This window comes from Bubalus bubalis, chromosome X (assembly GCF_019923935.1).
Source record: "Bubalus bubalis isolate 160015118507 breed Murrah chromosome X, NDDB_SH_1, whole genome shotgun sequence".
Taxonomy (NCBI): Eukaryota; Metazoa; Chordata; class Mammalia; order Artiodactyla; family Bovidae; genus Bubalus; species Bubalus bubalis.
Genome location: NC_059181.1, coordinates 52,051,813 through 52,195,037, shown reverse-complemented (window position 1 = coordinate 52,195,037; position 143,225 = coordinate 52,051,813). Strand labels below are relative to the sequence as shown.

At 47.2% G+C, this 143,225-nt stretch overlaps 2 protein-coding genes, 1 non-coding gene and 1 pseudogene across 19 annotated transcripts; 1 reads left to right on the top strand and 3 right to left on the bottom strand.

The window, feature by feature from the left end:
- Nucleotides 1-823: 823 nt before the first annotated feature.
- KDM5C (lysine demethylase 5C) lies at nt 824-32,018 on the bottom strand. Of its 11 annotated transcripts, none has more exons than XM_006042967.4 (27): nt 31,354-32,016; nt 27,449-27,526; nt 26,946-27,071; nt 25,055-25,177; nt 24,594-24,764; nt 24,102-24,233; nt 23,239-23,362; nt 22,951-23,132; nt 21,755-21,913; nt 19,902-20,021; nt 19,616-19,774; nt 18,808-18,989; nt 18,559-18,721; nt 12,520-12,639; nt 12,214-12,408; nt 7,761-7,942; nt 7,547-7,671; nt 7,272-7,419; nt 6,559-6,664; nt 5,258-5,616; nt 4,528-4,666; nt 3,865-4,044; nt 3,588-3,725; nt 2,805-3,404; nt 2,444-2,522; nt 2,110-2,309; nt 824-2,001 (listed from the first exon to the last, which is right to left on the bottom strand). In XM_006042967.4, the coding sequence occupies exons 1-27, from the start codon at nt 31,501-31,503 to the stop codon at nt 1,642-1,644; spliced, it is 4,800 nt and encodes a 1,599-aa protein (XP_006043029.1). In that variant the 5' UTR covers nt 31,504-32,016; the 3' UTR covers nt 824-1,641. The 11 variants fall into 11 exon arrangements, with proteins under 11 accessions (XP_006043029.1, XP_006043028.1, XP_006043030.1 ...); XM_006042966.4 differs by having other exon boundaries at nt 24,102-24,236; nt 31,354-32,015; XM_006042968.4 differs by having other exon boundaries at nt 2,453-2,522; nt 24,102-24,236; nt 31,354-32,014.
- A 9,120-nt stretch (nt 32,019-41,138) lies between these two features.
- On the bottom strand, nt 41,139-118,142 carry IQSEC2 (IQ motif and Sec7 domain ArfGEF 2). 7 transcript variants are annotated; one of them, XM_025276479.3, is made up of 16 exons: nt 117,185-118,142; nt 94,859-94,888; nt 81,794-81,889; nt 59,305-59,566; nt 58,053-58,454; nt 54,756-55,651; nt 53,261-53,422; nt 52,496-52,618; nt 51,366-51,532; nt 48,604-48,743; nt 47,703-47,828; nt 45,847-45,946; nt 45,122-45,283; nt 43,348-43,521; nt 42,807-42,856; nt 41,139-42,207 (listed from the first exon to the last, which is right to left on the bottom strand). In XM_025276479.3, the coding sequence occupies exons 1-16, from the start codon at nt 117,889-117,891 to the stop codon at nt 41,242-41,244; spliced, it is 4,563 nt and encodes a 1,520-aa protein (XP_025132264.1). In that variant the 5' UTR covers nt 117,892-118,142; the 3' UTR covers nt 41,139-41,241. The 7 variants fall into 7 exon arrangements, with proteins under 7 accessions (XP_025132264.1, XP_044793121.1, XP_025132265.1 ...); XM_044937186.2 differs by lacking the exon at nt 117,185-118,142 and adding an exon at nt 115,763-115,904; XM_025276480.3 differs by lacking the exon at nt 81,794-81,889 and having other exon boundaries at nt 117,185-118,141.
- A 156-nt stretch (nt 118,143-118,298) lies between these two features.
- Nucleotides 118,299-120,557, top strand: LOC112582223 (annotated as a pseudogene).
- Nucleotides 120,558-136,351: 15,794 nt separating this feature from the next.
- On the bottom strand, nt 136,352-136,424 carry TRNAG-CCC. The gene has a single exon. It is a non-coding gene; the product is annotated as a tRNA-Gly (tRNA).
- Nucleotides 136,425-143,225: the final 6,801 nt, after the last annotated feature.

Below are 143,225 nucleotides of genomic sequence, written 5' to 3'. Positions count from 1 at the left end.
GTAGTATGTAAAATCTATTATAGTAATGCTGTTTTTTAAAAAGTGAACTTGGTGATTGTAAATGACCTAACTGGGGGAGGTCCTTTTTCCTACCTCCTCACCCACAGAGGTAGGAAAAACCCTTTAGGGTAGAAAAAAACCAGGGAAGGGCCCCTGAAAGACCCAGCATATGGGTCTGACGAAAGCATTCCAAAATGAGATTACATGGATGTGTGTGTACATGTGTGTGTTAGGGTAGAAAATCTGCACGTCACTTTAAAGCCAGTCTTCCATATCATCTGTGGATTTGACACATGGTGTATAGTACAGTAGTGTCAATACGTATTTATTGGAAAGAATCTGAGTTTAAGTGGACCCTCATAGTTCAAACCCATTGTTTAAGGCTCAACCGTGTGTCTATGTGTATCTTAAGGGCAATGACCCACATGGATGGTTTTAAGCAGGATAGAAACATCCCTTTGAATCACTGAACTGTACATTTAAAACAGGTACATTTTGTGTGTAAATTATACCTCAGTAAAGCCCTGCCCCCAAACCATACCTCTAGGGGCTCGAAGAGGGGGACAGGAGGGCATAAAGTTGGAGGAGGCTGTGGCAGGAGTTACGTGCCAGGGCCCATCTCTTGGGAGATGGCTAAAACTAGCTTGGGAGTGGAGTGGGGGGGAGAATTGGGATGTCTTGCCCATGGTTAAGGAGAACCTGGTAGAACTCGTTTCAGAACTCAGAGCTCCCTGGCTTCAGCCCTCGTGTCCCACCAGCACTGCAGCTCCTCCACTGACAGGTGATGGAGACCTTCCGAAGAGAAATGCACTTCAGAAACATGTTTCAAAAAAATGTTGCTAAGGGTTTTATTTCTAACAAGAGGAAAATAATAAAATAAAATTAAAATAGGCTTCAGTTGGAACCAAGTTTCTTGTTTTGCCTTTTTTTCCTTTTGAACAAATTAATTACACACCAACAATCATCTTTTATTACAACATGAACCCAGGAGGAGGAAAGGAGACAGGGCAGGACATGGAGGGAAGGTCAAGGTGGTAATGAGGACAAGCACCAAAAGCTTTCTTCAGATCTCAGGGAGCCCTCCTCAGCTCCCCAACCAAATTTATTTAAAATAATAAACTGTGAGCACAGCTATGTGAAGTTTCCTCCTCCTGGGTGGAAGTCAGGGGAAGGGAGAAGGAGGTGAGGGGAGGGACGGAGGCAGGAGAAGGGGGGAAGGAGGAGGAAGAGTGAAGGGGGGGGAGGTGAGGTTAGTGTAGCATGGCCTGGCCAGGGCCACAACTGGGGAGAGAAGGGAGAGGAGACTCCCCCAGTTTGCATATGCACTGGCTGTCTCTCTGGAATGGTGCTGGCCCAGCCCCAGCCACCCCCCTGCCACCTGCCCATCCGTCTATCTGCCTCAGGTGTCTAGGAATGCTGGTTAGAGGCTACCAGGGAGGGGGACTCCAGGGGCCAGCCCCCAGGAGCTGAGGTCTGAACAATACCTTGGAGTCAGAATATAAAAGTCAAGGAACTCAGGGGTGGGCTGGGGTGGTCATCCCCCCTATTTGCCCACCTCCCAAGAAGCAGGCTTGATGGTCAGAAAGAGGATCCTTGAGGCCAAGGGGTCTCTGTTGGGGTCTGTGCTAGGCTCAGCCACTGTCACAACTGTTGCTGAGGCGGCTGCTGTGGGCAGGGCACATGCAGCCGGGGAGTCAAGGTGGGGAAAGGGCCCGAGGAGCCTGAACTGGCCCCTAGTGCAGGCTCCAAGCCATTCTCCTGGGTGCTGGGGCTGTCAGTGGTGGGCAGGGGTGGGGGTGGACCCTCACCCCCAGTCTCCTCCTCCAGCTCCTCCTCCTCCTGGGCCTCCTCGGCCTCTGGCCCTGAGCTCCGTACCCTCTTTGGCTCTAGCTCCTCTCGGGCTGGGTCATCACCCTCCCCACCCCGATCTGCTTTCCGCCGCCGCCGCCTCTCCAGTGCCCGGCCCCGTGCTCGGCTCCCATGGCGCTCTGCCTTCTCCAGCTGTGATCACAACAGGCAAAAAGAGGTGCAGCACAAGTGGTCAGGCCTGAGCTCCTTGCCTGCTCCGCCTGACCTCCTAGCTCTGCACATGACCTGTCCTCTCCTCACCTCCAGAAGTGTGCGGATCCGCTCCACATCTGGAGGCTGCCCAGCCTGCAGCAGCTGCCAGATGCTCTGGTTCTCATCCAGGGTCACCTCAAGCAAGTCCCCCTCCAACATGAGCTCCTCTAGGGGGGCCCGGGTTGCCTCAGGCAGCTCCAACACAGGGCCAGTCAACCGTGGCAACAGCGAGGACAGCAGCTCCAGGTCTGGGGGGTTGCGGGGACAGGTTGTGTTAGAGGCTACTCCTGGTTATACCCCTGCCACCTACCACGACAGAGCTAAGGACCACAGGGATCACTCTGGTGAGATCCACTAACAGCCTACCCACACTCAGACCTACCTCTCTTACCTGAGCCCTCCCCCGGGGCTACCTTCTCAGGACTGGTCATGCTGTCACCATCCTCTAGCAAGCCCTGCACCTGCCAAAGAGATCAAGAAAAGGTAGTGATAACTGAAGAACCAGGTCCTACTGCTGCCCCCCAGCTTCAGACTTGGGACCCTCCACCTCCTGGAGAAGGGCAGACACAGGCTGCCAGCATTGAGCATTACAGGGATCTGGAGAGGAGGCAGAATGGGGCAAGAAGGCCAGGCCAAAGGAGACCAAAAGTCAGAGAGCAGGGGTAGTAGGGCTGGAGCCTAAGTAAGGGCAAGGGCTAGGAGACAGGAATTTGAGGGTCAAAGAGCTGGGCTGCACAGCTCACCTTAGGCATATCCTTGCCACTGCCTTCTCTGAGAGGGTCAGAGGCGGGGGCTGAAGGGTAGGTAGGGGGCTCCTCGGGCCTGGGTTCAGCCTGCAGCCGCTGGCGAAGCTCAGCCAGCCGTCCCAACAGAGCAGTCACATCCTCAGAGGCCAGAGCCTGCCTTGCACGGCCTTGCCAGCTGATGGCCCTCTCTGTGAGGCACTGCAGGGCCTCACCCTCAGGCAGCCGCACAGGCAGTCTCTGCAGCGCTACCAGCAGTGCCAAGATGGTCTCCAGGCGTGGGCGCCGTGAGCGCATGCACAGCGGACACAAGAATTTGGTGTCCCACTCCCACCAGGCCAGCAGTGGGGATGGGGTGGGACTGGGCCTTGGGGAACTGAGGAGGCGGGGTACCGACACACATCGCCCATGGAACCAGTCCTGACACAGGTCACATTGCAGAGCTCCCACCCCGGCTGGCACCTGCCCACACACACAGATGGAGGTTGCAGAGGAAGCTGTGGTCGATGATGCCAGTGGACTGGGTTTGGTGGAGTTGGTGCGACGTAGCTGCAGGATTCCCTCCTTCTCTTTCTGTTCCCCCTCCTTGAAGGCCACGATCTGCCGTGCCCAGGACAGGGGAGGAGAGGTCAGCACCCCAACCCTCCTTCTCTGGCACCATGAACACCCCACTCCCAAACCAAGAGTACTGACGCACAGGGAGCAAGCGGTCTGCCCATGGTCACCAGGCTCAGATACTATCATTGCCAGACTCTTCTCCCCATCTGGGCCTAAGCTCCTTACCACAGAGCCTGGGTCCCTGAGGTCCTGCGCAGATAGCCCCAGCAGCTCTGTGTCAGATTTGTACAACCCCAGCTCCTTCTCCATCCAACGGCTGCGCTTGGTGCTGTCTGAGCCGGCGTCTGCACACGGGCAGAGCACCTGAGGCAGGCAGGCAGAAAGGGAATGTCTGGGGTTCCCCTCCTTCCCATACCCAAAGCCCCCAAACCCACATTCTCACATGAGCTGTCTCATCTGGGTCAGAGGCAGGAGAGGCTGTGGGTCAGGTCCCAGGCCTCACCTCCAGCAGAGTGTAGCAAGAATTCTTCTTGAGGAAGGTCTTGGAGGCCTTCTCCCTCCAGGAGTGCGCTGTCAGTACCTGCAGCTCTAGCTGTCTTAGTTCCTCCAACCCCACAGGTAGGTCCCGGCCCACAGCCACCAGACCCTCCAAGTCATCCAGGCAGGGGTAGTGATCACCATTCTGGGACAGGGCAAGAGAAAGCTCAATTCAACTCGCCAGCATCTACTGATGCTACTCTGTCCCTGGCCCTGAATTGGGAAGATGGACTGGACTCACAGTCTTGAGCCAGAAGAAAAGACTCATCCTAAGGAAGGTATGCCTACTTGGCTCTCTCCTCCAACTCCTACATCCACTGGATCAGCCTCCAGATATCCAGGCAGTCCCCAGGACCACCAGACCAGTTACGCTGTTGTGGCTGGCCTCTTTTAGCCTCCCTGCCCCCTACCATTCTCATCTTAACCAGCATCCTATCTTCCCTCAGGCCAGCCTCGCAACCCTTCTTCACACTGCTCACCAAGCACGTTCTGCCTCCTCACAACGTGCTATGCCCCCTTCCTTGCTCTAGCCAACCCAACTCAACCCAGAACAACGCAGTGTATGACATCTCTCCCATCTGGACTGAAGATCTGGGGTGAAGGGTGGGTGGGGCAACAGGGTCCTCACTTGGATCTCGTCCACATCAGCAATCCAAGCCCGGGCCTTAGCAAGAGCCTCCTTGAGAGCCTGGATATTGGGCAGGTGAACAGGGATGTTTTCTGCCTCATGAATTATGGCCTCAAGCGTGGCTGGTGGATGCTTCTGCCTAAAGGTAGGGAAAAAAGAGGCCTCAGTCTGGGATGGTCTCTGTGACCAGAAGCCCAGCCTGACTTTTGGGTATAGTAGTATGAGCCCCTGTGGCTGCCACTTGGGCCTACTTGCTTGCATTCTGCCTACAAGCGGCTGTCAGTCTCTGCTTGTTCCATATTCACGCACCAAAACTTCTGCCGTACCCCCATGCTGTTTGTCCACCAGTCTGTCCACCTGCTGGCAGTGCCTACACACACAACCTGTAGTATTAATCTGGGAACTGCAGTTTGTCAGACTGTCCCACGTGTGGGGTCTTTCTACTGACAGGTGTTCATCTGCTCGTTGGTACTTCTCATGAGTGTGTGCACACGTCAGCCTGTGGAGCTAGTCCTCTATATAGCTCTGCATTTGTCCATCTCTGTTTCTCCATAAGACTATCTCTGCCTCTACGTGTAACACAGAGTTAAACAAAAAAGGGGAGGATAGGATAGTCAATACACCAATACAGGAGTCTGATGCTCAAGGCCACCCATGGGAATCATCTTCAGCTTCTCTGCTAAACTCTGAAGGATGCAGTAGAGCAGGGAGGGGAAGAAGCTGGACCTACCTGGCCTCCAGGCAGAGGTGGGCCTTCTCCTCCCAGCGTTCGGCAATGGTCAGTAGCTCCTGCAGTTCGGCTTGGGCCTTGTCCACAGCAGGGCTAGGGGCCACACTGGCACCTGCTACCAACAGTCCCCGCATGACAGCCAGAGTGCCTCTTCGGGCTGACGGGGCCAGTGTGCGTTTAACCTCATCCAGCCATTGTGCCTGTTCCACCTGCCGCTGGAGCTGCTGGGCTTCAGGTACCTCCACTCCGAGCTGCTGCCCTCTCTCCAGCAGGGACTGCAGGAGCCCTGGACTGGATGGCAATGAGGCCAGAGCCTCACAGGCCTCAGCTTGGTAGGCTTCCACCTGTTCCAGAATACCCTACCAGGACACAAACAAAAAAACAAACTCCTCAGCAGAGCCCACACAGAGATCCCACCACCACATACCTCTGCCCTACTTACCTTCTTACCCTTCAGTATTTGGGAAGAGAACCTAGCATGGTCTAGGCACTCTTCCTTCGCCAGGCCCTAAGCAGTGGTTCCTAATACTCAATGCCCACTAAATACCCTGGGACATTTGTTAAAACACAGATCTCTGGGTCCACTCCTTGAGATTCTTAATAGGGATCGGTCAGGAGTCTAAAGGGCTTCCCTGGTGGCTCAGTGGTAAAGAATCTGCCTGTAATGCAGGAGACCCGGGTTTGATCCCTGGGTTGGGAAGATCCCCTGGAGGAGGGCATGGCAACCACAATCCACTCCAGTACTTTTGACTGGAGAAGTCTGTGGACAGAGGAGCCTGGCGGGCTACAGTCCATAGGGTCGCAGAAAGTCAGACAGGACTGAAGTGACTAAGCAGCAGCAGGAGTCTATGCTTTATTTAAGCGCCCAGAGGATTCTGATGTATATCATCAGGAGACCCTCTGTCCTAAAAATGTTCTGTTATGCTTGGCCTTCTCACAATCTCTACGCTCACACTGGTGTCCATTGCTCTTTCCACCCTATTTCTGTACTTTCTTGAACTTTATTCCGCTTTCCAGGCCCACAAACACCCTTGTTACTTCCTTTCACCTCTTCTACCTTGAAAAGGAAACCTTTCCTTGACTACGCATCCTGTATCTGTAGCCTTGCCACTTGCCTCTCAAATCCCATTTCTAACAGGCAGTTTGCTAAACCCTTTGCTTCCTACCTCTATTACTCACAGGTGCATCCTGTCTTGCCCAAATACTTGCCACTTTTGAAAGAAGTCAAGAGTGGCCTGTTGCTCAGGTCCCCCTCCCCTCCCCCAAACCCTCAGCAGCGCCCCAAGTTCACCCCTCCTCACCTTGACATCCCCAATCTGGTGCATGGCACAAGGCAAGTTGTTCATCTGGTCCAGAAAGGCCCGGAGCTCAGCAAGGGTCATCTGCAGACCCGCCATCCTGTGGGGGCTATGGAGTTTCACATGTAGTTTCAAGTCCAGCCCAGTCCCCTCCCTCCATCTCTGTACTAAGGCCCAACACCTTTCCTCATACATGCCCACCTTGACCTCTCATACTTCACAGTTCCCTGCAAATGCCCAGGTTAGAGGGAGAGTTTTAAGATACATGCATGTTCATATGATGAGGGAAAAGAATTAGAGGAGAGGAATATAGGATTTATTTGGTGGGGAAAGCTTAGAAATTGATGGCAACAGAAGCTGGACAATTATAATCCATATTCTACTGTGAACTCAGATTAAGTGTATGCTTCTGTGTCCTTTTCTTATCCCTAAACCTCCAACAACTCCCTGACCTCAGCCTGTCTGAAATCAGTACCTTCAGGTACTGATAAAGAGAAACAATCCTAACTTTCTTAGCACTGAGGTACTCCCCTCCGTTCTAGCTGCCTGGCCTCCTTGCCTCCCCAGTTCTTCCAATGACAGTGCTTGTCAGCTTCCTGTTGATGTCACTTGCTAATGGTACTAAGAGTTCACCACCACCCCCTGCCAATAGTCCTTTTCCTAAGGTGCTCATTCCTCAGCAGGCTATCTGTGCCCAATGCCTCACACTGCCATACCCAGCTTCCTGGCCGCTGACCAGCCCCAGAGCCCGGGACACGCAGGCCTCTGCCTCACTCAGGCAGTTCTTTAGTCGCTGCAGCAGCTCACTGTTAGGAAACCTCCGCTCACGGGCCTCTGACTCTAGTGCCCTCAGCTCTTCAAGGCCTGGAGAGAGAATAAGAGCAGCAAGGAGTAGGCAGTATTGAGTAAAGGCAGAGGAAGGGGGTGGAGGGTACAGAAGAAAAGGGAATAGAACTTGCCTGTGGAGTCCCTCCGTCCCCCCATCACTCACTGCGCTTCCGCCCATCCTCCACCTCCAGGGCCACTCGCACTTTGTTGGCCCACGTGTCAAAAGACTCAGCCCGGACCTTCAGCTTATGGAGCATGGCAGGGAGCTCATCCAAGGTGTACCGATACCTACAAGAAGAGGGCAGGAAAGAGCACATCTGGCCCAGTTCTACATCCCCCTCCTCAGCCCACTTCCCCCAGGTAGGCCCCCTGCTCACCTCAAGTACTGCCGGCTACTGGAGCACTTGCAGAGATCATTGATGTGGGAAAGGCAGACAAGGCCGTCAGGGCAGTCATAGCAGGCTAGGGCTGATAGAAAGCACGTGGTCTTGCACTTGATGCACTGGCGTTCATCATCCGGGAGCAGCTCAAAAGCTTCTCGCTCAGCTTCGGTGATGCCCTGGGGGTGTTCATTATATAGAACCAGAACAGGGCTGCAGAAACCCCTAACTCAGCCACCACTGAGCTCCACATTAAAGACTCAAATCTGTGCTAGGAGCTATGAAGGAGACAAAACTCCACAGATCACACTGCCTCTGTGAAGTCCAGACTCTCAAAGCTGGGTAATCATATGAAGCAGGGTAAGATCAATGTAGGTTGAGAGGAAGAAAAATCAGCTAAGTTTCAGATTAGCAGAAAGGGCCTTAGGGGTGAAGAAGGTGAGGAAAATGTGGACCAAGACACCAGAGAGATGGCAATATGTGGAAGTGGCCAAGACAAGTGTCGTGTACTGGGGAATAATGCTAGCTTCCAGGCACTCAGTGCCCACTGTGCTCTAGGCACTGTGCTGGCTGCTTTAGCAGCACACTGCATACACATCTATAACTTAAGAGAAATAAACTCTATGTGCTTGTATCCAGTGTTTAAAGTTCCAAACCTAAGCCAATGACTTTACTGTTGATTAGATGAAGAAAAAGCAATCCACTCCAAAAATGGAGGAAAAGCCAGCTATCTTGGAGTAACTGAAAGACAATATAATGCTATACATTATGAGAAATTTTGGGGATTTTAGAGAGAAATTTTGATTCTAACAGTTTTTGCCTTCTGTACTGACCTAACTTCTGTGTAAGTCCATTGCACATTACAAATCCCACCCTGCCACAGATGTGCTCTGCACATTACAAACTCTGCTCATATGAGTCCATTGCACATTACAAATCCAGCTGTGTTGATATAGAGTAAATTATTTAAACCTCTCTGGGTTTCAGTTTCCCTATTTTGTAAAATGGAGACTATGGTACTATCCTCATTGGGTTGGGATTAACAAAGGTAAAGTCACTAAGGACTTAGAAAAGTATCTTAGCACGTAGAATAGTGGAACCACAACAGGCCCTCAAAAGTCAAAGTAACCTTGAGAAAGAAAAACAAAGCTGGAGGTATCAAGTTTCTTGATTTCAAACTATATTACAAAGCTGTAGTAATCAAAACAGTATGGTAATGACATAAAAATAGACACATAAACCAATGGTAAGCCCAAAAATAAACTCTCATACATACACTCAACTAATATTTGACAAGGGAGTCAAGAATACTCAGTGGGGAAAAGATAGTCTCTTCAATAAATGGTGCTGGGAAAACTGGATAATCACAGGTAGAAAAATGAAACTGGACCTTAATCTTATATCACTCATGAAAATTAACTTGAAATAGATTAAAAACTTAAACGTAAGAACTGAAACCATAAAACTCCTAGAAGAAAATATAGGGAAAATGTTCCTGGACATTGGTGTGGGCAATGATTTCTTATACATGGTATCTTTAAAAAGCACAAGCAACAAAAGCAAAAATAAATAAGTGGAACTATATCAAACTAAAAAGCATCTGCACAGCAAAAGAAATCATCAACAAAATGAAAACGCAACCCATGGAATGGGAGAAAATATTTGCAAACTGTCTATCTGATAAATGGTTAACATCCAAAGTATATAAAGGACTCATACAATTCAACAGCAAAACCCCAAACACCCAAATAAGAACTGGGCAGAGGACCTGAAAAGATGTTTTTCCAAAGAAGACATACAAATGGCTAATAGGTACATGAAAAAATGTACAACATTACTAACCATCAGGAAAATGCAAATCAAAACCATTAATATCCCCTCCCACCTGTCAGAATGGGTTATCATCAGAAAGAAAAGAGAGAACGTGTTGCAGAGAAGGTGGAGACAAGGGAAACTGTGCACTGAGGTAGGAATGCAAACTGGTACAGCCACTTTGGAAAACAGTATGAAGGTTTCTCAAAAAATTAAAAATAGAATTAACCATATGATCTAGCAATCCCTCTTCTGGGTATACTCCAAAGGAAATGAAACTAGGATCTCAAAAAGATATCTGCACTCTCATGTTCACTACAGCATTATTCACAATAGCCAAGATACGGAAATAACCTAAGAGTCCATAAATGGATGAATGGATAAAGATGATGTGGTGTATGTATATGTACATATACATATAATGGAATATGTATTACTCAGCCATATGGAAGACAGCAATCTTGCCATTTGTGACAACACAGATGGACCTTGAGGGCATTATACTAAGTTAAATCAGACAAAAAAGACAAATATCACAGAGTATAACTTATATATGGAATCTAAAAAAGCCAAACTCCTAAAAACAGAGTAGTAGGAGTTCCCTGGTGGCCTAGTGGTTAGAATTCCAGGTTTTCACTGCCATGCCCTGGGTTCAGCCCCTGGTGGGGGGACTGAGATCCTGCAAGCTGGCTTGCAGCACGGCCAAATAAAACAAAAAAGAAACAGAGTAGAATGGTGGTGGCCAAGGGCTAGGGAGGTCGGAAAATAGGAAGATGCTGGTCAAAGGACACAAACTTCCAGTTAGAAAATAAACAGATTTGGGGGAGTCTAATGTATAACATGATGACTACAGGAGGGGGGAAAATGGGCATTCAACAAATATTTACTGATATTAGCTAATTTTCAGATAAAGACACATATTTCACGGGGCTATCTCAAAGTCTTAGAGAGAGTAACTTGCACAAAGTGAGAATGTGACTACAGCCTATTTTGAATCTGAAGCTAGAGAATGCTGCTCTTAGGGTGAACCCCCTAGGTATTCTTGGATCATGAACTCCTTAGAGAACTGGATGTAAGCTATGAGCCCTCCTGCTAGAAAAGACTTAAACATATACACAAACATATACAAACACACACACACACAATCACACACAATCTTTTACAGAATTTGAGCCCTCTTGCTAGAAAAGGACACACACACACACACACACACACACACACACACACACACAATCTTTTACAGAATTTTGAGACTTGGGGGTTCCAGAATTCTTCTCTTAGGTAAGGGCCAAATTCTGAGAATTTGAGAATAGAGAATTCTGAGTGTTAGTATGGGAACATCTACTTTTCCCACCTTACTTTGGCTTCTTCCTATAGCCTAGCACAGCCCCAAAGTCATCACTTAATAACAGCACTGAACAGAGAGTAAAAATGATGCCTAGAAAAGCCCATCAACTAATACCACAGACTGATAGGCCCCAGACTTCCAACACTTACCAAAGCTGCAATTCTTACAGCCCATGCTCATAGGGAAATTATAAATGAGCTTTAAAATAAGAAAATATTAGCCTAAATTTCCTTATTTTAAGAAAAGGGATCCAGCATGGGATTCCTGAAGACCAGCATTCTTTTGTCATCCTATGGAGCACTCTCACTAAATCAATTCCCTAACTGAGCAAGTTTGGAGCTTTAAGGCAGCTAAACTACATGAACAGCAGTCCCACTCACCTTCAAACAAAACTGATAAGTTATGAGGAATCTATCTGTCTTCTACTCAGTAACACTAACCCAATCTGAACTGCTAAACCATTTGAATTGCAATAAAATGGCATTTAATATCCCATATTTCAATTATTTTGTTCATGTATTATCAATAACAGCAGCTGCTACACTGAAAGTGCAGTAATAGATGCTTTGACATAAATCACCTTACTCAAGCTTTACAACCACCTCACAAGTTAGGTATTTATTCCCATTTTATAGAGTGGGAGAGTAAGACTATGAAAGGTTAGGTAACCTAAAAAGGTTGTCCAAGCTTACCAGCAACTGGGGGTTTTGTTATGTCAGTTGGTCTTATTGGGTTATTTAAATAATCATGAATAGCAGCTATACCAGCACCTGCTATGGGTCACTTACTTAACATCTTGAAAGAAAAGAAAATGAAAGTAAAGTCACTCAGTCATGTCCAGCTCTTTACGACCCCATAGACTGTAACCTACCAGGCTCCTCCATCCATGGAATTTTCCAGGCAAGAGTACTAGAGTGGGTTGCCATTTCCTTCTCCAGGGGATCTTCCTGACCCAGGGATCGAACCTCAGTCTCCCTCAATGCAGGCAGACACTACACCATCTGAGCCACCTGGGAAGCCCACTTAACAACTTAAATCCACTCAACTATTCAAAAAGGTAAGCACTATTATAATTCCATTTTTTTTCAGATGGGGATGCTGAGGCTCAGTCAAGTAAATTAACTTGCCAACAGTTATTAGTAAATGGTAGAGAATGGAATGTAGTTTTCAACTTAGATGTGTCTAGTTCTTTTCAGTACTTCCCAAGAAGAGAGCCTACTACTACTTCTTCCTCTCCGTATCTCTGCCAGACTACGGTACCCAATCCTGTGCACTCTCCCCACCACTCACCTTCTCCAACAGGGCCTTTCGTAGACGCCGCTCCTCCTGCACCATGATGAACATCTCTTTATGCACAGCTGCTGCTAGGTTCAGGTCCAGCTTCTCTGGACAAGCAGCCATCTTGCAGATGAGCTCCTCATGGGAGAAGACACAGTATCTTCGGAGTCGGCGGTAGTGCTCAATGCACTGGCGCCCAGCTGGCAGCTGTGGTCAGGTTCAAGGTTGAGCATAGCCAAGTCTGGAGGCAATGGTGCCTCAGCTTCCCTACCACCCTCCTGCTTCTCCTTGCCACCCCTCATCACACTCCAGACTCACCCAGTCAGCAGTGCAAAAGTTGACAGCCTCAGCAAAGTTGTAGCCTTGGTTAAAGCCACTGTGGTAAGCACGAGGAAAGGTAATGACGAATTCTCCTGCACACTGGTTTGTGCGGACAACCTGAGGAAGAAAAGCCAAGATTGCTGAGATAAAAGTTTTCCATAGTCTACAGAAACCTCATCTAAGTGCAGAGTCCTCAAGGAGAGGAAGGAAAGTCTCAAGGAATGGTCTGACAACAGATTCCCAGACCCTCCAACTCCAACAGAGAGGACCACTGGTCTCTGTTCTCAAGGTTTTGATTTGTGACGACAGGAAATATTGTAAAGTAATTAGCCTCCAATTAAAATAAATAAATTAATTTTAAAAAAAGAGAATTTAAGTCAAAAGCAGGAAATATACCAAAATATTTCAACTTCCTTAATAATTTTTATAAAAATTCAAAATATAACTTTCCATTAAGCTGGCCATTCCTTTCTCAGTAACAATTTTTGTTACCAGTCATGTAAGCAGTTTCACACCAAGTGGTTCTACAAGATCTGTTAGAAAATCAGCAGGCCCTGCCATTCTCCATTTCCTACAGCCATTGGTTTTCACCTCTTCTGATTATTTTGGCATTCACCTTAACAATTCTAAATATCATGCCTCAAGACTATATTAAAAATAGCCTTCTATTTCTCAATTTGCTTAGTTTTCTATGTATGTATTAGTAAGTTAATCCCAACCTTTTTGACAAATGTAAAACTCTTATCACTTTTCACCTTTCTGTAGCAATCTCTCATAGAGCCTTATGATCTGTTACAATTGAGACCAGCTGCCCTCCCTGGATTGTCACTCTCCCATGACAGATTTCCTGTTTCCTAGATCCCATGTCTTCCTCTTTCTTGGTTTGTTCCTTTGCTGTGGTTAATTAAGCACATCATCCAACAGCTTCCTGAGAAACAGTGCGAAGAATTTAGAAAAATATCTCTATTCTACTCTCACACTTGATAATTTGACTGCACATATAAAATTCTAAGTTGAAAATCATTTTGAAGGCATGGTTCTAGTGTTCTGGATTCCAATGTTGCTTTTGAAAGTTTGAAGCCATTCTGATCTGTAATGCTTTGAATGAAACCAGTTTTCTCTCAGAAAGCTTGTACGAGTTTTCTGGTCCCAGTGTTTGTGAAAATTCACCAGATATACCTTGGTGTGGATCTATTCTCATTCATGTACTGGGTAGGCCCTTTGATTCTGAAGACTCTTGTAGTTGAGGGCAATTTTCTTAAACAATTTCATTAATAATTTGACCCTTTCAGTTTTCATTTATTCTCTTTTCAGAGAGAATTATTGAATATTGAACTACCAGAAAAAGTTCTCTGATTTTCTCTAACTTTTTCTACCTTTAACTTTTTATTCTATTTTCTGGGAGATATCCTTAACTGTTTATCTTCTATGCTTTTTATTTAGTTTTCCACTTTTGTTATCATTAATTTTAATTTCCAAGAGCTCTTTTTTGTTCTTAGCATGTTCTTTTAAAATAGCATCTTGTTCTTATTTTATGTTTGCAACATATGCTCATCTCTGAAAGTTTTAATGAGGTTTCTTTTCCTTTTCTTTTTGAAGCTTATTTCTCCCAGCCTACCCTCTGTTCAAACTGTTTTTTTACCATTTGGTTCTACTTTGTTCTAGAGTTTTCTCGGTTATCTACTTATATTCAAAAGTAAGAAAGGAAAAGACTGAATAGAAGTTCTGAGTACTGAGATGAAGTTTGTCAACTGTGAGCTTCACTGTAGGGTAAAGCCACTTAGTTTGGGAAACTCTAGGTCTTTCCTTCTGAGCCAGTTAAGAGTCCCCAGAGAAAACTCACCCATTTTCTGTGCCCGAAGAAAAAAGGTTTGGCTACCAGTGTTCTAAGAGTCAAGTGGAGGAAGATGGCTGGGAACCTCAACATTCAGTAAGTATACAATGAATTCTAGTATTTTCACTATACCTCAATTGTACCTAAAAGACCTCAATCCAGAGATCAATTTCAAAAGTACACCTCACAATCTTTTGCTAGTGAGGGAGGGTCACATTTCCCGCTACCTAGTGTGGGTAAGGTTCCCACGGCTTTCAGATTGATTCGCAGATGTTCCAGGTACTGATTTAAGTTTCAGTTTTCCTGTTTCCTAGTTTCAAGAATTTTTTCATTGTCTCTTGTTTTCCCCATCATTGTGATTTTTTTTACCTTAAAAAAAAAATCCCTTTGTGTCATTTAAGTGAAGTTTCAATAAGGAATAGAAGTAGCCATGTGTATGTTTAGTTTGCCACCATTACCAAGAAGTCTTACAAAGTTTTTTAAGACAAACATTTAACGCTGATGAAGACACAGTGAAATAAGTACAGTGCAGGTATGGGGACCAATAACTTCTCTCTAGAAAGCAAAATTGCTAATATATACTAAGAACCTAAAAGGTTTATAGCCTTCAACACAACAATTCCTCTGCTAGGATTCTAGATTAATGTGGAGAGAATCAGCATCCTAACAATATTGAATCTCCAAATTTATTCAGGTCATGTATCAGCTCCTACTTCCAATACATTTTCTTCTCAAATCTACGCCTACTTAGAGACAATATCAGTATTTACTGCTTGAACTGCCGCACTGGCCCCCATTATCAACCAGAATTGTCTTCCCCAACCAAAATGCAAATCTGATCATGTAATGTCCCTGTTGAGAACCCCTCACTCAAATCCTCATATCTACATGATAAAGCCATGGCCCCAACAGACAAACTCTTACTCTTCCTTCAAGTGTCGCCACTTCTACAAATACTTTCCCGACCCCTCCCTCCCTCAACTTCCTAATGACCCAGTCTGTTTTTCTTCTGTAACACCTCTAATAATATTTTATTCCAGTTGTTTACTCATCTCTGTCCTCTACTCAACTACACACGACCAAAGGCAGGGATTGGTTTATTTACTTTCAGGGTGTTGACCAGAGGCCTTGCACACAGGGAGTTCTAGCAATATCTGTTGAATGATCTAGTCCCAGCCTTGATTTTATAGATGTGAAAACTGAGTCCTAGAAAAGCCTCAAGTAGCAGAGCCAGAAATAAAACCTAATGCTCCTGTACCCTCATTTTGGCAATGTCACTTTACTATTTTCTTCCTATACAGCTTTTTTTTTAAAAAACTTTCCTCACATTCTGCAGCTATTAAAAAAATGACCCCAAAGTCCATCAACTGGTGAACAAACAAAATTTAGTATATCCATACAGTATAATATTAGTCCACCTTAAAAAGGTAGTTCTGAAACAAGCTCTAACACAGATGAACCTCAAAAACATTATGCTAAATGAAAAGCCAGATATACAAAGACCACATATTATTCCATTTATATGAACTGTCTAGAGAAAGCAAATTTTTAGAGTCAGTCAATTAGTGGTTGCTTGAGACTAGGGGTTGGAATGGAGAGTGACCGCAAAAGGGTACACAGGATCCTTTTGGGGTGATGGAAATATTTTAAAACTGGAATAAAGTAATGGTAGCACAACTTTGTAGATTCACTGAATCGTGCATTTAAAATGCATGATTTTTATGGTATGTAAATTATACTGCAATAAAGTTGTATTTCAAAAAAGATGGTATAAATAGTTCATGGTGAGGAAGCAAAAATCATTCTAAACCAGCACTGTCCAACAGAAATATGCCAGCCACACAAATACTTTTCAAATTCTCTAATAGCCACATTAAAAAAGTAAAATTAACTTCAATATATTTTATTTACTATATCTACAGTATCATTTTAATGTGTAACTGGTATACAGAAGTATTAGTGAGATATTTTAAACTGTTTCATATTACACCTTGAAATCCAACATGTGCTTTATACTTTAAATACATTTCAGTTATGACTAGTCATGTTTCAAGTGCTCAACAGCCACATGTGGCTAGTGGCTATCAAGCTGGACAATGCCATTCTAGATGATCAAACTTAACAAAAGAGATTATAAAAATCCATACACTGATTACTGTTATGTCAGAATTTACATGAAAAACAGGTGGAAACAACAAAATGTGGAGGAAAATAGAGGTGACCTTTGATTTCCTTTTTTTTTTTGAAAGGGGGGGTGCTGTTTCTTTTATAATAAAAATACGTATACTATATATCTTTTATCTATAAAAAGAAATGGCCTTCTCTCACCAAAGGGGAAGATGGGTAAGGTGGTGGCGGGTAGGGGTGGGGGCAGCCAAAGATGGCTGAGGGAGCTCCAGCTGGCTAAATTGTAGTTTGCCAACATGTGAATATGAAAAATCAGATGTCTTGGATGGAGGGGATACTGCCAAGTCCAAAGAGCCTGGAGATGCTGGGAACTACCTATAGGAGTGGCAGGGCAGACAGAAGGTGAGGTGGTGAAACAGCAGTTGGCCAGAGAAGCTGGGGGGCTATGAGCAGAAGAAATGCTATGGAGGTGGATGCAAAGAGCACATGTTTAAGAGTCTGTGATAAGACTTTTTTAAACAAGAGGCAAGGATTGAATAGCTATATATTACATATATATACATATATATATATATATATGCATCTTAGCTGTCTGAATCCTTAAGGAGAATCCTCTCCTACTCGTACAATTCTTGACATTGTGGGAAAGAAAGGATGCTGTGAATCAGGAATTAGTCTGAGGAAAGGTCAGACTCAATGTCTACTTGCAAAGAGCATAACTTGAAGTGCCCTTGATCATTTCCATACCTTGAGCCCAGTCATTTTCAAATGGGGTGAGGCAGAGAGGGAAAATGTAACCCCCCCCCACCTCCCCCAAGTGGAGGAAGGTGACCTGAACTGTTGCAGAATTCATTTCCTCTAATTTCCTAGGTATCTCAATCCTTAGTTAAGTACCACTAAAATGTGTAAAAGTATCACTTGCAGATTATATAGTATAGTAAAACAAACTGAAGGCAAGAAATTCTGGTGAGAACTACTGACCTAGTCCAAAGACCTGCTGTTCAGGTGACCAGGAATTTCAAGGAGATTAATTCAGTATGTACTGACTGTCTACCATGTCCCATACATCAGAGTAAGTGGAAGGGTAGCTAAGGCTGGGGTGTGGGGGTGTGTGTGTAGGGGGAGTGGTGAGTTGAAGGGAGTGGGGAGTATAACCACAGAATGAGTAAGACTGAAGCAGAGGTGGAAGATGTACTCAATCCTATTCCTACAGGACTACTGATCAGATTATTTTAAGACCCATACCAGAAAACTGGCTGATGCTAATCAACACTAGAAATTCCCAGGAATATAAACCCCTCAGAGGTAAGCCCAGGATGTGTACCCAGAGTGGGAGAGAAGACTACAGAGGAGAATAGGACAAGCCAGGACTCTGAGTTCAGCTTTTTTTTTTAAATGCTGAAAGATATTGGCATTTTTTTTAGCTAAATTCCCCCCACTCCCCACCAACTTTATTGAGATACGGCTGACATATAACCTGTTGGTGCACAACATTTTGATGTGATACACTTATGTATTTGCAAAGTAATTACCACCACAGAACTCTGACCTGTTAAATAAGTAAACAGACCTACTCACTTCTCCAAGATGGGTCACAATATGGAAAGTATAGCAGTGACTGCTAGTTATCCCCCTATATCCATTCTCACCCTCTTCCATAGTAACATGACCTCCATTTGTAGCTGGTACATGACCATCTTTAATAAAAATCAGATTTTCCAGTTTTTCTCACAACTATATGTGGCCATGTGACTAAGTTATGACCAATAGGAGGTGAATGAAAATGATGTGTGCCCTTAACAGTAAGGAGACTTGTCTTGCCCAGTCCTTCCTTCATTTCCCTCTTCTACTGGTGGAATCCACCCCTAAGGCGTTGCCCTGAAACATCTGGCCGAGGTGGCTCACCATCACACTGTATCTCTAAGCACTATTATTTCCATCAAACCTACAGTCCGATTAAGAGAGAGTAAGAATGAGAAAGGCATGGGGGTATATTCTAGACAATGACCACCACCACCACCATACAGGACATCACTAACTCATTCCTATTCTTTGCCCATTTCCTAGGCACTCACCGGCACACCATGGGACATGAGGGTGTTGGGATTCATGAGGGTAACAAGTTGGTGCAGAAGGTCAGGCTGGCTATCAAAGAGCTCAGGTGTCAGCTTCTTCATCACCTCTTCCAAATGTTCTGCTGCAAGTGAGGGTACCCCATACCAGGTCTTCGGCTCACCCCTGGCCAAAAAGAAAGGGGACACGTAGAGTGGGCACTCAAAGAGCCCACCCTGAATGCTTCCTTGGCTGCCCAGGACCCCACTCACCAGTGGAGGTAGTTAATGGAGTAACTCCAGTGATCCTCAATATGCCAACAAAAGGCCGAGAAGACCATGCCCACATAGAGCCAGGGCACCTTCATGCCAGAGATATCTGCATTGATGTGGCACAGTACAGACTGTTCCAACACTGGCATCACATTCAGGTTCCAACCACTCGTAGCATACTCCTGATAGGTCAGGTATTTGTGGAAAAGAGAGTTTTGCTAAGGTGCTGAGTTCTTTAGCCCAGGGAACCTCAATTTTGAGGTCATAGACCTTTCTGAAATGTCTAAAAAATATTACAGATGTTCTTCCCCCTGCCTCCCTCAAATGCATAGACAAAATTTCGATTCACTTCACTTTACTTCAATTTTAGGAAAATTTATAGATGTGCCCACTCACAAAAGTATCTGCAAGTTAAAAGCCCCTGCTCTGGACCAAAATGTACCCTCCTTGTGATACAGGCCTAGGGCCTCTTTATTTCCTGCACTTACAATCCCAGTCCCTGAACACTTCTTATGAATGAGCCAGGTACTCTGACAGGTACTTCAAATACCTTCTCATTTAATTCTTATAAAATTTGCGAAATGGATACTATTCCCATTCTACAGACAAAAAATAGCCAATCTCATGACTGGAGATGCCACGCAAGATACTAGGCTGTGCTCTTTACACACATCACCCCATCTAAATCTCATAGCAACACATAAGGCAGGGATAACAGTCCCCTTCCTATAGAGATACTGAGTCTTTCAGATACTGAAGGACTTGCCTAAGTCACACAGCTGAATATAACCATGAATCATCTACTCACCTCCTCCTCAGGGGTTAGGTGCCGCTTACTGTCACTGACAGGGAACCCGCTACCAAATTCTTTGGAATGGATGTCAGCCCCATACTCAACAGTTACATCTTCCTCAATGCTATTCACCAGCCGCCAGAATTCCTTCTCCACAAGTTCTGTGGGTACCATCTAAAGGAACAGGGGTAGCTGATGACTGTGGCTCATCATATCCTGGCCCCGTTGACCCAGGCGAGCTATAGACCATCAGGCGCCTATGAACCTAGCCCTGACACTACCCCAGCCCTCCATCACCTACGTGTACGGGCATGTTGAAGTAATCGGCTTTAAAGGAGTCAGCCATCTCGCCAAAGCTCTGCAGAGTGTATTCCCGGGTAGCCTGCTCAAAGCCAAAGGCTTCAGGGGGGCGCTTACACTCCTGAAACCCAAAGGAGAACATGTCACCAAGGCAGAGGCAAAGAGGTGGAGAATCCCCAAAAGCTGAGCTGGAATATGGGGTAGGAATCAGGAGGGAGAACAGCCCTAGGTTTGTACTTAAGGCCCCTGAGGCAGGTCTCACATCATAGCTCTATGTTTTTCTCCTAGTACTTCAGTGCAGTTAGTCTCTTCACCCCTCACATGCACTTCTACCATGCTTTTATCTTCTCTTCCTTCAGGACTTGACTATCTAAACCATGGGCTCTGATTTAATATGCTACCCCATTCTCTTCTGTCACTATCTTTCGTTCAAGACAACATGTGAGTTTATACAGGATGCTTAGAGAAATTTTTATGCCGAGACTGGAACTACAGGCCTGGGAAAACAACACCGAATATTCCAGTAGCTCGGAGGATGGGAAACAAAGGCACCAACCCTTAGTGTCAAACTCCACACTTTCTGCTCTTTAGACTGTCTCATAAAACAGGACATATGTCTAACTCATTTTGTACTTATATTCATGGTTTTAGATGAGAGTTGTATGTACCCGAGGCAGACGCACCTTCTGCTCATGTCTGAAATCTAAAGGTCAACCTGGTTCACCGGCCCAAGACCACTTAAAGAAGAGAGCTAAGTAGACCTGACAATCTTTGTTGTCTATGATACTGTTGGCATTCAAACTCCTCCCTAAAGGAATCCCCACCACTACTAAGGCGTTACACTGCCCCAGTCTCTTTCCTTGTGTGAGTGTGAGTGTGTGTGTGTGTGTGTGTGTGTGTCCACGTGCACATGCATACCTGGACACTATGACCACAGCTGACAGGGTGAGAGACTATCAACAACTACTCTCCCAGAAAGCCAGGGAAAGATGTAGACGAGCAACCCAGAATTTGGATCAAGGTAAAAGGCTCATGAAATGAAACTGGCAGACTTACCAGGCCTCTTAGCCCTCACTGCTGCTTCAGGTGCTCTCCTCACTGCCTCTCTTGCACTAGGTACGTTATCCCCACATAGCCTTACTCCTGAACTCCTCCATCCCCCAGTCTAGAAAGTCTGCCCAACGCTTGTAACTGAAGTCTACAACAGTGTAAACCAATTTAATTATCACAACAGAAGGAAAATAACTAATAAATATTATACCCACATGATGAACCCTTTACAAGAAATCATACTCATGAATAAATATAATACAGAAAAATGATTATAAAGTAACAAATGAAAGTACACAGTATGATCCCAAACCTGTTAAAGATAGTTATATATACGCAACAACGAAAAGATGAGAAGAAAATACACCAGACTATTACAATAGAGCTTTCGAAAAGAAATAAAAAATAAAAAACCTGGAAATCAAAAGGACATTTTTTTATTCATATTCCTGTCCTCCAAATCTAATTGCTGACACCTTCCCTGATTACTGCTCTTAGTCACTTTCCTCTCCTCTGAACTTCTACATCTGAATTTCTAACACACAATTTAACATTTGATTATATGTCATCATATACAATCTAATTATGAATCTCACCTCCCCAGGTGGTCTGAGAGCTTCCAGAGAACACAGGCTGAATGTCCTCCTCTTCTTTCTCCCAAAGCTCTGCCCAACCTAGCCCAACCTCAGGGACCCAAAACATAAGACTGTGGCTGAGCTAGGAGGCTGCTTTCAATAAGACCAGATGAAGGAAGGCAAGGACAGCCTATGAGGCAGACACAGACTGGGGCTGGGAAGTCCTTACCGCCATGACACACTTTGGACACCGCCAGACACCCTTGGGAATCTCAGGCAAAGGAGGCAACAGGCAGAAGATGTGGTAGTTGTCATCACAGCCATCACACAGCAGGAGCTTGTCATCCTCATCCCCTCGGGAACACATTCGGCACACATACGACTCAATCTGCCAGGGGAGGGAGGCAACAGTTCATCAACCCAAGCCCCGTCCAGCCTTTCAAACATAATACTCCTCCAGACAGTATCTTAGTCCAGAGATCTCTGTTAGAAACCCACCGTGCTTGATGGCTGGATCATTCATAGCCTTGTACAGGTTAGTCATGCTAGCTCAGGAGTTAAACTGCAAGCAAGAATCTCCCCAAATAAACTAACTGGTAGAGCTGTGAGAGCAGAGTCTTTATGATTCAGTGCTGAATTCCCCATTTTTATTCATTCAATAAACATTTACTGAACACTTAGGTGTTCAACACTATGCCAGACTCTATGGTACAGAGATAAATAAGACATGGTATCCTCCTTCTAAAGGCATACAATAGTCCAGAAGCACAAGTTCATAAAAATTAAAAGGCAGTGTAGAAACTGCCAATAGCTCCCCATAAAAGGGTACTATGGAAACCTAGAGGAGGAAGCACACAAATCAGCTGGAGATGAGGAACAGCCTTGAGGAAGAACTTCACTGAAAAGGTAACACTTGAAACTAACTGAAATCTGAAGGCAAACTGAGATTTGGCAATGGCGCAGAGAACAGGGGGAAACTCTTCCAGGCAGAAGAAACAGCATGTGCAAAGGATGGGGCAAGAAAGCATGGCACGTCTCAGGGAAAAAACAAACATACCTACAAGCAGTTCAGTGTGGCTATAGCAGAGAAGTAAGGTGGGCAGTGCTAGGGAATGAGGCTAGAGGTCTGCTGCGACTGGATCATGCATGGTAATGAGGAGCTTAGCCTTTATCCTGAAACAATGGAGAGGGAGTCTCCTTCTCTGCACCCTTCCAGCACTTCATGTTGACAGCACTTGATCACCCTTTCCTGTTCTTTGTTCCGTGTGAGCTGGCCTTGTTTCCCCAATTAAGTGAGCTACCTGAGGGCAGGGCCCACCAGGCCCACTTTTCTGTTTAATGCAACCTGGTCCAGTGCCATGCTGGGGAAATGCTCATTGAAGGGATGAGAAGCAGAGCATTAGGAAGTCAGGGCTGGGTCCTTACAAACTGGGCATTGCTGTGGTTCCTCCTGAGCCTCATGGTCATCTTGGTGCAGGGCTCTGGGCTGTGACTCAGCTCCTCCTTGCTCTCCAGGAAGGTCTTGGGTGAGGTTGACTCCACCTTCATGTCCCCGCCTGACTCCTCCTTCACCACTACAGTAGGGGGACACTCGGGCCCTTCCTTATCTGGGAGAGAGAATGGCTCTAAAGTACAAGTCTGAACAGTTAGGGCCCCGCCTCCTCTCCCCAAGTGAGGCCATTCTTCACACTTCCCCAGCCTGTCAGGCCTCACCTTTCTTCCGCAGAGTCTTATCCTTGGCCATGAGGCCTAGGCCCATCATCTTGGGGCCTGCCCCATAGATCTGCAGCTTCTTTAGCTCAGGATTCTTTTCAATGTCTTCTTCTGTGGGTTCCGGCTAGGAGGAAAGAAGGAAATGAATCAAGATTGCATGTTGCCCCATCCTAAAAGAACAGCCTGGACTGTATCATAGTCCTGACTAGTTCATATCAGGCCTGAAGCACAGGTGGGCCACGGCAAGAATTTAGATTGCTTTTTGGAGACTGAGGGTAAGTGAGCTCCCTCCTCATCCCTCTCCTGGAATGGAATTAAGATGGATCTCAGTTTTTCCAACTGTAAAATGAGAATATTAACTCCTATCTCACAGTTACAAGGGGCTTGAGAAAGATATACATAAAGAAATCTAAGTATCTGACACTACCAATAAATGGCAGAGACTAACATGGTCTGGTAAATTACATGCTTTGGTGAGCCCAGGGACAGTGTCCATCTTCTTTCCTGTTGTAGCCCCAATGCCCAGAAGAATGCTGGCACATAAGCTTCTTTCTGAGGCTAGAATATAGGTGTAAGGAGAAAGAGAGTTCTTCTCCTATAAGCAGAGTGAGTGAGTCAGGAAAGGAACAAGGCAGGCAAGAACAGCAGACACAGGGAAGATATTATGCGAAGAGATCAAAACCCAGCTCAGAAGCTCAGTTGAGAGTAGAGGAAGAGCAAGAGTGAAGCCTGAAAGAGGCACACTACTTTTCAGAACTCAGAGAACCGAGAGAAGGGAGAATGGAACAGGGAAGAGAGTCTTGGTCAGAGGGAAAAAACTCTCTTCACCCCTAAAGCTCTGTTAAAAGCAGGGAAGCACTCACATCAGGCTGCAGTCTCTTGGCTCGCCGGCCATAGCTGTTGAACTTGGAGGGCTGCACAGACTGTCGAAGGGGGATACTGTGAGGTTTATATTCCTTGTCTTTCTCCTCATTATCAAATGGACGTGTGTTGCACTGCTGGGGATAGGTGAAGGGTAAGGGTCAGGGCATGGGGCCCCAGCCCCCAACAGCAAGGACTTCCCTCTACCCTCCCCTCAATGGCAACCAAAGTTGTGGTTTCATCCCCCCTCCCCTGCCAACAGGCCCTGCCTAACTGGTCTTTACCACTGACACCAGCACACACTCTGAGAATTCTCATGCTTTTCCTTATATCATCCCTCCTTCCAAACATCTCCCCAACAACCAGACTTCATCTCTTTCCGGACCTCTCCAGATGTCCAGTCCACTCCACTGAACCAGTTCCATTAAGAGCAAGTGTGGAAATCTGCATCTGGCAGAAGAAAGCCTACTTCCACCCTGGCTTGGCATCCTTACCACCAGGTTGGCTCCAGACTGGTACATCTCATAGGGGTAAACGATGCGTTCATAGTGGGAGCGCAGCAGGGAGCCAATGTTTTTGCCTGGTGGGTAGTTGAGGCGCTGGGCCACCCGAGCCCATCGACGGTCCTTGCAGATGGCTTCGTAGCCACCTTCCTCCACCACTATCTGTAAGGACAAGCAGGAAGGGACGTGATTTGCTGTGTGTGGGTACAGAAAGAACGAGGACAACTCCATCCCCTTACTTCACTGGAGGCTACCCCCTCCTACCTCCACCACTCAGACTCAAATTGTAGCCAAGGGATGCCAAGAAGTTCTGATGACAGCTTGTGTGCTACCAGGCTGTGCCCCTTCCACTGTAGCCTAGAGATCCAATATCCAAACCAAGGTGGCCCCCAGAATACCAAGGATATTAAGGCGTGGGGTGGGGAGGTTTTTTGAGAAAAACCTGTTCTTACTTTGCTGAGGCTGTAGAGGTCCAAGATCCGCCGTTCTACATTGGGAATCTTTAAGGAAGAGCCCTGGATTTCCCAGAATTTGGCAATCTGATCCAAGTAGTTCAGTTTCACTCTCGTCTGGGCCTGGAGAAGAAACGGCTCAGAGAGGCTGGCCTCCCCCTCTACCTGACCATCTTCTGGCCTAATCTTAGGGCAAGAGAAGGCATACAGAGCAGCCCACTTCATCTACAGAGCAGCAGGCCTCTCCCAGTGAACTGGATCCTCAACTCTAGGTAGTACCTCACCCACCTCTGTTATCTTTGCCATCTTCCAGTCAACAGGAGAAGCCCAAGGTCCCAAAACAGAGCAGGCTGAGTCACAACAGCCAAAGCTTTACATATATTCTTTCTCAGTCTCCTTGACAGGGCTGTGTGAGTATCATCATCTCTTACAGAGCCTCTGCTTCCTCAAGTCACACAGCAGGTACCAAGAAACCTGAGTGTCAAATAAGTTTTTGCTCTTCCTCTGCTAATAATCTGCTATATAGTCTTGAGTAAATCAGTTCTACTCTCTGGACCCCTGTTTTCTGATTAGGAGGGAAATAAAACAACTGCCCAGTCCACTCACACCAGAAGAGTAGACTTATGACAGGAACAGTGAATGCCCTCTGGAAACTACAGAATTATATCTAAGCTCTAGGCATGTTTCAGAGAATGAAGGCTCCGAAAGAGAACATTCACCTCTTCACATGCACCATGAAATTTGTTCCATGGTGGCCAAAGGGTGAGAGTGCATGCTAAAGACAAAATGGCCTAAAGAACTGAGATGGTGTACCAAAGCAGCACTGGTACCTGACCTACCCAGGACCCAATGTGGGCAGAAGATCCTAGGAACAAGGTATGTGCCATGCGTTCCTGAAATCTGTGACCCAAGAAGGGCCCCCCAAGTCTATAACCACCTCACCCTAGCCAGAGGGACTAGTTTTAGGGAGAACTAGGTTAAGTCTTTACCATTCATTACTTTGCTCTGATCCCATTAAGGGGATACACGGACAGTTCTTTCATAGATGAGGAAAAGTAAGGTCTAGCCATAGAAAGGAATATCCTATGGCTCCTTTGCTATGAGAATCCCTAAGGGGCCAGGAACCCTAATCCTTCCACTTCAACCCCTTAGCTTTCCAACCTTGGCCTCATGCCTGCCCCCCGCCCCTTCATTAGCCAGCCCTCTCTCTCTAGAAAACCTGCCCCTGTCCTATGGTAAGCTACACCTTGCCCTACCTATACCCCAAGAGACCTGGTCAGATCCATTTCTCTAAGGAACTTGTATCCCATACAAAAGATGATTTTTGCCCTGACCGGAACAGTACCTAGACTGACTCTAGAACAGTGATTCTCAATACGTGGCAATTTTGCCTTCCAGAGGACATTTAAGTACTGTCTAGAGGCATTTTTTGGTTGCCATACTGGGAGAAGGTAATATGTTCTAGTATCTAATGGGCTGACAGACATCCTACAGGGATGACAGACATCCTACAATGCACAGGACAGCCCTCCATGACAATAAATTACCTGGCCCAAAATGTCAATAGTGCCAAGGCTGAGGATCTGCAGTCTAAAACACAAGTAACCTTTTAAGTTATGGGTATTTGGTTGGGCCTAATAGTCAGCCCCATACCCTTAGACATCTATTAAGGCTTGAAGATACATAAAAGTGAGGGAGAGGAGTATGTAGCATACTTCTAATCTACATCTTCCAAGGGAAACTCCAGGATTTTACTTGGAACTGGCTTAAGAGCATCTACTCTCATTGCTCTGGGGCATTCTCAAGTCTTTCATGGAGAACCTCACCTTACCCATACAAAGGGCCTATATTTCCTGTACAGAACGTAAGGGAGAGGGAAAAGCCTACTTGCCTGACCTTCTGTCCAAGTTTGTAACCATTCCAGCTTCCACAGAGACCAGTTCTTTTGTTGTTCCTGCCCATCCACCTCACCTTCCACCTTACCAAGCACCATGGAAGGAAGGTAGGAAGCACAGGGCTGTAGATGAATTGGATAGATGAGGACATATTCAGCTGGCCAAGCAAGAAAGTGTCTCAGTTAGCCTCATATTTCTCTTTTGCTGACCTAAGTAGGGTGGGTTAGTTGACAGGGGAGTTTCAGAAGTACCAAATGTTTGTGGGAAAAGCACAATCCCCAGCCTTGGGACTATCAGATCTTTTAGGAGACTAAAAGCCCTTGCTCTGGTTTATATTCAGAGCTCTAAAGCTTCTCCATGCCCTCCAGGCAACTTCACAGAAGACAGAATAAAGGCCTCTTTAGGTAAAGTACCTCAGCCAGAGAAGGTAGGAGGGAAGGAGGATCAGAGCTCAGGTATCCATTCTCCCAACCCCACCACCAGCTGCTAGTCTTCTTACCTCTAGTTCGTTCAGCCTCTGGATTCGGGGAGTAAACCTGAAGTTGTCCACTTCAACAGCAAAGGGTGGCTGCCAGTCCTGAGTGGGTAAGAAGGGGAAAGGGAGTTGGGTTATTCCAGCATAGTGCAAGACCAGGCTGGGCACCAAAAGCAACTCAGCACCCCATACATGGCTTCCCAGACCTCTAGCCACCCCAGACCTTTTAACCTGGCAAACACCCAACCCATACAAACACAACTCACAACAGAGCTTTAGAAGTACCTCGAGTCCATACTCAACATCCCATGCACATACCCTGGGAAATGTCTCCTGATTCCCTTCCAACAGTACAGTGGTACAATTTTAGGAAATAGAAAAATGAGGTCCAAAACAGCTGACTTCAAACTCTCCCTATGCACATATCCCTTAGGCATGTGCTGTACTGGAAAGCATACAGGATCCGAAGTCACAAGACGTGGGTTCACATTTCAGCTCTACTACTTACTAGTTATGGGATTTTTACCTTTCTGAATCTGCTTCCTTAACTGTAAGGTGGCAATATGAACTCTTGCCCTGGTTTCCTCATAAGACTGATACGAAAAATTAAACTGGTTTTCAAATGAAAATGTTATTCAAAGGAATCACCATTAAGACTTGACATCTAAGGCTGACCTCACTACCCAATACATCTGCAGAGTAGCTCAGCTCCAATTTGGGCTATTTAAAGTTTGGGCCTTTAATGTTCGTTCTCTCAGTGAGATAGACACTGCAGGGAAGAGCAAGGAACAAGGAGCAAGAATTTGCAATACTCACCTGGTCAGAAAGGCTTCCTATGTGTCCTCTCTCAAACACCTGCCCAGTACCAGGAAGAGGCAGGGGAAGAAGTAGGAAGGAGGGAGGGGTGTTCTAAGCGCTGGAATGCACCACAGTCAGTGGTAGCAAAAATTGGGAGGATTTGGGGAGGAGGAGAGAAGTTAGGAAAGATAACAAAAGTAGAGGAGACTGATCTGCCAAGTTGGAGCTTGTTGTGTCCTGCCCAAAAGGCAGCTCTGAAGAGCCTCCTCCCCAATGCTCCTTCCTCCCTCCACCCTCCCAGCAGTCCTTCTTAGAACCCTGGCTCCTGCTGGGATGGTGAAAAGAACCTGGAGTAACCTAGACCGGTGCCTTCATTTAACGAATGGGGAAAATGAGGCCCAGAAAAGAATTTTAATTTCTCCAAAATTACATGCTGAGTTACTGGTAGAGCCAAGACCAGAACCCCTGTCTTCTGACCACTGGTCCAAGGCTCTTTATACTACACCAGGATACCAGTATTCACTCACACATGCATTCACATGGAAAAGCGGAGGGGCAGTTAAAGAGAATAAAAAGCTGCTGGCCTCTTCTGTACACACACTTATAGAAAAGGGGCCAAAGGACTCATACTTACATGCATACATAATCCACCCCCCACCCCCTGCAAAGCACGTAGCAAACACATGGGACTCAGTGAAGTAGGGGCAAAAACAAACAAAACTAACAACAAAAAAACTCAAACTAAAAAGATATGACTCAAGTCCAGACAGGCTCCCCATGCTCCCTTGCCTCCCATCAGTAGGGCATTGCCCTCAGCGCAGGTAACCCAGGTAGGAAGGTGCTCAAACCCAGAACTCCAGGCACCCTTCTTTCCTCCTAAATCAAGTTCGAGATAAGAATAAGTGCAACATCAAGCAACCTGACAGTGGCAGAACTGAAATCCTAGAGCAGGAGCTGTACATACAACAGATAGATAGCTGAGGAAGGTTCAGTGGTCTCCCTGCCTGGCTCTCACTGGGACCTACGAGCTCCCTCATCCTGCCTTCAGTCCCATATTCTCATGTGTCAAATACTCAGGATGTCAGTATTGGCAGGATGGTGATAAAATGGTTGGCCACCTGATGCAGGAAGCAAGGCCCTTCCAAGCTCCCCTGGGTCTACTCCAGAATACCAACACCTCCTTGCACTCATCTTCCCCAAGAGTGGCAGCCACTCGCCTAGCAATTCAGAATCCAAATTACCCTTCCCCTGCCCTTCCTTAGGCAAACCTCCAATTTCCAAGCACCCACCCCTACAAACGTTCCAACTCTGGGCCTAAGCACCACTTGGGTGAGTGTTTTAAATTCCAGCCCGAAGTCCCGCTAGGAGGGACTTCTAAAGGAGGCCTAGGAGCAGCTCTACAGGAGGGGAAAACCGAACAAAACCAAAAAGAGCCAGATCTCCTGGGTTAGAGGGAAGTACAGTGTTGAGGTAGAGAAGAGAAGCGTAACAAAGGAAGGCCCCCTGCAGGAGACACAGACAGACACACACAGACACACACACATGTCACATTTCCTACTCCTGGTCTCCCAAGGAAGGGTAACAACACGTGCACAACGCCAGTCTGCCCTGAGAAGTCCAAGACAGAAAAATGGGATACAAAATTCAAGGCTCAACTACCCCTTATGTCAGATATGCCTCTTTCCCACAGGCCTGCCAAGTCACTTCAGGGAATGCCTCCCTGAGGGTGCCCAAGACTCCAGCTTCTCCTTTCTGCTAGCCTTTCCACCATGGACAAGGATACCTCAGAGATATGTGGCCAGGCTCCAATAAGGAAGAAATCAGCTTACCCAACACCTCCCAAAGGATCCATTTGAAACCAGCCTAGATCTATGGCTGAGCACCAGAAAGCACCAAGTTAAATAAGGAGGCCTGTTATGCCCTCCTCAGGTAGCAGCAAGGTTTCTCATTTGGTTTCAGCCAGGAGACACCCGCTCAAAAACACCCAAACTCAATTCCTGCCCTTTGAATCCCAAGTGGTGACTGAACAACATATATCATCATTTCCCTTTGATGCTAGCAAGGTGGCAGCGTATCCTAGCGCTTGGGGGACTTCTCCTGGCCTGAAGGCAGGTCTAGGACTAAAGATACACCGCCCTTTGTCGCTGACCTCTGGGAATCAAGGGTTCCAAAGGAGGCATACTTTCATCCATCCAACCATTCTGTTTCTGAGGGTTCAAGAATATCCTATCATCTGGCACCTCCTACATCCTGGGACAGATCAGAGTAGAAATCTTCTGAGAAGGACTCATACCCCACCCCAAGCTGACTGGTCCAAGACTCAAGCCTGGGTAGTGATGGGCAGGAAAGGCCCAGATATTGCCTTCAACTAGGAAAAGAGGACAATTCGCTGAACCCATCTCAGGGAAGCCAGACAGCATTCCCTGTGAGACTGATTTCCTGACTGGTCTACCAGCCCAGAATATTATCATAAATGTATTGGCCTGGCAGGTTATGAGTAAATATGAGTCAACCCACATAGAAGCAAACCAATGACCACATCAAACACCTTCGCAGTCACAATAATTACCACTTACCTAGTGCCTACTACACATAGACGCTACCTAGTTTAATCCAGTTCTCGAAATAACCCTTCATGGAACCCATTTCACAGGCTCAGAGAAATTACATTACTTGACCAAGGTCACACAGCTGGTAAACTGCAGAGTGGAGTTCTGAAGATCTATCTCCCTTCAGAACTGTGATCTTTCCATTACACCACACTGCGTGCATTAAGAGAAGTGATGCCAGTAAATGGGAGAAAAGACCTTTAGAGCAGCCTTGACCTAGGTGGTTCGGGGTAACCAAGAGATGTTTGGGGTACCTCTCTGTGAACTCTCCCCGGGGCCACTAGGTATCCCTTTCTTGAATCTTACTAAGAGTGATCCTGAAGGACGGAGTGGGAGTGGGTCTCTGACTTAGGGCCACCACGAAAGACCCCTTGCCCCCAGCACCCTTTCTCCGACCCGCGCCGCATCCACAACGGTGCCAGCCACCCCATCTCCCCACACCTCGAGCTGCCCTCTGATCTGGACCTCTCCGCCCGCTACCCTAGTTCTTCATCTCCGGCGACCACCGGCCCAAGGCCTTACCGCGGGTGGGCGGATCTTGCAAATGCCCGACTTCTCGGCGATGGGCCTGATTTTCGCAATGTAGCCAAGAGGGTCTCGGAACTCCGCCCAGCTAGGCTCGAACACCGGGCACTCCGGCGGCGGTAGAAAGTCGTCAGACCCCGGCTCCATGGTGCGCCCTAGGACTGGAGGGCTCGGACCGCCCTTAAGGACTCATGGCGGACGCCGCTGTACGAAGCCGAGGCACTGCTCGGAGACTAGGCCCTAAGCGGGGCGGCCGCCGCCCGCCGAGGGCCCAGAGGACGTGTAGCTGCCACGCTCTGAGAGGCTCAGGCTGACGCTACTCTATCGCCTCTTCGTCCCGCTCCGTTCGTTCCAAACTCTGCCGCTGTCTCCCAACTACCACAGCCTTCACCACCACAGTTAACTCCCAACCGCCGCGGCCTTTAGTGCCGCCGCCGCCATCTTGGTTTCTCACCGTCTCCCCCCCCCTCCCTTCACCACAACAAACCGGATCCCTCCGCGGGATGTCCCTCCGAGCCTCGTATGCCTTGCGAGAGGCCAAGCCCTAGGAAGCCATCATCCCGTGGGGACTGAGCTGAATCGGCAGGCGTGGATCCCCTATCAGGAAGCGGGAACTTAAAACTGCTTCCCAGACTGAGAGTAAATAGTCCGCCTTAGCGGCGGAGGAACAAAGTTGAAATTAGCAAAGCGGCCCCTCTTTCCGGACGGACCGGCGGTGCACGTTTAAAGGCCAGTGCTGCGCATGCGCGTTACGGAGGGAGACCGGAAGAGGAGTTGGCGTCGGTGGGTGGTGGGTCCAAACTGGCACCCACTCGATGACCTCAACACTGGCGCGAGCCCCGCCCCAACATGCTCTTCTCCCGGGTCTTTCCGGTGTGGGCCACAGAAGGTGGCTTCGAGTCCGTGATTGCAAGGGACCCTTCTGCAGGCCCGCAGGTTACGAGAGACATACATAGCTCCCAGGTCTAGGCTCTGACACCTCTGGGGCTTTGAAAAAAGGAAGCCGGGATGCTGCTCCCTTCTCGGGGATTGCGGATTTTTAGAACCCTGGGCCCCAAGGAGAGGAAGGAAATATTTATTTGTCCAAGTTTGCGTGTAGAGGCCTCTCAGAGATGGGGCTTCCATCCTTAACTCCAAAGAGTCATTGTCAGTCAGCATTTTAATGAACACTTTTATCGTGTCCTTATTTGTGGCATGTGGGCCTCCCTTCTGGCTCAATTGGTAAAGAATCCGCTTACAATGTGGGAGACTTGGGTTTGATCTCTGGGTTGGGAAGATCCTCTGGAGAAGGGAAAGGCTACCCACTCCAGTATTCTGGCTTAGAGAATTCCATGGACTGTATAGTCCATGGAGTGGCAGAGTCGGACACGACTGAGCAACTTTCATTTGTGGCATGTACCCCTACAAAAATAAGCCTGAGAGTATATATATTTTAACTATTGGATTTTAACAACAGCATATGTATTGCCTACCAGTGCCCACCATTTGAAGTACCTACTCTGTGCCCACTTGTGAGCCTACAGTGTACTTATTATGTATTTGTGTGCATGGATTTTATTTATTGTGTATAGCCCCCTCCTTATATTTGAGTATCTACTATGTGTACCTCTGCTCCCATTGTGTGCATGTTTGTGAGCAGTTTTTGAATAGGTTTATTGCAACTGTTTTGACTATCAAACCAATACTTTATCCATAGATCAGGCATCTACTGGAGGAGGCAATGGCACCCCACTCCAGTACTCTTGCCTGGAAAATCCCATGGACAGAGGAGCCTGGTAGGCTTGGGGTTGCTACGAGTCGGACACCACTGAGCGACTTCCCTTTCACTTTTCACTTTCATGCATTGGAGAAGGAAATGGCAACCCACTCTAGTGTTCTTGCCTGGAGAATCCCAGGGACGGGGGAGCCTGGTGGGCTGCCGTCTATGGGGTGGCACAGAGTCGGACACGACTGAAGCAACTTAGCAGCAGCAGCAGCAGCAGGCATCTACTGCATTTGAGGAGCTCTAAGTTACTTATCAGTTGTGGGCCTAAAGCATAAATAGTTCAAGAACCTACTGTGCACATTTTAGAACACTTCTCTACATGCTGATTGGGCTTACCTGATAGCTCAGTTGGTAAAGAATCCACCTGCAATGCAGGAGACCCCAGTTGGATTCCTGGTCGGGAAGATCCCCTGAAGAAGGGATAGGCTACCCACTACAGTATTCTTGGGCTTCCCTGGTGGCTCAGCTGGTAAAGAATCCGCCTGCAGTGTGGGAGACCTGGGTTCGGATCCCTGGGTTGGGAAGATCCCCTGGAGAAGGGAAAGGCTACCCACTCCAGTATTGGGCCTGGAGAATTCCATGCACTGTATAGTCCATTGGGTTGCAGACTGGGACATGACTGAGCAACTTTCACTTTCACTACATGCTGCTTAAGTGCTTATTTTGTGTTCCTCCATCAGACTGTGAATTCCTTAAGGGCAGGGACCTTGTGATCTTATACATCCTTAGCGCCTGGCATGGTAAGCAGTAAATAAATGCTGAGTAAACAGAAAAGTGAATGTATATTTTTGAGCAGCCTTAATATATATTCACTAAAAATAATATATACTCTTTGCAAACATTTCCTGGATATATTAAGCATCTGCTGTAAGCTTGAGTATGTTTGAAGGGGATGGAGAGTGTCATTCCTTCAGTTATCAGTTTCTAATCATGTTTCTAATCTATACCATGTCCCAGTTAAGTATATTCATTCTGCCTGCTGAGCTAAGGGCATCATCTCTAAGGGAGTGGGGAACACTGGTAGGAACTCACACCCTGTAGTCAGAGAGGCCTGACATCTAGTCCCACCAGCTCTGCCATTTTCTAGTTATGTGGCCTTGGGTAAGTCCCGGGTTCTGAAACTGAGTGATGTTGTATGAGGATGGTAATACTTACCTTGAAGGATTGTTGTATACTACCTAGCATATAGAAGGCCCTCAGTATCTGTTAACTGTTATTTTCATTCCTGAGAGTCAACAAACAGTATGTCAAAACTCATTAAGAATCTCCTTTGTGCCAGGCACTGTGCCTAGTGATTTCAGATTTTTTATCACTTGAACCCTTAGATTGCCTTGAATGCTTGGAATCTTTATCCCCTACTTGCCTGGTGAGGAAACTTGTCCCAAGTAATACATATAGTAAGTGACATCTCCTTTCTAGCTTTCTAGGTGTCAGGGGAAACCTCAACCCTTCTCCACCAGAAACACAGGTGAGTGACCCAACTGAACAACTGTATGGACAGGAAACAAAGCTAGGAAAGGTAATGGTAATAACAGTAAAAAAAAAAAAAAAATCACTAGTCTCTCACATGTGTAAGCATTTAACAGCCCACATAGCTCTTTCATACCAATTACTTCCCTTAATCTTTGCAACAGTTTTGGGAAAGATGTAGATCAATTTACCCAACCTGTAGATGAGGAACCAAGTTCCAGACAGATTAAACTTGCCCATTGCCACACAGGAAGTTGCTGACTCTTGGTCAAATGCTCTTGTCATTTGCTCCCACCATAGTAGAACTAGGCAGGAGAAGGTGACGAGAACAAAGAAGATAAAAGAATATGCTGAATCCTAGGTTGAAAGAAGTTTGGCCTTTCTATCTTGAGGCTGCTCAGTGAAGGGCAAACAGCACGAATTAGGAGTCAGGAGACCAGGTTTGGGGTCTCAGCTCAGCTTAGCCTTCCCAAAGGTTCTTAGCCCAGACACCACCCTCCATTCTGGAAGGGCAAATGGAAACTGTATAGACTCCTTGAAGCCCAGTCAGTCCCAGTTCATTCATTCATGAACATTTATCAAATTCCTGTTATGCACCAGATACTTTTCTGGGCCCTGGGAATATAATGGTGACCAAGACAGACATGGTCTCTGCTTTCCTGCAGCTGACATTCACCCACTGAGATCTACCATGTACCTCACCTCCCTGAACCTCGATTTTCTCATTTGTCCAATGAGACTATATAATCCCTTTCACACAGGGTGGTTATGAAGATTAGAGATCATGATAACTGCCATTGCTCAAAAGCCAGGTACTATGAAATAGGTATTGTTATCCCTATATAACAGATGAGGAGGTTGAAATTCAGAGTAGTGTAAACTTAACCAAGTTACATGGCTAGTAAGTAGCAGAGTACAAACTGTTCAAGTCTGTCTGACTGCTATACAATTCTGCCTGTAAAAGTCTCAAATGGTGCCCTTTGCAAAACAGGTGCTCAGGAAATGGGATCCTTTCTCAATCTTTGGAACTTGCTTGGGACCAGCCTGAGTCTGGCCCCTGCAGGGTTAAGAACTGAGAAGCGGCAGGGAGATCACCCTGGACTAGAGGTTGAGTTGGCCTCACCCATGCACCTGGGAGAGAGGGTCTGGCATGGAACTGGTACACAGCAGTGATTGGAACGCTTGGCTCTGCTCTTGACCACACTCACTCCATCCATGTTTTCTGGATGAACTGCATAGTGACTTCATGCATCACTTTTCTTGATTTTAAAACAGGGTCCCTTCCAATTCTAAAGTAGGTATGAGTTGCAAGTTCTAAATCCTAAGTAGCTCTGGAATTTATCCCCTCTTCCCCATGCCTTTTTCTAATCTTCTACTCCCCAAGAGAGCCATTGACTGTTTCTAGCCTAGGTTATTAAAAGAGCCTCCTTAAGATATCAAGGTCTCTATGTGAGTTCGTGGAGATTTATAGATAGGTAGGTAAATAGAGAGATGTATATTATGTGCTCAATACATATGCATAACAATAAAATGATACATTCAAAACAATGATAATTCCAAATGAATTATGATAGTAGTGGTTTATAATTCGAGTAAAATAAAAATCCATGACTCCACACTGATATAAATAAATAAAATGAGGGAAAAGGAAAAACTTTTCCTTCAAAGAATGATGGAGTTAGAAAATCACCAATAGATGCTCAAAGTTTTCCCAAATAAAAAAGCAAATCCTGAAAACAAAGCACCTAGTGCCCAAATCTTGGTTTCTAAATGCCATTCTCAACCAAAAAGAACCAGAGCTCCTTGGAAAAAGCGGTTGATTCCAAGACTGGGTCAGGGAAAATATAAGATGAATCTGGAGCATCTTGCGGTACCAGAAAATAAGGAAGTGCTCAGGAAAGATGGAGAGCTGCCAAAAGGACACAGGAGTCATCTTCCTGCTGGCTAAATATGGGACACTTTGAACATCGAGATAAAGAATGATATTAATGTGTTATAACTCACTGAAATGATAGACAACCATGAGTCCATGAGACTATAGATACATAAATGTAGGAAAAGGGAAATCTCTCTCTTACACTGGAGAGCCAACTAATACAAGTGCAAAGAATGATGGCATTGGACAGTCACCATTTGGCCACCTCAGGAATCATCAGTGAATGCTAAAACCGGTGGGTGAAAGTTTGAGGAGTAACAAGACAAATACATAATGTTAATGCATCTCCCCTCAACATAATCATTCATTACAAAGGGAAAAATAATAGCTTTATAACAGAGATGCTATGTAGCCCAACATGTCACCTGGTCTTTCTTTAGCTTCCAAGGCCTGGGTGAGAAAACCTGTTGGCAACAGAGGAATGAGGATATGGGGACTTCCCACCTCTCCTTTAGGATGTGCCATGCCCACCACCTGGGCTGTCCTATCCCATTCCTTTCTCATTATTTCACTAATATTAACATACTCACACAACTCCAGGCTTATGCTGCTCCCTCTGGCAAATGCCTTTTTTTCCCGGGCTTATTCCTACTCACCCTTCGAGACTCAGCTAAAGGAGCAGTTCCAGAAATGCTCACCTGACCCCTCTCCCCTGCCCCAAGTTGAGTTTTCCCTTTCTTTGCACCCCCACACATTCTGTGCTTCCTTCTGGGCCTGCACTTATGTTGTATTGGCATTATCCCCCCATGCTGTCTACTTCTGAAAGTCTTGTCCTGCACTGTCCAATATGGTAGCCAGTATCCACATGTGGCTGTTTGCATTTTTAAAAATTCAGTTCTTCAGTTGCAACTAACCACATTTCAAGTGCTCAATAGCCACATGTGTCTAGGGGTTACCATAGTGAATAGCACAGGTATAAGACATTTCTATCATCACAGAAAGACTTCTAGGCTACCACTGGTCTAGGGTAAAGACAAGAACTCCATGAGATTCTAGGACCTTTGTCTTTTGTTATGTGTCATCCCTCCTCATCCACATCTCCAAAAAGATTGGCAGTAAAACGTTTGAGGGTGGCCAATTAACTCCTTGTCTTCAGGTCCTCAGGGAAATGGGGAGGTGAGGAGCCAATGTCTGGATGGTGAGCTTCCAGGGAGAGGGCGAGGGTGGGGCAGGGACAGCCCAGTGCTGGGACTGCAGGGAGGAAGGGAGGAGGAGGAGAAGATAGGAGAGAGCTGAGAGAAGCACGAGGAGGCTCCAGAGGGGCCTGAAAGCTTGCAGGTCGCATCAATCAATAAATCAACCAATGCAAAGATACTTTAAGATTTAGCTTAGAAAGAACTATTCATTCAAATCAACAGAAAGTTTAGTGTCATCTGTGCTATGCCAAGCACTGTGCTGGGCAATGCTCTGGACAGAGGTGATTCAGATCAGCGTCACACCTGTGCCAGTTATGGTCTAGTGGGGAAGATAGATACTGATGTGAGGGATCCCAGAGAATGTGATCAAGGGCACACTTTGTGAGGCATGGGTTCTTTAAGACCATCTCTTAAGAGTGAGAAAACCTTCATCAGGGATGTGGGGGGAGTACATCTTTCAGGGAGAAGGCACAGGTAAAATACTGAGTTTGGAAATTACATACAGGTCTTTTCAGGAAATGGTGAGTGGATGACCAAAGTGTAGACAAGAAATGAGTGGATTACAGAGATCGTTCCAAAGTCAAGGCAAGGGGTTTGCACTTTTTTCCGTAGGCAGAGGAGAACAGCTGACTGTGTGTCTGGCAAGGGGCAGGCGTTTCACTCCCATCTAATAACAATTGCCCTGCAAGATTATTATCCCTACTTCATCAAAGGCAACAGTCAAGTCTCCTGCTGCTGCTGCTGCTAAGTCACTTCAGTCATGTCCAACTCTGTGCGACCCCATAGACGGCAGCCGACCAGGCTCCCCCGTCCCTGGGATTCTCCAGGTAAGAACACTGGAGTGGGTTGCCATTTCCTGCTCCAATGCATGAAAGTGAAAAGTGAAAGTGAAGTTGCTCAGTCTTGTCCAACTGTTCATGACCCCATGGACTGCAGCCTACCAGGCTCCTCTGTCCATGGGATTTTCCAGGCAAGAGTACTGGAGTGGGGTGCCATCACCTCCACAGTCAAGTCTGACTGACTGTTAAAAGCTGAGCTTTGGGAAGACAAAAACAAGCATCAGGCTGAAGGTGGGAGAAGTGGGAACAATCAAAGGTAGTCCAGCCTGGTCCACCAGAGAAGAAACAAAAGTCTGATTGGATTTGATTCTGGACCAAATGCTTAGATGGCTCCAGCTGCTGCTTTTATTTAAATGTGCATGTGAGGAAGAAAACAAAGATATTGATCCCAGCTGCTTAAGAGTGGGGCCATCCATAAGGTGGAGGAAATAAGGCCTCAAAAAAAAAAAAAATGTGGGGTCATCCAAACTGCTCCTTCTTAGTGGCCATTTCACACTCTAAGAAAGTCCCCCAAATATTTACTGACCACTGCTTCCAGGGACCCTGCTGGCCCTAACCAAGAGCCAGCATCCCCCATTCCTCCTAGGCTCTGCTGAGCCCCAGGACATGATCAGTGGTGCTGGAAACATGTCCATTTCATAGGGATGCAGCTTTAGGGACTGGAAAAGAGCCTGGACTAGAAATCAGGATCTTCCATCTGGACTTGGGAAAGACCCTCCCCTTCTCTGGGCCTGACCCCTCCTCAGTAAACTAAAGGGAGCCCTGCTATTTGTCATCTAACCTCCCAAGTACATACAGGAGTTCTTATAATGAATGTATCTAGCCTTGGCTTCCTGGCCCAGGTAACCCTCCACCCACACCCTCAAGGACAGAAATGCGGCCCGCTGTGGAGAAGCGGGGAGGGCTCCAGGGCAAAGCCAGGCCAGTCCCAGAAAGGGTGAGAATAGATGCCACGGGCATAGAGGAAGTATCCAACCTGTGAAAGGAAGGGAAGAGAACTAACTTGCTGAGCACCTACTCTATGCCGGCAGCTGGACACTCATTACCTCCTGCTGTCATCATAACCCCATGTGGCAATGGCTTATCCCCCCAAGTTTTCAACTGAGGAAACCGAGACTCGGAGAGGTTGCCTTTCCCAAGTGCACTAGGAAGGGAAAGCCCCAGGACTTGAACTGGATGAACTCCAAAGCCCAGACCCTTGCCACTCTGTGATGCAAACTGTTAATGAAACAAACAGGAAAACCTCCCTCACCCCCTCCACCTCCCATCCAACCAAAGCCTCTCACCCATCCAGTTGTCTGAGCTTTTACCATCAGCACCTCACCTCCCTGGGCGAAGGCCTCTCTCCCAGGGGCTCCACCATGGGGCAGGGGGCACAAGTAGGAGGCGGAGGCGGGAGATGAGCACAAGGTCTTTTATGAGGCATCAAATATACATTCTTATATACAAGGAGGAGAAAAGACAATGCCTAAACCCCAGGTCCTCTCCATACAGCCCCTCCCGCTGCTGCCCTCCCCCACCCCCAAACCCCGGGGTCCCTGGCCTTTCATACAGCCAGGGTCTGTCTGTCTGTTTGTACTGCAGCCCATGATGGAGAGGGGAGAGGGAGGCAGGAGCTGAGAAAGGAGCTGGATATGCGGGGCAAGAAGAGGAGCTGGGGCTTGTAAAAAATATATTTATAATAAATAAACAGGGCTGTAAAGGGGCTGGAGAGGCAGCAGAGAGTTTGACGGACAGAAGGACTCAGGCATCCTGGCTCCCAGCCCCCACTCTGATGGCTTCAATGTCTGCCTCAGGAAGGACATCTCGGGCTCATGGTGGCCCTCTGGGAGCCCCTCTCCCCAGGGCTGACGCTGGGTGCCCTGCCCCAGCGGGGTGTTTGTGGGCAGTATCTGTAAAGTGCACTGTCTTCAGCTGTAGGTGGGGTAGGTGTGAGGGAATGGGGGGCATGCAATATGGGTGAGGGAGGGCTGCGCCCTTCTCATCCCAGACCTCAGCCCCCCCGCCCCAAACCTGTCTGGACTTTGATCAGGATAAGAACGTTGCAAGGAAAGGCAAGGTCCTGAAGCTGAAGAGGTCTGGGCTGGGGCCCACTAGACAGAGAGCAGAGATCGGCTACAAAGAGGAAGCACTGCCCCACCTGGGGACCAGCATATGTGGGGGCCCACTCACCGAGTGCACTGACACCCCACATCCTCCAGCAGGTGGAGAGACACCTGGAAGTGTATGGCCAGGCCCTGAGGTCAGAGAGAGGGCCGAGCCAGCTGGGGTTTGGCCACAACACTGCAGAGCCCCCTCCTAGCCCCACTTGGCCAGAGGTGCCCTGGGGAAGCCTTCACCCGCATTGTTCTCAACACCTGCCCTTCCCTACCAGCCAGAGCTGACGGGGAGCTCACACTGGCCCAGAGGTCTGAGGCCACCCAACTAGACCTCTGGGGAAAGGGAAGGGGGGAGAGTGAAGAGAGGGAAAAAGAGGACGAGGATCTCTGAAAGGTCCTCACCACTCCCCGGAGCTCAAGAGCCCTGCATACAGGCTGCAAGTGGCAAGGAGTCTCAACTCTGGAAGGAAACCCCAAGGAGACTGTTGGGGGTTAGAGGAGGGGTCCCGAGGCAGGGAAGAAGTGGGGAGGAGGACATTTCTAGGTGCATGTATATTTTGGAAAAACTGAGGAAGCAGAGAGGTCTCTCTCCTGCAGATTCCCCAGACCTTCCCAGTCCCCAGCTCACACACTCCATTCATCAGACCACGGTGCTGATCCGGCTTGGCTTGGCCTTGGGGTTTGCAGTGGGTGGGTTGGCCGTGCCGGGGGGCCCAGAGGCGTGCAGTGGGCCATGGGGGGAGGTGGGTGGCAGGGGCGAGTGTGGGGTGTGGGGTGAGGGTGGGGGCAGGGGTGGGTAGGAGGGGTGGGGTGGGATGGGTGAGTGCGGTGACAATGGTGACTGGGGGTGGTGGGGGTGGGAGTAGGAGCCCCCTGGCGGCCGAGATCCAGGGCCCCCAGCGGCCCCCGCTGCTGGCATCATCTGTGGGTGGTGGCTGAAGATGAAGTGCTTGGGGCCCTGTTTGTGGGCTGGAGGGTGCTGGGGGGCAGGACTGTACAGGGGCAAGGGGGAGGTGGGCTGGTGCAGGGGGTGGCGGCCATGTGGAGCAAACTGAGGGTGTCCTCCGGCCCCCCGTCTGGGAGCTCTGCCTGGCCGGCCCAAGGTATAGTGCTGGGGGCCTGGGACTGGGCCATGGGCATGGAAGTGGCGATGCGGCCCCACAGGAGGAGCTGAAGCGGGAGGTGGTGGAATGGAGCCCAGCTGCGGCAGGGGCGGGGGCTGCTGAGGCGGTGGGGGGAGAGGGGGTTGCTGGGGTGGCAGGTAGGGCGGCGGGGCCGGGCCTGGTCCTTGGCAATACTGGGCATGCAGGGCCTGGAGCTTGGACTGCCCATCAGGCAGCACCCCCAGGCCACCGTGGCTGTGACCGTGGTGGTGGTGGTGGTGGTGGTGGTGGGTGGAAGAAGCAGATGAAGAGGAGGCAGAGGCCTGGCCTGTTGGTGGCGGTGGCATCTGGAAGGGCCCCTTGCCACGCTTGCTTCCAAATAGGGAGCCCAGGAAGGATGAGGAGTTGGAGACGGGCCTCTGGCTCTTGTACTCCTCTGGCGGCGGGGGTGGGGGTGGAGGTGGCATCCTCTGATGAGGGCGTGGACTGCTAATAACAGACCCCTGGAAGGGGGGAGGGGTGGAAGTCAGGCCAGTCTAGATGTCCTAAACTCCCAACCCTAAGCCCCAACCCCCTGGTCCCTGGGGGCTGGAGAGACAGGACCCCCCTCCACAGCATAATGGAAACCAAGTCACAGTCCTGTTCTTGTACATGGAGCGCCCCCAGCTTGCAGAGCTCTGCTGTCACATCCACTATCTCATCTGAGCTTCAGCTGGGAGAGGAAGATTTAGCAGTACCTCCTCCTCATCCCCATTTTGCAGGCAGGGAGCATGTTAGGCCCAGAGAGACAGAGTGACTTGGTCAGGCTCAAAGAGCAGGACTTGGAAGTAAGAGCTTCTCTCGGCCCAACTCCAAGAGCATCACTACTTGGAGTCGGCCCTGGGGTTGAGAGGGGGCTCGGGAGAGTGGAAGACAGACTGAGAGACAGGCAGAGTGAGGACAGACAGAGTTGAGGACAGATTGAGAGAGTGGTTGGCTGGGAGAGGCAGCCGCAGGGTTCCCGGCAGGGAAGAGGGGGAAGCAACAGGTCCCCTCCTCCTCTGGGGCGCCAGGGTGGCAGGGCAGGGCTCATGCAGAGAGTGGGGCAGGAGCTGGCACTTACTTCGATGGTGCTGTCCAGCGATCCCACGCTGTTACGCCGCCCCCGCTTCCCTGCGCCCACAAGCAAGGAGCCCAGCGTCAGAGCAGCAACCCCCCCTCCCCACCCGGCTGGGCTCCAGAGCTGGGCACCAGGTCTGGGCCCCTCCCAGGGACAGACACCCCTATTCCCTTTCCCCCGTTGGAGAGGGGGAGGTCGGGAGGAGGAGAGGTAGAGAAGGAGGAGCGAGAGGAGGAAAAGATGGAGGAGGAGGAGGAAAGGTGGTGCCTGAGAGACAGAAGAGGAAAGAGAGGAGAGGTGGAGCAGCGAAAGAGAGGGGCTGAGACTGTGGCCCCATTCGCACTCCCTGGCCCAAACCCTGGGCTCCACCTGTGCTGTGACCCAGCTCCCAGGTCCCCTGTGGCATGGCACCTAGGATTCTGGATGAAGGCAGGATGCGTGCACGTGTGGTGAGTGCAAGAAGGCTGGCAGTCAGTGACAGGAAGCGAAGAGGACACCCAGTCCCACGGCTCCCCAGCCAGGGGAGGGGCCCCGAGAGACTTGCCTGCATCTGAGAGGTCTCGCAGGGAACTGCTGAGTGCACCCCGTTTGAGCCCATCGCCTGCCCCGTAAGTGTCCTCCAGGCTGCTTCGGGCCAGTGTGCCGTTCACCGAGTCCTTGGCCCCTCCGGGCTGTGAGGTGTTAGGCCGCATCATACCTTTCTGCTTTTCTAGCTCCGCTGGGTGGCGGTGGGGGAGACAGGGAGCAAAGGTCAGGGACAGGAGTGAGAGGCCACCTGACTGACCCCAGCCCTCTGTGGGCCTTCCCCTTCCTCACCTGCTCTGTCCTCAGGCCTCCTGCTTCGCCCCGTGGACAGCTGTACCTCAGCTACATCTCCTAAGTGCTGTAGCGCCCAGCCCGTCTCGCACCATCTCCTCTGGCTCAGTGTTCCCTTGTCCCTCTCAGCGCCTGCTCCTCTGGCTCCTCTCCCCTTGCTTCTCCCTCCCCTGTCTGGTCTCCCAAACCACCCCTTCCTTTCAAAACTGAGCTTTACAGTGGCTGCTTTGTTCCCAGGAGGGGCAGGAAGGCCCTTCGAGCCTATGGTGAAGGGCACTCATTCCAGAGCCCGCTCCATTCTCAGATACCTTTGCTCCAGAGCAGAGGGCTCCTGGAAGGACAGGAGTAGGAAACCAACGGAAATCAAATTCTCTATTATGTGCCAGCCATGTGCTGGGTGCTATGCTTACTCAATCTCTCTCAATCCTTATACCAGTTCAGAGGTACGTATTAGCAGCCACAGTTTCCAGAGGAAGAAACCGAGAATCCGAGAAGTCACAGAGCTTGCCCAGGGCAAGTCTGGAAGTGGGGTTGCTGACATTCTGGAAGCAGGTCTGCCTGAGTCCAGAGTCCATGTTCTCCGGCCTTACACTCCCGCCTCCCCGCGGAGGTCACGGAGACGTCTGTCGATCACCCATCCCTCCTCCTGGCATGCTCACCCTCTCTCTGGATGTCCCTAGGGTCTCAAGGATCTGGTGAGCTGAATGAATGACCTTGCCTTGCTGAAGAGCACAGAAGACCCCAGAACTGTGAAGGCCTCACTGAGGAGCTGTCCACCACATCTCTTTCTCTGTCTCTCTGTCTGTCTATCTGCCTGCCTTTCTCATTAACACCATATTACTTAACCTGGAGAAAAGAACTTAGAGGACATTGGGAGGAATGAGATACAATCACTATTTTCTATTATATATGATCAGAATGACTTGATGTGGCCCCTGAAGGCCAGGAGGATGGGTCATCAGGACTCAGTTCAGGAACGAGAATGTGGGGAGAGGAAAGGAGAGGCTGGGAAGGGGAGTAACATCAGTTGGACACTAACGATGTTCAACACTCATGTCCTGTGAACATGTAGGACACATCCTCCACCTTATCTCATTGAATCTTCACAACTCTGTGAAGATTTCACCACCCCAATTTCATGTATGAAGAAACTGGGGCTCAGAGAGTCAGGTACCTCTCCCCAGTTTACCCAGATAATAAGTAGCATACCTGGCATCTGAAACTAGAGTCCTACCTCCAATACCCTGCTTCTTCTCCCTGCTCCCTTTCAACAGAAGGAAGTGCTAGCTCATAATTAGGGCTTGAAATAATAACGAGGTTGAGAGGTAATGAGCCTCTTGTTACTGAAGGTATTCAATCAGAGGCTGAAGGGTTCCTGGAATGAGGGTAGGAAGTTTGGACAAGCTAACCCCCAGCTCTGAGTTTCTCAGAGGACAGGATTCTTAGTGTCTGCAAGGCACTGTATTAGGAGTCGGGGAAGGAGATGTGGCTGGGTTACTCACACTCCACACGGTATTTTTCCATCTCCTGCACCTCAGCGATGGATTCTCGGAGGTCAGATGTGAAGCGCAGCCGGTCCTGGAGGCTGGGGGCGTTGAAGATGATGAGGACTTTGCGCTCCCCACCAGGTACTGCAGACAGCAACTTGATCCCAAACTGGTAATCTGTGGGGAAGGGGAAGGTCAGGCACCTCTCTCTGAGGCAAGGTGGCTCATATGTGAAATAACTTTTCTCATGTCCATCTCTGACCCCGCCTCTTCTCTGCATGAGCATCGTCAGCGGGCCCCCTTTGCTCCAAAGCCCCCAGACTCCTGGTAGTCATGGTACTCCCTATGCCTCAGGACGGAAAGGCAGGCTGAACTCCGGCTGTTCTCTAGAACCCCTTCCTTCGCCCCTCTGGCTCTACTCACATTGCTTCTGCTGCCCAGAAGCCACCCATCAAAGCTCCTCTGGCTTAGTCCTTCAATGCGTGGCGTGATCACCATCACTTAAGCCCATCAGAAAACATACATGCTGCAGTTCTCTGCAAGATTATGAGCTCCCCAGGGCACAGACCCAAGTCATACTCCACCCTGGCCTGCCTTCCATCCTGGGACCAAGGAGGTGCTTTGGAGACCTCAGCCCTGTTGTAAAGGAGTCCCAAAACTGGAGGCTGGTGTGGAGGAAGGATGAGCATGAGGGCCATGGCAAAGACTCTTGGGATGTTGGGATCCAAGAAGGGACTCACATGAATTCTGGAAGAGCTGCATGTGCATTTCCACGAGGGGAAAGGACTGACGGAAACTGTATGTCACCAAGATCTTCTTCTTCTGGAAAATTTTGGTGACCTTTGGCAGGGGTAGGAAAAAGACAAGAGGCAGGGTTTGGGGTGGGGAATTTCCCATGGCATCTATTGCTTGTTACTGCCTACCCCATACCCCCCACACCACCACTAACAGACATATACACACAAACACACATACCCACAAGTTGGGGAGAACTGAAGCTTGGTGGAGCAGAACAGGAGAGACGGGAGAGAAATGCAAGTTCCTGATACAATGATGATGCGCAACAGGCATTCACGATTTTTATAGGAACTAACTGAATGCTGCTCCCCCCAGGAAGCCTCTTTTAATACCGCACATAGAGTCCCCCTCCCACCATTTTCTGAGCTTCTAGAGTGCTGGTTCAGTGCCTTTCACCATTAGGCTTGAGGAAAGTGCTATGGGTGTGTGATTGCTGGACTGGAAACACCAAGAGGAGTCTGGTTCTCGTCTATCTTGCCCACCTGGGCCAGACCCAGCGCACATTGGAAATCTTCAATAAACCAATGTGTAGAGTTAATGAGTCTTCTTCTCAACAACCCAAGGTCTTTATCAAGTACTCAGGTGTTCTAGACTCAGCTAACATGAGTTGGAAACATCTCAGACCATCTGCAAGTGGCATTTAAAAGCACATTATTTGATTTCAGGATGGTTACGGTACACACTTATGCAAAGCATCTTTTTAGCCCTTTGGATTGTGAGAGAACAAGGACTGAGTGTCCCTCATCTCTGGGAACCCAGTGCCTAGTATGGGGCTGGGCACCCACAGTGCACGATGGATGGTGAAACATTTACTCAATACCCATGTGGGCGAACCCCTCCTCTGGGTTAGGCTAGTCCACATCTGACGTGTTACTTCAGCCCCATGACAACCCTGAGCTGGGGATTAGCTCCACTTCACAGAAGAGGAAATAAAAGCTCAGAGAGGGCACTGGAGGAGCTTCATCTAGAGTAGCAATTCTCAACTAGAGGTGACTTTGCCCCCTAGAGGACATTTTTAGTTTGCGTGCTACTGCTATCTAGTAGGTGGAAACCAGGGGCGCCGCTCAACATGCTACAACGCACAGGACAGCTCTCACAACAGAGTATCCCACATCCGCCCCAGATGTCAATAGTCCTGAGGCTGAGAGACCTGCTCTAAAGGAGAGAACATCAAGGCAGGACAGGTCACTGTCCTCAAACCCCTGAGGAGCTGTCTAAGAGCAGCTCTCTGGGATCCCAAGGGTTGAGTCAAGATTATTGGAGGAAACTCATTGGGAGACAGATTCTAGCAGTCAGAGCTGTCCGAACAGAAAACTGGCTCCCCTGGAGGAAGGCAGCCTTCTGTGCCGCACTCATGCAAGCAGAGGACCATGAGGGAATCTGGCTCTTGGTTGGGCAGGACCCTGAACTTCCCTTCCCATCTGCAGAGTCCTAAGAGTCCCAGTTCTAAAAGACATATGTCTACACTGGTGATGAGTTCGGTTTTAAGAATTACTTCAAGCATCCCAACCACCAACCTACTGGGCTATTAAGGTGGGCATGCATGGACTTTTTCTACCACTTCCCAGATTGTAAGCCTGTTATCTGCCCTGGTCCTCACCTTTTCTGTTCGCCTGTGGCTGTCACTACCTCCAAATGGATCCTCCAAATGGTGAAGTAAAGGAGGGGCAGAGGCACCCAGATCACATGGCAGAGCTACTTACCCACCATGCCTCCACCCACCGATGTTAATGGTTTACACCCCACCCAGAGTCCAAGCTCACCACTTCCCTCCTTCTCCTCCCCTCAATGCGCATACCACAAGGAGATCGTTGAAGAGGAAGACCTCCCGCTGGTGCAACCCTAGCCTCTGTGGGCGGTTTGGATCTGGCACCTCATAGAGCTGGCAGCAGCAAACCAGTCGACGGTGAGGAAGAGATAGGACCTAGATAGGCATGAAGAAATAGGTGTGCGCGCGGCCAGCCCACCAGCTTCAGGCATCTTAACATTAACTGCAAGAGTAAGTTCACTTCTGGTATATATCACTGTCACTCTGATACAAGAAATCTAAGCAACTAAGCCTAGGCTTATCTTTGTCCCTGCAGCTCCCTCTGTCTGGAATGCTTTCCTTGCTCAGCTCCCTATGGCCACATTCTACCACTCCTCCAAACCCCAGTTCCAGTGTTCCCTTTTCTAAAAAGCCATTCCTAATCTCACTGGGCTGAAAATGACCTCTCCCTCCCATGTGCTGCCCCTAAATTAACCTAACTATAAGGTGGAGGTATTGAGTTTTTGTCTGACACCTCCCCACCCTGGTCTGTGCTTCCAAGGGCAGAGACCATAATTTATTCGTACCTGTGTCCCCAGTGCCAACTGAAATGCTAGGCTCAGTGGAAAGGCATCTGTAAATGTTTGTTGACTAAAAGACTAGAGTGTGTTTGTGGCTTCGGTCATCAGCTAACTATTATCTTGACTGCTCACTTGGGATGGACCAGCCAAACCAGAGGTGAGAAGCATGTTAATATTTACACAGCATCCAAGATGTGCCTTGCCATGTGCCAGTTCCATTCCCACAGAGCATCCCACTCAAGCTGCCCCATCACTCCTGAGGAATGCATCACCACCCACTCCATTCGGCAGTTGAGGGGAGCCTGGGGCTCAGAGGGGCATGGACTCACCTCCCCAACCTTGTTCCTTCTTCAGCCTCCCAAGGCACTTACCGGTTTCTTGCCTACAATCATGCGCTCCACAGCCTGCACTTGGGACACGTGGTCATCATTGGTCCGCAGTTCGCGTCCCTGGATGCGCTGGTAAATGCCCACTAGGAGGTCTCGGGGGATGTCTTCACCATTGTCAACCCCTGGTGGAGGGAATACACAGGAATATATAGTATACATGTGGGGAATGGGTGGCAGGGATTCTCCACAACCCTCCACACCCAGGCGTGGGCCATAACGATGGCCGGGACTGGAGGGAACAGCCACCCTTGGTCCCTTGGCCAGGATCAGGCCAGGAGAGTCAGTTGCTTTCTTCCCCAGGACAGGAATTTTGTCTAACAACTCAGAGCACAGTGTGATTAAAACAATGACACTTTTTTTTGGCCTTTCTAATTAACAAAAATAATGTTAAATGATAATATCCAGTGTTAGGAAGAGTTCAGGGAAGCAGGCATATATACTAACATGACTGTTTTGGAAGGTAATTTGGCAAGCCTAACTATTCAGTGATTCCTCTTCTAGAAACCCACTGTAAGGAATTACTCAGAAATATGTGCAAAGATATATGTAAAAGTGCAGCTTATGATAAAATTTTCAAACAATCTAAGTTCTAACAGCCAAGGAATACTGAAGTAAAACTGAATTTCATAAAATAAATTTCATAAAATTTCATTTCATAAAATAATATCATAAAATAATTTATAGCTGTTAAAAATTTGATATTTATTTTAAAAAATCATAAGAAAATTCCTATAGCAAGTGAAAAAAAAAGCAAGATAATAAATTGCTTGTACAACCTGATCTTAACTGTATAGTTACACTTGTTGCTGTTGTTTAGTCACTAAGTCAAATAAATGGAGAGATATTCCATTTTCATGAATTGTTGTTGCTGTTACTGTTTATTCTCTAAGTTGTGTCTCATTCTTTCACAACCCCATGGACTGTAGCCCACCAGGTTCCTCTGTCCGTGGGGTTCTCCAGGCAAGAATACTGGAGTGTGTTGCCAGTTCCTTCTCCAGATGATCTTCCCAACTCAGTGATCAAACCCACATCTCCTGCATTACAGGCGGATTCTTTCCCACTGAGCCACTGGGGGAGCCCATAGTTACATGTGCATAGGAAAAAAAGACTAGAATACACCAAAATATCAACCATGGTTGCCTCTAGGGGACAGAATTTTGGATGGTTAAAATTTTTAATAACTTCTATATTTCTAAAATTTTTGGAATGAACAGGAATTCATTTCATTTGCTTATTTATTTAATAATTTGAGGGTGAAGATATACACATATACAATATATGTGTATTGTACAATATATGTACATATATAAATATATACATTGTACATATACAAGAGATGTACACATATAAATATATACATTGTACATATACAAGAGATGTACACATATAAATATATACATTGTACATATACAATATATATGTACACATATAAAATATGTACATGTGTGTATATGTATACACATGTACATATACACACATATATACATACACACAGACAAGGAGGGGAGAGGGAGAATGGATGAAATGAGTGAACAAATGAATGAATGACTAATGGCAGGCTCCTGGGAGAGAGCTCCAGATGGCCTCTGGTCTGTCTTACTCCCTCCTTTGAAGTCTACCATCCTTCTGATTGTCTGCTGAGCAAAACCCACTCACTCCTCTAACAGAAACCTTCTGCTAAAGAAAATGTTTTCTCCTTAGGAAATGCCAAGCCTCCTCCTTGGACACCAGGTACTAAAAGAACAGTCTTCATCACATCGCCTTTTTACCTCAGCAGTCAGACAGCTTAAGAGCCCAATGATGCAAACCCCTGACAGTTAGCAAATCTGTCTTGTCTGTTTGTTTTTCCTCAATTATCCTTCCCTCTTTCGTTTCTGTTTAAATAATCCTAACATCTGTGCCATTCCTAGTAGGCTGCTCTTTGGTGAGAGGCAGGGCTTGACATCAATATAATAAACCAAGAAAAAAGTCAAGGGGACACCTTTCATCTGGCATGTCAAGGCCCCTGGAAACTGGTTCTAACTGACCTTCCTAACTAGATTGTCCGCCTCCTCTCGATTGTTCTCCAAACAACTTTGTTTTCCTACCTCTGTGCCTTTGTTATTCTTACTGCTAGGTAAGCCTCCTCTATCACTGTTTGGTCACATTATCCCTCTTCCCTAAGCTCTGAATATACTTTTGGCCTGTCTGACATCACAGTTCGTTTCCTGTCTTGTGCTGGGTATCTGGTACTACAAGTCAGTCTCTCGCGCACAAACTAGGAGCCCTCTTGGGGCAGGGACTGTGGCAGATGCCCCTCCATGGTCCTTAGCACCTATCACAGGGACTGGCACACATGAGGCACTCAGTGGCAACTGCCTGGCTGGCTGATTGATGAATGAATAAATGATTGCTGAGTGGAGGAAAGGGCACCTAAAATAAATAAGTCTTTATGGGCAAACAAGGGAGGGAAACAGGGAGTGATGAGTGAATTAGTGTAAGTTCCATAAAAGTCATGGATTTTACCTCCCGTTCAGGATCTCCTGTTTAGTCAATATTCAGTGTGAGAATGAATGTTCAGACAAATGACCATTTGAGTGATTTAATAAGTAAATGCTGTGGGAACATCTAGCCTTGGCAGAAAGTGAGGTTAAATTTTCAGGGAGTAGATGTGATCTCCCTCTTCCTTCCCACCCCTGCCACCTGGCCCACTTTCCCTTCCCAGGTGAAAGACAAGAAAAGCTGATGGGAAGCTCTGGGGTCACCTCTCAGGTTCTTGATGAAGTCATCTAGTTTCATCTTGCGTTCAGCCTTGACGCTGGGACTGTACATGTCAGTATTGAGGAGGATGATGGCAAAAGCAAGGATGAAAATGGTGTCTGGATTCCGGAACTGGCGCACGAGGGCTGGGTTACACACACAGTACCGCTGGCTGCAGGGCAGGAGGGGTCAAGACCAGGGTCAGGCACCAGTAATCTCCACCTACCCACCATCCTCCCATCTGGCACCACCAATTCTCTCCTCCAAGACATACTCCCAAGCCCTTTGGGTCTCTCCTCTTTCTTCAGACTTTCCTCAAGATTAGCATGTAAAAATCACAACCTTTCATGGAGCTTGGCCAGGGGATTTATGTATGTCATCTCCTGTAATCCCATTATAGTTTTGCAGCCCCATTTTACAGATGAAGTGACTGAAGCCCAAAGTGGCCTTCAGTGTCTAGGATAATAGAGTTGATAAATGGTGAAACCAGGGTGAAAATCCAGATCTTTCTGACTACAAAGCAAATCCTCCCATGTCAGAAAACAAGTTCCCAGTAACTCTTCTATTTCTCTTCTAAATACCCCAAAGTGGTGGAGTCAGGGCTTATAACCAGGTCTGATGCCTGATCCCTGCAGCATTCACGGAGGAAGATAATAGTTAAGAGCATGGGTCATGGAATCAGACACACGAGTTGAAATTCTGGTTCCACTGCTTATTCACCATATGACTCTGGGCAAGTTACTCAGCCTCTCTAAACTTCTGATTTCTCATCTGCAAAATGAGAATAATAAGAGAAGCACCTACCTCACCAGGTTGTTGGGAATATTCACTGAAATAATCATGTAAAGTGTCCAGCTCAGTAACCCAATCAATGCCTGATGCGTATGGTATCAGCTTAGGGAACATGAGTTGTTGCTGATGCTGCTGTCACTTATTAGATGCCCATGTCCCAGATGCTAAGCTGGATACTTGAGGCACATTACCTCTGATCATCCAACTGCCTTGCAATATAGGATTTATAATTTCCAATTTCTAGTTCAGAAAGTATGAGGCTCAGAGAGATGACTCATAGACCCATCCTACACTGCCCCCCAAAGCAGAGAAAGGCAGTTTTAGTACTGGGAAGTGGGCACACCTGAAGGCTTCAATGAGTCGTTCCACTTTCTGGGCCTCACCCTGAACCCGGATGTGGGATTGGAACTTCCGGAGCGCGTCATCCAAATCCATGGAGGAGAAGTCCATTTCATCCACCACACAGCTGAGGAGCAGAGAAGGGGGTGTGGCACTCTCAATTCCTCTGCAAAGAACCTCTGACCCACCCTGACCTGCTCCAATGAACCAAATCCCCCACTGACAGACTTCCAAAATCTGAACCTGTGGCCCAAGCAAGTACTTATGAGGATGAAAGTGGAAGTCGCTCAGTCGTGTCTGACTCTTTGCAACCCCATGGAGTATACATCCATGGAATTCTCTAGGCCAGAATACTGGAGTGGGTAGCTGTCCTCTTCTCCAGGGGATCTTCCCAACCCAAGGATCGAACCCAGGTCTCCCACATTGCAGGCAGATTCTTTACCAGCTGAGCCACCAGGGAAGCCCAAATGAGGATAGAACGTTTGAAATGGAACCCAGCTCAGAAAATCCAGGCAAGACACATGGTTGCTAAGGGTCTGTTCCATCAACCCACTGATATCAGGGATGGGAAAACTGAGGCTCAAAGCAGGTCTTGCCTGGGGCCACCCAGAAGATGTTAGGACTAACACCAAGAGAGATCAGATCTCTTTAGGGCGGAGAGGTATGGGAGCAGGAAGGTCTATTCATCCTGTTTTGCAAAGTTTATCCCCCTCCTGCCCTCCTTTTCCAGGAACCCCTGGCCTAGTCTGTCCCAGCCTGGGGTCCTCACTCCAACACGTCTCTGTTGAACTGCTTCTGCCGGTTGCCTAGGAATTCCCCTATCATCTGCCGGCTCAGGCCTTTCCGTTCCAGGATGAAGTGAGCCACTCCCACCGGCGTGTCTGACAGGAAGCCCCGCTCAATCAGATACTGGATACCCTTCTCTGGCTTCCTGCAGAAAGAGGGGAGGAAGATGAGATGACAATCCTCCTGGAACTCTGCCCCCTGCCCTATATCTTGAACTAATTTTGGGCCCAACCATGGCCTCAGAGAGCCAAGAAGGTCCACTCCCTTCTGTGGTCCACTCACTTCATGGTACACATAAGAAAACTGAGGCCCAAGGGAAAGAAGCCACTTGCCCATTTCACAGAGCTTCAAAAATTCCAAGGTATCTTCAACTCAACTTCCTCCTTCACTGGAGCCACATTCCAGTTGAAAGAAAATTAAGATCTGATGAGACCCTGTTCTGTGCCAGGAGCTTTGATATTCTCCACAGGCACTGAGGAGTCCTGGGAGAAGGCCTGAGCTCCAGGCTAAGTCCTTCTCTTCGAGTCACAGACCCTCGGAGTAGGAAAGTAGTAAAAAGATTACTTTTTCCACATCCCACTCAGGAGGCACCACCAAGCCTCTGAGTGTTTCTATAGATCAGTTGCTCCCTACTTTCCGTATCTGGGTCTGAGCTATCCCATATTCAGAACCCCAGAGCCTTAGGGCCTCATGAGGCTAGAATTTGGGAGACTTTGGTGCCACAGATGGAGTCTCAGATCCATTACTTACCATGCATGAATTGTAACAATTCCCTTTAGTTCTCCAAGCCTCAGTTCCTTCTCTATAAAATAGGGACACAACTACCCACTTTGCTGAGTTATCATGAGAACTAAATACAGATGGCCATGTCTAATAGGCTATAAAGATGTAAGGCTTTTGTTTTCTAATCAAATGTCACACTCGTATTCCACTGCTAAGCACCTGGCACAAGACCAGGTACCTAGAAAGAACTCAGTCCTGGTCACTGACTAGTCCAGCACAGCACCCTGCCCCCAACACCTCAAACATCCATAGACTGCTAGTTAGTTGATAGAAACACTGAAGCCCAAGGAAGGGACACACCTTGCTCAGGGCTACCCAGTGAGTCTGGCCCAAGTCTCCTGTCTCTTAGAGCAGGGTTCTTCATATACAACACTGGCTAGCCTAACCAAAAAGGGAAGGTGGGAGACCCAAGGTTCAGAAGCCATCCTATATAGAGAGAACTAGGGCCAGAGAGGAAAGCATCTCACCCAAGACGACACAGTCAGAAGCAGAACCAGGACCACAACTGCCTCTCATGGGTGTGGGGGCAACTTTCCATTCTTGTCACCCTATTGCCCATTGTATTCCCTGAACAGCTAGAGAGAAACGCCATCCACAAAGTGGAAGGATGGCGGCAGCAGGATCACCACCTCCAGGAGTCCAGGTGCCTGCAGCAGGGTCGGTAGGGGCGACAAGGTGGGAATGGGAACACGTACTTATTGAACAGGTTGAGGCCAATTCGGTAGTGCCGCCTCTGCACCACATCGTTGTTGAAGGCTGGCGAGTCCCAGCTGTGCCTGGTCTCCCGCTGGTAGGTCTGCTTGCACAGGCCAGTGGCTGGAGGCTCCCTCAGGCTGTCCCGCGAAGAGGAGCCAGAGCTGCAGTTGATGGTCTCGTTGGAATTGCTGGAGCTCTCAAGGCTCTCGTTATCTCCACCATCAGAGTTCTCGCCTGCTGCCTCGCACTTCCCCAACCTCCGACCCCCAGCCACACCACTGGGCCCAGTGCCACTGTTGGGGGCTGGTGGTAGGGGCCCTGGCGGGGCTGGGGCTGGGCCCTCCGGGGCCGGGTAGTGGCGGTGTGGGATTGGGGCCCTGCCTGGTGGCCCCTTGTGCTTCAGGGTCCCATGGGGGCTGCAGCCATCAGCCTCATACACGAGCTGACGGTGGACAGAGCCGCGATCTGAGCGGTCACTCAGGTCCACGGAGCTGTCACTGGGAGGTTCAATGGTAAGCAGGGGCAGGTGGGCAGCCCGCAGCCGGAAATCCCGACATTCCAAGCACCCAGGACCCCTGCGAGTGCCTTCCTCACGGCTACCATCTTCCCGGGACCCTGCTGGCACTGGTGGAGGAACTGGAGGGAGAGGGGCTGGTGCCCAGAACTCAGGTCTGCCCTGGGCAGGGGGCTCTGTGCTAGGCAGTCGTTCAGGGGATGGTGGGGGAACTGGGTCATCCAAGTAGAGGGGAAGGTCACTGAAGGATGTGGCCGAGCTGTCCTCTTGCTGTTCCTTTGACTCTCGCTTCTCCAGCTGGGCTGACCCTGGTTCCTCAGACATGGGCCCCGATGGGTGGCAGTTCAAGGCCTCGTCAATGGATTCAGCCAGAGACTTTACCTGAGGTGGAGGGGAAGGGGGAGGAGGGAAAGGAGAAAAAGGAGAGAAAGATGAAGGACAGTGGGATGGTGAAAGGGTGGGAATGAGGGAGGGAGGGAAAGAAAAAGTGGGGGGATCTTCCTGGTGCGGCAGCCAGAAAAGTGCTTCCCCTCCCCTACCTCCCAAGATTCTCTGCAGGACATAACTCCCAGGGAGCCATTGTGAGCTCACAGGAACTGGAACTTAGGCCCACAAGTTCCATTCTCAGACATCCCAATACCTTCTTCATGTCCATATAGACCCAAGCCAAATGCCGCCTCCTCACTAATCCCAAGCCACATTCCTGCCTCTGCCTTCCCTTAGGGTAAACCAAAATCCCAGCTGCCTCTGGGCTCCTGGAGCCCTCTGTCTGGTTCTGTCTTAGGAAATCCATGATATTTAGCCTTGAGAATCTGGACCAAAGCTGGCCTCACTCTGGTATCTAGCCTCCCAACTGGTCCCTAATAATCCCCTCCTCCTGCTATTCACACCCTCGTGTACCATAGTGTCCCAGGGTTGGTCTGTGGGACCAGCAGCATCTGGAAAATGTGATGGGATGTCACTTCTGAGATTAGGTTAGGAAAGACTGTAGCTTCTATCCTGAGTATTCTCACTCGCTTGTGCTCCCTCTCTCAGATCCCTCACTCTGGGGGAAGCCACACTGTGAGCAGTCCTGTAGAGAGGCCCATGTGGTAAGGCCCTGAATCCTCCTGCCAACAGCCAAATGAGTGAGCTTGGAAGCAGACCCATCAGCCGCGTTCAAGCCTTTAGAGACTACAGTCCCACCCTATAACTTGATCACAGCCTCATGAGAGACTCTATGCGAGAGCCACCAGTCAAGCCACCCCAAGATTCCTGGCCCTCAGAAACTATATGGGATAATAACTGTTCGTTGTTTAAGCTCAGTCTTTACATTCAGTTTTAAGCTACTAAATTTTGGGATCATTTGATATGCAGCAATAGATACTTCCCCATTAGACTTGAATAGCACTGAGAGGTGGGCCCAGGCCTGGTTCCTCAGTCTCCCCACTAGACTATGAGGCCAGTACTTGAGGGATGGGTCCAGGCTGGGTTTCTCTCTTTTTAGCTCAGCTTGACACACTGATTGACACAGAAGAGATGGTCAATGAAATGTGTCATATGAATGCATAAATGAGTGATTTAGATCTTCCCTTTAATACTTCTTTCCTGTCTTCTACCTGCCTCCTCTCCCAACCCCATCACTAACTCCAGGGAAGCATGACCAAGCTTAGGGCAGGGCCAGATCACAGAGGTTAGAGCAGAATGATTTCTTCTCTTATACACTTTCATTCATTGATTCAACAATTTTTACCAAATATCTTTTTGGTTTTAGGAAGGAAACTAACATGTACTTAGCAAATGCCATATACTAGGTGCTTTCAGATATATTACCGAGTTGAACTCAACCTTCCAAACAGCTCTAAAAAGATGGTTTTATCTTCATGTTACTGATCATGTTTCAGTGGAGTTAAACAGTTTGCCCATGGTCACATAGCTGGGAAATGGCAGAACTGGGATTTGCACCTGATCAGCTGTGCTGACACACTCCAAGCCTAGAATGATCTCCCACCACTATCACTGCCGCTTACATCCCCACCCTTCCCTGCTTTTCCTGATGCAATGCTTATGCAAGCAACACCCTTCTGACTATCTCTAACTTGCTAACTCTTCACTGCCTGCTAAGGCCCAGCTCCAGTGCTGTTTTCTCAAAGAAGCCTGCTCTCGTCCTCCCAGAAGAAAATTTCCTCTCCCTCTTCTGGGTTCCCACAGCACTATATGGGTCTCTTCTCAGGGCTCTGAGTGCACTCTTTTAGGAAACAGTCCTGTGCACATGTGCCTGCTATTTCCTGCTCGCTTGGGAAGATCCTTGAGAAAAAGAATCCTGGTCAATTTATCTGTCTACCCCACAGTGCCCAGCACAGAGCCTGGTCCATGATCGTATGGTATAAGGGAAAGCTTTGGAACCAGACAGAGCTGAGTCCTGATCCAATTTGGAAAAGTCACTTCACCGCTCAGGGTTGTGGAGCCTCAGTTTCCTCCTCTGTAAAACCAGGATAGCACCCCCAGTCTCGAAGGCCATTATGAGGCATATAGAGGACCTGATATAAAGTAGGAGCTGTTAGTTAGGCCTTAATCTGATAGTGGCTCATGTTCCAGAGTGAGAACTTGCTTGTTTGAACAATATAATTTTTCTCTTGCCAATCCTTTCCCATCACCCTCACAGTCCCTACTCAGATGGTAGCTATTTGTTGTTATCAAAACAACAACTTGTTGGGCAACTTCCTTGAAGTACAGGGAAAAGGTTGTAGTAGTAGCCAGAGCATGGAGATGGAGAGGAAAGGCCCTTTTCAGGGATGCTGACCTGTTTGGAGAAGGAGTCCTCAAGCTCCGTGATGTCATTAGAAAACTCTCCAGATGTGGTGACGGAGCTTCCCCCACCATCGATGCCCCCTCCGCAGGAGCCGCCATATGGGAGCCCCCGTTCAAGCCGGTGGCTCCGGGCCCCAGCCATGGCACCCTCGTCCAGCGAGGCAGGCTTGCCCTCGAAGTACGCGGGGTTCTGTGCCTTCTCATATTCTTCAAAGGAGAACTGCATCCGCATGTTGGAAAGGATGATGCGGCGGGACATGCGACTCTCTGAAGCTGAGCTGCGGAGCCGCTCAAAGTTCTTGTTCATGCGGTACTGGCGGAAGGCCGTCTGGATGGTCCTGGCGGCCCTGCGGCTCAGGAAGGAGCCCCCATACTTCCTCTCCAGCATTTCCACCTGGCAGGGGAAGGTGGAGGGGAACAAAGTCAGAAACTTACGACAGCCTCTTCATCTCCCTGGGCCTCAGGCATACCACCAACCGAGTCATAGCTAACTGCTTACAGCTGCCTGGATGCACCAGGCTGGGGTCTGGGTGGTGTTCTCACTTTAATATCAGATAGCACATGTCACACGGGACTGAATTGTGGGTTTTTTTTTTTTTTTTTTACAAAAAGTAGATGTTCACTATTTAAAGAGAAAAGAAACAGAGAAGCTAAAACAGGAAAGAAAGGAAGACATCAACTGAAGGCAAGAAGGAGAAAGAGAAGAAGAGGGAGAAAGAGAGAGGAAGGAAGGGAAAAAGGGAAGGAGGGAAGGAAGGGAGGAAGGAAAGAAAGTTGCTTCACCTAAACTCCCAACACCTAGGCACAATCACAATTACATTTTGGGATATATCCTTCCAGTTTTTTTACTTCTGTACATAGTATTTTGTGCCCCCCTTTTGGCTAAACAATATCTTGTGTGATACACGTGATATACTGGAAAACAGTGTTCTGAATTTGTCAACTTACATGTGTGCTTCTCCCCTTACACTGAGATTATTGAGGACTTGGTCTTTTATCTACACATCTCCAGTGCCCAGCATGGAGCTCACTAAATGTTTGCTGAGTGAATACAAGACTCAGTGGATGGATGGTGAATGGGTCAGTGAGGTCCCAGTCAGGTGAAGGGTTCTTCTTCCATTCCAGTCTCACCATCCCTCCCTGGACACCACCTTCAAGCACCACATTCCAATCTCTTCCTTGGTCCTCTCACCCCCCCATCCCCACCAGCACCCCCACCCGCGACCAGGGCATTTCTTGGGTACCTTCTTGTCCTGCAGGTCCGTGGAGAGTTCATAGCTGTCAGACAGGGCCTTTGAGCGCTTTATCTCCTCCTCCTCCTGCTTCCTCAGGGCAACACTGGCTGGCTGGAGGCGCGCCCGCTGAGCCCAGGGAAGGCCCACCCCAGCAGGGGGGCCCCCCATGTGGCTGCTGGTGGGGGGAAGCTGGCTCAGCCGGTAGGGGGGTTGGCTCCCAGGACTATCAACCGCTGTGCTCAGGTCACTGCCTGGGGCATCACCCTCCACACTGTGGGGATGAGATAAGATGAGCCAGGATGTGGGAACAGGAGACAGGCCTGCTGGGCCAGACTGAGAGTGGGTGGACCAGATCCCTTCCCACAGCACCATCCTCCCCAGCCTCCTCACAGATACAGAGACCCCAATACTTAAAGGCTAGAGGAGAGCCCTACCCCCAAAGTTGTCTTCTTATTCCCCTCACAGTCCTATCCCTTCCCCTTCAGCCCTGTCCCCTCCCCTTCAGCCCTGTCCCCTCACAGCTCCATCCTCAAATGTCCTCTCCCGCCTCAAAGACCCCCACCCCTTCACAGCTCCATCCTTTCAGACTCCTTTCCCTCCAGCCAGGTCTTCTCATTGTCTTGTCCCAAGTCCTACTCTACCCTTACAGCCTGGTCCCTTCATGGCCAGGTCCCCTCACAGCTTTATCCTCAGACCCGTTTCCTTCCACTCCTACCCCTCAAGTTCCTTTTTCTAATCATCTTAGCCCCTAACAGCTCTGTCTCCAAACCCCTCCTCCCCTGAGGGACCAGTTCCCTTATTTCCCCACCCCCTCAGACCTCTTCCCCTCCCAGAGCGATCCCAGCACCATCCCAGATCAGCTCTGTCCCTAGACCTGAGCCTACTCCTATACCCTGCACACCAAGGCTCTCCCCTGCTCACCCAGCCCTGCCCCCGACAGCCCGACCTCTGCCCCCAGAGGCCTGGGCTCCAGGCCTGGCCAGTTCTCAGTGTTCCCTGACTGCCAGGCCGAGGGCTCAGTGACAGTGGGAGGCGCCTCCCACCAGCATTCTCACAGGTAAAGAGCTGCCCTGCGGGGCAACTTCCTTTTTCTTCTCATGGCCTCCTCTGCTCAGCTCGGGGGAGGGGAACAAGGGCGAAGAGTGGTAGGAGCGGGGCACTGGGTCTTGCCCGCCCTGGTTACCCAGAGCTGTTGTTCTGCCAGACCTGCTCCCATGGTGCCATGGCAACCAGGCTGCCAGGGAACTCAGGTGGCGACAGAGCCCAGCGCCCTGAGCCCAAGCAGGCACGGTGAGAAGCCACAGAGATGGGAACAATGGAGGGGGTTTGGGAGGGGGGACAGGCAGGGCGAGGCATGGAGGGGTTTGTGGGGGGAATGGGTATGGCTGAGGCCCAGAGAGTGGTCTGGTTTGGGCAGGCACTGGAGCTCTTGACCAGTGAAAGGGTTAAGGGGCCACTCCCTGGCCCCTACCTGACAGAGGGCAGGGCACAGGACCAGAATGGGGGGCAAGCTGGGGTGGGTGTAGGGAGGCTCCCAGCCATTTCAGGAGTTTGAGCTACAATGGTCTTGCCAGCCTGACTTTGGGCTGGGGGCTTGGGGGCTTAGGGGCTGGGGGCGGTGGGGTACAACGGTGGTGCTGGCTCAGCGCTAATGAGGGCTCCTGCCCTCTGCTCATCCCCAACCCTCCCAACTGTTAATCTTCAACACTGTCAGGAGCAAGGTGGAAACAGACTGAATGGCTGCCCTGAAGCCCAAATGCTCTCTCCTCCTGGGCCTCTGGGGCCTGTGAAGTCCCCCTTCAGGGGTCAGACCCAGCCCAGTGCCCCCCAGGCATCTAAGATGCACCTCTCTCCCCCTCAGGACTGCAGGATCCCACCCACCAGCCTCTCCCCTCTCAGCACATGCCTCCCAGTTTTGATCAACTTTGTTCACGAACCATCCATGGTTCCCACTTGCATTCCTCCAATTTAAAAGAGAGAGAGAGAGAGAGATAACCCAAGTCCTTGTTGTGGCATTTGAGGCTTCTCCAAGACACTGTAGCTAATGTTTTGTTGTTGTTCCGTTGCTCAGTTGTGTCCAACTTTTTGCGATCCCATGGACTGCAGCACGCCAGGCTTCCCTGTCCTTCACTATCTCCCAGACTTTGCTCAAACTCATTTTCATTGAGTCGGTGATGCCATCCAACCATCTCATCCTCTGTTATTTAGTAAGGCACTATTCTTGTGCTTAGTCACTCAGTCATGTCTGACTCTTTGCAATGCTATGGACTGTAGCCCGCCAGGCTCCTCTCTCCATGGGATTCTTCAGGCAAGTATACTGGAGTGGGTTGCCATTTCCTCCTCCATGAGATCTTCCCCAGCCAGGGATGGAACCCAGGTCTCCCACATTGCAGGCAAATTCTTTACCGTCTAAGCCACCAAGGCTACTATTCTTACTGCTTCACATTTAATAACTTGCTTACTCTTCAAAACAACCCTATGAGGTAGGTATTATTAATCATCTTCATTTTACACATAAAGAAACTGAGGCCCAGAAAGGTTAATAACATATCTATGGTCACACAGCTATTAATGATAGAGCCAGGATTCAAATCCAGGCAGTCTGACTCCAGAGTTCACACTCTTAAATATTAAGCCACACTGCCGAGTTGGCTATCAGCCCCCCACCCCATCCACTCTTCCCTCCAACCTTGCTCAAATCCTGTTTCTCCCCAATACTCCCATTGTCCTTTCCACCTTCCCAACTGCTCATACAGTACTTTCCACCTGGAATGCTGTCCCTATCATCTTCTGCCATCTGCAATCTGAGAACCCCCACACACACCTTAGTTCCATCAAAAGTCAGGTCATATGCCACCACTAAGAAGCCCTCCTGAAGCCCGCCTCCAGCCAGAAATGATGGCTGATCCTGTTCAGGGCTCCCACACACAGCACATGGCTGTCCTTCTTTTTATGTAGCAGGTTAGCTTTGGCAAAGCGTGACAGCTATTTGTGTTCCTGACTCCCAGAATCCCAGCACAGGAAGAGAGTTTGGTAATCTCCCTGCTAGGACAGAGCACAAGGCCTGGAACAGAGTAGATGCTCAGCAAAAGCTTCTGGAGGGAGGAAGTCAGTGAATGAGCTCTGGTGGCTGGGCTAATAAATCCTCTCACCTGAACTCTGACCTCAACTCATCTCCTCTTCCCAATCCATTCTCCATTCTGTGGCTAGAGAGAGCTTTCCAAAGTAGAAATCTGACCATGTTGCTCCCCCACTAAAACCCTTCCATGGCTTCTCATAACTCATTCAATAAATGACAATTGAGCCCTTTCTACAGGCCAGGAACACTGCTAGGTGCTGGAAATATAATCATGAGCAAGACGTGTGAGTTTTGTTCCCTCAGGGAGGTGACATTCTAGTGGGAGAAGAAGACTATAAATATATACTATCATTTCAGGCAGGGAGAAGTGCTAGGAAGGAAAATACAGCAGGGCGATAAAAGGTGCTGTTTTAAATGTAGTCAGAGAAGGGCTTTTTTAATAAATGGCATATAATCAGAGAAGTGAGGGAGCGAGCTGTGTGGTTATCTGAGGCAAGAGCAGTCCAGAGGGTAGAACCAGTGCAAAGGCCCTGAGCTAGAACTGTGCCTGGCATGTTTGAGGAACAGCCAGGAGGCTGGTGTAGCTAGGGCAGAGTCAACAAGGGGAAATGAGATCAGAGAGGCAATGGGAGCCAAACTGTGAAGGGCACTGAACCCACGATAAAGACATTGGTGTTTGCTATGATTGTGATGAGCAGAGAAGGGACATGATCTAACTTATGTTTTACAGGAATCATCATCCATAGGATAACCTCTAGCTTCGTCACCTCACCATAACCTCACCTTCCTCCTTCCTCACCATAACCATGGATGGTTCTCCTGACCAGACCTCTGCCTCATATACCCTCTGCCCTTTTACCCCAACCTGGCGACCTCCTGCTCACTCTTCAACATTTAGCTAAGGTGTGACCTTCCATGTCTTCCTGAGCCCTTCATGCAGGATGGCTTACAGGCCCCTCTTCTGTGCTGCCATAGGGCCCTATAGTCAACTCTATCCCTAGAGCAAGGGTATTAATTGGCTCATTGTGTGGGTGTGTGCTTGAAAGTGAAAAGTGAAAGTGAAGTTGCTCAGTCGTGTCCGACTCTTTGCAACCCCATGGACTGTAGCCTATCAGGCTCCTCCGTCCATGGGATTTTCCAGGCAAGAATGCTGGAATGGATTGCCATTTCCTTCTCCAGGAGATCTTCCCGACCCAGGAATCGAACCCGGGTCTCCCACATTGCGGGCAGACGCTTTACTGTCTGAGCCACCAGGGAAGTTTGTGTGGGTGTGTGCTTAGTCGTATCCAACTCTTTGCAACCCCATGGGCTGTAGCCCACCAGGCTCCTCTGTCCATGGGATTTCCCAAGCAAGAATACTGGGGAGGGTTGCCATGCCTTCCTTCAGGGGATCTTCCTGACCCATGGATCAAACCTGCATCTCTTTTGTCTTCTGCATTGGCAGGTGGGTTCTTTACCACTAGTGCCACCTGGGAAGCCCCTTGAAGGCTTACAATTTACTGAGGCAGGCACCAGTAGCCCTATTTTATAGAGGAGAACACTGAGGCAAGAGGTCACGTAAACTTGCTCGAGGTCACACAGGATGCAAATCCAGAGCCCAGGCTGCCTTCTCACGACATCTTGTTGCCTCTCCCTACTTCGGGCCCCGCGCTGCCCCTGGCTTTCAACTCAGTGGCAGTTCTCCCCTCGAGAGCTCTCTCTTCTGCTTTGGTTGCAAAGGTAATAGTGACAGGGAGGTCAGGCTGTCAACACAGACTCCTAAAAAGGACAGAGATTGAAGGCATCATACACATTGCTGAAGGAGTGGGACCTGGGGACGTGGGATCCCTCAACTCAGAATCCCCAGAACACCAAGGAACATGCTAATAATGTGGAAAAATCTCTCTTACACAGACTCATATTCTCTCTCTGTGTCTCTCACTCACACACACACATGCACACACACACGCACACACACATACACACACAGAACATGTTGTGCAGTAACAAGCTGAGTGGACATAGGTTCAGGTCCTGATGGCCATCCACCTGCTGTGTGAGCCTGGGTGTGTCTCTTTATCTCTATGCACCTCAGTTTCTCATCTTCGTGGAGCTCAAAATGCTATTTCCTCTTTGGATTCCTGGACTTCAGAAAGGCCCTGGGAGACCTACCTCTCCCCAGACTCCTCCCAGCCAGGAGCAGGAGCAAAGAAAACACACACACACACATATACTTGTGTATTACACAAACAACCACAGTATAAAGCTGCAAGTTCTAAGGGCTGGGGAATGAAGGGAATGCTGGGGGAGCTCAGGAGAAATCTTTCTTGCTGGGGAGGGGGCCAGGGGCTAAGCAGAATAAAAATAAACTCTCACTTACAATGCACCTTCCCTGTGTCAGGCATTTTCTGCACGTATTTTAACTGCATGGCAAATGGGAAAGAAGAATTAGGATTTCGATTTTGCAGGTGAGGAGAAGGCTCTGAGGGGGAAATTCAGGCCAAAGGTCTCAGGACTAGCAAGTGGCAGAACAGGAATTCAAAGCCCAGGGCCTGTGCTAGTTCCCCTGCTGCCTTGAAGGCTTCCTGGGGTGGGTGGAGAGGGGGAGCTATGGAATAGGGCCTTGCCTAGGAGAAGTTGGTAGAGATGAGGCGTAAAGGACCCTGGGAGCCAAGGCACTATGATGGGGAGAAGCGGGGCAGGATGGGCTGTAGGGATTCAGGGTAGCATGCCCATGGCAGGGGCACTGACCCACTCTGGCTGCTGCCCCTAATGGGAGGTCTCTCTCCCTCCTTCCCTTTATTGGCACTGCCCAGAGCCAGGCAGCCAGCAGGGGATGGAATCAGGATGCAGTTGCCATGGAAATGAATGGGGGCTGTTGCTATGGATACCATAAGATGAGGGTAAGAGGAAGCTAGGGATGCTGAGGACTATCCCCATGACAACTTGGGCTGAAGTGGGGGACCGGAAGTTAGAGACAAGAAAACAAGACAAGGAGGTCAGCACACCTAGATGAGGAAAGAAGCGTTGGGCTCTAGAGGAAGACTGGGCAAGGAGACCAGACCCAGCAGGGGCTGGGGGCAGAGGGGCGGAGGGACTGCAGTCACCTCCCTCTACCCTGACAGCTTTTCAGCAAGCTGTTTCTGCTGCCCAATCCCTGCGCCATGGAGACTCCAAACCTGAGGCCAGCCCGGCTTGGTACAGGGACTTGCAGGGAAGGGGGAAGCCATCTCAAGGGCTCATTGGGTACCCAGCAGGCAACGTAGGCTTGGGAGCACAGAGATCAGGTTTGAATCTCAGCTCTGCTTCCTTTGCAGCCCTAAAAATAATAGCTGTCATTTACTAAGGACCTACTTTTAGCTAGGCCCAGCAACTCTGCAAGGTCTGGGTTGTTTCCCTTGAAGGGGATAATACAGATGAAGAAACTGAGATGCAGAGAGATGAAGTCATTTGCCCAAAGTCTCAATGTTCAGCAGTGCAGGAGCCAGGAGTCAAATCATCACTCATGCCTGTACCTACCAGCCCAGCACCGAGCAGCCCCTCTGGAGCCATTCCCCAGCTCCCTGTGCCTTCACACAGTGGCACACAGAGGGCCAGACGCTGAGTAAATATTTGTGGAGTGTTTGAGTGAGAAAGTGACCAGGAGAAAGCAGGAAAGACTGAGGTTAAATGGAAGAAGTGCCTGCCTTTGAGAGCAATGACTCACTGGTTTGCCTGGCCAAGGGTAGAAGATGCTCAGAACCGGCATGGACTTTTTGAACCGTCTAATTCAAGAGATCCAAATTAAGGCTTACAAAGTCAAAGTGACTTGCTTGCTCAGGGTCACGCAGGATGAGAACCCCAATTCCCTATCTTCTAGGCCAGCGTCCTGCTTGCAGCTTTTTAGCTGAATCCGTCTAGTCCCCACCCCACCCCCAGCCCCTTGAAGCTCCTAGATGTTGGCGACAGCAGGCCCCTTGCACTTCCCAGGCTACAGCGAGCTGATCCATAGTGCCATGCCTGTGCCCAGTCTCTTAGCTTCTTCTGCCCATGTGTCCTCCCTCTCTCCTCCACCTGCAACCTTTGCTGATCTGGCTGAGCTCATCTCATCTTGTGGCGCCACGAGCAGGCCAGCCCCCCTGGGAAGTTGGTTCTGACTCACTCCCATTCCCCACAAACCCTGACAGGATCAGATTCCATCCCTTTATGTTTTGTGCACACTCATGTCACAGGCCGTCCTTGTCACTGGCTAACTTGAGATTCTCTGTTGAAGTGTTCATTGCCTACACTGCTCCTGTTTCCCATGGGCGGTGGCCTGGTGTGATTTACTGCTGTGGACCCTCCCTATGCCCAGGCCAGCGCCCCGCAGCTACCTTGGTCCCCTAAGACCAGAGCTGGCAGCCATGTGTGTGTGACCATCTAGCTTGACAACTGCCACCCTAAAAGCCACAGCCCACATGCTCAAAAGCCACTGACACATATTCTTATGATTATCTCCACCTGGGACACACAGAGAGTCTGCAGGCACAGAAATTTGCCACCTCACACAATCAACCTCACACACTCAGAATCCCTCACACCCAGCCTCATACAATCACATTCCCTCATATACACAACAGTGTACAACCTCTCATTCTTCTCGCACCTGCTGGCCTCATGCATACATGTGCACAGGCACACACTTTTCCCTTACAACTGATAGAAACCTTCCCCATTCCCATACCAGAGGCCCTCACCCACTTCAGTTGCCTACACAGGAGTCTGCTGCTACTGCTGCTAAGTCACTTCAGTCGTGTCTGACTCTGTGCGACCCCATAGATGGAAGCCCACCAGGCTCCCCCGTCCCTGGGATTCTCCAGGCAAGAACACTGGAGTGGGTTGCCATTTCCTTCTCCAATACATGAAAGTGAAAAGTGAAAGTGAAGTCGCTCAGTCGTGTCTGACCCTTAGCGACCCCATGGACTGCAGCCTACCAGGCTCCTCTGTCCATGGGATTTTCCAGGCAAGAGTATTGGAGTGGGGTGCCATTGCCTTCTCCGACACAGGAGTCTACACCCCCATGTCTCCCACGATAGCCATCTGATCTGCAGTTGAGCCCCTGTGCCCCTCAACTTTCATCTCCAATCAAATGAAGGGTAAAATGGTCTCTCCCTCCACAGCCAAAGGTCACCTAGACTCACACACCCAGCTTGAACAGAGCAATCTACATACCATTCCCCAGTACAACCCTGGAGCTCTCCACCAGGTTTTGGTCCATGCTGTACCTGACTCTCTAATGCCTCCTCACCTCTCAAACCATCTATTCAAACCCTTCCCAGCCTTCCATTCTTGCCCCTCTTCCTCCAGCAATCCTTGGACACCACCACCCCCAAATGATCCTGACATCTTCCTCCTCTTTAGGCCAGGAACATATTTTGCTCATTACTGAAGCCACATCTGCTCAATCACTTCTGCCCTTCAGGAAAGTACCCTGCCTACTTTCCCAAAGGAATTTTCATCTCCCCTGAGAGATGGAGAACTTAAGGAGAACACAGTCACTGTCTTACTTTCGGTCTCTCATGGTATTTAGCTTGAAGCCTTGCACACAGTAGGTATATGAGCAATGTCTTCTGGAAGAGTAAATAAAGGAGAGAGGAAGAGAGAGGGAGGGACAGAAGGAGGGGAGAAATAAATGAGAATTTGAATGAGTGAGTGAGGAGCTGAGTGCTTAAGTCAGTTAAGCAATGAGTGAAGAGTGAGGCAAGCCTGTGGAAACCTACTGAGCATGTGAAGGGTATGTTGAAGGGAGGAGGGAAAGAAAGGAGAGGAGAGACTCTCACCTGGGCCTTAATCAAAACAGGAGCCACCAGTCACTGTGCAGTTGCCAACCATGCATTAGACCCTATGCTGAGCCCCTTGTGTTTCTTTTTGCTAACCTTCATGACAACCCACAGAGGTAGATCTGTTCTCACTATACTCAGGAAGAAAATGAAGCTCAAGGAGAAGGAAATATTTGCCCAAGGTTATACAGAGAGTAAGTGGCAGAACCATAAGGTAAACTCAGATTTGTCTAATGCAAAAAAAAAAAAAAAAAAAGCAAGGCTCAGAAAGGGAAAGCAGGGGCAACGAGCCCACTTGGGAGTCTCCTGGCTTTGCTCCTAACACAGACTCATCACGGAAGGTGTAGGCCCCACAGCTCACAGATGACACCTTCTGCCTTCCTGCCAACAGCCTCTGGGGATTCTTAGAACCAGCCTCTGGCAGGTGCAGGAAATATTTAGGGCCATTGCATCTGGAGGCAGCGGCTTTCCCTCCGACTCCAAGATCCCTAAAGCTGTAAAACTGGAACCTTGAAAGTACAAAATCAAGGACTCGTAACATCACAGAATGTTAAAAGCATACCATCAGAATTTTTTAAATGGTAGAATCATGAAATCTTAAAACCACCATATTGCAGAATCCCCAAATCACAGCATCATAGAAATAGAAACACATGGAATGTGTCACTGAATTATCCTCTCTTGAATTCATGTAATCATAGTTTCTTAAAATTGTACCATCTCAGATTCACAGAATGTCAGAGCTGGAGGAGCCCTTGGAGATCCTCTGGTCCAACTCTCCCTCCTCCTTTTACACATGGGGAAACTGGGTAGCAGAGAGGCCAAGCTGCGTGTCCCAAGTTGACCAGCTCATGCCACCTCAGGCTGAAGAAGGCTCTAGGCTTCCCCATGGCGAGAGCGCCGCACCATTCATTCATTTATTAAGTGCCTTCTGGGTGTTGACAATACCAGGAATCAAACCCTACTCTCTTTCCCAGCCCCTGTTCCCAGCCATGGATAGGAAAGAGGGTAAGGCCCTGGTGGAGATGGGGAGAGGGAAGTGGGTAGGGTGGAATATACATCAGACAGAGAGAAGAGATCAGCTTTTATTGATGGAAATTCTTTTGTACACAGCGACACGCACTCTGAAAGGCCTTTTCCTCCTGATCATATTTACAGAGCACTATGGGAGCGGCAGGGGGCACAGGATGAGGCCGTCAAGCAGAAGAGATGGCAGCAATGGCCACAGCGAGGGAACGAGCAGGCTGGGTCCCAACCCCTTCTGGTCCTCTAAGCCCTAGGCACCCTGCATCTCTGTTTGTGCTCACAGAGGACAGAGGTAGGTCCTTGGGATGTCATTTGGAGACCTCTCCAGGAGTGGCAGGCTCCAGGGTGCCTGGGAAGTGGGGTGCGGGTACGGGAGGGTCCAGGTTTCAAGCTCCAAGCTCTGCTGCTCCCACATTTTAGTCAGACCAAGGGCTCCAGCCTTTATAATTCGGGGGCTGGAGTCCAGGGGAGACAGCAGCAGGGGTGGGAATTCCAAGAAGGGAGTGGACAAAGATGGGGCAGGATGCTTGCCCATCTGGTTCCTGAAGCAGGGACGGGGTCTCATGGGGGATCGCGGGGGTGGGGGCTGGTTAAGGCTTTTGCTTCTGCATAGAAAATGACCCTTGTCCTCTCAGTTACCGAGAGGAGGGACTACTGCACTCGGAGGCCGGACAGCAGAACTGATGAGCGTCTTCCTCTTCCTCTTCCTCAGTCTCCTCCTCCTCCTCCTCTTCCCTGGGGCCAGGAAGGGCAGGGTAGAGGCCACAGGCGGCGGGTGACAGAGAGAGGCAGAGGCATTAGTTTGCAGAGCAGGGGAGATACAAGAAGGGCTGGAACCAGGGAGGTGGGGCTAGGATGGGAGTTGGAATGGGAAGGCCAGCGTGACCAACAGGGCCACACCCATCTCAGTCTCCGAGGAGCCTGTTGCTAGTCCCCCTCTGGGACTGGCCCTCCCCCACACTCAGGCTGGGCTCCAACTTAAGGTTACACCCAGAGTAAGTAAACTCCCTTTCTGATCAGACTGGTGCCCAACCTTCATTTTAATATAAATAGTAGCAACCAGCTCTGTGCTGGCACTTTGCATGTATCATCTCATTTAACCCCTGCAACAACTCTGCAACATTTTAAAGATGAAGGAATTGAAGCTCAGAGAGATTAGATAACTGCCCAAGGTCACACAGCTGGATTCGTGGTAGAGTCAGGATTTAAACTTGGAAGTTCTTGGAGCTCCAAGTCTCAGGCTCTGCCCAGCAGGTCCTTTGGGTAGACTTAGTACTATCTCCAGAAATCCATCCTGCCCTTGAAGGACAAAGATTTGTATCTCCTGAAGGCTTCAGGGTTTGGAATGTGGGAGATGCTTAGAAATGGAGTGTGTGAAGTGCACGGGTTTGGAAGCAAATGGACCTGGGTTCCAAGACCAGCTCTACAAGTGCTTCTAGGCTGTGGCCCCAGGCATGTTAATGCCCCTCTTGGAGCCTTGGTTGCCTCATCTGTAAAAATGGGGCTTATGGTGCCAACCTCACAGGATTGTTGCAAGGACTGGAATACATGTCAAGTGCCTGGCAAACAAGAGCGATAGGAACACGGTGATGGTGGTGAACTGTTCAGGAACTGAACCTAATTAAGTGGCCCTTTGCACTCACACAGAAGCACCACAGTGGTGGGAGGAATCATTGCAGGAACAAGCACACATTTCTCGGGTCTTGCAGAACAGTACCAGGGGCCAGTCACTGGAGTTGGACTACAGTTTCATGGGGTGGATGGACAGGCATGGGAGCTGGGGCAGGACCAGGTGTCTTGGGAGTGAAAAAGGTGACAGATCTCCTAGGGCTAGTGAATGAAACAGTCTTACCCCGCTCCCAGACCCCTTGGCTTGGGGGATGAAGGAAATATGGAATCCAGGGTACTAGAGGATCGGGAAGACAGGGGAAGGAAAGCGGATAGGCAAAGGGAAGGCACTAGTGTCCATGTGACAGACAAGGGTGCACGGGTGCCCACATGCACGTACACACACACTCACACACACACACACACACACCCTCCTCATACTCAGAGCTCCCTCTGACACATTGTTCCACAGACTCACTGAGTCAGCAAAACCACATGAGCCAGGGCTCCAGTCCTGGGCAAACAGCTCCTCCTTTCAGAGTCTCCCATTCCTCATCTATAAAAGGAGACAGAAACTCCACACTTCTCAAGGCTATCACGGGTAACAAATGATCTTCCAGTCCCCCGGCTCGCTCCCCCCCTATCCAAGCCAGGCCCCTGCTACCCTTCACCTGACACTGCAGTCGTCTCCTGATTTTTTCTCTCTACTCTCCTGGACCACTTTAGGCTTCCTATATCCCACCTTTGAGTGTGAATCTCCTGCTCAGACACCCACCTCGGCTCCCCTTTGCTTCCTGCACAAAGTTCAGATTCCTCAACCTGACATTCAAAGCTCCCCCACCCTATGGCCTCATCTGGCCTTTCCTGTCAGGTGGAAGAAGCATAGGCTTTAGAATTAGACAGACCTGGGTTTAAGTATCAGCCCCACCATCTACTATCGAGGTAACCTTGAGTCCATTTCTTCACCTCTCTAGGACTTACTTTCCTTACTGCAAAATGAGGAAGCACCTATTCTGTAGGTTATGGTGGGAGTAAGTGAATTCAAGTATGCAAAGCACCTGCCACAGGGTAGGCGTGGTGCCTCACACATGGTAACTATCATTGTGACTGTCAACATCAGTGGCGTCAATGTTACCCTGCTCACTCCAGCCCAGCCTTCATGAAACTAGCTTGTCCGTTATTCTGTCAGCATGAACCAGCCTTTTCATGCCTCTATGCTTTTGCTGACTCTGTTTCTTTCTCCTGCACAGAGCTTTGCCCTTTGAAATCCTATCTAAACTTCACAACCCAGCTCAATTGCTGCTTCTTGCAGGAAGTCCTCCCTGACTTCCAACCAGAAATATTCTTTGCTTCTTCCTAGCTCCAGCATCCATGCTCTCCATGTTGTTGCTTTGAACTTTTCCAAGGCATTTCTTTCACCAATCCCCTCAATGCCCTTGTATTCCCCCCCACCCCACCACTATCTCTGCTTTCCTTCCCTGTGGGAAAGAGAGGACACCTATACTATTTAAGGCCAGTCTCTCCACCCAGGCTCTGGAGCCCACCCCTGCTACCTCCTCCATAACAATCATCCCCTCTCCCTCCAATATTTCAACCTCTCCCTCTCTGTTGCCTCCTTCCTACCAACATTTATAGAAGCTCAAGTCTCTCCCATCTGGGAATAAAAACCCTCTATCTGCCCCCACATCTCCCTCGAGCAATCACTGTCCCTCTCTCCTCTTCACAGCTAAGCTTCTTGAGAAATTCGTCTACACTGGCCATCTCCACTTCAGTACCTCCCACGGGTTCTTCAACCCACTGCAATCTGCCTCATGTGCCCACCAAGCCACAGAAACTCTTCTTAGTAAGGTCGCCCAGGACCTCCCACTGGTTAAAGCCAATAGACTTTCTCCCACCTTCATCTTACTTCTCCCAGCTATAACATTTGCCACTCTTAACAAGCCCCTCCTGTGTGCAGACGGCTCTTCCCTTCCTCTGCTTCCATGAGCCCACTCCCTGCTGGTTTTCCTCCTACTTCTCAGGACCACCCCCAGCTCCTCTTCCTCTCCCCATTCCTTATATGTTGGTACCTCTTCTCCAGTTCTGCTCTGGTCCTCTTCTCTTTCACTCCACACTCACTGTCCAGGGATCTCATTCCATTCCATAATTTCAGGTATGGCTGAGGACCCCCACATCTCTCTCTCTCTAGCATGGGCCTCTCTCCTGGGTCCCACCAAGCCTAATGCTTGCTGGAAGCTCCACCAAGATGGCCCTTAGGGCCTTCAGAGTTCACAGGGACCTCTCACTCAGCATCTTACCACTGCAAACCTATCCTCTTGCATTTTCCACCTTCGTGAAGGGGCGCCACCACCCAGTGGCCCAAGCCTAGATTCTTCCTGCTCCTTTAGCAAGTGAAGTGAAAGTCACTCAATCGTGTCCAACTCTTTGCGACCCCACCGACTATACAGTCCATGGAATTCTCTAGGCCAGAATACTGGAGTGGGTAGCCTTTCTCTTCTCCGGGGGATCTTCCCAACCCAGGGATCGAACCCAGGTCTCCCGCATTGCAGGTGGATTCTTTACCAGCTGAACCACAAGGCAAGCCCAAGAATACTGGAGTGGGTAGCCTATCCCTTCTCCAGGGAATCTTCCTGACCCAGGAATCAAACCAGGGTCTCCTGCATTGCAGGCAGATTCTTTACCAACTGAGCTGTCAGGGAAGCCCTTCAGCAAATCAGCCACCAAGTCCTGATGATTCTACTCCCCCGCTGCTGCTGCTGCTAAGTCGTGTCAGTCGTGTCTGACTCTGTGCAACCCCATAGACGGCAGCCCGACAGGCTCCTTTGTCCCTGGGATTCTCCAGGCAAGAATACTGGAGTGGGTTGCCATTTCCTTCTCCAATGCATGAAAGTGAAAAGTGAAAGGGAAGTCACTCAGTCGTGTCCGACTCTTAGTGACCCCATGGACTGTAGCCTACCAGGCTCCTCCATCCATGGGGTTCTCCAGGGAAGAATACTGGAGTGGGTTGCCATTGCCTTCTCCGTCTACCCCCCTGAATAGCTCTAAAAGACTACACATGATCTGGCTCTTGCTAACTCATCATCGACTCCTCTTGCCCTTCACTCACTCTTTCTCCAATCATACTGGTCTCCCTGCCATCCCTCAAACATAACAAGCCCACTCCTGCCTCAGGGCCTTTGCACTCACTGAAACATCATTCCCCAGATAGGTGTAGCACCAGACACAAGCTATTAATATATATTTAGTTGCTTATTTATTATCCGTCTCATCCACTGTAAGATCCATCAGGGCAGGCATCTGTTTTGTTTACTGCTATATCTCTAATGCCCAACACACTGTCTAGCACTCAATAAATATTTTTTAAATGAATGAATCCACTGCCAGGCCTGAGCATGGGCAACTCACCATGAACTCCAACCTTGGTCATCTCCACCCCCACTATCTGTTCAGCCTCTGACTCCAGTTCTCTCTTCCTCCCAATCACCTCTCAAATCCACTTCCTCTGCTCCCTCCCCACAGCCACTACCTTAGCTCGTTGTGCTTGTGTTGTGCTTAGTTGCTCAGTCGTGTCCGACTCTGTGACTCCGCGGACTGTAGCCCACCAGGCTCCTCTGTCCATGGGGATTCTCCAGGCAAGAATATTGGAGTGGGTCACCATTTCCTCCTCCAGGGGATCTTCCCAACCCAGGGATCGAACCCAGGTCTCCCGCATTGCAAGCAGATTCTTTACCCTCTGAGCCACCAGGGAAGCCCAAGAATACTGGAGTGGGTAGCCTATCCCTTCTCCAGGGGAACTTTCCAACCTAGGAATTGAACCAGGGTCTCCTGCATTGCAGGCAGTTTCTTCACCAGCTGAGCTACCCGGGAAGCCCTACCTTAGCTTACCTCTCTTGGATTACTGGAACAGTCTCCTCCCTAGTTTCCCTTCCTTCTAAAATGCTAACCTGATCATGTTACCTTCCCTCTTCAAGAGCTGCTCGTAGCTCTCCAGCTGCCTACCATGACAAAGGAGCCTGGACTCCGCAAACGGCTGTCTGAGGTATATCTAATCTCTGCCTCAGTGTACAGCCTTACCATTTCTCACCTCTAGGCCTTGGCATTCACTATCAGAGCATCTTCTCCCATCTCTATCACTCAAAATCTTTACAGACCTTGGATAATTGGTTCAAACACTACTTTCTTCAGGAAAACAAATACATGACTCACAAACCAGAAGTAATTCCTCTCCAATATGCATAGAGAAATAAGTGCCTCCAGTGTCACTCAGGAGCTCCAAGAACCAGGACGGTAGTTGGCAATTATATCTGAGACCATGGACGTTGGGTGCTGGGCGAGCATCAACAGAGGTTCCCTTTGCCTCCTGCACTATTACTCTGGATTCACGTCCCTGGGGCCCTCTGCTAACACTGACTCATCCTTGCCTTCTCCCTTTCTCTCACCTGCTGTTGGATCTATCTCATTAATAACTCTCAAAGGATTTAGATTCCATAAGGTGAAATTAAAATGCTTCTTTGTGAACAGTGTCCACTGGAGTAAAGCAACACAGTAGCACTGCTCCAAGTCATTTCTTCAATGCCAACACCCCAGTTCAGGCCTTCCAGCTGGCCTCCATGCATATGATCCATTTTTCATACTGACTGCTAATGTGATATTTCTAAAACACAAATTTTACCAAAATTTTCTATTTAGTATCCATTCACATGACACTTCATCACTAGCAATACTGGTTCTTAACTTTTTCTGGAGAAACATAAAACTCTTTATGCATTTAATGAAAGCTAGGAACCATCTCCCCAACAGCAAATCCACACAACCAGACAAACACAAACACAACATTTTGTATTCAATTTCAAGAGGTTCCCAGGCCACCTGAAGCCATTTGGGACCTGTGCAACCCAGGCTCTTAACAAACCTCTGGCTCTACCCAACAACATCCAGGTTCTTGTGCGTATGCTATTCCTTCTGCCTGGAATATTCTGGCACACTTCACCCTTTCCCCTGGCTGCCTCTGAGTCATCCTCTAAGACTCAGCTCTTAGGCTGAGATGACCTGCACCAGCCCTAGGTAGGGCTAGATCTCTCACTGCTGTGGAAGCCACTCCACAGCACCTCCCACGCTGTGCTCTCCTTTGTTATAGCCCTCCTCAGTTTCCCCAACTGACTGGGAATTTGTGGAAGGCAAGAACCATTACCCAGCATAGGCCCTGGCCACAACAGAACTCCCTAAGTGTCTACTGAAATGAACATTAATAATAGCTACCCTTTTTTTTGAGCACTCATTATGTGCCAGGCACTCAACAAGGTGAATTCTATTTATGATCTCTTCTCTTTATGACTCTTTACGACCCCATGGACTATACAGTCCATGGAATTCTCCAGGCCAGAATACTGGAGTGGGTAGCCTTTTACTTCTCCAGGGGATCTTCCCAACCCAGGGATTGAACTCCGGTCTGCCAAATTGCAGGGGGATTCTTTACCGGCTGAGCCCTTGGGAAGCCCATGATCTCTTCTACCCCTCAATAAATAAACTCTATGATGCTGGTGGTTCTTTTTGACAAATAAGGAACTGGGCTCAGAGATGTAAAGTCGGTTGTTTAAAGTCACCCAGTTAGTGGGTGCCAGAGGTGGAACTGAAATTTGAGAGCACTGCACGTATTGGTCCGCCATGCCTCCCTGCCCGTACTGTGAGACGGCATCAGTAGCAGAATAGGACCATGAATTAGGGCCAGAATGCCCTGCCTGGGCTCCATTCCCCAGGGCCATCTACATTTATTTTCCCTCCTGTGTCACCTTCATGCCAAGAGCAGAGACCTGGCTCTCTCTCTTCTTTTCCCTTTTTTTTTTTCCTTTTGGACATGCCACACGGCTTGCAAGATCTTAGTTCTTTGACCAGGGACTGAACCCAAGCCCTAGCAGTGAAAACACCAAGTCCTAATCCCTGGACTGCTGGCGAATTCCCTGGTCTCACTTTTTATAGTCCAACCCCCGGTCCCTTCCCATGTACTACATTCAGCCTCCTCATCTCAAAACCCCACTGTAGTCGGTCCATCCTTTGCCCAGAACCATCCCTAGACATGTACAACTTTTAAATCCAATCCAATCCAAGGCTACACACTGTCTATGAGGAAAACAAGACATGGGTGGCCCCTGCTCTTCATGAGTTGATAGTCATCCAGGAGTTCTACATGTACCATCTCCAATCCTAAAATCAGCCCCGAGAGGTCAATAGGCATTATCCTCATTGCACAGATGAGGAAATAGAAGCTTAGAGGCTTGCCGAGAGTCAAGCTGGTAAGTAGCAGAATTTGGACTTGAATAAAGGTACTGACCCAACTATATTCCATTAGGTCATCCTACTTAGAAGAGGCAAAAAGTAGGCAACCATTTCTGGCAGGATTGGGGGATAAAGGAAAGCTATTGCTCTTTCAAGACTTAGTACACATCCACTCCTGTAGGGGACAGGTGAGGTGAGGTACCCCTCCTCTGGCAGCACTCTGAACCTATCATTGTCTATGGGTCTCTCTCCCTTCTAGACTTGAGCTCTCTGACTGTAGGATCAGACACAACTCATCCCCATGTCTCACCAAGGTTCAGCACAAGGACTAACTGAGACCATGCAGGACAAATGCTTGCTGAATGAATGAGGTGGCATTTGAGCAAGTTATTAAAAGGAAAAATAACATCTGAACAGGTGGATACAGGGGAAAGGTATGGAGGAGGAAGGAAACAAGTTAGTAAAGGCAAGGAATTGGGACCAAGAAAAAAGGCCAGTAATTTAAAAATTGTGACAGGGTATGCATAACATTTTTTCATTGTTTCAAGAGGGTTTTCTTTTCCTTACAAAAGTGGATCATACTATAAGCTCTGTTCTGCAATTTGCTTTTTTCATAGAATAATCAGTCTTGGAGGTCTTTTCAGGTGAGTATATAGAGATATATCTTTTTCTTTTGATCTACTACAGAGTATGGGTGGATCATGAAAGAAATCCTACTGATGGGCAGGTAGGTTATTTTAATTGTTTGCTATTATAAGCAATGCTGCAAAGAACATCTTTGCATATGTCTGAAAGTAGTTTTGAAGAATTTCTAAAAGGTGAATTGCTGGGCAAAGAATGCACATTTTGTTTAAAATGTAGATAAAAGTTATTTCCGTAGCTTTAACATTTTTATAGACCAGCTAAAAATAAAGATTATTCCTACTCAATCCTGTCTTCATCTAAGAAGAATACATCATGCAACCTTTTCATTAAGAGTTGGCTGAGAATGCTATCCTACAAAAGGGCATGTGATAAAGAGCTGCACAGTGTGGCTTATGTTTGCAGTTGGGGTTGGGGTACTTAGAAAAGGCCTCTAGCTGGCCACGTTGGGGTCTAATAGTGAAACTCTAGAGAAATCTAGCTCTGAAACATAGTTCTCAGCTTGGAAGTGTATGTAAATTTAAGTTTCTGGGGGCACCTAACAAATTGGTCCCACAAGAAAATGGAACCAATTTGTACTCTAATCAAAGAATACACAATTTTGTTTCTTCACAACTGTTTTAATCTTCTAAATTTTGGTACTTGAAAGTTAGTACTTTGTTGTTGTTTTAGTTAAATTCTTTAGTTACTTGTAAACTTCAACATCCTTTCTCATTCATTAGCTGTCTACTTCTCTGAACTGTCAAATCACCATTATTTCTCCACTTTAAGTGAGTTGTGCACCTTTTTCTTATTGATTTCCAGGAGATGATATAGTGTTATTAACCTCTGCCTGATATCTATGTAGCAAATACTTTCCTCTAGCCTGTTATTTCTGTTTTAACTTTGTGTATAGTATCTTTTATGGAGAAAGAAATGGCATCCCACTCCAGTGTTCTTGCCTGGAGAATCCCATGGACGGAGAAGCCTGGTAGGCTGCAGTCCATGGGGTCGCACAGAGTCAGAAACGACTGAAGTGACTTAGCAGCAGCAGCAGCAGCAGAGTATCTTTTCCACACAGAAGTTCTTAACTTTAATTGTAGCTGAAATTATTGCTCTAATTTTATGGCTCCTGAGTTTTTAAGTCCTGCTCAGGAAGACTTCTCCACTCTATTATAAAAATATTCTGGATTTTGCTCTGGTACTTTTACAGCTTTATTTTTTGCATTTGTTTTTGTGCAAGGTAGGGATTTAACTTAAATTTTTTTCTTATATTTTTCTGTCTGTGCTGTGCGGCATACAGGATTTTAGTTTCCAGACAAGGGATTGAACCCATGCCCCCTGCACTGGAAGTGTGGGGTCTTAACTACTGGACCACCAGGGAAGTTCCTTAAATTTTTTCCAAATGGTAGGATTTTTTTCCAAATCCTATCCCATTTACTGACTTCCCACTGATTTAAAATGTATTCTTTGTCATAAATTGAATTCTCATATGAATACATGAGTTTGTTTCTAAATTCTCTATTTTGTTCAATTTATGTATTCCTCTATTTATGATATATTTTTAATTTCTGTAGATTTATGTTAAGTTTTTAATCTAATAGGGCAAGTCCCCCCTCATTGTTCTTCTTTTTCAAATTTTTCTTAGTAATTCATGGGCATTTACTCTTCCAAATGAACTTTAAAATCCAATTGTCTGATCCCCAAAGAAAATACCACTAAAATTTTAATGAGAAATACATTGAACCTTTTGATCAAATGGGGGGGGGGGATGTCATTTTTAAACCATATTAAATTCTTCCCATCCAAGAATAGGACATGACTCTCAATTTATTCAAGCCTTACAGCCTTTGATGAAATTTTATAGTTTTCTACAAAGAAGTATTTTAAATTTCTTATAAATTTGTGGGAATTTTTTTTCTTTGCTATTGCGAATGGAATCTTTTTCTATTATGTCTTCTAATTAGTTATTGATGGTATTCAGAGAAGCTAATGGTTTGGGTGTATATTTATCTTGTATCTACCCATCTCACTGAATTTTCTTATTAGTTCTAATAATTTTTCCTTTTATTCTCTTTGATTATCTAAGTAGACAACCATATCGTCCTCCAATAATGCTAATTCTCTTTCTGATATTTATATCACTTCTTTTTTTTAATCCCAATGATTAAAACTTCCAGAAAAATATTGGTTAGTGACAGTGATAGGAGTCATCCTTATTTTGTTTTTGAATTGAATGGAAATTTATCTAGCACTTCATTGTTACATTTGATGATTGATTTTGGTCTCTGATAAAAATTCTTACCAAGTGAAGGAGGTTTTCACTCATTCCTAGCTTACTGTACTAGTTATCTATCATAGTTTAACAAATTGTCCTAATGCAGCAAGAGATAACTAAGGCACTAAGGGTTTTTAAATCAAGAATGGATGTGTAATTTTGTCAGATTATTTTTCCAGCATTTATGTAGACAGAGTAAAAAGAAAAGATTGTATAACTATTAGTATAATCAATTATAACAACAGCTTTCCTAATGTTGAACAACCCCTGCACTCGTGGGACAGACCTTCACCTGTTGTGATACAGCCTTCTTTTAATACACTGATGGGTTCAGCTGGAGAATCTAAAACACACATTTAAAATATGTGTTTCTCTATTAATATGTGAGGTTAGGCTATATAGTTTTCTTTCTTTTTTTTAAACGTAGCTGATCATCAAGATTGGACAGGACCTCCATCATACCTGAACTACCATGTCTGAGGAGAAAACTTTGACCATCTTTTAAATTTCTTCTATACAGTTCTATTCTATTCAGGTTTTCTGCCACTCCTTAAGTGATTTTGGTCATTTATATTTTCCTAGAAAACCACTCGTTTCATCTAGATTTTCACATTTTTTGGTATAAAATTATACAAAGCACTTTCTCATGACTTTTTAATATTTTCTGAATCTGTGGTTAAATCCCTTTCATCATACATCATGTTTTCTTGCCTTTTTCTCAATCATATCTGCCAGAGCATGGTTTGTCTAGTTTACTGGTCTTTTCAAAAAACATCTTAGTTTATCAAACCTTTTGTTTTCTATTTCATTAATTTCTGTCTTTTTAAAAATATTTATTTGCTTATTTTGGCTGCACTGGGTCACCGTTGCTGTGCAAAGGCTTTCTCTAGTTGCGGTGAGTGGAGGCTCCTCTCCAGTTGTGGTGCGTGGGCTTCTCATTGCTATGGCTTCTCTTTTTGCAGAGCACAGACTCTAGGGCGTTCAGGCTTCAATAGTTGCTACACACAGGCTTAGATGCCCCACGGCATGTGGGATCTTCCTGGACCAGGGATTGAACCGGTGTCCCTTGCATTATAAGGTTGATTCTTAACCACTGGACCACGAGGGAAGCCCAATTTCTGGTTTTATCTATAGTAATTACTTAATTCTACTTTCTTTTGGTTGTCCTTTTTATCGAGTCTTGATTGGAATAGCTAGTTCATTTAAGCTGTCTTGTTCTCTAATAAAAGCATTTAAGACTACAAACTTTCTTCTGGGAACCCCCTTGGTCATATCCCATAGGTTTTGTTCTATAATATTCTCAATTGACATCTACTCTAAATAGTCCATAAATTCCATTCTTGTTTCCTCTTTAACACAAGTATTTTTAAACTTTCAAATGGACCTAGCCTTTTTTGCCATTGCTATTAAAATTTCATTTTATACATTATAATCAGAAAATGTATTTATTTTAAATTATCTTGGAAATAATCTCCTTCTACAAAAGTGTAGGCAGATGGTTTCCTCTGCCTAAACACCCTAACCTATCCTATCCAACTGGCAGACTCTTACTCATCCTACAAAACAGCTCAAATATTACATATTCTAGGACCAACCACTCCCACTTTGGGGGGAAAGTATCTAAGAAGGATTTTTAAGGAAGGACAAGCTACAAACAGGCTGTGAATGTCCTCTTTGGTCTCCTGGCCTGGTCCCCCAGTCACTCTGCTCACCCGCTCAGACACCCATTCCACAATCACTCCAGGGGCTACAGGAAGATGGGGGAGGGGCTGGCAATGATATTCATATTTGTCTGGAGGGGTGAGGGATTGGGGGAGGGGTGGGTCTAGCTCTTACCTGCTCTCTGCCAGCCTGCCTGAGGGGGTAAGCTTCATGGAGTCAAGGACCTGAGTAGGACAGCAATACTGGTGTAGAGTATGAGACGCTGTGGACCTGAGAGACAGCGAGAGACAGAGAGAGAAAGAGATACAGAGAGAGAGACAGGGAGGGAGGGGAGATGCAGGGTGGGGAATGGGGACAAGGAGGTGAAAGTGAGTGGGGCATGGGAAAGGGGAAGACTGGGAGGAATGGGTGGTGGAGGATAGGGAATGGAAGAGGAGGGGTGGGAGGGAGGGAGGGAAGGAAGGAAGGAAGGAAGAAAAAAAGAAAAAACCACAAAGTCAAGAAAGAGAGGACGGCACTCGAACCACAAACAGAACACAACGACAACAGGGGGCAGCAGAGACGAAAGAGCTGGGCTGGGCCTCCTGTGTTCCAGGTGACTCCGTGGGGACCTCGGCCACGGAGACACTGGGACACCACAGTAGGGAAAGGGGAGGGGGCCCTCCTCACACCAGATGCCACACGGGGATGGAAGAGGGGAGGGGGACGGGTGGATGAAAGAGAAAGGGAAAAGGTGTGTGGGGAGGGGGTTGTTCCCCCTTATAGAAGACCCCTCACAAGAAGGGAGGGAAGGATGGGGAGGAAAGAGGCTCTGGGTCCAAAGAGGGTGAAGAACCCAGGCTGGGGCAGGGTGGGGGAGGGTGTGGGAGACACTGGAGGAGGAGAGGGAAAGAGACAGAGAGAAACTGAAAGAGACAAGAAAAGGGTGAGACAGAGAAGGAGAGAGACAGAGGAGGAAGACAGTGAAAGGGCGAGACAAAAGACACAGAAAGAAGACAGGGGAGAGGCAGAGTGCCAGAGCACAGGACAGGAGAGGTGAGGGCGGAGGAGAGCTGACAAGGTCTCAGTGGTCCTGGTGACAGGATAGGACTGAGTGGGAGGATGGGGCCCAGCGAGCCCGGGGACAGGGGGTTCTTTGCTTCCAAGGCCAGTGCTGCACCCCCAGCCTGGGGCAGGGCCCAAGCCCCACCCCCCAGTGCTGTCCCCCACCCCTAGAGTGGGGTCCAAAGGCCCCTCTGCCTCCTGCTTCCCAAGATGAAAAGTCCAGAGAATGGGAAGGAGGAGGAGAGACAGCAGGGTAGTGAGGCCAAAGGCCCAGTCCCTGGCCTCCCCAGTGCGGGGCAGATGCTGGGAGTGAGTCCCCAGTCAGCCAGCCCCTGTCCCCCACGAGCCCCTGAAGGCTGGTTTTGGTCAGGGCGTGGCCATTCAAGAGCCCAAGTAAAGGCCAGGAGATGCAGCTGCAGGCCAGGCCAGATGCCCACTATCTTGCTTGCTGCAAATCAGAGGATGCCTAAATCTTAGAACCTTACAGAGAATCCTGGAATCTGATACTCTTCTTATCAGAGACTCTGGAATAATCATCAGCAGCAGAATAACTGTTTCTCAAGGACCATTTAGGTGCCAGTTACCGGCCCAAGTCCTTGATTCATTAAACCTGAGACTCAGAGACCCACAGGCTGCTGGAATGTTGGTATCAGAGTCTCAGCTGCTACAGACAGCCCCACAGCGCCAGGCTAGGCACCTGGGCAGCCACCAATCACACCCCTCCTGGGTCACACACTGTGCTGCTCAGGGCTCCAGGGTCCTCACAGAGCTGGGCACCCAAATGCCCCTGGGCTCACTCGAGCTGCCTCCTTCCCCCAAGCCAAAGGCCTCCAAGAGTCCAAGAGGGGAGCCAGGAACCAGGAAGCCAGGAGGCTGCTGAATCAGCAGCCCAGGGACCAGGTCCAGGCCTGGGCAGGAAGGGAGGGGGTCAGGCTGCAGGGCTGAGGCTGGGGGTCAGGTTCCTACCTGCTACTCCTCCCGGGGGGCTCCATGGGTCTGGACCTGTCCCGAGGGCAGGCCCCCTGGCCAGGGCGGTGCCTCCACTGTGTCACCACCCCCTCCTCCCCAGCCCTTCCCTAGAAGGAGGAACCAAGGAGGCGGGGCCAGGCCGGCTGGGCTCGGGGCCAGACAGCAACTGGAAACTTTGCTCCTTCCCCTGCTCCCCCAGGAGGGCTGGGAACTCCTAGTAAGAGGAAGCAGCTTTGAGAGCTTGAAGAGACTCCCCTGGGCCAAACCTCAGGCTGGTCTCACTACATGCACCTCTGTTGGAATCTCCCCAAGCACCCTGTCAAGAATGAGACGCAGAAACATTTAAGTAACTCGGCACAGGTAATAGAGCTAGTAAGTAGCGGAACCCCAAGGTCAGGATCTGTTGTCGCCATTCCCAAATCAGGACTCCATCCCCTTGGCCATATGGTTGCCCTGTAAATACAGAAGCCTTTCCATAGAAGCTTTTCACAAACATTCTCATCTTCCACAGATTTAAAGAGACTCCGTGTGATGGTTATGCTAGGATGTTCCAGATCAAGTAAAATTCAAATCACCCATTTTGGGAAATCAAGATGAGGCCCTAGCCAATATTCTTGACCATTGCAATAAGCTCTCACTCTCTTCTGCATTGTTTTCTGGATTGGCCAAGAGAAATGCTCCTTGAACAGAAAAGCAAAAATCAGAAGAAATGCCATTCACCATCTAGAGGCTGTTCTAAGGAAATTGCCCCTCCTGACTTTACAGAGGGGGAAATTGAGGCCTGGAGAAGGGAAGAGTCTTACTAAAGTTCATACTGCCTGTGAGACTAGAATCCAGGTAGCCTGACTCCCCACTGACCTACCGCAGTAACCTCTCTCCTCCTTATGTGGGGACTAGAGAAAGGAGAGAATTTGGAGGATTTGAAAGGTGTGAGGTTCCTGAAGAGTATCCCAGATCCAGCTCAGAGGGCTCCTGTCCTTTCATAGCCCCAGAGCCCAGGCCCCTGGCTGTTCTGAGCAGAAGGCGGCCCTGGGAGGGGCCAGGGGGCCAGTGATCTAGAAGGAATAAGAGCTGACAGGCCACAGGCCAGTCTTCCTGCCTTCCTGCTGGGGCAGCTGGTTCCTCTCAAGAAAGCCAAAGCTGCTGAGAGAGATTGGCCCTCCGGACCACCACCAAGTTGGCATCCGTGGGCCTTTCGTGGACTCTTCTTCCTCAGCCCACCCCCTAAAGCCCCATGGTCCTTAGGCTCTGGTCTCAGCCCCTGCTTTTTTTTTTCTCTCTCTCTCCTTCAGCAACTCTCTTGGCCCTGTGGCAGTCACACCTTGTGCCCATTTTCAGTTACTGTCTTAAAAGTGGCACCTGTGGCCCAAACATTCATCTTGGCCTGGCAGAAGTCAAGAGACATAAATTCTAGTTCTGGCCCTAAGGCTGATGCTGTGTGACCTTGGGCAAGCCCCTTCCCCTCTCTGGTGAGGCAAAGAGCTTACACTTTGGTGCCTGGCAGAGCGGGGTACAAATCCTGGCTCTACTACTCTTCCACTGGGTAACCCCTCTGAGGCTCGGTTTGTTCATCTGTAAAAGGTTGAGTGGCAACTCCTCTCTCACAGGTTTTTGTGAAGTTTCAGTGAGACAGATAGGCACATGCTGAAAAGTCTCAGTTGGAGCCTGAGAGAGCATGGTCCTTCTGCCAGGGAGGTAGGGGAGGCTCTTGGAAAACCTGTTTGTTTCAGGCAGGGGAAGATTTCTAGGAAGCTATCTTTCCATTTGGGCCACTCTTAGAATTCAGACATATCTGAGCCTGTTGGTGCAACTCATGTGATAATCCTCTAGGGGTTGAAGGGAAGGAATTAAGGGTGAGGAGCCTAACCCAACCACAGGGCACTGGCAGGGGAACGGATATGGCAGTGACTAAGGGCAATGTCCTGATCTCATGGAGCTCATATCCAAGTGAGAGGAGACAGACATTATTCAACCACTAGTGGAATTAAACTGGGCAAAATTGGAGGTAGCAGGGGAGAGTGTTCCAGGAAGAGGAAACAACCTGGGCAAAGGACCTGAGGTGGTATTTCCAGGAACTTCAAGGCCAACATGGTTGACTGGAAAAAAGCAAAGGGGAGATTAGGGATATAGGCGGGGGGCCCAATCACGCAGAGTCCAGAAGCCGTGATAAGGTTTCAGTATTTATACTAAGAGGAATTTCGAAGCCTGTGGTTTGTGGATAGGCCTGGAGTGCAGAGTGTCTCTGAAGTCCCTTAAGTTGTATGAAAAACATTGAGTATGAGTGCATTTCTTGGGAGAACATTGTTTTTATCAGATCCTCAGATGGGTGGGTCTGTGATCCCAAAAGGGCAGGGAAGCTCCTTTTATGATTCCATTCACTAACTGCCTTTCAGGCATCCCAGGACCTTCTGTGAGCTTCCCCCACCCCCGACTTCCAGGTGGTCTCAGCCTCCCCTCATATCTTCAACCTGTGCTCCACCCAGACAAAAGTGCCTGCAATTGTCTGCCACACTCTGCTCTCTGTCCTCACCTTTGCCTCAGCTCAGAAGACTCTTCCCCACCACCCTGCTCCCACTGCCATCTCTCCACCTCGTGAGAGATGGAGTCTGCTCAGAAGTGGTGCCCTCTGGGAACCTGACTCCCCTGCATCCTTCCCACCCTGCGTTTCTCCAGTGCTGTCTGTTCACATGCTGTTTCCCCTTCTGGCCAGGAGCTTGGTGGGGACAGGGGCCGTGTCTTATTCATTCCAGTGTTCCCAGCATCCGGCACAGGGCACCTAGTCACAAAGGTCAGCTGGTATTGGGAGACAGACAAACCACACTGCGGTGGAAACTGCAAGACAGGCTGTTGGACACTAGAGGGCACTGTGGCCGCTGGAATCCTGGCCTGCTGCTGGCACTGGCCAGGCCCACCCTGGCTGGTGCTGGGAAGAGGCAGGCAGGGAATCATGGAAACTCTACTCCTGGGTCCTGCAGCTCCTTGGCTCTGGGTCTGACTGACAAGGGTCCAGGCCCCAGTCTCCCAATATACCTTCTACCCCCTTTTCAAACTATTTCTCATGATAGCCCCATACCACTACAGATTCAGCTATGTGCTCAGTTGCTAAGTCATGTCCAATTCTTTGTGACCTCAGAGACTGTAAGCCTCCAGGCTCCTCTGTCCATGGGACTTCCCAGGTGAGAATACTTGAGTGGGTTGCCATTTTCTCCTCCAGAGCATCTTCCTGACTCAGGAATCGAATCGAGCCTGCGTCACCTGCATTGGCAGGTAGATTCTTTACCACTTGAGCCACCTGGGAATTCCACAGATACAGCTATAGTTCTTCACAAATGCAGGTACCAAATACTGCTCCCACAACCCTGGCACACTTTTTGGCTCTGCCTGCAAAATGCTCCACTTCACCTCACCCCACCTCCATCCCTCACCAGTTCAGTCGCTCAGTTGTGTCCAACTCTGAGACCCCATGGACTGCAGCAAACCAGGCCTCCCTGTCCATCACCAACTCCTGGGGCCTGATCAAACTCATGTCCATCGAGTTGGTGATGCCATCCAACCATCTTATCCTTTGTCATCCCCTTTTCCTCCTGCCTTCAATCTTTTCCAGCATCAGGGTCTTTTCCAATGAGTTAGTTCTTCACAGCAGGTGGACAAAGTATTGGAGCTTCAGCATCAGTCCTTCCAATGAATATTCAGGGTTGATTTCCTTTAAGATTGACTGGTTTGATCTCCTTGAAGTCCAGGGGACTCTCAAGAGTCTTCTCCAACACCATAGTTCGAAAGCATCAATTCTTTGGCACTCAGCTGTCTTTATAGTCCAACTCTCACATCCATACATGACTACTGGAAAAACCAGGCTAACTTCAACTCATCCACCAAATCTCAGTTTAGAGGTCAGTTTGGAGAAGACTCCTTGACCCTCAGGCTGAGTTGGGTATACTTCTGAGGGTCTTCCACAGCACCCTATACTTCCTCTGTTAATTGTCTGTTTCCTTCTCTGTTTTCCTACCAGAGGGTGAGTTTCCTCACAGCAGGATTCTACTATTCATCACTGTATCAACTGCATTTAGTTTCACACGTTGTATGCGAAACTAAACTAGCATATTGTAGGTACTCAAGAATTATCTTTGAGTGAATGAATGACTAAATGGATGGATGGATGGATAGGTAGATGGATGGACGACCTCGGGCAAATCATCTTACCTCTCAAGATTTTGGTTTCACCCCTCTGTAAAGTGGATCCAATCACCCCTACTTGGCAGAGCTGCCAGGAAGATTAAAGATAAAGGTGTGTGGAATGCTCCCTAACAGTGCCTGATACATAGTACATATTTTCTAAATCAAAGCATTTGTTAGGTTGAAAGAGGCTTTATCCTGAGCCTGGGATGATCTCTCCCACTCAGGTTTACCATCTATGTGTGGAAGATAGCTTTAACAATAAGAAAACTATCATTTTTATTAAAAAATAACAAGAGCACCTGATATGTGCCAGACCTGAAGTGGGCACTTCCCAAGGAAGTAGGGGGCAGCTGCCAGTCTCAGCCAGAGGATGGGAGGCCAGGGCCGAGGTCAGAGTCCTGGGAATTGTGCCTGCTCCTGGAGAACAGTCATTATGTACACAGCTGGTTCCAAACTCCTTACTCATAGATGAAAACCTGTCTAAGGGGTCATTAATTCCCTCTGTAATTAATGTAAAAACAGCAGGGTTTGTATTCATGGAAAAGTAAGCTCAAGCATCAAGCTGATAATATTGATAATGTATGCTTGTAGTTATATACTTCAGTCGCTGTACTAATAAAATGTGAAAATTCCTGATACAACGAAGAACTTGAGAATAGTTATATCATGAGTGGTATTATGCCAGTTGTTCTGAGGCTATGAAAATCACCTTACACTGGGAGTGATGGTAATATCCATCATGCACTTAAAAGCTGTTTTGGCACAAAATAAGGGGAAATTTTTAGATAAAATAGCATGTTGTGATTCAAGAGCGTGGAACTTGAAAGCATAGTGAGCAAAGGTCGACTTGCATTAGAGTATGAACCACAACCTTGATGGATGAGCAAGCTGACAATAGTGGGCCTCTGAGTAGATTGCTCCCCAGGCTCTGACCTCGCTTGTGAACACATAAAAGCTGTGGGACTATAGAAGAAACACCAAGTCCTTAGTATTTGACCTCTACCCTTACCCACTCCTGGGCTTCCCAGGTGGCTCAGTGGTAAAGAATCTGCCTGTCAATGCAGGAGACACGGGAAATTCAGATTTGATCCCTGGGTCAGGAAGATCCCCAGGAAAAGAGAATAGCAACCCACTCCAGTATCCCTGCCTGTAAAATCCCATGGACAGAGGAGCCTGGCGGGCTACAGTCCATGGGGTTGCAAAGAATTGGACACAACTGAGCACGTATGGGCACACACTCACCCACCTCTAGGAGAATCCATTCCCACCTACAACCCCTTGTTGCCTCAATTTACCATAAGATGGACAAAACGCTGCAGTCACCTGGGGGTGGGCCCCAGAGCTGGAAGGTCATATAACTTCAAGGTTGATGGCCACATCAGCCCGCCTGAGAGCAGAGGAAGGCACTCCAGAGAGAGAAGTCAGTGACAAAAAGATGACAGGGACCAGGCAAGTCATGAAAGATGGAGAGAGACAGGCACGGGCTAGGGAGATGCAGAGAGAGAGGGGGCTGGGGTGGGGGGCAGTCTTGCTCCTTGACTTCTTGGTCCCATTTCCAGTTGGCATGAGGCCTGGCTATATGTCATTTACTGCTCTTAGATTCTGTGAGATGTAGTCTCACAACAGTCTCCCCCCTCCCCACCCTTTATTCTTGAGCATGTCTGAGTGGGTTTCAGTTCCCTGCAACAAAGTGTACCCAGACTAACACAACGGAAAATCGGGGATATAAGTGCAGGGCTTGCATAAGCAAAAATGCATAAAGAACACTTAGGTAGGGAGGGGTGAATACAATTACAAAGTGTTTGTGTTTGTTCACCCAAATGCTCCCTCATTTCCTGACACTTGCGACCACAAATATGTCCTACAGCTGCACACACACACTCAACATTCAGTGGACACCGAGACAAATACAGCAGCAACCAGATCTGCTTCTATACAGACAGCCTGCTACGCAAGGACACTGGCCAGCACGCAGCACTGTCCCTGTACTCCTCACACCGCACAGACGTGGAGCCACACCAAGAACACAGCAGTGCTGCTTGCGAGGTGAGGCCAGGAACTCAGGCTCAACTGGGCTCTCAGCAGCCTCCCTCCCCAGCTGCCAAGTGACTCATCCCCAGGGCTGCTAATTAAAGCCAGGACAGAGGGGACGGAGACAAGGGGAGGGGAAGAGAGAGAAGGCAAGTTTATTTTGGTGCCAACCAGGCATGCAGCCAGCTTAGGGGTCACCCACTTCCTGGGGCTGGGCCAAGAGGGGGCAGGGGAACATAAACAGGAAGGAGAGGGAGAACCCCGCTACCTCTTCTTTCCCCTTGTGAGCTTCCTGGGAAAAGGTACGTTCTTTGGGAAAATTACCCGTCTCCCTCCCCACCCCTACCCTCTTCCTTCATCCCACTATCAGAGTCAAGTGCTACCTCTTCCAGCCTCTTGTCCTTAGAACTGGCTTCTCATCAACAAACTCCCATTTTAGCTTGCCAGAGCTGGCTCATCTATGTCTGTAGCCCACTTCCATCTCCACCATGGATCACCCAACACAAGACTGGTACATAGGGAATGCTCTGTACGTGCTTCTGGAATACAACTGGGTTAACTCTGGTATAGCGTGGTGACCACAACTTTGAATTTGTATTTGAGTTCTATAGGGGGGGATAGATTATTTTAACTTTCTAAACCTTAGTTTTCTCACCTGTAAAGTGACTAAAATATATACTCTATAGGATTATTGTGAAGATGAAATGAGAAAACACAGGTGAAGTGCCCAGCATGGTGGCCAGCGTATATGGACTTTACCTATCACCTAGTAAGCACTGCTGCAGCTGATAAATCATAACCTACCTTGGGCTTAGGGCAGCAGCAATTACACAGAGCTAAGTTCCAAGCCTGGCTCCACCACATAGGACCTGGGGAGCTCAGACAAACCACATGAGTTCTCAGAGCACTGGCTCATATAGAAAATGGGGATTCGCAATATGACACCATAAATTTACATAAAAGATCTGAATCTGTCAAGGGGAGCCCAAGCTCTCAGAAGTAGCTCAATGCAATGCAGCAGCAAATTACTAAGGAGAGCAGGAGAAGCATAGACCTATAGGGCCAAAGGAGCCCAGGAGGGAGGAAGCAGTCTGGGCAGGCTAGGGCAGCCAGGGAAGGCTCTCCAGAGTGCACAGGGCTGGAGTTGGGCCCACCGGAACCTGAGAGCACTGAGCAGGCGGTAAGTGACAAGGTTCCAGGCAAAGGAAGTGGTATCAACAAAGAGCTGGGCGGGGCCAGCGACCAGGCTGCACTGAACAGGAGGCCGCATGGAGGGAAGATTTGGAAGCAGCTGGGGCAGCTCTGGTGTCTGGTGGTGTCTTGGGCATGTGGGGGAGCCATGGAAGGTCTGTGAGGTCTCAGCCACCCCAGATTGCCAGGAGGTCAAAACAAGGAAGAATCTTTTAGAAATTATCTAATCCAAGCTGTGGTTGGATAGATGGGGGCACTGAGGCCCAGAGTGGGAGGCCTCCTCTGGGAACAGAGCCAGCGCTGGCTCCTCCTCCCACTTCTCCTCCCAACAGCAGTGGCTCCGTTGCCATGGGGACGTCCCTGGCTCTGCGGGTGTCAACAGCTCCCCCACCCGCTCCCTCCTTCCCTAGCAACAGGCCACCTCCTCTGGCTCTCATCCTTGCTTGCCTGGCAACCCCAGCCTGGTGCCCAGGGCCCCCAAGTTCCAGCTTCACCCTCACTGCAGTGGCAGTGCCTCTAGGCCTGGGCTCCCTCCCCTTCTGGGTAGCAGGGGTATCAGCTCCTCCTGCCCCTCTGTTTTCAAGTTCTGCGCTCCACATTCCTCAAGCTTGAATACCCCATAAATGACAATGGATTGGGTTAGGCCTTGGCTAAGGGCACTATAATGTGTTGTACCACCATTTTATGCTGAGCGTTGTTTTAAGTTCTCTCATTATCCCAAAGAAGTCAGAATTATTGACCTCATTTTACAGATAAAGAAAGTAAGGATCAGAGAAGCTGTAAGTGACTTTGCAAACAACACATAGCTAGGAGGCAGGCTCTGCTGAGCACCAGTTTGTGACCTTGAGCCATTGTCCATCCCTTTCTGGACCTGGATTTAAGGTATCTCTAGGTCTGACAACTTCTCATGGATCCACAGGAAGTCCAGGCACCTTCTTCTGCCCACAGCCCTCTCACAACACCAGCTGTTCAGCTCTAATTAGACTCCACACTTCCTCTGGCACCCCATACTTGAAAGCCCTCATGCCTGGGGCCTTGCCATAGTGGGTTTTCAACCCACTGACCCTACTCACTCCTTCTTGTTTCACTTTCACAACAGCCAAGGTCTAACTCCTTTACTTGATGTTTTTCTTCTACCCTCCTAACGTTTCCCCTCCACATACACAATGTTTATTAGATGAGGAAGGACCCTGGGGCTCCTGGGGGGAAATAGACCTGTTCTAAGTCACATAACTAGAAGGTGACCTGGCCATAAATGGAACGCTTTGCCCAGATCCAGTTGCTGCCCTTATGTTGCAGATCCCAGCCTCCCTCCTCTAACCTCCCCTGGCTCTCACTGATGAAAGAAGGTGTCTGTGACCCAGCCCCAACCAAACTAGTCCTTTGTTAAGGAGCTTTTAACATCTCCTTTCCTGCCCAGATCTGTTTTAGTCTGACCAACTGCCCCCACCCATCCCCCCTCACCTCTGATGCCTGCTGGTTTCTTTTCCAAGGATGCCCTCCTTACACCAAATCCGTGTGTCAGTCCTCTATGACCCAGCTCAGACACTGCCTTCTCCAGGAAGCTTTCCCTGATGCCTAACTGAAGTGAGCTCAAGAATTTACACATGGGGCCTGAGAGCATCCTCAGATGACCCCAGCCAGCCCAGGTTCCAAGTTAAAGGATCTTCCCACCATGTTTACAAGATTTCGCCCCACAAGTGCTATTTTAGGCCAGCCCCTTCCACAGTCCAAGTTTAACCCTTGTTTCCACAGTTGCTGAGTCCTCAAGGTCCCTGTAGTCTCCTTGACTGTAGGTCCAGTGTGGATGTCGGGAAGCACATCTTAGTAAAACAAATGCCAGCTTTGGAAGCAGGCAGCCCAGAGTGTGAGTCAGAGTGATGCCGCCCCGCCCCATTGCTCTTATTTCCTTGGGCAAGGCGCTGAACCATCTGGGGAACCTCGTTTTCTTCATCTGTAACAATCCATGCCTAATGGGACTGTTGTGAGCATTGAATAAGATCATGTTCAGAGTTCTTAGTAGGTGAGGAGCAAATGATAGCTGCTATGACTACTAATACTAGGATGAGGATGAGATGGCTATTATCTGCAAGGCTGTTGCGAGCTCCTGCTGTGGTGGCTCAGCCATAAATTAGCTGCATGGCTGTGGGCAAAACCTATAACCAGCCTGAGCCTCAGTTTCCTCAACTGTAAAAGAATGATGATAAGGCCAACCCAGCTTCCACTTACAGTGTCGCTGGGAGGATCAAACGAAAGAAAGCCCCGACAACTTCTGTGAGTCGTAAAGGGCCAACGTACACTATCATATGATATATGATTATGCTATTAAATGCCCTGAGCTATAGGTCCTCGGAACACCCGTGCTGGGAAGAGCTAGAGACGCCTTCCATCAGGTTCCTTGACAAGTCGCAGGCATATCAATGCGGCTGCCTAGGGGCCTGTGCTCAGAGTCAGCCCAAGTTGTCTTCTTCCAAACCCACAGTGGGGCACTGGAATCAGTGTTCTTTGCTAGACCAGTGCCTTCCTAAAAGCTAGGACAGGTTGTACTCAGGCCATATTCTTTGGCTGCAGGCCGGGACTAATTGTGTCTCGTCATATACCCCTTGCCTAGACACTGGGCCTGACTGTATCGATCACGCTTCCCACTTTCCTGTTGGCCCAAGTGTGCTCCCATCCCACAGCTCGTACCTTGGCACAGGGCACCAGTGTGCTCATCCCATACCCCCTGCCTGGGATGCTAGGACACAGCGTGTCTCATTAATGCACCTCCGTTTGAATGCTGGGATCCTCTGCCTCTCCCATATCCACTGCCTGGATGCCAGGACCTGGGCTGCTGCATATGGTTGGACAAGCTGTGCCTTGCACAAGGCTTTACAACCAAGAGGGCATGAGTTGGGGCTGAAATTCAACCTGTGCTCTGCTTACTGAGCCAGGAACCCTGGTGAGGGGCTGCAGGAGCCCAGTGGAAAGGGAACATTCCTCCAACTGATCCACTCAGTGGATTCTACTCTCCACATAGGTGCTGTGTATGTTAGTCGCAGCCCTGACTGGAACTGAGTGACCCATCTCATGCTTCTGCTGCTGGGATCCATCTCCTTTCAGAGGCCCACCCCTGGCCTGGATGCTGCCTAACTGGGCCGTATCCTGAGCCCCTATCATTCCCACATGGTCCCTATCCTTGACACTTGTGTTTTCATGAAGCTTCAGATTGGTTAAGGCCTGGGAAATGTACTAATAGTTCTTGTCTCTATCCCAGTTTGACCCCCACCTCCTCAAATGGCAGATTGATCACACCCTGAAAACTCAGTGATGCTTGTAAGCCTTTTTCACCAAGCATGCAAAAAAAAAAAAAAAATCCACTGGTTACCATAAGGTATATTTCTAATGTCTAGATTGTGTCACATCAAAAAGTCTATCCAAACCCCACTACTCAGGGCTAGTGCAGGCCAGGGTGCAGCACAAACGCCAGACAAGGGAAGCTCCATTTCCCTTGTGTCCCCTTCTCCTGGGAGGAGAGAGGGAGAAGGTTCCTGGTCCAGCTTTCCCACATGGGCTGCTCCAGTGTTCAGCCAAGCCCCCAAGTCAGTGAGGGTCAGAAAGACTAAGGAAGAGTTTTCAACCCCCTCCCCATGCTTGCCACATTCACCCTGGCCCTCCCACTCCATTCCATCCCCACCCCTAATATTAATGGGACAAAACCCCTGGAGTTGGCCCCCACCCTTCCCATGGATCCCAAAATGACAAACCAGAGGCCCCCACCCCAGTCCCTGCCCCCACCCCAGTTCCTGCCCCATCTCCCAACTACTGCTAAAGAAAGGAGGTACTGACCTGACTGTTCTGGAATTCTCACCATCAGATCTGAAAGAGAAACACAGAAAAAAAACCAACAACAGTCAGTATATGCTCTACTCCTTTCCTCCCTCTGCTCTACACAGTGGCCTTGACACCTTTTACGCATCATGAAAATGAGGGGTGGGCATTTCATGCAGAGAGAATAGCCAGTGCAGAGGCCATGAGATGGAGGAGGGGCTGGCCAGTTGTTGGGATAAGGAGGAGGAAAGTGTGGCAAGGGTGGAGTGAGTGAGGGGAAGAGTGGTTGGAGCTGAGGTCAAGGAAGTGCCAGGGACCAACAATGTTCTAGTCTACTGGGTCATGGTGAGGAGCCTTCCTTGGAGTGGCTGCGGGCAGGGGCAGAGTCTGAGGTTTAAATGCAGAGAGATGGAGCCTCAGATACTGGCTCTGCCACTTACCAGCCCTGTGACCTGGACAAATCACCTCCTTGCTTGGAATCTGAGCCTCAGTCTCCCCACTTGTAACACGAGGCCAATCCCCGCAGGGCTGGTAGGATGATTAAGCCCTTTGGAACCCAGCAGACAAATGCCAGGTATTATTAACAACACAGAAAAGGCTTTGCCAATTGCCTGGTCCAACCTGCTTATTTTCCGGATGAAGAAAATGAGGCTGAGAGGGTGAGTGAGTCAGCTGCTGGGCTCCTTTCTACTACACTGGTCTGCCTTCTTCATTGTGAGGCCCCCTCAGAGGCAAAGGAAGGACAAGAGAAGAGAATAGCATTGGGGACACAGCTCTGAGGGGACTGAGAGAATGAGCGAAATCGGAACCACACCCCTCCGGCTACTCCTCCCTAAAAGAGTGTGTGTGTGTGTAGGGGAGGGACACTGGGGCTGCCATTAGGGGTGGGGAGGAGGAGGAAGAAGAACCAGGGTGCTAGGAAGAAGTGGGGAGAGTGTGTGAAGCGACTTCCTTGTCCCCTCTCTGTCCTCTTCCTCCTTTTTTCCCCTCCCTCCCCACCCCCACCCCCACTTCGGAGGAGACAGAGATGAACACATCACAGGCTCTGTCCTCAGGTGAGAGAACCGAAAGCAAGAAGCAACCTGAGTGAGGACCTGAGTCAGGGGAGAGCCATTTATGCTGAGTGCAAAGTGAGAGGGACACGCGGGGAAGGGAGATGGGCTCAGCGTGAGTATCTGCTGGAAGAGTGAATGGAGCACCCACCGGCCAGGTAGGGCAGGCAAGCATCTGGTTGCAGGAGCACAGACAGTGGGTGAGGCCAGTGCTTCCAGTTCTGCTACTTACTAGCCATATAATCCCGGGGAAGGCACTGTCCGATGTCCCGCCTCAGCTTTCTCACTTGTAAAATGACATGACAGGGGAAGGGAGGGGGGCAGGAGGGTGGAGTGGCTGTGAGGTTCAGCCTGGCACAGTAGACAACAGTAGGTCCAATCTTTAGCCTCTGCAGCCCCCTAAAGGGACAGAGGATTAGGGCCATGGAGCACCTTTTCACATTTATTAAAACTTCCATCTCACCCTGCCACAACAAGATTGCTTCTGAGGCCTGGCTCAATCATTTGCAGGTACCAGATTGGATGGGCTTAATTCAATGACTCCCCAGCTGTCGAGAGAATGGAGGCTAAGCCCCTCAGTGTCTCTCCTTAACACGAACACTCTACTCTGGGCAGGCTGGTCTCCTCGCCACTCCACCCCAAAATCTCCAGCACACATGTATTCAATCTACTATATACCAGGCCCCGAGTCAGGGATACAAGCCCTCGAGTTGCTCACAGACTGGCCCCTGCCTCGATCTACTTTAGGGCATAAGCCACATATATAGTCATCTGCACTGACACGTGAACAATCACTGGGCACCTACTATGTACCAGGCAAGGTGGCGGGCTCTCTTGACACATGACCTCCTTTGATCCTGCAAAGTGGGAATTACTCATCCACTTTTAAGATGATGAAACTGAGACTCACAGAAGTTGAAATGAGTTGCCCCAGAGCACACAAGTAGGGGGGCCTGGCCTGGACCCCAGAGTTCTCAAAAGGCTTGGCTATACTAACTCCCATCCTCAAGAGTGATGCTCAATAAACAGTAACTGACTGAAGTCTATGAGTATAGTGACCATACTTTTTGGACCTAAGAAAGTGAAGTTGCTCAGTCGTGTCTGATTCTTTGAGACCCCATGGACTGTAGCCTGCCAGGCTCCTCCATCCATGGGATTTTCCAGGCAAGAATACTGGAGTGGGTTGCCATTTCCTTCTCCAGGGGATCTTCCAGACCCAGAGATCAAACCTGGGTCTCCCACATTACAGGCAGACTTTTTACCATCTGAGCCACCAGGGAATCCCTACTAAACCTAAAACTCAGGCATGTAATGAGACCAAGGATTTTGACATTGCTGCTTCCAGGTACAAGGGGCAATCTGGCAGATGGGAGAATAAATGGCAAAATATTGACAGTCTTGAACCTTTGGGGGATGTATAGGGACAGCAGAGCAGAATAACTGAAAAGAATATAAGCCTTTGAAATGCCATACTGGGGTTTCTGCTCTCGCCTCTTGGATCCCCTGCCTCTCATCTCGCTCCTCCAAGTCATCTATAAAAAGTACCTGGGGAAGAAATAAGGTGCCTCTCTCCCAACAACCCACAATTACATAAACAAGGCTGTCCTCTGAGAGCTATGAGAAATGCATCAGAAATGAGATATGCAGTTACCTGAAAAAGAGAGATGGTTTCTTAACAGCATTTGGGCAACATGTCTACAAGATCAGTTGTCCAACAGAAAGGAGATTGGACACAAAGAGAAGGTACATATTTTTAAAGGAGACTTGAAGAGCTACTGTGTACAGAACTCTTCCCAGAAGCATCCTGAGGAGAAAGGGGTGTGCCCTGGTCCAGAGAAGCATCTTTAAAAGCTAAGAACCCGGCTTGGCACAGCCAGAGACCTCATCTCCCAAACATCAACTTGTCTAACTGCAAGTCTCTTCAATGGACAACAACCTTCTCTCACTGGCTGCCAAAGGAACATCTCTCAAGCACAAATCATGCATATGTGCTAAGTTGCTTCAGTCATGTCTGACTCTTTGCGACCCCATGGACCGTTGACTGCCAGGATCCTCTGTCCATTGGATTCTCCAGGCAAGAATACTGCAATGGGTTGACATGCCCTCCTCCAGGGGATCTTCCCAACCCAGGGATTGAACCCGAGTCTCTTACGTCTCCTACATTGGCAGGCGGGTTCTTTACCACTAGGGCCACCTGGGAAGCCCAGTTTTCTTCAGTTGTATGATCAATTCTCCCCAAACTCTGTGAGAAGTGCATTTCTCCTCTCAATGCAATCTGACACATCCCGTAATCCATCAGACTTTTTTTTCCCTTTGAGACATCGTCCTCACTGCAATCCAGACTGGTTGCCCTCCAGGCCTGCACAAAGTTGCACTAAGATCTCCTCCATCACTTTGGGATTCCCTTCAATTCTCTTCTGTGTTAATTTTCTGCTTCCTCAATTTCTTGGCCTTTTTTTTCTGAGTTTATGCTTGCATTTTGCTGGAGCACATTCTCCAGTGCTTACTGAGAAAGGAGACCTAGGACAAAATAGATCTCCTGTCTGAAAATGTCTTTATTATGCTCTCACCCTTGATTGATAATTCAACTCCTTACAGGCTTCTAGGTTGGAAATGATGGTCCTTCAGAATTTTGAGAATGTTGCTCCATTGTCTCCCAGGTTCCAGTGCTGCTATTGAGAAGTCCAATACCATTCTTTTTCCTGATCCTTAGTACATGATATGTTTTTTCTCTGGAAGCTTTTAGTTGCTATTGCTGTTCAGTTGCTTAGTTGTGTCGGAATCTTTGTGACCCCATGGGCTGCAGCATGCCAGGCTTCCCTGTCCTTCACTATCTCCTGGAGTTAGCTCAAACTCATGTCCATTGAGTTGGTGACATCATCCAACCATATCATCCTCTGCTGCCCCTTTCTCCTTTTGCCCTCAATCTTTCCCAGCATCAGGGTCTATTCCAATGAGTTGGCTCTTTGCATCAGGTGGCCAAAGTATTGGAGCTTCAGCATCAGCCCTTCCAATTAATATTCAGGGTGGATTTCCTTTAGGATTGACTGGTTTGATCTCCTTGCTGTCCAAGGGATGCTTGGAGTCCCTTGGAAACTTTCAGAATCTTCTCTTTATTCTGCTATTCCAAAATTATGCAGTGTTGTACCTTGGTGGGGGTCTTTTTATCATTTATTTTGCTGGTTACTCGGTGGGATTTTCATTCCTTCGGTTCTGAGACATGTTCTTTGATCCTTTCCTTCCTGCTGTTTCCTCCATACTCTATTTCAAGAACTCTTATTGTTGGATGTTGGAGTTCCTCAGCTGATCCTTCCATGCTGACATCTTTTCTGTTGTCCATCTCTTCATCCTGTTTTTCTGCTTCCTAGGATACTTCCTCAACTTTTATTTTCTAATCCTTCGGCTGAAATTTTGAGTTGGCTCTCATTATCTTAAATTTCCCAGGTATCTTCTCCTCCCTTCATTACCTCTGCTCCAAGTTTTTTTGGTTTGTTTACTTTTTGGGTCATTCTTGCAGGTTGATGGTCTTCCTCAAATAGCTTTGCACTACCTGATCATCTTGGGCTACCTAAGCCTTTTTTTTTTAATGTCAGTTACATTAAGGTTTAATTTACATAAAATGAAATATACCTATTTTAAGGGTCCTGAGCTGGTGAGTCCTGGCGATCGGTTCCCATGACACTAACAATCTCTGTGTGTAGGTGGAGCTGGCAGGTGATGGGCTTCACTAGAGAGTTAATGGACTAAGAGCCTATTCTTTGGATGGAAGACTCCCAAATATCATCTTTAAGAGGCCTTTGTCTGGGGTCTTTCAGTTTCCCCAGAGAAGAATCCTTTTCTCTTGTGTGCTCCTGACTTTGGTGTCCTGAAGTAGGTAAGTGGAAAGAAGTTGGGGTTCCACTGTTTTGGGGGTGCAGGTCACTTTGCTTGCAGCCCTGTTTCAGCCCCAGAGGCTCATAACTTCAATTTTGCCAAAGAATCACCCTCCATCTGCAGAGATGGAGCCAGTGGGGGCGTCCCTGACTGAATGGGGTTGGGGGGGAGCCAACATGGTCTGTTCACAGCCCTTCAATATTCTTCCTGTTTTTGGTTCTGTGCCTCATCCTACTCTCCATGCTTCATGGGACCTCTGATCCCCAAGCATTTCCGGGGCTCATTGCGTGGAATAGTTTACTTCTGGTTAGCATCCCAGACCTCATGTTTCTACCTTTTTTATTCCTTTACTCATATTTCAGTGGAATTTGTGAAAGCAGCAGAGATAAATAAGTTTATTCAACTTGTTGTATTTAACAGGAAGTTCCCCTTCTTATTCCAGCCAACTCTTATTCATCCTCCGTGACTCATTTAGGCAAGACCTTCTCCAGGAAGCTTATCTTAATATCCCCTCCTGGATGAGGAACCCCTCCTCTGTTCTCCCACAGGATCCTTTTCTTGCCTCTATCACAGCCCTGATCGAACTATTTTGAAAGTGTCCATTTCCAAGCCTGGCTCTCCCTGTATACTGGGATCTCCTGGCAGTCTGGGCCGTGTCTTAGTCATGCCTGTGCCCCAGTTCCCAGGGTCTGATCTACAGGGGTACACAGTAAATATGTGGGGATGGAATGAATGAATAAATGAATGACTATAAGTATGAATCAGACCTAGCCAGAGGGACCATCTAGAAAGGGAAATAAGCTGAACACAATTGTTCCTATATAAGACCAGTTCCCTAAAAGCTCTAAGTTCCCTAAAAAGCTGTTATGTGCAAAGATGCCTACTGCAGTATGATTTAAACCAGTGAAAAAAACAGGCCCAGTGTCTATGCCCTACATTGAGAGGGTGGTTAAGTACATTATGGTATATCAGTTGCCATTAAAAGTGATGCTTCTAAAGAATATGCAATTACATGGGGAAATGTTCAAATGAACAAAGCAAGAAAAAATTGCACCTGCTGTATTATTTCAACCATATGAAAAGAATTCAGAGAATAAAGGAAATACATCAAATGTCCAGAGTAGCTGCTTCTGTGTGTTGTAATTATGGATAATGTTTTTCTCCTCTACTTTTCTAAATTTTCAAATGGAAGAATGTATTAAATGTATAATTTTTTTAAATTTCCTAAGAAATGAAGATAAGAATTCTGAGGTACTCATGAATAAAATATTGTGAAGAGGACCCAAGAAGGCTTTGGCCTTCACTGACCAGAGACACAGAAGGCCAGTCCCTCCCCCCACTGCAAAGCAGGACCTAGTTCAGGAAAAGCCAAAGGAGGAGGGTCATGGAGTTCAGCTTATTACAAATTGCAATATCATAAGGTGTACTGGGAAACAGACACTCCTACACTGGATAGCACACTTTAGAGGCCCTTTCCTGTGAGGTCAATGGTCTGTGGGGCAAGGGAATATGCCCATTAGGATCTCTGGCCTTTTCCCTTCTAGACTTCACTCAGGTACTCAGAACCCAGAATTCCCTGTCTATATTTTTTGAGCTGACTTGCAGGAATTGTGTGATCTTGTTATCCAGGTCCATCTGCTAGGGTGGCCAATGGGAAAGGAAAATAGTCAGGGCTTGGATGTGGGCTGGGATATCCATATACATCTCAAGATTCCATATGAACTACAGGTGGTGAGAGAAGGGGAAAGGGCCAATGGCCTCAACTGGTACCTTGTATGGGCCACATAAACATAGAAGCAGGCAAGTCCATAGGTCCCTAGGCCTCAACGTTGGTAGAAGGGCCTAGCTTTGAGTCTTAGACAGATCTGGGTTCAAATCTATTTATTTGCTGTAAACCATGGGTGAACCTCCCCTCTCTGAACCTCAGCTTCCTCAACTATAAAATAGGTATACTAATTCCAATCTCAGAGAGTTGTTGCAAGGCTTACTGGGGGCACAATGGCTTAGAGGTTATGAGTACAGGTTTTGTGGTCAGACAGGTCAAGGTTTGAATCCTAGCTCTGCCCCTCCTAACTATATGATTTACATCTCTAAGACACAGTTTGTTTACCAATATGATAAAGATAATAACAGTACTGATAAGGTTGTTGGAAGGATTGTGGTTGTAATGAATACATAATAACATCAGAAAATGCTCAAATGAGAAAAGGCTGCTTAATAATGGGTATGCAAAGATTGGCTACGGTAGGGCTGACTGGGCCTTCTGCATCCCCATCGTCCTGACCAGATTTATTTTTCTCCATAGCACCACTATTTGACATGTTTTGTATCTTCTTGTCTGTTTCTTTTCTGTCTCCACCCCCTACATTCACACACTAGAACGTGAGCTCCGCAGGGCAGAAATCTGTTTTGTTCACTGTTTCCAAGTGCCTGAAACAGTGAGAGAGTGAAGATGTTCCTCAACAGTCGAGTAGATATCCGCCATGTAGACAGGGGTATAAGGTATTCTCAGCCAAGAGAACAGCCAGAATACAGGCATGGAACCACAAAGCCGTCCACTTTGCCAAGGGTATCCTAGACAGTTCTGTACAGTTTGAATGCACGGTGAGGAAGGGAACAGAGTGGTTACAAAGATGAGTGGGACTGTGGCCTGACCCAAAGGAGCACATGAGAGCTTTCCTAGACCACGAGTGGTGTGAAAACCAACTTGTGACAGCCAGGAAGTAGAAAAGCACTAGCAGAGAGGCAAAGATGCCTTCCAAGTTCGACTGCCATCTAAATCATGATGATGTGGAAGGCCAAAGTTAAAACGTTTTGAAAGATAGTTCAGGTGGAGGGAAGACTCCTTTCTAAGGGGCAATCTGAGCTAGGAGTCAGACCTGCTGCTGCTGCTGCTGCTAAGTCGCGTCAGTCGTGTCCGACTCTGTGCGACCCCATAGACGGCAGCCCACCAGACTCCCCCGTCCCTGGGATTCTCCAGGCAAGAATCCTGGAGTGGGTTGCCACTGCCTTCTCCAATGCATGAAAGTGAAAAAATAAAGTGAAGTCACTCAGTCGTGTCCGACTCCTAGCGACCTCATGGACTGCAGCCCACCAGGCCCCTCCGTCCATGGGATTTTCCAGGCAAGAGTACTGGAGTAGGTTGCCATTGCCTTCTCCAGGAATCAGACCTAGAAAAGACAAATAGGCAAGGATAGAAGTCATATGGAGGAGGTAATAGTGATATGCAAGAAAATCTTATAAGATTAATTAAAGAGAATAACAATTAGATGAACCTCAGGACAAATCAGAAACCTTGTTGGATAACATTTTTAGCAACAGATCCACATGACACTGAATGGATCCACGTGATCCACAGGCCAAAATGGTAGTGGGGAAACAAAATGAAAGCCATGGTGGTTTCAGTTGCCAGTTATCTTTCTGTTGATGATTACTCTTCCTCTAGTCATTTGTTACCACTACTCACTGATAAGCCCTGGAATGACAATGATGATAATGATGAAGATTGCTATGTACTTCAAAGGAAATATTTGCCTATCCCTTTTCAAATTTCTTTCTCAGAAAATAAAGAGGCAAGTATCACTTTACATTTTTTATTTTAAAGAAAAAAAGACAGGCAGAGACTACAACAAAAACAGAACTGAACAAGAGTGTGAACTTCATTGTATAATTGCAGGGGAGGCCCTGGGGCTCGGCCTAAGGAGTGACAAGGGCAAATGCTGCTTTCTAACCTCTCTCTCCTTTCAATCACTGAAGCAGGCTTTATTTGGTCTTTAGCATTTCTGCCTTCTAATAATCCAAAAAGGATAAAGTGATTATTAAGCACCTATAATGGTCCAGGACTTGTGTTATCTTCATAACAGCTGTGCAAGTTCATTATTATTCTTCTGATTGTATAGTGTGAAAACTGGGCTCAGAGCAGTAATGTGATTTACCTAGAGTCATACAAATAATAATAAGTAGTGGAGTCGGGATTCAAGTCTATGTTTGTCTGATTCCAAAACCAGTGCTTTTCATTGCTACAGCTGTGCTCCTTCTGTCATCCAGAGCAGGTAGCACTTCGTTTCCCCCAGCTTGGCCTCTCCCTCAGCTGGCTCTGATACCCCCTCCACACCATAAGCATTCAGGGGGTGCTTCTGAAAGAGACAATACTTCAAGGATGGGAGGGGGCACCCAAAAGGGAAGGTGGGGTTAGGCACAGGTACTGCAGCCCAAAGCAGCTTAGCACTATGACAAAAAGAGAGAGAGAATGAAAATGAAACTGGCTCTCCAGCCCTCCCTTCTTCCTTCCCTCTGCTGGAGGCAGAAGGACGGAGGTTCAGCCATGATGGGAGAGAAAGTGGGCGGAAGGGAGAGCAGCGAGAGCAGCCTGCTATTGCAGAAGCCTCAGCTCAGCCTCAAAGCCCCCTCCTGTGCATTTGGGGCCTATCACTGGCCCACCTGCTCCCACTGCCTAAGCAAAGGAGGCCAGGCTGTTCTCCAAGCACCCACCCAATCCTGCCAAAGCACAGCTCACAGCAGACTGAGACCCTCTCAAGTCACAGTGAGGGCATCCTGAGAGGTGGAGGGACTGGCCTGGAGGTTCAGAGGGAGGCAGTGGCAGGGTGGGGGTCAGAACCCACGTCTCCAGCCCCTCGGTGGAGGGCTTTCTTGACTGCAAGGTCTAGATGGCAGAGGTTGAGGAAAAGGAGCTCAGGAGACTGCCACAGGAATGCTCATGACAGGTCTAGAGCCAGAGGCAACACATGCCAAAATGAGGCCTACAGAGTTGGGTATTTTGGGGGTTGACTAATTATTTTCCATCTCAATCTGGATTGAGAAAGCAAAACAACCATTTTTAAAAGTCGCATTAGCCTTAGTTTGAACCTCAAAAGCATAAATCTTTATCTCTTTCTTCTGTCAGGACCCTGCTAAAAAGAATGAGAAGGAATAAAATAAGGTATGAAATCGTAACAGTGAAGAGGATGGAAGAAGGTAATATCAATAGGTGAGGGATTTCAATAAATTTCTGGGAGCAAAAAACAAGGAAAAGAGTGTTTACAGTTGAAGGAGAGCCAGCAACACCACTCAGGGGGTTGCAGCTGGAGAGGGAGCCAATCAGGCCAGCAGAGGCCCAGAGAGAATCCAAGCTTGAAGATGGTAGGTATGAAGGAGAGTAGGCGTGACTGGGGGCTGAAAACGGGGGCATAAACTGAAGGTAAGTACATGAAATCCTCCCCCATGCCCTCCCCCCAACTCCCAGATCCAAAACACAAGCTGCCTGGCATTCATCCCTAGGCAAAATATCAGAGAACTCCTGGTTAAAGGAATTAGACTCTGGTATTACTTAGGGCACCTAGTGGCATGTTGTTGCTCCCAGAATAAAGTGCTTTTCATTCTGGCATTTGGGGGTCACCCATTACAACTGTCAGCTCCTGGTGGCTCACCTAAAATAAGGTCGGGGAGTGAACAAGCCAGTTGGATATACAGACATCTCACTCAGCTTTGTATCAACTCATTCGCAAACTATAAAAGAGAAACTATGAGAGAAAAGGTAAGCAGCCTAGAAGATCAAGCCAGGAAGTTCAACATCCAACTATCAGACACTCCAGAAAGAGAAAATGGAGAAAACAAAGGGGAGAAAACTACCAAATAAATTATGTAAGAAAAGACAAGGTGCAGCAATTTGAAAGGGCTCACTGCGTACCGGGTAGCATGAATGAAAAACAGACCTTGAGCTGAATGTTGGTTACATTGGCTTGGCTTGTAAAAACTGACCAAGCTATTCATTTGTCATATGAGCACTTTTCTGTATACATATTATATTTCAGTAAGAAGTTTTTTTTTAAAAATCCTCCTAAAAAATCTGCAAGTAAAATGTCCACAGAAGATGTGCTATGATTATCGTGTGGTTTCAAGGAACCCCACACAACAGTAAGTTTAAGTAAGCACATAAATAAATAGATTTATAAGGTGGAAAATCCCAGTCCAGATATGAAACAAAGTAAAAAGTGGCATGACTGCGAGCAATTCATAGAGCATAAGAAAGGAAAATTCATTTGATCTTGATGCTAGGAAAATTTTCCTAGGAGTACACAAGTTGGAGCAGTGGACCCATGAGAAGTGAGGTGTAATTATAGCACACTATTTGACCCTGCAATGAATAATATGACATAGTCATAATCACATAAACAGTGCATTGGTGGTCAACTTTTAAAGTTCATTTGTCCAGAAAAGCACTGAAGACATAATTACTGTTATAGAACAGAATGCAAATGTAATCAATCTTGCTGGATGTGAAAGTACAGAATACAGAAAGTGGGAGGTGGAAAGATAGAGGAGAGATGGAGGGAAGAATGGGGCACTAATAGCTCTATCTTATAAACTGAGTGGTCAAGAGATACTGTGGCAAAATGATGGAACAAGAAATTAGTCTGAATTGTACCTAATAAAGTTACAAAGGTAACTAATAGAGGACCAAAATAGTAATATAACTATTAAAGTTTGGGAGGGGGAGAAAAAGTCATGTGTTGTAAATAAGCTAAATTCTCACTTGTCATAGTAGTTCAGTCACATCCAACTCTTTGCGACCCCATGGACTGCAGCACACCAGACTTCCCTGTCCATCACCAACTCCCAGAGCTTCCTCCAACTCATGTCCATTGAGTCAGTGATGTCATCCAAGAAAGAAGTCAGTAGATGATGTATGATGTTTAAAGTTGATAAATGAAGAAATTAGCATCAAAGCATGTTTATTTAGAGAGATGAAGTTACCACCAGAAAACCTGAATGGTAGAAGTGGCCACCTCCGGGGGTTGGGTCCTTGGTGACTCGACAGTCAAGAATCTGCCTGCAATGCAGGAGACCTGGGTTCAGTCCCTGGGTCAGGAAGATCCTCTGGAGAAGGGAATGGCAACCCACTCCAGTATTCTTGCCTGGAGAATTCCATGGACAGAGGAGCCTGGAGGCCTATAGTCCATGGGGTCACAAAGAGTTGGACACGACTGAGTGACTAACACTTCTACTCAGGAGGTTGGGAAGTGGGGGACAGGGAGACATTGGTTTTTTACTATATATGTCCTTCTGTACTATCTGCCCTTTAAAAATTATGTATATGGGGCTTCTCTGATGGCTCAGTGGTAAAGAATCCATCTACCAATACAGGAGACACGGGTTCGATCCCTGATCTGGGAAGATTCCACATGCTGTAGGGCAACTAAACCCGTGGGCCAGAACTACTGAGCCCATGTGTGGCGACTACTGAAGCCCTAGAGCCTGTGCTCCACAACAAGAGAAGCCATTGCAATAAGAAACCTGCACACCACACTAGTCCCCCACTTGCCTCAACTAGAGAAAAGCCCACAAAGCAATGAAGACCCAGCACAGCCGTGAATAAATAAATATAATTTTAAAACTGTGTATATGTACTGCTTTGATTTAATTTTAAAAAACAAGTCCCTCTTCTGTCTTTGGACCCCAGTCTCCCACACAATCTGTACAAAGTGGGGAGGTTGATGACTCAAGGTGATGTGAGGTCTTGTTCTCCAAAATCTATGCTTCTTCCTAGAGCAGAAGCAAGGCAGGAGAGTGAAAGACCGATTCTTTCCTAACTAACCCCTCGACTCCTCACAGGATCACAATCATCCTTTACAGATGCCTTCTCACTTGCCCCAGCCTGCACCACCCTCTGGTCTCCTTCAAATCCCACCATCACTAGTCCAGCCTCGCCAGTCTTCCATTCATTCAACTGTTTACACCCATTAGTTATTTATACCTGCCTGAGTCACAAAGGATTTCAGGTGGCTTACTCTAATAACACAGATAAGGACAGAAGAAAAATTGAACTAGAAAATAAGAACTCAGAAAAAGAGATCAACAAAGATGCTAGAGCTGTACTTCAAATTAACTGGTAGCTGAGGCAGAAAGCAATATAAAATGAGCCATGACAGCCTCATATTAGGAAGGAGAAAATACAGCCATTTTCAGGGGAAGCAAACCTTTGCCAAGCACTGAATTCTTCAAGTCATTGTCCATGGGAGAGTTCATGAAGGAAAAGAAAATGACTGTTTTTGATTTGTTTTGGTTTGGTTTTGTTAAACTTCAAGTTGTCCTATTTTAATGATTTGCTCTCCAGGTATTTGGATGACTTATCTCCTACAAAAACTGAAGAATCTTAGATAATATCATGATTATGAAATGAAGTATATAAGAGCGTATATTTTGGCATAATCGAGAATTATGTCATTGGTTTTCTTCCCCTGGAAATGACTATTTATTGAGCACATACAAGTATCAGGGAACGCCATTCAAATGATCTTGGTCAATCCTGAGAGATGGGCATTGTCATCTCATTTTCCAGATGAGGAAACTAAAGGTCAGAGAAGGTGAAATGACCCCAACCCAGTTGGTTGGGGCAGAGCCGAGATTCAAATTTAGGTCTGCCTGTCTCCAAAGCTCATTCTTTTTTTTTTTTTTTCCCCACTTTATTTATTTTTTAATTGAAGGATAATTGTTTTACAGAATTTTGATGTTTACTGTCAAACCAAAGCTCATTCTTTACATTTCACACCAGGGGGCCTCAAAACCAAGGCCCCCAGGCTAGAGATACCCTGCCCAAGGCAATGGGGACACAGTGGTGACACAGGCCAACCCTATCCATGAAAACAGAAAAGGGGGATTCCAGGCCTTGCTGCCAAGCCAGAAACTGCCTCTGAGCTGCCTCAGTCACATCAAATGAGGACTTCCAAGTCAGAAAGAAGGTTGGGCCTGGTGCTTCTAGAAAAGGAAACCACAGACCCCAGCTATAAATCTAACCAATCTGACTTCTGAGGGGCTGAACCAGAGCACAGGGTCTGTCTCCCACTGAAGCAAGAGATCCTTTATTCAGGTGATGCATCATCTTTATTGCTTCCTCCCCAAACAAATCACCCAGCCTCCTGAAGGCCCGGCTTTCTCATCTGCGGGACAAAGATAATGATCCCTACCACCTTCACGGGATTTCAAGGCAGAAAATAGCACATTTAAGGAATGATGCTTTAAACACTGGCATTAACACTAGAGTGGCATTTCTAATCATAGCTCTTCTGCTCATACACATGGAGTGGCCTCCTATTAAGTCCTTTCTCTCTCTGTCAGCCTCAGTCTTCTCATCTGTAAAATGAACAGCCTGAGCTGAGTGATTCTGATATTATTAAAACCCTGCTGGTCATGAATGGCTTAAACTCTGCTGTGTCACAGCATTTATCAATGTGCTGTCACTGTCTTTCCCCCCAGTAGATTATCTGTACTCCTACCACCCAAGTTCAGGCCTTGTCACCTCTCATCTAGCCTGTCACAGCGGCCTCATCACTGGATGCCCTCTAGTCTACCTCTCAAAGTGCAGAGATCTAGCAGAGATCTCTCCAAAACATGGCTCTCAACAGCCACCCCATACTCTGCAATACACACCTCTTCCCTCAGCTTAGAACTCCATGTTGGTTCCCAATTCCTAACAGAATAAAGCTCCTCATGCTGCTACTCAAGTGTCCTCCTGATCTGGGCCAGCCAAGTCATCAGACTCTTCTCTGGATCTTCCTGGTTTGTGCTCTAGGTTGTACTGACCTGGTACATGTGCTCCCCTCCCCACCTCCATACACCTTGCTGGCCCTCTGCCTTAATCACCCTTTGGCTCCCAATTCCCACTGACCGAGATGCCATCCTGCTTCACCCAGGTAACCCCTGCTCATCCTCCAAGCCTCAGAAAACCCATCAGGAAACCCTCCCCATCAGTCTGGGTAGATGTCCCTCCTTTGGGCACCCATGGCCTCCTGTGTTCCCCTCTGGCATAGCACACAGGACCCACATTACATTTGTCTTTTCCACCCGACTGTGAGCTCCCTGAAGCCAAGAAGAGTATACTATCCATGATGGAATTCCCTTGCCTGCAACAGCGCAAGCTGTGGCATATCCCTGGTGTACAACATTCACTGGATGGCCCTCTCTCTCTCTCAGAAATGTGGTGAGCTCCCTCATGGCCTCTCCCCATGCCTTTCCATGGCACAGAATTTCGCAAAGTTATTATTAATAAAAACGCCTATGGCTGAGTAAACACACACTCTTTGCTGAACACTTCTGTATCTGTCATCTCACTGAATTCTCACAACAATCACAAAATGGGTCATTTATGAATTGCCTAGCATAGCAGGTATACAGTTGTGAGAGATGCCTCCCAGTTTTATAAAGAAATTTGAGGGAAGGAAGAAATTATGTACTCTTTTTTTTTTTTTTTTTTTTAGCACAGATATAATGACAATAATTTTAAAGTGGTTCTATAGAGGAAATTATAGGTTTTCTTCAGGTGAATGCGCTAAAGTGCATCTGGAATCCATCAGGAAATCACAAGCCTCATCCAGATATGCAGTCTTATTATCCCTTAAAAAAAAATATATATATATATATACACACATACACATACACACACATATATATACACACATACACACACATACACACATATATATCACAGCTACAAATACATTTGACATTAGTGAAATGGTACATATCAGGTGATAATTGTGATAAATTTCCCTCTAAAATGTTAGAGGAATCATCCTGATCTGTCGTGTAGCCTTGGGTGGTCATCTTTGTTTAGAAAAGGATGTGATGAGACAATCTTGGCTGGGTTGTTTTGTTTGCAACACTTCACCTCTAGAGGGCAGGGCAGGCTCACATATTATTTTCCATCCTTATTCCTCAGTTTTCCATCCTGATCAGGACCTTGCTGAGTGTGGTAGACAGTCAGGAAACTTTCTGATACATTTTTGTGGGGTAGGCCAGGGGCAATGGGAATCTCACCCATCAGAAAATAAAGTTTTATCCCCATTTACTACTTTAGAAAAAGAAGGCTCTGAAAGTTAAGTGACTTTCCTTAAGTCACGTGAAGTCCTCATTCCCACAATACCACATTTTCTAAATTGAAAGGCCCAGGGAACTTCAGCTCCTAAGTGCTTAAGAACAGGTATCCTGGGACTTCCCTGATGGTCCAGTGTCTAAGACTCTGTTTTCCCAACTCAGGGGTCACGGGTTCAATCCCTGGTTGGGGAACTAACATCTTACATGCCACACTGTGTGGCCAAAAGAAAAAAAAAAAACCTAAAAACAAAAACAAAAAAAAACAAACAATAAAACAGGCATCCTTGCATGAGTGCTTTTCAACATGGATGCCTGGAGAGAGACCCAATACTATAAGGAAGTGAGGGTAACTAGCAAATGATCTTGCCCCAAATGGCTTACTGCAAAAGAGGAATAAGTCATTTACTCACCATTCTTCCCTGTGACCAGTGTTCATTCTTCTGCCAGGGAACATAGCAGAGAATGAGCTAGAATGACTGTCTTATTCTGACTCCAAGACACTGTGCCCAGGGTCAGAGCCCAATAAAGATTTGATGGCTAAATAAGTAACTTCCCACTGGATAAGGCAGATGGTACACAGTCCTATGCAGGCCTCTTTGCTCCTTTCAGGACAGACGGTCTCGCATTGAGGGAGAAGACCATGGTATGACATGGCCATGGTATGGGAAGGACAGGTAATGGTGAGCAGATTGGCTTAAACGTCTCTAAAGTCTCATCTGACTCCGCTACCCTGACATCCTATGAACTGGGAGATTGGTAAGTGGGAAGAACACAGAAGGCAGAGGCCAAACAACTCCAGGGAGTGTGAGGAAAAAGCCATACAGAAGCCAAGAGAACTCTGGAGTTGAGTCATCTCTCTCTACAGGAGTCCTGAAAGGAAGAACACCTTAGCCACCCCTGGCTGTTAGTGTCCCAGGACTTAACCTGACATTCATTTGTCTGCTCAGCATTTACTGAGCAGCTACCATGTGGTCCGCCATGCATTTCCAAGCTTCTAGCTCCTTCAGTTACACCCACAGCACCTAGCAGAGGGACTGACACGACATGCATGTGATATACAGCTATCTCAATCTGAAGGAGCCCTCAAGCTAGTAGAGATGATACAAGATATAAACCAATAAGTGTATAAAGAGGGACAAAGTGCTCATTTCAAGGGAGAGGGATAGATCAGGGAGCAAACATGGGAGAGGTGACAGCAGTGGAGTGCAGCCTGGGCACTGGATGGAATAGCCCAGGAGAAGGGAACAGCGTGAGCAAAGACCCAGAGGCTTGGGCTTCCCTGGCGGGCCAGTGGTCAAGACTCTGCACTTGCAATGCAGCGGAGTCTCGGGTTCTACCCCTGGTTGGAGAACTAAGCTCCTGCATGCTGTGGGTGTGGCCAAAATAATAATAATAATAAAGACTCAGAGGCTCTCAGGGGGTTGAGTGCACTGACAATGGGGCACACAGGCCAGGCTGGCTGTAACTCAGTCTGTGTGAGGGGGACCAGAAAAAGATGAGAGCAGAAAGGCAAGATCCTAAAGGGCCCATGCACGGGAGGCAGAGCTGTCTGAAACCTTCTCCTAAAGGCCAAGACAGCAGGAAACTGCTGGAGCCCCACAGAAAGCGTAGTCTGGCTGTACCGCATCAGGGGCCCAAGGGAACAAGAGCAGGAGGGCTTCGGTTAGGAGGCTACCATGAGAGGGAGCTTGACTCAAGCAGTGGTCCCAGGAGCTCTGCGGGTGGAAGCCCAGAGCTACACGCAGAGCATGTTAAACCATCTTCACGCCCACCTGCAGGAGGCAATGATAGTCCAAAGGCTCAGTAGCCAGATAGTTCTGGGCCCCATGCAGTTGTGTAACCTTGAGCAGGTCACCGTACCTCTCTGATCTCCCATTTCCCTGTCTGAAAAATGAGGCTAACACGAACACCCACCTGGCACAGACTCTGTGAATGAGATAAGAAGCAGCACCGAATGGTGGGTGAGAATGCTGTGGATGGACTCTGGAGTCCAGCCACCTGGACTCCTAGCTCCTTCTTAGTTCTGCCGTTTATGCACTGAGTGACCTTGGGGAAGTTATCCAACCTTTCTGGGCCTCAATTTCCTCATCTGTGAAGTGGACTTAATAACAGTATCTATCAATAATACATCAAGGGATTCATGTGGTGATTGAATGAATTAATATATGGAAAGCACTTGGAACAAACAGTGCTTGGCACTCAGTAAATACAGGTTAAAACAATGTTGGCTACTGTTACATAAAACCACACAGGGTGGTGCCTGGCACACAGAATTGAGCCTCACTCAGCACATGTGTGGCCTCTTCTGTGCTCCCAGAAAATTCAGAGGCCATGGGAGGCAGAGGTGAGACAGATGAAAGAACAGCAGAGAGCAAGCCTGGATTTGGTCTTCTTCCCCTTACCCAAACACCCAACACCAGGTGATACCCACTCTCTTCAAAGCTCCCCCTGCCCCAGGTCCTGGCCTCCACTCCTCACTGCCTGTGCTACTCATTTTGTCCTAAGCACCGGCACCATGATGGGTCAGGTATGGTCCCCTGTGTCTTTGGCCAGGGGAGGGGGTGGGGGGATCTCAAGAACAGAGAGTGTGGTGTTTGCTCAGCCTGGAGGCTCCTCCTGCTCTCTGCACACAGCCAAGAAATGTTTGTGGATGACAACAGCCCCATTCTCGCCGCAGATCTAGACAGAGAAGCAAGATTCCTCTAATTCTCATTCAATTCGACATTATCATTGCCTCCCACACAACTATAATGCTCCCAACATAGTGGCGGGGAGAGAAATGGTATTACCTCCTGAGAAGAAGGAGAGGACCCCTCCTGGAAAAAGTGCCCAAGACCCCAAAGGAGACAGACTTCCCTAGGGCCCCTTCCTGGGCTCCCTCCCTCCCCCCAGCATCCACAGCCCCTGCGGGGAGCGCGCTGTCAGTCCACTGCACGCAGGAGACGCCACAGCAGTGCCTAGACCAGCACTGCCCTGGCTGACAGGAACAGCAGGCTGGCCCTGCTGACTGCTGTTCCCTAGTGCAAGCCAGCTTGCTGGGTGGGCAGGGTGGGGGGGCAGAGGATGGAGAGTTACCACCAAACAGGCTTCAGCCCACCACTGCCTACGGCAAAGCCAGAGCTGGGCCCAGGCAAAAAGAGTGGGAAAGGCAGCTCTCCTCAGCGTGGAGGACTCAGCAGTGGCCCCCAGCACAGCTGTAAATCATTCCAGGCGCCAGGATGGCAAGGGGGCCCAGGCCATGATCGACAACAAAAACAGAGATCTTCTCTAATCATGACGGGTGAGGCGGGGGGGAAAGGGTGGCAATTCCAGGGGGACAGACCTGAGCGTAGTGGATATCAGCAGCTGCTAAACAAACATACAAACAAAAGCAAGCAAAGACTTCACATACAAAGGCCCAGAGGCCAGAAGGAGGTCGGGCCTTATCATGCGCTATGCTGCACTAGGAAGGCCACACCCAGAGCACAGCAGAAGGCAGACTGGCATCTGGGAACCTGTCCAGGAGAGACAGTGCGGGAGGGTGTGGGGATCCTGGGGGGATGACATGGTGGGGGTGGACATAACAGCTGCTATCAACTGCAGTAGAGGGCAAGTTCCCAGGCTTGGGAGTCTGTCTCATGGCTCTGTGACCTCTGGAGGGTTGCTTCACTTCTCTGAGCCCTCGGTTTCTTTGGCTGGAAAACGTGGGTTGTGGTGACAGATGCACAGGGTAGCTGGGAGGACTGAATATGCCCCTGGGCGAGGGGCCCTTCCATGCTGGGCCCAGGCCCCTCTCTCCTCTCGTTCTCCACCAGAGGGAGCCGGGGGACCAGGAGCGCCCCACTTGTACCAGCTCTACCTAGCCTCCCCCAGTGCTGCAGCCTCTGCTGCTCAACTCCCACCCTGCCTGCCCTGGCTTTCAGCAGCAGCCTCTCACCCACTCCTTACAAACCCAGAGGAGGCCTGGCAGGGGAGTCGCTTGCAGCAGCTGTGGCGACAACAATGGCTACTGCATCAACAGGCCCTCCTGACACCGGCGAGAGAGAGGGAGGGAGAGTGGAAGGGAGGGAGACAAGGCCTTCTGCCCTCCCCCATCAACTCCCCCTCTCATCACTCATTCCAGAGCCATCTCCCCCTGCTCGAATCCTCCAGAGACCTCAGGCTCTCTTGGCCTCTTCCAGTTTGTGACTTGGTCAGGTCCTGAGGCTCCAGAAAGCTCCAGTGGAAAAATAACAGGCCTTGGAGACAGGTGGACTCGGGTTATAGCCCTAGCTCTATTAAGAACTGGTAGTGTAACCTTGAGCAAGGTCCCTTCATTTTTTGGAGCCTCAGTTTCCCCATCTCTAAAATGGAGTTGCTAGTGCTCACTGCACAGGGTGTGTTGCGAGGACCAAAAGAGGTAATAATGGATGTGCAAATATTTATGGTTAGGAGAAATTTGAAGTGCAAATATTTATGGTTAGGAGAAATTTGAAGTACTATCTAAAATCCCCTTATTAACCCATTAGGAAATGTGAAGCAACAAACACAAATGTGTTTCACAAAATATGAAATCCAACGAACAGCCTGGAGGCTGCACAGAAGGAAGGACCGAGAGGCAAGCCTGCCCAGATGGCAGAAGCCCAGAGCTCAAGAGCAAACAGGCTTCCAAACCCACATCTGCAGGGTGGAGAATAGGAGGGGAACTAAATCCTAGAATTGGGGAAAGCCTTGGTCATTTCATAGGGATTTCCACCAGTTCAGGAATTATGTTTTCTCTAGCCCTTCCCTATCCCCTTGAGGCAGTCCACTGCCTCATCAGACCAGGTTGGAAAGTTCTTTCCTGATTTATCCCCAATTTTCCCATTGCTCCCGGTTCTGCTACCTGGAGCACACATAATGAGGCTGCTTCCTCTGTCACAGGCTTGACCACTCTGGAAGTCTTCTGCAGCCAGGCTCAAGGACCACAATGCCCATCTAGTCTCCCTTTGCCTTCACCCTGCCATGGTCCTCTCCTGAAAGGGTCTTGCTTGGTTGACCTGGCCCCTCCCTCCAGTGTGGGGCCCCAAGCTGTACACAGTCAGTCCTCCTGGAATGGGCTCCAAGCAGCCCCCCCACCCCTCCCCCAGGCAGAAGAGCCCATCTCCCTCTGGGGCAGCCCACACCAAACCTCAGCTGAGGGTGCACTGCAGTGAAGCCCAGCCGAGTCCTTGAGCTGCAGCTGCTGCTCCTGGGGCCCAGCCATCTCAACCCAGCACCCCAGCCTGCTGCCTCACCACGGGGGAGTTGCAGAGAGCTGTCTCCCGGCAGATTTCCTGAGGCAGAAGGCTTCCCCACCCCCAGCCCAGCCTCCAAGAGACACTCCGCTGGTTGTGGCACATGGTAGGACCAGCTGAGCCGTGAGAGGAGGAGGAAAGCTGTCCATTTGCTAGAGGACTTCAGACTTGGTCTGTAGTGGTGGCTGGATTAGTCACAGAACCATCAAATCTAAGCTGGAGGGGCCATTCAAGAGAATTCAAGGCAGATCCTTCCTTTTTTAAAGATATGGGGGAATTGATGCCCTAAGAGAGGAAGGGACTCAGTCAAGGTCACAAAGCCAGTCTGCAGCAGAGCTGGAAGGGGAACCTGGGTTTCCTAACTCCCGGTTCAGTATTCTTTCCAGTCCAGCAGAAGAGAAATCAGGGAGCCTTGAAGGCAGCCCTGTGAGCTTGCACACCCCTGGCTCCCTCAGCTTGACATTTATCCCAACCAGCTCACCATGGTATCTACATGGAGAAATGGACCCAGCCCATGCCCCACCAACCCAAGAGATGTTGCCAAGGTGTCCCAAATAAGCAGACACACGGACCCCAGCACAGACACTGGCAATGATCCAACAAGAGGGAAGATCTGTAGACTTCCCTTGCTGGTATGCTCTTTAATTGGGCGGTGTTTTTCTTGAGGGTGGAGAGGGGGTGGTCTTTGAGGAACTAGCCAAGGGCCGGGCCTCCATCTTTGCTCCCCCGGCCAGGATATGCTGCAGTTCCCCCTCAGAGGGACGTCTCAGCCTCCAGCTGCCATTCTGGTCCCCACTTGCCTCTCTGGAAAAGGATGGAGCTGAGGCTGCCAGAGGAGAAAAGATCAGGCCTGTGCTCAGGACCTGCAGAGGAGACCCGAATGGTGGGGGGAGTCGCGGCCGGGGGTGGGGGGGAGGGAGGGAGGGCTTTCGTTCCCCTGCGGCTCTGAGCTGACATCGTGACAGACAATAAATATCCCAACCCGCACATCCAAATAGAATAAATAAAGAAATGAAAAGCCATTCTCTGGCAAGGATACAGGGAGGGGGTGAAGAAGTGGATGGGGTGACGACTGCTCCAAGCTCTCACTGGCCACGGTTTTGAGAAAGAAGAGATGCCTGCACTCATCGGGCCAACCCACTCTGGGGAAGCTAGAGAAGGGGTATCGGCTGCCTGAGGGGGCGCTCGGCTTTTCCCGACAGGTTGGGACAGGAGAGGACACGGAATCAGGCACTGGCTTCTTACTTTACTAGCCGTTCAAGTTGAAGAGGGAACTAGCGGGGAAGAACCGGGGAAAACAAACACGCGTTCCTTACTTTCTCTGGAGGGTTGTGGCGGGGCTGGTGCTGGTACTGGTGCTGTGGCCGCCGCCGGCCCCGGGGCTGGAGCTCCTGGATGCGCCGCGGCTCAGCTGGCCCCGCTCCCGCGGTGGCCGGGGCCCCACGCCCACCGCCGCCGAATAGCCGGATTCCTTCTCGCGGCCCGGGTGCGCCGGCCCAGCCTCCCTCCCGCCACGCTCGCGACCCAGGGCTGGGTTCTCGTGGTGCAGGTGGCACTGGGCCACGTCGCGCTCGCGGGCAGAGTAAGCAGCAGTGTCCTGGAGTGGGTAGGAGGCGTCCCGCTCCTTGTCCCGATACACAGCCTCCCGGTTCTGGTAGGCGCCGTCCCGGTTCGGGTAGCCCACGTCCCGGGCCGCCTGGTGGAACTGGCTCTCCCGCAGCTCGCGGTGGTGGAACTGGGTCTCACGCAGGTTCTGGTACTGGCTCTCGCGGCTCGGGCTATCCCGCGCGCCGTGGGGGTCCCGGTGCAGCTCCCCGCGGTGCAGCTGGCTCTCCTCCCTCAGATCGCGGTTCTCCTGGGTGAGCTGGTCCAGCTGGCCCTCCAGCTCTTCGATGCGCCGCCGCTGGGTCTCCAGCAGCTGCTGCTGGCTCTCGATGATGTTGTTCAGCTCCAGCAGGTACTCCACCGCCCGGTTGGGGCTCTCGGATCCCGGGCCGCCGGGGGGACCCGACCCCGCCTCCATCCTGGCTGCCCAGGGGCAGGGGAAGGGGCAGGAAAGCCCGATCCCAGCTCGCTCACGGCGCCACCCTCCCCCGGGCCCAGCCGGGGGAGGGGGCCGGCGGGACGCGAGGGCGCGCACCGGGCTCGAGGGCCCGGGGGCCCGGGGGGGCCCGGGAGACAGCTCTGGGGCCGGCGGCACGGGGAGCAGGAGCTGAGGCTACCGCCGCCGCCGCCGCCGCCGCCGCCGCCGCCACGGCTCCCGAGGACGCGGCCCGCGGCGCTCCGCCCGCTGCGGAGTCACTGCGCAGCGCGGCCGCGCGGGACCGCCCCGGCCGCCGGCCCGCCCCCCGCCCCTGCCCCCACCCCGCGCGCCGGGCCCGCCCCCGCGCGTCCCACCTGCAGCCGCCGCAGGCGCCCGAAGCTGGACCCGCCCCAAGGGCCCCACGGGCCAGCCCCATCACAAGCTGCTGGAGATCTCTCCATTTCACCGGTCCCAGGGTCCTCGCTTAATGCAGGCTAAAGAAGCCTTCCATCCCAGTCCGTTCCAATGTCCTCGGGTCCACAGGCCCAAAATCCTCATCTAAGACCTTCCAGGAACCTCCATCCCAGGCAGCCCCCAGGTCCAGGAATCCCTCAGACTCCCTATCCCCTGGGTCTGCCAATCCCAAGTGTCAGTGTTCCTATCCCATCCAACCCCTGGACTTCCTACCTCTGGAAACCTCTCTCTAGCCCATATCATGGGCAGTCCCCAGGATCTCCCACCTCAACAAGCCCTGGGACTACCCATCACAACCAGTCTTAGGCTCAAAGCTCCATTCATTCATTCAGCGCTCATTTTCTGCTCTCCTTTGGAAATGCTCATCTCCATTTACTCCATCACCTCCATCCAATGAAACTACCCATCCTGCAAGACAAACACCACCTCATTGAAGCCAGCCCTGATCTCCCCAGCCAGAAGCGCTCACTTCCTCCACACTTTTTTTTTTTTTGTGGCACTTGTGGAACTCTGCTTTACAGCCCATTTGTTTTTGTTCTTGTTGCATGTCCTTTGCCAGACCAAGCTCCTTAAAGCCAGAAACATGTCTTCATTCATCTTTGTGAGCAGGCTGGGATAGAAGAGAAAGCTTGAGTTTTACAATCATACAGAACTGGATTTAAATTTCATCTCTCTGAACTTCTTTTTCCCTCTCAGTAACACCTACCTCACAGGGGGTGGTCTTGGGAAAAGCATGCAAAATCATTTGGCACAGAAAAGACAACGCAGCGAATGAAAGAAAATATTTGCAAATGATATATATGAATATGTAAAGAACTCTTACAGTTCAACAGCAAAAAGACAACCCATTTTTTTTTAATGGGCAAAGGACTTGAATAGATACTTCTCCAAAGATATACAAATGACCATTAAGCACATGAAAAGATACTCAACATTATTAGCCATCAGGGGAATGCAGATAAAAACCACTGTGAGCTTTCCTTCCTAATGTAAAAGGAAACTTTCACAATGTCCAGAGCCCTTGATACCCTACAGATGAAGGAGGAGGATATCCTTAAATTCCTTGCAGCAGGAACCCACTTAGGTGGCACCAACCTTGACTTCCAAATGGAACTGTACATCTACAGAATGCAGTGATAACATCTACATCATAAATCTGAAGAGAACCTGAGAGAAGTTTCTGCTGGTGACTCATGCCATTGAAAACATAGCTGATGTCAGTGTCACATCCTCCAGGAATACTGGTCACCAAACTGGACTGAAGTTTGCTGCTGCCACTGGAGCCACTCCTATGGCTGGCTCCTTCACTCCTGGAATCTTGTTAATGAGATCCAGGCAGCCTTCCATGAGCCATAACTTCTAGTGTTCATTGATCCCATAGCTGGCCACCACCCTCTCACAGAGGCATCTTATGTTAATCTGCCCGCCATTGCTCTGCGTGACACAGATTCTCCTCTGCTCCAGATGGACACTGCCACCCCAGGCAACAACAAGGAAGCCCACTCCATAGGTCTGATGTGAATATTGTCCTGGGAAGTACAGTGCATGCGTGACACCATCTTCCATGAGCACTCACAGGACATCATGCCTGATCTCTGTTTCTACAGATACCCTGTAGAGATCGAAAAGAATAAATAGGTCACTGATGGAAAGGCTGTGACCAAGAAGGAATTTCAGACTGAATGGACCGCTCTAGTTCCTGAGTTTACTGCTACTCAACCTGAGATCACAGGCTGGTCTGAAAGCATGTTGGTGCTCTCTGCGCCTATTGAACAGTTCTCTGCCAAAGATCGGAGCATTCAACCCACCGCTGAAGACTGATCCCAATGCTCAAGCCAGTGAATGGGTAAGAATGACCACTGGGTAGTATTAAGCTGTTCTCCACAGGCTCTTGAACAGAAAACAGAAATGAAGCTGTTGAAAAATAAACATCAGTTTCTTAAAACACACATATACAGATACCACTTCACATCCACTATGATAACTAAAATAAAAAGGACAGACAGGGAGTAGTGTTGGTTGAGCATATGTAGAACGATTGGAACTCTCAGTCGTTACTGCTGGAAATGTAAAATGGTGTGGTTGCTTTGGAAAACCGTTTGAAAGTTTCTCAAATTGTTAAATATAGGATTACCATATGACCCAGGAATCCACGCCTAGGAATATACCCAAGGGAAATGAAAATATGTTTACGTGAAAACTTATACATGAATGTTCATAGCAGCATTATTCATAATAGCCCAAAAATGAAAACAATTAAATGTTCATCTGTTGATGAATGGGTAAACAAAATGTGGTATATCCACATGGAGGAATATTATTCAGCCATAAAAATGATTGGAGTTCCAAAATATATAAACAGCTCATCCAACTCTCTCTCTATATATAAAAAGAACAACCTGATTTTTAAAATGGGCAGAAGGCCTGAATAGACTTTTTCCCAAAGAAGATGTACAGTTGGTCAACAGGTCCATGAAAAGATGCTCAACATTACTAATCATCAGAGAAATGCAAATCAAAACCACAGTGAGATATCACCTCACATCTGCCAGCATGTCTATCATCAAAAGACCACAAATAACAAATGTTGGTGAGGATGTGAAGAAAAGGGAACCCTAGTACACTGTTGGTAGGAATGTAAATTGGTTCAGCCATTGTGGAAAGCAGTATGGCATTTCCTCACAAAAAACTAAAAATAGAACTGCCATATGAGCCACCAATTATACTCCTAGGTATATATTCAAAGAAAATGAAAACATTACTTCAAAAAGATATATGCATGCCAATATTAACAGAGGAATGGATAAAGAAGATGTGGTATATGTACAAGATGGAATACTGTGCATCCATAAAAAGAACGAAATTTTGCCATTTGAAACAATATGGATGGACTTGGATGGTATTATGCTAAATGAAATAAGTCAGACAGTGAAAGACAAATACTGTATGATATCATTTATATGTGGAATGTAAAAAATAAAATAAACTAATGAGTATGACCAAACAGAAACAGACTTACAATTATAGAAAACAAATTAGTGGTTACCAGTGGGGAGAGTGAAGGGGAGAGAGGCAATAGAGGGGTAGGGGGAACTATTGTCTATAAAATAAGTAAGCCCATAGTTAAAATGGATAACCAACAAGGACCTACTGTATAGCACAGGGAACTCTTCTGAATGTTATGTGGCAGTCTGAATGGCAGGGGAATTTGGGGAGAACAATTCTCCCCCATGGCTGAGTTGCTTTGCCAACCACCCTAAACTATCATAACATTGTTGATTGGCTATACTCCAATACAAAATTAAAAGTTTTTTAAAAATAATTAAGCTATAAGGATATATTGTACAGCACAGGGAATATAGCCAATTTTTACAATAACTATAAATTGAGTATAACCTTTAAAAATTGTGAGTCACTGTATTGTACACCTGAAACATATAATATTGTAAATCAACTATACCTCAATTTTTAAAGAAGGGATGAAGTACTAATACATGCTAAAACATGGATGAACCTTGAAAACATTATGCTAAATTATGCTAAAAGAGACACAAAAGTCCTCATATTGCATGATTCCATTTAGATAAAATTCCAGAATAGGCAAATCCATAGAGACAGAAAGTAGAGTAAGGGTTGTTAGGGGCGAGGGCATGGGTTGGGGGAAGAGGAGTGACTGCTATGGGGTTTTGGGGAGGGAGAATGAAAATTGTCTAAAATTAGATGGTGGTGATGGTTGCACAGCCCTGTTAATTCAAAACCACAGAACTGTACATTTTAAAAGGGGGAATCTTATGGTATATGAACTGTATCTTGATAAAACTGCTTTTTAAAAACACTTTGCACAAAGTCTAGCATATAACAGCAGCTACAGTTAAAAAAAAAAAAAAAAACACATCTATGGTGCTTACCACGTGGCAGGCCCTGTGCTAAGTACTCTACATGCACGAACTCAACCTGCATGGCAGTCCTGTGAGGTGGATGATGTTATTACCTCCATGTCATGGATGGGGAAAGCGAAACCCAGAGGTTGAATGACTCGCCCAGGGTCACACAGAAACACAGCCAGGAAGCTCAGATGTTTCTTTTTCACATCTCTGTATCTTTCCTTAATACCTTGTACAAAATAGGTGCTCCGTAAGAGTTAAATTAATATAGCTATCAAATACTTCTATTTCCAGCAAATATTTACAGAGTATTTATTATGTTCCAGGCAAACCTGTGTTCCCTTTCCTGTCCCTGCTTCTCTCATTCAGGTTGTGAGGCAGCAGGCAGATGGGTACAAAGTTTCAGTCACAAAATATTTATCGTCTACTATGTGTCGAAGCAGTATTTTAGACACTGAGGATATAGCAATGAACCAAACAGACAACAGTTCCTAACCTCATGAGCTGACATTGTACTGGGGGAGATAGACAATAAAGAACTAAAATACATAGAACATGTCAGATGGTATACTGAGTTGAATAGTATCCCCCCAAACTTGATGTCCACCCTGTGAATGTGATCTTTTTTGGAAATTCGGATCTTTGCAGATGTACTTAAGGTAAAGTCATATTCTGTTGGCATGGGTCTTCATCTAATGGGTTAGGAAGATCCCCTGCAGAAGGGAAAGGCCACCTACTCCAGTATTCTGGCCTGGAGAATTCCATGGAATACAGCCCATGGGGTTGCAAAGAGTTGGACACGACTGAGCGACTTTCACTTTCACTCCATCTAATGACCGGTGTCCTTAAAAGAAGAGGGAAATTTGGACATTGATACACACACACAGAATACCATGTGAAGATGAAGGCAGAGCTTGGAGTCTCCATGGTAGGGAACACAAAGGATTGCTGGCAACCACCAGAAGCTAGAAGAGGCATGGAAGAATTCTTTCCTCCAGCCTTCATAGAGAGCATGGCCCTGCTCTCTATGAAGAAGTCCCATTTCAGACTTCTAGCCCCCAGAACTGAGAGAAAATAAATGTTGGCTGTTTCAAGCCACCTGGTTTGTGGTACTGTTACGGCAGCCCTAGGAAATGACCCCAGATGGTGTTCTGGAGAAAGGCAAAGCAAGGAAGGATGATGTAGAGCTCTGGGTGAATTAAACATAGCCTGCACCCTAAGGGTGCTCCCAGTCTAGTCAGAGAACTACGATCAATCCTATGTTCCGAAAAGGAGTAACAAAATGGAATGTGCAAAGCACAAGAGTGGAGTCACCAGGACTAGGATGTTGAGAGGTCTTCATGTATTTGAGCTGGGCTGAGGATTTCAACAGGTGGAAGTTGTAGAGCTGAGAAACCCCTGTTGGAGTCCCGTGCCATGGAAGGAAAGGAACAGAGTCAGGAAAACTGTGTTTAGGGAACCATGCATAATTTGATTGAAGAGAGAAATAGAAGCACAAGTGTGTGTGCGTGCACATGTGTTGTAAGAGACAGGAGGAGATAAGAAGACATGGCTTGTTTCCACTTGGAGAAGATTCCAAAGCCAAACAAGAGCATTTGGAATCTGTTATAGGCAATGAAAAGTCATGGAAAGTTTTTTGAGCAGGAGAGTAACAGGCTGGGAGGGAAGGGGTTCCACATGGATGTTATGTGTATCAAATATTACACACTACAAAGGGTTTTTTAAAACTAATTTATTTGTTTTTGGCTCTTTCTTACTGTGTACAGGCTTTCTCTAGTTGCAGTGTGCAGGCTTCTCATTGTGGTGGCTTCTCTCGTTGTGGAGCACAGGCTTGAGTGTGCATGGGCCTCAGAAGTTGTAGTTCAAGGGCTCCAGAGCGCAGACTCAGTAGCTGCGACACACGGGCTTAGTTGCTCTGTGGCATATGGGATCTTCTGGGACCAGGGATTTAACCCGTGTTTCCTGCATTGCAAGGCAGATTCTTAACCACTGGACCACCAGGAAAGCCCAAAAAGATTTTTTTTAATTGGCTCATTGTTGTCGTTCAGCAGAGACTGTGGCACTACCTTCTTTTGCTGCCTGCTGCCTCCAGAGTCATTTCCCAGAAGCCTCGATCCCTGGTGTGATTGCTCCAGTTCTCCTTACCCCAGCGCCAGCTTTGCCAAGGAATGCAGAGCTAAAGCAGGAAAGAACCCTGAAAACCACATCTCACCACTGCCAGTACCCAGTCAACAAGAACTCATCATCATGATGAGAGCCATGAAATATTTTCCTCAGATTCGAAGGTGGCATCTGTTCAAATTGGTTTTTCCTATTGGGTTCTCATAGCTCTACCACGAGCAGATCTTCTACACTGTTAGCTGCCAGACACGAGATGGAAAAAAGAATTTTTTTTTTAAATTATCAGTCTTTTCCCTCAGGTTTATAGTCCAGAATGTTCAAGCTGAAGCTTAGAGATTAACTCATTTTTCAGATGAGAACACTGAGGACCAGAGAGAAATGATTTGCATATAATTGCTGTGTGATCACTAGGTTGTAACTCCTTGCTTGGGCTATTTCCTGAGGTCTGCTATTCCAAAGAGTCTTGAGATTGAAGACTGTAAAGAGCAGGACAGTGGGAAAGTGATGATCTGTGAGGCACAGAGAAGAAAGAAAAAGGAACAGAAAAGGAAGACTCATCCCTGTGGAGATCCCTAAAGAGATAGCAGTGCTTAAAACTGAGACAGCATTTTGCTAATTAATTAATTATCCTTCCGGCCCCTTTTCCACTAGTGGGGGAAGGGTCCAAGATGTATGTGAAGTACCTGTCAGTCTTGAACAGTCTCACAGAAAGCAATCCTAATAGACTAGTCTGGGTTTTGTTTTAGGAAAAATTTTCTCTCTGAAGATGATTTGTAAGCATGATTCTGTCAGAACATAAAACCACATAACCCAATGTGTTTCCAATTTTGTCCTAGCTTCCATAAAACTTCGAGCCAAATTCAGAGTCCAATTATAATCCAGTTCATTTTAGGTACCTGGCAACATCTATTCAGGCTTCCTTTACATGGTCTCTGGTCTGTTTTCTTCCCCATTTTTATCCCTAATTGTCTTTCTTTCATGTTGTAACTGATGAGTCGCCTAATATCCTCTTTAAAGTAGGCGGAATATAAATCTTACATAAACTAATCTGTGTTTACAGATTCTAAGGAGATTTGAACCAATGAAGGAGAGCACGATTATGAAGATGTGATTCCTGGCTTTGAATACCCAATAGGCTGTCAGGGGGCAATGTAGTGGAATTATTCTGCTTAGCCCCAAAGGACACAGCCAGAAGCAATGGGTGAAAATTACAGGGAGACAGATTTCCAGAGGGAAGTGGTGTCTCATAGGTGAAGCCTAGCGGAAAGAGTGAGTTAACCATCAATGGAAGTCTTCAAATAGTGGCCAGACGGCTACTTGAAGGGTCTATTGCATAGGAAATGTAAACATTGGATGGAAGTCTTGGATACGATGTTGTTAAAGGTTCTTTGTAAGCCCTAATATATGCAAACACAGTTCTAGATGTAGACAAGAAGACTGGGGAGGGGCAGGTGGGGAGAGGAGACAGGAAAGAATGAAACAAAGGTTCATGGAATTCTGAAACATTTTCCCCAAAAGCAGTGAACCCTAACTGCTCCTGAGACCCTTGTAAAAGGGAAAACGGTCCAAAACTAGAGTTCAAGTCTGCACTTCCCCAGTCCTATTCTTTGTGAAGCCTAGAAGGCAGGAGAAATGGAAGCAACCACTCCACTGTTCCCACTGCCACCTAACTGGCCAGTATTCAAGGAAGAGCGGGTCAAGACTCTTAAAGCTAGAAGGGGCCTGAGGGATTTTGTAACCCCAACCTTTCATTTTAGAACCAAAGAGAACGAGGCCCAGAGAGTAGAAGGAGCCTGTGTATCTGTCAGCCACTTCACCAGACCCTATGCTGCTGAAGGCCAGAGACTTGTTTTGTTTACCTTTCCCCAAGCCCAGTCTGACCCCAGGTCCTTGCACATGATGTGTGCATGGTAAGCAGTTGGAAAATCGAATTGCCCAGGAGGGCTGGAATCAGAAGTTAGGTCTTTTGACCTCCAACCTATGATAATTTCCAAGACCAAATTTCATTCAGTTAAATTCCCCGGACATTTTATTTGGCATCTCTGTATGCCAGGCTTGGAGCTATAGCAAAAATGAACAAGAAGCAGGCTGTGCCTTCAAGAAGCAAACAGCTCCTCCTGGGAGCTGGGCTCTTCCCCTCTCAGGCCCTGCACACCTGCTGTTCCTTTGCCATAGAAAGCTGTTTTCTGTTGCCTTTGCCTACTTACTGCCTATTCATTCTTCAGATCTCAGTTCAAATGTCAGTTCATCAGCAGCTTCTTCTCTCACTCCCAGATGAGGCAGAACCCTCTGGTACATGCTTTTGGTGAGTCCTTCTCCTTCCTTGAACTTAGCAAGTGTATAATTACATATTGATTTGTGTGATTCTTTGTTTGCTTCCCTCCCACCTCCCTCTCTAGACTGTTAGCTCTACAAGGGCAGATATTCCGTTTGTTTTGCGCCAACCCCCCCCCCCCCCCACCCACTGTACCACAAATCTGGCAAAAAGCCTTGGATGTGGTAGGTAAACAATAAGCAATTTATGTTTGTTGAATGCATGAATCAACCATCTAATGGGATATATAGATAGATAAATTATAACTACAATTCGATATGATGACAGAAATAAGGTAATATGGAAATCAATTCTTTGGGAAAGAGAAAGCCAGCTCCTGTATCAATGCAGCTGCCTTGTAGAATGTCTCTCTCACTCAGTAGCTTCAGTCATGTCTGACTCTTTGTGATCCTATGGACTGTAGCCCACCAGTCTCCTCTGTCCATGGGGATTCTCCAGACAAGAATACTGGAGTGGGTTGCCATACCCTCCTCTAGGGGATCTTCCCGACCCAGGGGTGGGATCAAACCCAGGTCTCTTTACCTCTCCTGCATTGGCTGGCAGGTTCTTTACCACTAGCGCCACCTGGGAGGCCTCTGTAGAATGTATATACTGCCAGAAAGTCAAAGCATGAGAGCAGGAAATCCGTGTGAAACTGCCTGTTGCATTCAGACAAACCAAAACTATGTGTCAGCATCCCTGTATGTCCCCAGTCCCCTAAGAAAAGGGCGGTTCTGCCATAGTGGGGCAGAATAGGCAAGTGAGTGCCGATCAGGGTTTGGGCACAGTTGGCAAAATCAGACCGTGTAGGGCTGGCAAGGCCAAAAGGAAGCTCCAGGAATTCAAGGTCCACAGATTTTTCTGTTCCTCAGGGTTCTCTTCTAGAGAAGGACTGAGAGGATTGGTCGGTCCTGGAATGACGGACACTTCTTTACGTTTTGGGCCCGTGGAGGTTTATACTTACTCCGAGGCATAAGAGAGTTTTGCCCTCTAGTGGTAATAATAATGATAACGATAGTGATAATAACAAGTAGGGGATGTGTGCCTTGCTAGGGTGACCAACTATCCCAGTTTGCTCAAGATTGTTTGAGCGCTGAAATTCTGCTTCCCAGGGAACCTCTCAGTCCCAGGCAAAATGGTACAGTTGGTCCCCTTGATGGTGTTCAACACACTCTGGATACGCATGATCTCATTAGATGGCTCATAAGCCCCATGGCCAGGAATCAGGATTCAGCTCCACAAATCTGCAGAGCTTTTAGAGATTCAGCCTGTTTTCCCAATGAGAAAAGATGGCCCAAGAGAAGGGAAGTAACTTCCTTTTTCAACATCACGTTACAAAATGGCAGAACGAGGATCAGCATCTAGGTGTCCAGACCCACAGCTTCGTGCTGTGTGCCTCTGCCTGGCATGCCCTTACCTACTTTGTCAATTTGTCTCTGCTCTACATCCTCCAGGAAGACTTCTGTAAATTACTCACCCCTTAATTCTTTCAGAAAGCTTCCCCCTCTGAAAGCCTGAAATACTCATTTGGCACTTAGCATGTGCTATAAGTACTGTTTTGGTTTTTTTTTTTTTAATCCTTTACATGTATAGCTAGAAAAAAAGGAAAGTTCCTTAGCCCCTCACCCCCAACCCCAGGCCATACTGGAGAGGAAAGCAACCTCTGGGTGAAATAGTCTCAGGGTGCCCATAGTTTGTTCAGGGACCCGAGGAAAGGGCATTTGGCATTGCAGAGCAAAGAAAGAATCAGAGAAAGCCTTTTGCAATCACCAGGTGGGATGGATTTGAGAGCAAAGAGTTGAACAGAGGTGAGAATATATCCCTCTGCAGCATTGGGGGAAAGGAAAGCGAGTGAAGCCTTCCTTGCCCCAGTGATACCATCAGGGAATGGGTTCTAGTTTTCTTGCTACCAGAATTGCAGTGTCCTTCTCTGCTTCCCTGGTTCCTGACAAGGACCCCCCAAATCAGCTCTTGCCTCTCCCCTCCACTGAGACAAATTTGCAAACTCCCACATCTCTGTGGAAACGGCAGAGAGCAGGAGAGAAGAAAAAAGGAGAAAAATCCACCCACATGCCAACAAACTGGAAAAAAAAAATAACCCAGGCCTTGTCTCACTCAGCTGTTGGCTTGCTGCTCCCTCCTACTGTGGCGGCTGCTCCTGCCTCCTGGACAGGGGCCTAGCTCTGTGCAGTCTCCCTTCCCACCCTGCGTTGGCTTTCAATCCCCCTCCCTCCAACTCAGCAATGGGGAGGGAAGGTCCTGGAGCCCAGGGTAGGAAAGCTGGAAGGAAGGACTGACAGAGCCACCAAATGCTTGGAGACAGCTACAAACTCAGTTCCCATCACTATTCCCCCAAACCATGCAGGAGACCCTCTTCTCACCCCAGGGACAAAGTCAAGGAGTTCTCCCCTACCAGGCAACCTCTCCCTCAGATACCCCTGCCCCTTGAAACCTCTGCTGCCTCTCTCTACCATTTCATGTCTAAACTCTGTTTTCGGTCTAACTCCCTCTACTCCAATCTTTTCATGCCCTATCCTTTCTTCACCTTCTGCCCCAGTTCTGGAAACCACATATTTTTTAAAAAAAATGGAATGTGTTTCTAGGAAAGGAGGGCTCTGGTCATCACTATTAGGAACTACCGAGGAAAACAGAGATGTTTAGCCTGCAGGAGAAATTATCTGGGCTCAAAGAATTATGGGAAGATGGAACCACAAGGAGCTTTTTGGATTACCTCGTCCAACCCTTCATTTTCTAGTTAAGGTGACTGAGGCCCAGAGATGAAAGAAGACCTGGACTGTCATGGAGAAGGGACAGCTTTGGTCTGTGGGCCTCCAGAAAACTGAAGGAGAACCAGTGGGTGAAAGATAGAAAATAGATTTAAATGACAGTTTTGTTTCTTCTTTCCAAATCCCTATTCCTGTTATTTCACTTCCTTCCCTTATGGTGCAGGATCTCCAAATCAACGCTGAACAAAAGGAGTGATAATGGGCATCTCTGTCTTGTTACTTATCTTAAAGGGAAAATTTTCAGTGTTCAACCATTATATACATTCCCTGTGGGATTTTGGAGGATGTTTTTCATCAGTTTAAGGAAGTTCCCTCTTATTCCTAACATGCTTAGAACATTTTTTTGTCACTAACAGGTGTTAAGTTTTATCAAAGTCTCAGCATCTTTCATAATGATTGTAAGTTATTTTTTCTCTTCTAATCTGTTTATATGGTCAAGAATGCAGTGCTAAGCTCAAGTGAAAGATGAAATTTCTAACACAAAAAACCATCCAAAGAGGCACTGGCTGCCTTATGGATCAAAGCAGTCAGCTCCAAGGGACTGGGAATGTTCAAACAGAAGTGCAGCCATTCAATAAATATTTAGGTGCCTACTCTGCTCTAGGTGCTGACAATTCAGTGATGAAGAGGGTCCCTGCTCTCCCGGTGGTCACGTTTTAGAGAAAGGATGACAGATATAAACAACCAACAAATATAGGAACAGGATCATTTCAGAAAGTGAAAGTGTTTTGAAAATATTGTACAAAGGTAATGTGACTGGGTAGATGTGGGGAACAAGATTAAATAGTCAGTGAAGGTCTCTGGACAGATTTGGGATATATTTTTACCTGAACAGCACTATCAATCAACTTGACCACATTGTCACTTATAGATTAGTCAGGGAAAGTCTCTCCTAGGAGGGAGAGTTGAGGTGAGATTGAATGACAAGAAAGTGATCATTTCAGGAAGATCCAGAGACATAGCTTCCCAAGCAAGGTGAAACACAAGGGTGAAAGCCGTAGAGTGGGAATGATCTTGGGGTATTTAAGGGATTACCAGTCAGAAAAAGTCTGATTGGTACTAAATGAAGTAGGAGAGAAATTCTGTAGCAAGCCTGGGTAGGACCATGCCAGCCATACAAAGGTGTTTATTCCAGGTACAATGACAAGCCACTAGAGGGTTTTGAGCTGGGATTGACATGTCTATGATCATTCTGTCTGATATATGGGAAATGGATTATAGTAGGAGCAAAACTGAAAACAGGTAGACCAGTTAGGAGGCTAGTGATGAGGCCAGTCAGAAGGTCTAAGCAGGAGACCAAAATAGCTTAGACTAGGAGAGTGATGATGAAGAAAGATAAGTGTAAAGATTTTGGATCTATTTTTATCTATTTTAAAAAATTTTTAAATAATTTTATTTTTAACTAAGTTTTCTGGATTTTTTTAAATGTAAAATTCAGGTTTCTTTCTTTTTTTTTTTAATCTGTGATCCATTCTTTTTTTAAATTAATTTACAGCAGTATCAATCAACTTGATCTCATTGGCACTTACAAAGAACTCCTTCTGACAACAGCAGAGTATACATTTTCTCAGTTTGCAACAAATGCTTATCAAGGTAGACCATATTCTGGGCCATAAAACACATCTCAACAAATTTAAAAGAACAGAAATCATACAAAATATGTTCTCAGACTACAATGGAATTAAACTAGAAACCAGCAACAGAAAAATTTCCAGGAAATCCCCAAATGTTTATAAATTAAACAAAATACTTCTAAATAACACATGTGTCAAAGAAGAAGTCTCAAGAGAAAATTTTAAATATTTTGAGTTAAATGAAAAATACAATTTATGAAAATTTGGAGGATTGTGGAAAATCCTAAACAATCTACAAAAAAAAAAACTTTTCTGGAAATAATAAGAGTATATATATATATATAAAAAAGAGTACATATAGCAAGGCTACAGAATACAAGGTTGATACACAAACATCAGTTGCTTTCCTATATGCCAGTAGTAAAAATTAGAATTTGAAATTTTAAGAAAACAGTACTATTTACAATAGCTGCAAAACAATGAATTAAGTATAAATATAAAAAAATATGTACAGTATCTGAATGTGGAAAATTACAAAACATTAATGAAAGAAATCAAAGAATATCTAAATAAATGGAGAGATAGTCCATGTTCATGAATTGTTGTTGTTTAGGCTCTAAATCATGTCTGACTCTTTTGCGACCCCATAGACTGTAGACCACTAGGCTTCTCTGTCCATGGGATTCTCCAGGCAAGAATACTGAAGTGGGTTGCTATTTCCTTTTCCAGAGGATCTTCCTGACCTAGGGATCAAATCCACATCTGCTGCATAGCAGGCGGATGCTTTATCACTAAGCCACCTGGGAAGCCCATGAATAGAAAGTCTCAATATTGTTAAAATATCCCAAATTGATCTATAGATTCAATATAGATTCAGTCAAAACCTGCTAAACTATTTTGTAGATATAGACAAAGTGATTCAAAAGTTCATATGGAAAAGAAATGATCTAGTCCACCAAAACAACATTGAAGAAGAAAATTGGAGGATACTACCCAATTTCAAGATAGCTACAGTACCAGAAGCTATAGTACATAAAATAGTGGAATGGAATAAATTTTAAGGTAGAGCTAAAAACCTTGTTGATGGATGTATGGGGTGAAGAACAGAAAGAATCAAGAAGGATGAAAAGGGAGGAAGATTGGGTTAGATACCTTTTTAAATTTCTTCCAAACTTTGTTTTGATAAAAAGTTGTAAGATCTATGATTTCTTGACCTGACTCATATTTCTTCTAACTCATTACAGTTATACTTGGGGCTGGGATTTCCCTAGTTATTGACTCCATACCTCCAAGCTCAGGCCCATTCCCTCCCCTTTTCTCTTCTGTGGAGGGTGTCCTGGGGACTCTGCAAGTAAGAGCCAATGAGCAAGGTGAATGCTGCCTCTACTCTTGATTTTAAGAGGCTTCAAGCTCCAAGGTCAAAGTCTGATTACCCTATAATTAATGTGTTAATAAAGCATGAGGGAGAAGCTGAGGAAGAAAAACAGGAAGAGAAGGAGAATGAGGAAAAGAGAAAAGGAGAAATTGAAGAAGGAGAGATGGGATAGGAAGGAAAATGAAAGAATAAATGATCTGTTGGCACAAAGAGGGGAGAGGAGCAGGCCATGGTGGCACACAGTAGCCTCCTGAGGCAGAATACATCTAGCCCTGCTAGCCTCAGTCCATGGCCTCAGCAATAGCCCTTCCTTATTTGTGGCCCTAAGAGAAAGTTGTTGTTTAGTCGCTCAGTTGTGTCTGACTCTTTGCGACCCCATGGACTGCAGCAAAGGACCAGGCTTGCCTGTCCTTCACTATCTCCCGGAGTTTTCTCAAACTCACGTCCACTGAGTTGGTAATGCTATCTAACCATCTCATCCTCTGCTGCCCCCTTCTCCTTTTGCTTTCAATCTTTTCCAGCATCAGGGTCTTTTCCAATGAGTTGGCTCTTCGCATCAGGTGGTCAAAGTATTGGAGCTTCAGCTTCAGCATCAGTCCTTCTAATGAATAATTAGGGTTGATTTCCTTTAGGATTGACTGGTTTGATCTCTTTGCTGTCTTGCAGAGAGACTGTTATATGGAGAAATGGGTCTTTGTAGTAACTACATCTGGTCAGAGTGGGTGGGATCGGGGGAGCAGGGAGGAGGGGATGAAAATATCAATAAATAGATGGAGTTATATCAATGGTGTTATACTTTATTTTGAGTCACAGACCTGTCTGAGAATATAATGAAAGCTATGGCTTATACATTCTCCCCAGAGAAATGCTAATACACACAATCATACCAAATTTTGCCTTCAATTCAGCATAAGCATTCATGGATTCTCTGAAACCTTCCAGGATCCATGAACCCCTGATAGAATCTGAACAAGAGAATATTTACGAGGTAAAAATCAGCATGCTTAGTGAATGAATGGATTTCATGTGGTAGTTAACAGAGTGAGTCAGAGAAGAAGCCTGGATTTATGACTGAAGTGGCTGGCTGGATGATGGAGGAATTCACTGACACAGAGTAAAGAGTAGAACCAGGAGAGTGTAGTGTCAGAGAAACCAAGGGTAAATCATCTTCCAAAATAGAAGGAATGGTTAACATGCCAAATATTACACAAAACAAAGCCTGGAAACCAACCACTAGATTTAGCAATAAGATCACTGGTAGCCTTGCAGAGAACATGGAGTGGTGGGGGTGGATGGCAAATTACAATGGGTTAAGAAGGAAGAAGTGGAGGCCAAAATGTAATGGGTTAAGAGGTGATCAAAGGAAAAAAGATAAAGGAAAACAGTGAACAGGGAGTATGGACAGGAGTACAAATAATGTTCTCAAACTGTTCACCCCTGACAGAGACAGAGATACACTGACTAGGCTCTGAGGCACTTGTTATCCTTTTTTTGTGTGTGGTGAGAACATTTTAAGTTTTACTCTCTTAACCAATTTCAATTATATAATACAGTGTTATCAACTCTAGTCATCATGTTGCTGCTGCTAAGTCGCTTCAGTCGTGTCCGACTCTGTGCGACCCCATAGACAGCAGCCCACCAGGCTCCCCCGTCCCTGGGATTCTCCAGGCAAGAACACTGGAGTGGGTTGCCATTTCCTTCTCCAATGCATGAAAGTGAAAAGTGAAAGTGAAGTCGCTCAGTCATGTCCGACTCCTAGCAACCCCATGGACTGCAGCCTACCAGGCTCCTCCGTCCATGGGATTTGCCAGGCAAGAGTACTGGAGTGGGGTGCCATTGCCTTCTCCAGTCATCATGCTAGATTCTCACAAATCTCATTAGATTCTCAGACCTTATGCATCATATACCTGAAAGTCTACCCTTTTATCAACCTCTCCCCATTCCCCCCACCAACTCCCAGCCTTTGGCAACCACTTTTCTACTGTCTGTTTCTATGAGTTTAACTCTCTCTTTTTTCCTAAAGATTCCACATGTAAGGAATACCATACAATATTTCTCTTTTTCTGTTTGGCTTATATCACTTAACATAATGCCCTCAAGTTTCATACATGTTGTAGCAAATGGTAGGATTTCCTTCTTTTTGTGGCTGAATAATATTCCATTGTGTGTGTGTGTGTATTACATTTTTTTCTTTCATTGATGGACACTTAGGTTGCTTCCATATCCTGGCTTTTATGAATAATGTTGGGTGAACATGGGAGTGCTGATGTCTTTTGAGATCCTGTTTTCATTTCGTTTGGATATATATATAGAAATGGAATTGTTGGATCATAGTGTAGTTCTAGTTTTAATTTTTTGAGGAACCTACATACTGTTTTCCATAGTGGCTGCACCAATTTACATTCCCAGCAACAGAGCACAAGGTTTCGTTTTTCTCCATATCTTTGCTGCCGTTTGTTATCGCTTGTCTTTTTTTTATTATTATTATTATAGCCATTCTAACAACTATGAAGTTATATCTGTAGTTTTGATATGCATTTCCTGATGATTAGTGATGCTGAGCACCTTTCATGTACCTGTTAACCAGTTGACAATTTGTATGTCTTCTTTGGGAAAATGTCTATTCAGTTCCTCTGCCTGTTTTATAATCGTATTGTTTGAAATGGAAACCCACTCCAGTACTCTTGCCTGGAGAATCCCATGGATGGAGGAACCTGCTGGCTACAGTCCATGGTGTCGCAAAGAGTTGGACACGACTGAGTGACTTCACTTTCACTTTGGGTTTTTTCACTATTGAGTTGCATGAGTTCTTTATGTATTTTAAATATTAACTCTTATTAGACATATTATTTGCAAATATTTTACCCATTCTGTAGGCTGCCTTTTCACTCCTTTGCTGTGCAGAAGTTTTTAGTTCACTTGCTTGTTTTTGTTTTTGTTGCCTTTGCTTTTGGTATCAAATCCAAAAAATCATTGCCAAGACCAATGTCAAGGACCTTATACCTTATGTTTTCTTCTAGGAGTTACATGGTTTTGGGTCTAACATTCAAGTCGTTAATTCATTTTTAGTTTATTCTTGTGTTTGTTGTAAGATAAGGGTCCAGTTTCATTCTTTGCATATGTCTGCCCTATTTGGTCAGCACCATTTATTGAATAAACTATCCTTCCCCCATTGTGTATTCTTGACTCCTTTGTCACAAATAAATTGACCAATATATGCATGGGTTTATTTCTGGGCTCCCTATTCTTTTCCATTGATCAACATGTCTGCTTTCATGCCAATAACATATTGTTTTTCTTCCAGTTTGAGATATAATTGACGTACAGCATTGTATAAGCTTAAGGTGTACAACCTGATGACTTGACATACAAATATTGTGAAATGATTATCACAAAACGTTTAGTTAACATCCATCACTTCATATAGTTACAAAATTTTTTCTTCCTTGTAATGAGCACTTTTAAGGTCTAATAACATGCTGTTTTGATTACTATAGCTTTGTAATATAGTTTGCAATTAGGAACTGTGATGTTTCTAGCTTTGTCCTTTCTCAAGATTGCTTTGGCTATTTGGGGGTCTTTTGTGGTTTCAACAATTTTAGTATTGTTTGTTTCTGTGAAAAAAATTTATTGGAATTTTGATAAGGACTGCTTTGAATCTGTACATTGCTTTAGACAGTATGACCATTTTAATATTAATTTTTCCAATCTATGAACATGAAGGATATTTCCATTTTTTGTGTGTCTTCTAGTTCTTTCATCAATGTCTTAGAGTTTTTAAGGTGCCGATCTTTCACTTCCTTGGTTAAATTTATTCCTATGTATTTTATTATTTTTGATGCAATTGTAAATGGATTGTTTTCTTAATTTCTCTTTCTTTTAAATAAACTATTTATTTGTGCTGGGTCTTAGTTGTGACATGTGGGATCTAGTTCCCTGACCAGGGCTTGAACCTGGGTCCTCTGCATTGGGAGCACATAGTCTTAACCACTGGACCATCATGGAAGTCCCTAATTTCTCTTTCTGATAGTTCATTGCTAGTATGTAGAAATGCAACTGATTTTTTTGTACATTGATTTTTTTTTTTGTATATTGATTTTGTATACTGAGACTTTACTGAATTTGTTGGTTAGTTTTTTTTGTGGAGTGTTCAGGGTTTTCTATATATAATATTATGTCATCTGCAAATAGAGAAAGTTTTAATTCTTCCATTCCAATATGGATGCCTTTTATTTCTTTCTCTTGTCTAATTGCTCTGGCTACAACTTCTAGTACTATGTGGAACAAAAGTAGTGAAAGTGGGCATGCTTGTCTCATTCTTCATCCTAGAGGATAAGCTTTCAGCTTTTCACCATTGAGTATAATGTTATCTGTACATTGCTTTAGACAGTATGGCCATGTGTGTTAGTTAGTCATGTCTGATTCTTTGCAACCCCATGGACTGTAGCCCTCGGGGCTCAGATGTCTATGGAATTCTCCATGAATACTGGAGTGGGTTGCCATCCCTTTCTCCAGGGGATCTTTGTGACCCAGGGGTCGAAACTGGGTCTGTTGCATTGCAGGCAGATTCTTTACCATCTGAGCCACCAGGGAAGCTTGCCATATATGACCTTTATTATGCTGCAGTACATTCTCTCACTATACCAAGTTTGTTGAAAGTTTTTGTTTATGAATGGATGTTGAATTTTGTCAAAGGTTTTTTCTGCATCTATTAGGATAATCATATAATTTATATCCTTCATTTTGTTAATGCAGTGTATCACATTTATTGGTTTGTGGATAATCACCCTGGCATCCCTGGAATAAATCCCACTAGATCATGTTGTATTATCCTTTTGATGTGGTATTGAATACAGGATATTGACCTATAATTTTCTTTGCTTCTAGTGCTCTTATATGGTTTTGGTATCTGGGTAATGCTAGCCTCATAAAATGAGACTGGAAGTGTTTCCTCCTATTTTGGGGAAGAGTTTGAGAAGGATTGTCACTTATTTTTCTTTTAACGTTTGGTAGAATTTACCAGTGGAGCCATCTTGTCCAGGGCTTTTATTTGTTGGAAGGTTTTTGATAACTGACTCAATCACCTTATTGGTAACTAGTCTGTTCAGATTTTCTATTTCTTCATGATTCAGTCTTGGTAAGTTGTATGTTTCCAGGAATTTATCCTTTTCTTCTTGGTTGCCCAATTTGTTGACATTTAATTGCTCATAGTAGTCTCTTATAAGTCTATGCATGTCTGTGGTAAATAAGTAATAACTCCTCTTTCACTTCTAATTTTATTGATTTAGGTCTTCTATTTCTTTTTAAGTCTAGCTTAAGATTTGTCTATTTTATCTTTTTTTTTAATCTCTTAGTTTCATTGATCTTTTCTGTTTTTTGTTTCTATTTCATTTTTTCCACTCTGATCTTTATTTCCTTCTTTCTATTAGCTTTGGGCTTATTTTATTCTTTTTCTATTCCTTGAATTGTAAAGTTAGAATTTTTATTTAAGATTTTCATTCTTAATGTAGGTGTTCATCATTATGAACTTCTTTCTTAGAACTGCTGCATCTCAGGGAATTCTCTGGTGGTCCAGCAGCTAAGATTCCACACTTCCAATGCAGGGGTCCTGGGTTTGGTCCCTGGTCAGGGAACTAGATCCTACATGTCACAACTGAAGATCCCATATGCAGCAACTAAGAGATCCCGCATGCTGCAACAAGGCTTGAAGATCCCATGTGCCACAGTTAAGACCTGGTGCAGCCAAATAAATGAATACCTTTATCTTTCAATTTCTCCTTTGAGTCATTGGTTGTGAAGTAGCATGTTGTTTAATCTTCCTGTATTTGTGAATTTTCCAGTTTTTTTCCTTGTAATTGATTTCTAGTTTCATACCATGTGGTTGAAAAAGATGCTTGATATGATGCTTCAGTCATCATAAATTTATCATGATTTTTCTATGGCCTAACCTTACTTTGCCAACAAAGGTCCGTCTAGTCAAGGCTATGGTTTTTCCTGTGGTCATGTATGGATGTGAAAGTTGGACTGTGAAGAAAGCTGAGTGCCGAAGAATTGATGCTTTTGAGCTGTGGTGTTGGAGAAGACTCTTGAGACTCCCTTGGACTGCAAGGAGATCCAACCAGTCCATTCTGAAGGAGATCAGCCCTGGGATTTCTTTGGAGGGAATGATGCTGAAGCTGAAACTCCAGTACTTTGGCCACCTCATGCAAAGAGCTGACTCATTGGAAAAGACTCTGATGCTGGGAGGGATTGGGGGCAGGAGGAGAAAGGGACGACAGAGGATGAGATGGCTGGATGCATCACTGACTCGATGGACTTGAGTCTGAGTGAACTCCGGGAGTTTGTGATGGACAGGGAGGCCTGGCATGCTACGATTCATGGGGTTGCAAAGAGTCAGACACGACTGAGTGACTGAACTGAACTGAACTGAACACATGACTTAACCTGGGAAATGTTCTATGTGTATTTGAGTAGAAAATGTATTCCACTTCTCTTGGATAGAGTGTTCTTGTGTTGTTTTAAAAAACAGCTTTATTGGGGTATAATTACATAGCATAAAATTCACCTGCTTTAATTCTACAATTCAATTAATTTTAGCATATTTACAGAATTGTACTATTATCACCACAATCCACTTTTAGGACATTTCTATCTCCCCAGAAAGATCCTTCATGCTCATTTATAGTCACTCTCCATCCATGCCGCCAGACCCAGGCAACCACTAATCTACTTTCTGCCTCTATAGATTTGCAACTTTTGGAAATTTCATAATAATGGACTCATAATATGTGAGGTTTTGTGTGTGTGTGCATGGCTTCTTTCATTGAGCATAATGGTTTTTTGTTTGTTTTGAGCAAAATGTTTTTAAGATTCATTTTTTATTTTTATTGCCAAATGGTATGGATATATCACTTTGTTCATGCATTCATCAGTTGGTGAGCATTTGGGTTCTTTCCACCTTTTGGTTATTATAAATAATGCTATGAACATCCAAGTACAATTTTTCATGCAGACATATGTTTTCACTTCTCTTAGGTAGATAACTAAGACTAGAGTTTCTGGGTCACATGGTAAATTTATGTTTAACTTTTTAAAAAATGGAGGCAATTATTTTTTAAATTGAGCTAAAATGCACAAAACATAAAACTAACAACTTTAAAGTGTACAATTCAATGAAAATACATAGATGATGTTGTGCAACTATCACTTTTATCTATTTACACAATATTTTCATCATCCCAAATGGAAACCATGTACCCATTAGCCAGTCACTCCTCACTCTCTCCTTGTGCCCAGCCCTGGGAAACAATCTGCTGTCTATAAGAATTTACCTTTACTGGACATTTCATGTAACTGGAATCATATAATATGTGATCTATTGTGTCTGACTTCTTTAGCTTACATAATGTTTTTAAGGTTCATCCATGCTGTAGCATGTATTGGTACTTCATTCCTTTTTATGGTTAAATAATATTCCATCATATGGGTATACCACCATTTTGTTTTATCCATTCATCAGTTTATGAACATTTGGGTTGTTTCTACCTTTTGGATATTGTGAATAGCACTATTATGAACATTTATGTACAAGTATTTGTTTAAATATCTTTTTTCAATTATTTTGGGTATATGCCTTAGTGGAATTGCTGGGTCATGTGGAAGTTCTATGTTTATCTTTTAGAAAAAGTGCCAAACTGAGTTCCACAGCATCTACACCATTTTACATTCCCATGAGCAATGTACGAAGTTCCAGTTTCTCTAAATCTTGCCAGAACTTATTTTCCTTTATTTTATTAGAGCCATCCTAGTGGGTGTAAAGTGGTATCTCATTGTAGCTTTGATTTGCATTCCCCTGATGACTGATAGTGGGAATTTTTTCCATGAGTTTCATGGTCATTTGTATATCTTCTTTGGAGAAATTTCTACTCAAGTCCTTTTCCCATTTTTCAATTGTGTTGTTTTTGTTGCTGAGTTGTAAAAATTCTTTCTGTATTCTAGATACAAGTTCCTTATCAGATGTATGATTTGAAAATAATTTCTACTCTGTAGCTTATCTTTTCACTTTCTTGATGGTGTTCCTTGATGCACAAAAGTTTTTTTTTAATAAAGTCCAAATCATCTTTTTTTTTCTTTTGTTGATTGTGCTTTTAATGGCCAAATCCAAGTCTACAAAGATTTACACTTATGTTTTCATATAGAAGTTCTATTGTTTTAGCTCTTACATTTAGGTATTTGATTTGTTTTCAGTTAAATTTTATAGATGGTGTAAGGTAAAGAGTTCAATATTTTTTTGCATGTGGTTAACCAGTTATCCCACAACAATTGTGGTGAGGCTGGTCTTTGCCCCATTGAATGATGCTGGCATCCATGTTGAAAATCAATTGACCACAGGTATTTGGGTTTATTTTGGACTCCAAGTTCTATTCCATTGATCTATATGTCTGTCTTTATGCCAGTACCACACTGTTTTGATCACTGTAGTAAGTTTCAAAACTGGGGAATGTGAGTCCCTCAACTTTGCTTTCCTCTTTCAAGACTATTTTGGCTATGTGAGGTCCCTTGCAGTTCCATATGAATATTACGCTCAACTTTTCTTTTTCTGAAGAAAAGGTCAGTGGGATTTTGATAGGAATTAAACTCAACATGTAGACGGATCTGGGTAGTATTGCCATCTTAAAATTGTTAAAACTTTCAATCCATGAACATGGGATATCTTTCCATTTATTTAGGTCTTCTTTAATTTCCTTCAGCAAAGAATCTGCCAATGCCAGAGACACAGGTTATATATCCCTGGGTCAGGAAGATCCCTTGGAGAAGAAAATGGTAACCCATTCTAGTATTCTTGTCTGGGAAATCCCATGGACAGAGGAGCCTGGCGGGCTACAGTCCATGAGGTTGCAGAAGAGTCAGACACAACTTAGTAACTAAACAACAAACGACAAATCTTTTGTAGTTTTCAGCATGCAAGTCTTCCATCTCATTGGTTAAATTTATTCCTCTGTATTTTATTCCTTTTGATGCTATTGTAAATAGGTCAATTTTTTTATGTTATAAGAGACCTGAACATGTTTAAAGGATGAGTCAATAGAGAGGGAGATATGAAAGATACAGGAGGGAGAGAGGAAACTGAAATATCAAGGTTTTCCTGAGTGGGCACAGAGCACCAATGGAAGGATCAGTCAGCATGATAAATGACACCATTTCCAGTGTGACAGAAGGGAAAGAGCAGGGATCAGTCAGGTTAGAATCTCATGAGTTTGCAGGTAGTTTGTGGCAAGAAGTTGGGAACATTGCTGTTTGGGGTTTCTATTTTAAGTGCAGTAGGAGGTGACAACACATGGTCCACTGAAGAAGGGAATGGCAAACCACTCAGTACTTTTGCCTTGAGAACCCCATGAACAGTATGAAAAGGCAAAAAGATATGACACTGAAAGATGAATTCCCCAGGTCAGTAGGTGCCCAATATGCTACTGGAGAAGAGTGGAGAAATAACTCCAGAAAAAATGAAGAGATGGAACCAAAGCGAAAACAACGCCCAGTTGTGGATGTCACTGGTGATGGAAGTAAGTCTGATGCTGTAAACAACAATATTGCATAGGAACCTGGAATGTTAGGTCCATGAATCAAGGTAAATTAGAAGTGGTCAAACAGGAGATGGCAAGAGTGAACATCAACATTTTAGGAATCAGTGAACTAAAATGGACTGGAATGGGCAAATTTAATTCAGATGACCATTATATCTACTACTATGAGCAAGAATCCCTTAGAAAAAATGGAGTAGCCCTCATAGTCAACAAGAGTCTGAAATGCAATTCTTGAGTGCAGTCTCAAAAATGACTGATGATCTCTGTTTGTTTCCAAGGCAAGCCATTCAATATCACAGTAATCCAAGTCTATGCCCCAAGCAGTAATACTGAAGAAGCAGAAGTTGAATGGTTCCATGAAGACCTACAATAACTTCTAGGACTGACACCCAAAGAAGATGTCCTTTTCATCATAGGGGACTGGAATGCAAAACCAGGAAGTCAAGAGATACCTGGAGTAACAGGCAAGTTTGGCCTTGGAGTACAAAATGAAGCAGAGCAAAGGCTAACAGAGTTTTGCCAAGAGAACGCACTGGTCATAGCAAACACCCTCTCCCAACAGCACAAGAGAAGACTCTACACATGGACATCACCAGATGGTCAATACTGAAATCAGACTGATTATATTCTTTGCAGCCAAAGATGGAGAAGCTCTATACAGTCAGAAAAAACAAGACTGGGAGCTGACTGTGGCTCAGATCATGAACTCCTTATTGCCAAATTCAGACTTAAATTGAAGAAAGTAGGGAAAACCACTAGACCATTCAGGTATGACCTAAATCAAATCCTTTATGATTATACAGTGGAAGTGACAAATAGATTCAAGGGATGAGATCTGATAGAAAGAGTGCCTGAAGAACTATGGATGGAGGTTAGTGACATTTTACAGGAGGCAGTGAGCAACACCATCCCAAAGAAAAAGAAACAAAAAAAGGCAAAATGGTTGTCTGAATAGGCCTAAAAAATAGCTGAGAAAAGAAGAGAAGCTAAAGGCAAAGGAGAAAAGGAAAAATATACCCATTTGAATGCAGAGTTCCAAAGCGTAGCAAGGAGAGATAAGAAAGCCTTCCTCAGTGATCAGTGCAAAGAAATAGAGGAAAACAACAGAATGGGAAAGACAAGAGATCTCTTCAAGAAAATTAGAGATACCAAGGGAACATTTCATGCAAAGATGGGCTCGATGAAGGACAGAAATGGTATGCACCTAACAGAAGAAGATATT

Bases quoted from the DNA above. Each gene is read 5' to 3' on its own strand.
- KDM5C (XM_006042966.4), bottom strand. From the start codon at position 31,503: ATGGAGCCGGGGTCTGACGACTTTCTACCGCCGCCGGAGTGCCCGGTG. The intron at 27,527-31,353 runs GTAAGGCCTTGG...TTACCCACTCAG, and splicing joins GCAAGATCCGCCCACCCGCG to GACTGGCAGCCACCCTTTGC. The intron at 7,672-7,760 runs GTGAGCAGGGGG...CTCTTCTTGTAG, and splicing joins AGTAGCCGGCAGTACTTGAG to GTATCGGTACACCTTGGATG.
- IQSEC2 (XM_025276479.3), bottom strand. From the start codon at position 117,891: ATGGAGGCGGGGTCGGGTCCCCCCGGCGGCCCGGGATCCGAGAGCCCC. The intron at 55,652-58,052 runs GTCAGCATCCCT...CCTCCACCTCAG, and splicing joins AGGACTCCTTCTCCAAACAG to GTAAAGTCTCTGGCTGAATC. The intron at 48,744-51,365 runs GTGACCCCAGAG...TCCCTCCACCAG, and splicing joins CTTCATCAAGAACCTGAGAG to GGGTTGACAATGGTGAAGAC.